The sequence below is a fragment of the Mya arenaria genome, chromosome 8 (genome assembly GCF_026914265.1).
Source record: "Mya arenaria isolate MELC-2E11 chromosome 8, ASM2691426v1".
In the NCBI taxonomy this organism is placed as follows: domain Eukaryota; kingdom Metazoa; phylum Mollusca; class Bivalvia; order Myida; family Myidae; genus Mya; species Mya arenaria.
The window spans coordinates 23,210,330-23,345,747 of NC_069129.1; the positions used below are offsets into that span (position 1 = coordinate 23,210,330).

The 135,418-nt window shown below is 35.3% G+C and overlaps 8 protein-coding genes across 15 annotated transcripts in view; 6 read left to right on the forward strand and 2 right to left on the reverse strand.

Annotated features, from left to right (window-relative positions):
* LOC128242510 (uncharacterized) overlaps positions 1–1,703 on the forward strand; it is an 11,587-nt gene extending 9,884 nt beyond the window's left edge. The window contains exon 4 of the mRNA XM_052959681.1: positions 1,571–1,703. Within this exon, the coding sequence (XP_052815641.1) occupies positions 1,571–1,655 (85 nt within the window). The 3' untranslated portion in view covers positions 1,656–1,703. The remainder of the gene's footprint in view (positions 1–1,570) is intronic.
* Positions 1,704–27,541: 25,838 nt separating this feature from the next.
* LOC128243393 (transmembrane protein 241-like) lies at positions 27,542–41,407 on the reverse strand. 3 transcript variants are annotated; one of them, XM_052961149.1, is made up of 14 exons: positions 41,264–41,407; positions 39,455–39,599; positions 38,520–38,566; positions 36,582–36,665; positions 36,123–36,204; positions 34,428–34,505; positions 33,847–33,973; positions 31,128–31,176; positions 30,961–30,996; positions 30,744–30,778; positions 29,837–29,906; positions 29,463–29,559; positions 28,168–28,232; positions 27,542–27,919 (listed from the first exon to the last, which is right to left on the reverse strand). In XM_052961149.1, exons 2-14 carry the CDS (start codon positions 39,521–39,523, stop codon positions 27,781–27,783), a joined length of 978 nt encoding a protein of 325 aa, XP_052817109.1. In that variant the 5' UTR covers positions 39,524–39,599; positions 41,264–41,407; the 3' UTR covers positions 27,542–27,780. The 3 variants fall into 3 exon arrangements, with proteins under 3 accessions (XP_052817109.1, XP_052817111.1, XP_052817110.1); XM_052961151.1 differs by lacking the exon at positions 41,264–41,407 and adding an exon at positions 41,163–41,250; XM_052961150.1 differs by lacking the exon at positions 41,264–41,407 and adding an exon at positions 40,877–41,134.
* Positions 41,408–44,759: 3,352 nt separating this feature from the next.
* On the forward strand, positions 44,760–46,580 carry LOC128244070 (glucose dehydrogenase [FAD, quinone]-like). Its single transcript, XM_052962086.1, has one exon. It carries the CDS (start codon positions 44,760–44,762, stop codon positions 46,578–46,580), a length of 1,821 nt encoding a protein of 606 aa, XP_052818046.1.
* Positions 46,581–57,225: 10,645 nt separating this feature from the next.
* LOC128243497 (cytochrome b-c1 complex subunit Rieske, mitochondrial-like) lies at positions 57,226–60,518 on the forward strand. Its single transcript, XM_052961294.1, has 4 exons — positions 57,226–57,457; positions 58,469–58,609; positions 59,288–59,590; positions 60,043–60,518. Exons 1-4 carry the CDS (start codon positions 57,280–57,282, stop codon positions 60,207–60,209), a joined length of 789 nt encoding a protein of 262 aa, XP_052817254.1. The 5' UTR covers positions 57,226–57,279; the 3' UTR covers positions 60,210–60,518.
* A 1,379-nt stretch (positions 60,519–61,897) lies between these two features.
* Positions 61,898–74,421, reverse strand: LOC128243496 (beta-catenin-like protein 1). Its single transcript, XM_052961293.1, has 16 exons — positions 74,338–74,421; positions 71,424–71,600; positions 71,012–71,118; positions 70,302–70,441; positions 69,434–69,531; positions 68,779–68,872; positions 68,423–68,514; positions 68,190–68,262; positions 67,672–67,730; positions 66,934–67,082; positions 65,904–66,082; positions 64,783–64,880; positions 64,233–64,313; positions 63,724–63,861; positions 63,497–63,569; positions 61,898–62,782 (listed from the first exon to the last, which is right to left on the reverse strand). Exons 1-16 carry the CDS (start codon positions 74,365–74,367, stop codon positions 62,694–62,696), a joined length of 1,677 nt encoding a protein of 558 aa, XP_052817253.1. The 5' UTR covers positions 74,368–74,421; the 3' UTR covers positions 61,898–62,693.
* A 27-nt stretch (positions 74,422–74,448) lies between these two features.
* LOC128243228 (zinc finger CCCH domain-containing protein 18-like) lies at positions 74,449–103,503 on the forward strand. Of its 3 annotated transcripts, none has more exons than XM_052960842.1 (25): positions 74,449–74,498; positions 74,878–74,997; positions 75,673–76,480; positions 78,640–79,103; positions 79,425–79,512; positions 79,715–80,164; positions 80,730–80,901; positions 81,219–81,304; positions 81,870–81,953; positions 82,720–82,874; positions 83,553–83,775; positions 84,195–84,268; positions 84,513–84,683; positions 85,597–85,683; positions 86,491–86,580; positions 87,305–87,427; positions 88,238–88,312; positions 89,100–89,324; positions 89,780–89,812; positions 93,255–93,293; positions 96,721–96,831; positions 99,371–99,489; positions 99,848–100,017; positions 100,226–100,334; positions 100,779–103,503. In XM_052960842.1, exons 2-25 carry the CDS (start codon positions 74,891–74,893, stop codon positions 101,006–101,008), a joined length of 4,293 nt encoding a protein of 1,430 aa, XP_052816802.1. In that variant the 5' UTR covers positions 74,449–74,498; positions 74,878–74,890; the 3' UTR covers positions 101,009–103,503. The 3 variants fall into 3 exon arrangements, with proteins under 3 accessions (XP_052816802.1, XP_052816805.1, XP_052816804.1); XM_052960844.1 differs by having other exon boundaries at positions 74,461–74,599; XM_052960845.1 differs by lacking the exon at positions 93,255–93,293.
* Positions 103,504–105,874: 2,371 nt separating this feature from the next.
* On the forward strand, positions 105,875–112,575 carry LOC128244959 (uncharacterized). Its single transcript, XM_052963127.1, has 2 exons — positions 105,875–106,252; positions 108,228–112,575. The coding sequence occupies exon 2, from the start codon at positions 108,313–108,315 to the stop codon at positions 111,403–111,405; it is 3,093 nt and encodes a 1,030-aa protein (XP_052819087.1). The 5' UTR covers positions 105,875–106,252; positions 108,228–108,312; the 3' UTR covers positions 111,406–112,575.
* Positions 112,576–113,869: 1,294 nt separating this feature from the next.
* Positions 113,870–134,773, forward strand: LOC128244754 (uncharacterized). 4 transcript variants are annotated; one of them, XM_052962811.1, is made up of 3 exons: positions 113,870–113,985; positions 120,971–121,098; positions 126,280–130,144. In XM_052962811.1, the coding sequence occupies exon 3, from the start codon at positions 126,365–126,367 to the stop codon at positions 129,446–129,448; it is 3,084 nt and encodes a 1,027-aa protein (XP_052818771.1). In that variant the 5' UTR covers positions 113,870–113,985; positions 120,971–121,098; positions 126,280–126,364; the 3' UTR covers positions 129,449–130,144. The 4 variants fall into 4 exon arrangements, with proteins under 4 accessions (XP_052818771.1, XP_052818772.1, XP_052818773.1 ...); XM_052962812.1 differs by lacking the exon at positions 113,870–113,985 and having other exon boundaries at positions 120,700–121,098; XM_052962813.1 differs by lacking the exons at positions 113,870–113,985; positions 120,971–121,098; positions 126,280–130,144 and adding exons at positions 121,148–121,439; positions 134,011–134,773.
* Positions 134,774–135,418: the final 645 nt, after the last annotated feature.

Sequence of the window (135,418 nt, forward strand, 5' to 3'; positions counted from 1 at the left end):
CTACAGAATCACTCTAAAACATCAAAAGTGATAGTGTTATTCGGGATGTAACACTGCTCCTCAAGGGATGTGGTCTCAATGCAACTCAATTTTTCCTTTATATTTACCTAACGCTCATACAGACAGGAAATGGCTTGTGTAGAAATTAAGTGTTAGCAATACTTATTATAAGAAGGCTAATTTTCCAATTCAAAACTAATTTCTTACAAACTAATCAATAATTAATGAAATAAGCAATAACGCAAGTACCACTAACATTAATGTTTAATTATGTCAATGTATTACAAACGAGTATTACAAATGAATGACTTATCCAGAAGACTTAAGCTCCCGTGAACCATTGATTCACTAACCTTTCCGAGGTGGTAATCCCATTATTTAACTTTAAAGCAATTTTGAGGATGATACGGTTTGTTTGTTGTGTTGTTTTGGTGTATGCGGTGTTATTTTTGTTTTATGTGTTTGTTGTTTTGCATGTAACTTTGTGCCGATAGATAATTGTCGTATATTTACACCTCAACTTCCATTCCTTAAAAGAACTGCCTTTTGGCAATTGCGTTTATACATCGATGAACGCAACATCTTCGGATCGCAATTCATCGCATAACAATATACATGAAAATTATTGATCTTGTTATTATTTGTATTGTGTCAGCAGGTCCCGAAAAATATAATTTTAATATAACATTTTAGAAAGTGTTAATTTACTATATTTTAAATGTATTGTTGCCATTAGTGTTTCAATTTAACGTTTAAATGTGATTTCAAATGGTTATTCTTTTCCCGCGTTATTGTGACGTCATTTGAAAAATGTTTTCGGTTGCAGTCCGGTCCTTCTATTTACAAAATGGGTAAGAAAGGATTAGTGAAAAGTTTTCTTAAATGAAATGAAGTATATTTTAACAGATCTGGAATGAAATAATGAACTATTGGTGTAAATATAAGGAATGAATGGCGATGTTGATATCATTATCGAGGATATGAACGCAATTGGGCCGGTCAAAGTACGCGTGGAGATCTTGGACTCTACACACATTGTCAAGCCCAACTGCGTTCATACCCCGATAATGACATCAACCCCGCAATTCATTCCTTAATTGTGCCCTTTCCTTAGGCCAGGATTTATTTACTGAATATTTGACTACAGGGCTTGTCATTGTATTATTATCAACTTTGATTTGCCTTATTATGACTATGTGAATCTAATTACTTTTAAAAGAATAGAGTAGGAATACATGTATTTATGTCCTTTCACAGATGTTGATTTATTACTCAAGATTTCTTCGCAAAATTTGAGTAGAATCCGGTGTACATAAGTCAAAGAAAAATATTATCTGGACTTCTCAGGCAACATTGGTTGGGTGTAAGCGTGATCCTAAAACACACTTCATTCCAAATGGTCTCATTTTAGCTGAAAAAGAGCACACAATTAAAACGTCAGCCTGTGTAATGAAAAACAAATGAGCGTAAGGAGAATAAACTTTTTTCGGCCAAACATATGCTGTAATGTCTTTAACAGAATGTAATTATATTGTTATAACAATAATGTTTTTTTTGTTTGTTTTTTCAGATGTGAATTTCAAAAAGCTCGATGCATTGATAGTACAATCGGTCTAAATCACCTTGGACAATGCGGAGATGCATTGTTTGGTTGATGTCATTATGTTGTAAGCGGAAAGTCTAAAAATAAACGAAGACATATCTTATTATGTTCAAGCCATGCTCAATATGTCTAAAGACGTTCATGTAACATACAGTTTGTATGAACATCATGAATTATTTTATGTTAGGCAGCATTACGATATCATCTATAACAACCTTCTCGGAAACGTTAACGTCGATGGATTGTTTCGTTTCACAGATAAATTTCCTTCCGAAGTTAAAAGCTTGCGGTATGCAAAAGTGAGAACACACATCAATTTTCCTTCTACTACTTCCGGAAATTCAAATAAGGTTATTAAGCAGGAAGGCCGTCCATGGAATGATTTCCATCATCTTACAGACTCATTTACAACTTACCATGAGTAGCATGGAAAATATGACAGGAAATATTACATGCAATTCATTTAGTAGCATCCGGTCAAAACCGGGGTCAAAAACAGGTTAAATCAAAGTCATTACAATATTGCAAACAGAATGAGATTAAAAAATTAAAATATATATTTAAAACATAAACATAATTGTTCATAAAGGCTCTTTCTCAATGAAGTCAACTGTATGAATATGTACATATGATACAGATCATGACAATGATGGCAATATACTGGTGGTGCCTTGGAGAAAGTCTTCGAAAATATGTTCATGGTAAGTGCGTACATACCTTGTACACATACATTGTGATAAACAATGTTTCTGATGAAGGATATCGAGTTCAATTTGAAAGCAAGGTTCAGAAAACATAGTATTTCTACCTTAAGAGACTGCTGTAGAACCTAGTAAATCTTTAAGTACTCACCAATTATTTAACATGTATGCATTTTTAGCTGCTTAATACACAGTTACAATCTTGTTATTAGTAATCAATAGTTTCCATTAATGCATTATTTAGTAAGTAGTTAAAGGTGTTTCACTCCAAATTTTTGTTTGTTATACATGTGTATGTATTTTAAACACAGGCGAATTGTATAACATTTTCATTTTTTCAAAAAAGAAAATAAATCACAATAATATTGTCAAAATATTTATTATGTTTATTATCCTGATGTCTAATTCAGAGCATAGATATTGGAATGCATACAACACTGGTCAATCTTCACTTTCGTCGACCTCCCTTTGTAGTATATTACTACTTTACCACAATATATCGCGCAGTCATTTTAGAATGCTAAAATCATTATCTTTATGTAAGCATTTGCAGGTTTTAAATTACGTTTCCAAATGTTCCAAACTTCAATCTTATCTTTTGGAGCTTGCTATGCGATTACTATGACGCTAGTACCATAAGGTCGGTGAAATACACATTGCCACAAAATATCAACAAACCTCAATATTTACAACGAGTCAGTGCAGAACTTCCAAATCTGGCGATGTTAAACAGGTCAAACTCTTATGTGTATTCGGATTCAGACAAATTGACTTCACGCCAATAGCCATTAGGTTACGTCTACTTTGTCACGTGACCCCTTTTAAAGGGCTGTTTGAAATGTGGGCACGATAAGACTATACAGAAGTTGAACTTGGCAATCAGATTAAATTAGAATGATAATTGGTAGCCCGTAACAATAACAGCAAGTATTAACCATTAAATTACATCATTATTAATTAAATGTCTTATTTGATTTAGGCAGACATGATTTAATTTGTAAACGTTTACAAAATGTATTACGTAATAATTTTTAAATTTGTAATAAAGGAAAGAAAGTCTCTATTTTAAAAGCTGGAAAAAGGGTGTTATTGATATCGGCCCCACATGTAAGGTAAACAAAATCTGTATTACTTTTTCTTTCGACACTTAAGTAAATAACCACCCCATTCCAACATTAGTTTAGAATTTTTTTTTATCCGTGATGAATATCTCGTTTTATACAATTTAAATAATGTAATATCAGCAATACAATAACAATATTGTTTCCTTGCGATGATATTGTTTTCAAAATTAGAGTGAAAAGCAAAAATTGTTCTCGCAAGCAACATGTAAGTTAAAAACTTAATGATCATAGTCATAATCAATATACGTTTTATAATTTGATTTTAGTCTACACATAAATACTTTTTGTGACCTTAAATTAAAAGGCATTAGATTAATAATCTAAATGTAAAATAACATTTTGTGAGTGATTACGAAGATTTTGTATATTTAATAAAACAACACAAGCAATGCAAGTCTGAAAAAAGCAACCTTTACATAGAATACATACACTATTACCCTAACATACCATTTTCCGGTTTGAGGAACATTTAATTAATTAGAAATTTGATTGTATTTGGTTGTTTTAAAAGTACATTTTATCGTACGTCAGGAAAATACTACAATACCATATCTATACCTTTACATGAATCATACTTAATTGATTTGTTTTTGCAAAATGTTTGAATTTATTGTTAGAGTAATGTTAAGCAATGTTGACTAATACTTGAGAATGAATTCAATGGTATAGTTCATGTAAGATTGACTTTGTATGTTATTATCTATTATACATTGGTTCAGTTTAGGTCAGGTATAGTAGGTTTTCAAAGTAACTGGACGACTTGTACAGCTCTCAAAAAGTTAACGTCCGACCCTGAGAAGTTATATACATCGTATAAGATATCAAATTTCATTGATTCACAAATTATCAAATAATCAGGCAATGGTTCAAATCTTAAGATATTGATGAAGTTAGATTGAAAGATTATTGTTACTGTTTTGATGTGTTGTATGGGGAATCAAATATCATAAGTCATTCATGCCCGACATCACACATAATCCATAGTTAAAAGTTATCATTAATATAACACATACTCCAAAATAGATAAAAAACCAGCGGCTTGGATGGAGTGGGAAGGAAGAATGCATGTTCATTCATTTCGTATGCAAGAACCGTTTGTTACTCAAAAGTAAATGAAGTTATCCCCCTTACCCAAGAACTGCAATATGCCTTGACCAGCTGAGGCACCATAAAGTCTTGTATTCAAAGTTGCTGCAATTTTTATTAAAATTAGTATTGAAACTCTGTTCAAGTTATATACAAGGAATAACTGTTGCAAAGCTCTACCTCCAAAATAGACCCATTCCGGGTAGCCGCTCAATGTATAGTATCGACATGCTTGATACTATTTTCCAGGGTTATAAACAAATATTGAACACTCCAAATTTCACGGGTATCATTTCATTTTGAGTGCCAGGAATTTAAGCTACTGGTATCAATTGTCAACGTTTTATGTTGGTTTGACAAGTTAGGGAATCATAACCTTCCCCTTACGCAACCGAAGAGATACTGAGCTATCGGGGCAGTCCCAAAATTCAATGCCAGCACGGCTAAGCTTGTGGATGTATTGAACAATCCGGTGAAAACAAAGCAAGACGAAACCAAAATAGTTCTCTACCACAGCTGCATGCATTTTGAATGACGTAGTGTTCCTTAACCAAACTTGTTCCAACCAGTATGGCTCTGTGTTATAAAAAAGGACTCTGCCCCAGGATCGTCAGGTTTTCTTATTATTATATAATGAAATCTTTGATAATCTTCTTCTCTAAAACCGCAACCCTCAGAACTTTTATATTCGGTGTATAATCTCAATAAGTGGTCCTTTACAAAGATTAAATTATGAAAATTGAGTTGTATCTTGCCCCGCTTCCGGGTTTTCTGTTTACTAAAATAGTTAAAGCTTTGAAAATATTCTTTTCCGAAACAGCAAGGCCAGCAATTTTGATAATTGGTATGTACAAATAGCCTCATGTAGTGACTTAGCAAGATTGTTCTAGCAATCTATAACTTTCTTAGTTATAAATGACAGTTAAAGCAACTACATTTATTCAAATCTTCATTGTGAATGTCAACCTTCCGAGGATATGAGTTTGAACACATTATTTATTCCCTTTACTGAAAAATATATGGACATTCAGTAAAGTTCAAGGCATTGTAGCATTCAGCACGCGCAGTGCATTGATTTATGAATGAGTTTTGAGATCTGTAAAACTAATGCACTAGCAGAAAACATTATTAATAATCCCCGTTTTTGAAACATTTACTTCATGTACTTTGGAGATCAGACGTCAGACAAGTACAATTTTCTAGCATATGACGTTTTTTTCAATGCTTATATAACAGTTGTTAACTTGCAACTATATGTAGTCCTAGTCCATTACTGCTTTCAGCACTTTGATTATATACAGCTTGACCTTTCACCCCATTGATAGCCATTGAGGATTATCGGTGACTTCAATATAGTCGCACATGTTTGAACATGTTAGCATGTTTTGAATTAAGCTGAAGTCAAACATGTGGCAATTTGCTACAGACATTCAGTATTGCAAATACCGAACACACATCTGAAACATCTGAGGCACTTCTGAGAAAATTTTAATATGTACTTGTGGCATGAGCATGATTACAAAATACGAATGAAAACACATGTTATTGGTTAAACAATTAAAAGTACGAGCATGTAAGCGAAGGTGTGTTTATTTTGATATTTACGTAATAAGTTTGATTTTTTTTTTAAATACTGTATATGTTGAAATGTTCCGCTTCTCGCAAACGTCAAACACATGACGTTGTTCCGTTGATAAATCTTGACACATGTACAATGTAATTATTGTGTCACATTATCGTTAGTTTCTTTTGATTTTGTATATGTATATTTTGGGTGAATAGTTATGTCCCCAGCATTCGTACCAAGACATTCCTTCACCATACAGATCAGTGACACCACCTAGATACAATCCGTTTGGATTGGCGCTATGACATATGTAATACCAATACCCTCCGTGGTACACAACGGCACAGTTGCCAGCTTCCAAGTCATTGTCGTTATCGAAAGTACTGAATTGCATCCCGTTGTGATAGGTCATGCTGTCACCACAGTCTCCAGTGAAGCCATCAATCTCAAGCCGATAGTTGGTAGAGGCATCATTGACGACAAACTTGCTGTAGATCGCATTCATGGAAGTCGGGGAGACATCGCCAAATGTTTCAGCGTAGACTTTTACCGATGTATTGAAAAGTGTAAGCAGGTGTATGCTTTCGAGACCAAGCCAGTACTCGCCTGTATTTGAAGTGATAAGAATGATTAAATTACATCTCTAAACTTTTTGGAGGCTACAGTACTCGTCTTTTGAAGGAAATTCTTAATAATCGTATGAAAATATATATTAAACCCATGATACACGTGTTTAAGAGGAAATACTGTGAAAAATTGAAAACATATGCACAGAACTTTTTATAAAGGAACCTGTACTGTCATTGCCGTGCATAAAGTTAAAATCACTTTCTACCAATTAAACTGTACTTGAAAATTTAATTAATAATATTTTTTGATTGATTTAACAAGTTCCACCAGAGTGACAACAATTATAGGCCATGCTCATTTGAATGCCGTCATATCACTAAGAAATACAACTGTTTACACATTACGGACATCAATAGCAGATCCAGAACTAGGAAATACCATGATGTAATATCTCTGTTTCACAAAGTTACCATGGTGGTATCTCTCTGTTTCACACAGTTACCATGGTGTTTATCTCTCTGTTTCACAAAGTTACCATGATGTTATCTCTCTGTTTCACACAGTTACCATGATGTAATCTCTCTGTTTCACACAGTTACCATGATGTAATATCTCTGTTTCACACAGTTACCATGATGTTATCTCTCTGTTTCACACAGTTACCATGATGTTATCTCTCTGTTTCACACAGTTATATATCCTATTTGTTTCTCTGATTGCTACGATTTATAAACACTTTTTAAGAAAAAAGGCTGTGTAAGAACTGACTGAAGCTAATATTAAAACACAGTACAAACAAAGAATGTACAAGATTGAAAGATGACCTGTTCGGTTTCCAAATCCTGCTACATATTTGTCCCAACCACGGTTAAAGTTTTCAGACCCGTCCTGCCGCCTTGAGATGACCGTCCATCCGCCTTGTTCCATATCGCACCAAACGTCCGTCGTATCCCCTCCAGATGGCCGTATCGTGTAAACACCGTCTGTCAAAAAACCTTCCTCGAACAATTCTTGGCAGTCCTGTCTCTCAGGCGTCATGTGACGTCGCAGATATTCGCCGTCTTCAGAGGTCTAAAGTAAAATCACCATATAAGGAGTAATTACGTACTCTGAACAATAAGTGGAATTTAATGTAAATCAATTATTCCATGTCATTGCTAATATGCATATGCCTCTTTATTGTTCATATGTTTTTCCTGCCCTTAATATCGGGCTGTGATAGAGTTGTCATCCTTTTATGCTCATATGATGCTCTTAACCTTGATATCAAGATAGTGATAGAGTTATCACCCCTTTGTTTTCCCTATGTTGCTCCTACCCTTGATGTTAAAAAATGATGTTTAGAGCTGTCGCCCCGTTTTTGCTTATATGATTGATGCTTATGAAATGATAGAGCTGACACCCATTTATTGCTCCTATGTTGCTTATATGATTGATGAAAAGGAAGTGAAAGAGTTATCGCCCCATTTATTGTACCTATGTTTCATCTATTATTGATGAGTAGGAAGAGATAGAGCTGTTTACCCATTATTGCTCATATGTTGCTCCTACCGTTGATGTAAAGGTGGTGGTGGAGCTGTCATTTTTTGCTCCTGTCCTTGATGTCAAGAAGGTGGTAGAATTATCACCCCTTTATCACTCCAATGTTGCTCCTGCTCTTTAAATAAGCTAATGAAGTGATAGAGTTTTCATCCTTTTATTGCTCCTATGTTGCTCCTACCTTTGATGTTATAGAAGCGATAGAGCTGACCCCCCCCCCCTTTATTGCTCCAATGTTGCCCCTACCATTGATGTTAAGGAAGCGATAGAGCTGCTCCTCTTTATTGCTCCTATGTTGCCCTACCATTGATTAAGGAAGCGATAGAGCTGCCTCTCTTTATTACTCCTATGTTGCTCCTACCATTGACATTAAGGAAGCGATAGAGCTGCCTCCCTTTACTGCTCCTATGTTGCCCCTACCATTGACATTAAGGAAGCGATAGAGCTGCCTCTCTTTATTACTCCTATGTTGCCCCCACATTAAGGAAGCGATAGAGCTGCCTCTCTTTATTGCTCCTATGTTGCCCCTACCATTGATGTTAAGGAAGCGATAGAGCTGCCTCTCTTTATTGCTCCTATGTTGCCCCTACCATTGATGTTAAGGAAGCGATAGAGCTGCCTCTCTTTATTGCTCCTATGTTGCCCCTACCATTAATGTTATGGAAGCGATAGAGCTGCCTCCCTTTATGCTCCTATGTTGCCCTACCATTGACATTAAGGAAGCGATAGAGCTGCCTCTCTTTATTACTCCTATGTTGCTCCTACCATTAATGTTATGGAAGCGATAGAGCTGCCTCTCTTTATTGTTCCTATGTTGCCCCTACCATTGATGTTAAGGAAGCGATAGAGCTGCCTCCCTTTATTGCTCCTATGTTGCTCCTACCATTGACATTAAGGAAGCGATAGAGCTGCCTCCCTTTATTGCTCCTATGTTGCCCCTACCATTGATGTTAAGGAAGCGATAGAGCTGCCTCTCTTTATTGCTCCTATGTTGCCCCTACCATTGATGTTAAGGAATCGATAGAGATGCCTCCCTTTATTGCTCCTATGTTGCCCCTACCATTGATGTTAAGGAAGCGATAGAGCTGCCTCTCTTTATTGCTCCTATGTTGCTCCTACCATTGACATTAAGGAAGCGATAGAGCTGCCTCCCTTTATTGCTCATATGTTGCCCCTACCATTGACATTAAGGAAGCGATAGAGCTGCCTCTCTTTATTCTCTATGTTGCCCTACCATTACATGGAAGCGATAGAGCTGCCTCCCTTTATTGCTCCTCTGTTGCCCCCACATATAATGTTAAGGAATCGATAGAGATGCCTCTCTTTATTGCTCCTATGTTGCCCCTACCATTGATGTTAAGGAATCGATAGAGATGCCTCCCTTTATTGCTCCAATGTTGCCCCTACCATTAATGTTTAGGGATAGATAGAAATGCCTCCCTTTATTGCTCCTATATTGCTCCAACCGTTGATGTTAAGGGAGAGATAGAGATGCCTCCCTTTATTGCTTCAATGTTGCCCCTACCATTGATGTTAAGGAAGCGATAGAGATGACTCCCTTTATTGCTCCTATGTTGCTCCTACCATTGACATTAAGGAAGCGATAGAGCTGCCTCCCTTTATTGCTCCTATGTTGCCCATACCATTGATGTCAAGGATGTGATAGAGCTGTCACCCTTTATGGATCCTATGCTGCTCCATGATGACAATGAAGTGATAGCTGTCATATTCAAACCGATAAGCTTTAATCGAACTTTGTATGACTGCTACATGTGTATATTTCATAATGATCTTATCGTAAAAAAGTTATGCTAGTATAATGTGCCATTTATTTAGCCAATTCAACATAAACGAATTTCTTTAATACTATAAGGCATAACATACTGTATATGTTATGAGTAAAGCACAACCAAAATAGTGTATATTCCCCAAAGACTAGTTTTGCAAAAATTGGTTAAAATATATAAAATGTTACTGTTTACATCGTTGTTAAAATTACGATAATCAAGGCAAATTGAATGTCACAGTATTCCTATATGGTAGACTAGCTTGAGACGATGTTATTTTCTTTCAACAGACAAGAGTACCCCCGACTCAAAGAAATAAACCACAAACCATTATTAACCGGTTTAATTAAAACTGTACAACACGATTCACATAAAAAACGGTTGAACGTTTAACCGCCCTTGAACAGAAACCATAAACTTCTGTGTTCAATTTGATAAAATTGCTAATAGTGCCCGTTAATTTAGAACATCAAAATAATTCCTTTCTATACATTTATTTACATGTAACCACATGAAAATGTCACATGAAAGAATAACTATCTTCATAGTAAGCAATACATTTTACTTGCTGCAGGTCGACCATATTTAAGGAATGAATTGCGGGGTGGATGTCATTATCGTGTCATGAACGCAATTGGGCTGGTCAAAGTGTCTGCAAATGGAACGACGGACTGTCACCGGAAACATTTATTTCAAATGACGTCATAATAACGCGGGAAAAGATCAACCACTTGAAATCACTTTTAAACGTAAAATTGAAACACTAATGGCGGCAATACATTTAAAATGAAATAAATTAACACTTTAAAATGCTGATTTATATTTCACGGGACCTACTGACACAATACAAACAATAACAAGATCAATATTTTTCAAGTATATTGTTATGCGATGAATCGCGATCCGAACATATCCGAAGATGTAGCGTTCATCGATTGATAAAGGTATTGCCGAAAGGCAGTTCATTTAAGGAATGGAAGTTGAGGTGTAAATATTGTCTGTAGAACAACAGTATCAAAATGTATACAAAGCCAAACAAGTTTCATTTTTTTTAAATGTTATCAGTGAACTTGACTTTTATCTTTTCGAGATCATAAATACCATGTGCTCTTATTTTACATTTTTCGAGCATCAATGACAATTCCATCTGGAACAAACGGATCGTTATTACCTGAATGCCGTATTTCTTAAAACCGTAGTAAATTCCTGATCCCTTGGACGGGTCCTCTGTAAATATTGTAGCTGTTACATTATAACATTCACAGGTACTTGTAGAAACTGTGTAGGTGAACGAGCTGGCTATGAGGCCACAACACCAACTAGAACAACTCAGCAAAGAAGGTGCAGTTGTTGTGTGTTGAGTGGTTACGTCAACCGGGCGTGTTACCACAATTATGGTTTCCAAATCGCAGGAATTTTCTTTCATAATCCAATTGTTACCAGATATTGTCTGAATAATAACGATGATAATTGAGATTGACGGGAGAAAATGCATTCTTCAAGATTTAATAAAGCTGACGAAGGGTTATTGGAAACCGTTTTTTCTAGAACTTATTCTAACTGATTTTAAGGAAACATAATAAAACGCACGAATAGCAGCTACACAGAGCACGATCTGCTATCACTTGCACAAACTAATGACTGTTGACACCCGATAATGAGGTAATTGCTGCCTTTTCAAATGTTCAATAGTTCAAAAGGTAAAGTAAGTCTCAACATAGTGTGATGCTTTTGTTTAAATAGGAATAGAACTCCCTGGACATATGGACATCATTCATCAAACAATGATCGGAAAATTAGTTATAGCGACGTTTTGCTTGAAGGAGGAATTAACAGCACACTGGTTGCCATTTAACCATTAAATAGCTACTAATGGGCATGTAGTTTGTCAATAAATGATAGTTTATGGTTGTTAAATCCAATGGAGTATTTTGACTACCTCTGACAAACAACATCGGAAAAGCGAGACTCCTATTCGCGTCACGGTATTTAAATCGAAATTTTGAAAACATCGTTTCGAATACAGTTTACAAATTGTTATTACTGAATCTACCTGAAGCTGACATCAGAGCATTTACCAAGGACATAATTGTAATAGTAGATTTTGTGTTGTCTTGTTGTGTTGTGTTTATTTGGTCTTGATTAATGTCTTTTTGGAACAATATCATGGTGGAATAGTAGGCTTCTGGAATGAATTGTGCCAATACTGTCCATTGGTTAACCTTACTTCCATCGGCATTTAAAATCGAATAATGTCTTCAAACGCGTAGCTACAAGGTTTTATTGTGCGAGCATGACTATCGCCGCGTCACACGCGTATGTACATCATGTGTCATACGTTAACTACTATGTGTGCGATACACGCGTTTGTGCAGCGTGTGAGATGCTATGATTGCACGACTAAGTTAGCGGCACCAGCGAGCGTATATAACATAATATATGCATCTGATATTAGTATTAAGCAAATACTTTTACCATGCATTCTTCTTCTTGTTACTATGCATTTTGGGCCAAATACCCAAAAATAAAAACCATGCATCTGTAATATATTTTATATTATCGCTTCAGATAATTAATGTGCACATGCTGCGTGGTGATGCTTGGTTAGTCTTTTCAGTTCCTTTACACACTATACTTCCATACATTCCTAATTTAGCGCACATGCCATGCTATCTGTTAACCGACTCATAAAAAAATAAACATTTATTTTATCCGAATTTTTTTAACAAACCGGCAATAGAAAATTGATAGCTATAATTTTGCGTAAGGTGCGTCCCACGGGATGCGGCGTAAATAACACTCTTTTAAAAGAGGGGTAACTAAGAAATTAATTAAAATTCCATAAAACTCAGAAAATAAGCATAAAAAAAACGAAAATTCTTTATTTCAGTGTAAGATCGTTTTTTATTTCACTCATGATCACAGAAAAACTATATTTTCATGAGTCGTGAAAATATGTTTTTTTTATATGACACTCGTGAATAAAAATACGATCTTACACTGAAATAAACAAATATCGTCTATTCCCTCGAGTATATCAGTTTATTGTTTCAAAAAACATTTTTCACATACATTTTCCAATATTGAAAGCATCGTTTCATTATCAATAGATTACTGTTAACACTCGATTCCTGCTAATGTGATCGCTGGAAGGCGATTCGTCTCAATAATACGAGGGTCAGTCGTCATGTTCAATAACATTCGCAATTTTTATTCAATCATTTAAATTCTCAGTGATATTAAAATACGACACGTTATAGTCAGGTAAACAAAAACATATTTTGATGGATACAAATATATTTTATATAAAGATTTATTAATGTTGTTTAAGTGTTACGGAGCTGTTAGAAATCTTACATTCTTGTATAAATAAATGTATTATCTCTCTAATCTTCAAAATTTGGGGCGTAAACGTCATCAGTTTAGACATGACGTCAGGAACGAATTTGGTTAGTTTTGTCGTCAAATCCGCCATACATTTGAGTAATCGCAAGTTGAGTGTTACTACCCCGCAACAGATGGAAAAAAAAACACCTACGTTATTTCGTACGGAGCAACGTGCAGTGATTAAGTTTTGCGCAAGTGCAGGAATGACTCCTACGGAAATGTTTTAAATTTATGGAAAATTAAAAGGATCCTAATAAGGTCAGCCGATCACTGGTCTTTGAATGGCATCGGCGCTTCACGGTCGGCAGAGATGAATTAAATGACAACCCAGAAGCTGATCGTCCAACATTCCGCGCCAAAGATGTTTGTGCTGTAACACGTACAATTTCAGACGACAGACGAACGTCGGTTGACGAAATAGCATTCACCACGGATTTGAGCCATGGAACAGTTCATAAAATTCTTAAAAATAACCTCAACATTCTTGGTTCTTTAACGTGATCGGTGTAAAGCACCGATACACGGGATAAAACTTTCCTAAGTTGAACCAGTACTGAGTATACCACTTTTCCAAGCACTACCCTTTAAATACCGAGCGCCAGGAAAGGGAGCTACTTGTACCAACTTTTACCGTCTTTCGGTATGAAGTCTTTCGAAGTTACTCTTTATTTCCCTTCTATATTTATGCGAAAAACTACAGAAACAAGCTTAGTAGCAAAGTAGCAAAAAGTTTAAACATAAACCCGGCTTAATGGCACTGGGTAAACGCCAAAGACATAGAACATAAAAACAAAAAATCACAAACAAGAAACATGGAAGAACAGCACAAAACTCCACAAACAGCACAGTGCATACATATATAAAACTAGGTATATTTATAAAGGATTGTTAGGTACCGCCTTGTAACGGTCAGTAAAATATAAATTTACTGGTGTTTAAACCATTTTGTGTGCACAACCTCACACTTATCCCAACAATCCTGAATAAAGTAATAACGTAAATGGTGTAACATCAATTTCCTGGTGTTTCTTTAACATTTGCTTTCCTAGTTTTTGCCATAATCTCGTTTAAAATAAGACTTTTTTAACTTTATATTCATATATACAAATCTAGGTGTGTTTATCAAGGATTGTTAGGTACCGCCTTGGAACGGTCAGTAAAATGTAACTTTGCTCGGGGTTTAAACCAGTTTAAGTGCACAAACCTCACTCTTATCCCAACAAGTCACACTGCGTAACCTTGTTTGTGCAGGTATAAAATCAAACTCAATATGTCAATTATAAAGGAGTTTATATTTATCATTTTGTAAACCATTATTTTTTGGCATGGGGGTTCGTGATCACGCTACCTCAGTTTATTGAAATCACACATTGTACAGTGCAACAAAACCTAAATCATAATTTTAAAATCGTTTCGGATACGCAGCATCTTAACCATTTCAGAGAAGATTTTCTTTAAATTTAATTCAAAAGCACAAACCACCCCTTCACCCACCAATTCTGTGCCAACATCTTACTTGCTTACAAGTCATGGTCTCACGCCGTCCAACTTTTTATCTAGATTTGAAATATGTAAATAAATCCGTCTAGTAAGACCAATAACTGCCAGACATTTTTAACAAATTCGGAGTCACTCTTTATTTCCCTTTAAGTCACAAATTAATTGCGGAACCTTGGCTGTGCTTTTTTAGCTCACCAGAGCACGAAGTGCTCAAGGTGAACTATTGTGATCGGTCTTTGTCCGGCGTCCGTCCGTCAGTCCGTCCGTCCGTCCGTCCGTCCGTCAGTCAGTCCGTCCGTCAACAATTGCTTAAAAAACATCTTCTCTAAAACTACCACTCCAAATTCAATAAAACTTTACAGGAAGCTTCCTTCGGTGACCCTCTACAAAAATACAACAAGGGGTCACGATTGATCAACAACAATAACAACAGCAACAACAACAAAATCGCTGACTTCCTGTTTTGCTTCAAAAAACATCTCCTCTGAAACTACCACTCCAAATTCAATTAAACTTTACAGAAAGCTTCCTTGGGAGACCCTTTACAAAATACAACAGAGGTCACGATTGATCAACAACAACAACAACAACAACAACAACAAAATGGCCGACTTCCTGTTTTGATTTAAAAATATCTCCTCTGTAACTACCAGTCTAAATTCAATTTAACTTTACATGAAGCTTCCTTGGGTGACCCTTTACAAAAATGCAACAAGAGATCACGATTGATCTAATACAACAATAACAGCAACAACAACAAAATGGCTGACTTCCTGTTTTGCTTAAAAAAAACACTTCCACTTCAAATTCAATGACACTTTAGATGAAACTTCCTTGGGAGACCATGTACAAAAATACGACAAGGGGTCACGATTGATCAACAACAACAACAACAGCAACAACAACGAAATGGCCAACTTCCTGTTTTGTTTTAAAAAAAATCTCCTCTAAAACTACCAGTCAAAATTCAATGAAACTTTACAGGAAGCTTCCGTGGGTGACCCTCTACAAAAATACAACCAAAAGTCACGATTGATCAACAACAACAACAACAACAACAGCAAAAACAACAAAATTGCTGACTTCCTAGTTTGCTTTAAAAAAACATCTTCCCTGAAACTACCAGTCCAAATTCAATTTAACTTTACAGGAAGCTTCCTTCGGTGACCCTCTACAAAATTACAACAAGGGGTCACGATTGATTAACAACAACAACAACAACAACAACAGCAAAAACAGCAAAATGGCTGACTTCCTAGTTTGCTTTAAAAAAACATCTCTGAAACTACCACTCCAAATTCAATGAAACTTTACAGGAAGCTTCCTTGGGTGACCCTCTAAAAAATACAACAAGGGGTCACGATTGATCATCAACAACAACAACAACAACAACAACAAAATGGCCAACTTCCTGTTTTGCTTTAAAAAAACATCTCTAAAACTTCCAGTCCAAATTCAATAAAACTTTACAGGAAGCTTCCTTGGGTGACCCTCTACAAAAATACAACAAGGGGTCACGATTGATGAACAACAACAACAAAATGGCCAACTTCCTGCTTTGCTTAAAAAACATCTTCTTTGAAACTACCAGTCCAAATTAAATGAAACTTTACAGTAAGCATCTTTTTGTGACCCTCTATAAAAATACAACAGGGGGTCACATGATTGAACAACAACAACAACAGCAGCAGCAACAACAACAAAATGGCTGACTTCCTGTTTTGCTTTAAAAAACCATCTCTTCTGAAACTACTAATCTAAATTCAATGAAATTTTACAGCATGCTTCCTTGGGTGACCCTCTACCAAAATACAACAAGGGGTCACGAATGATCAACCAAAACAACAACAGCAACAACAACGAAATGGCCAACTTCGTGTTTTGCTTTAAAAAACATCTCCTCTAAAACTACCACTCAAAATTCAATGAAACTTTACATGAAGCCTCCTTGGGTGACCCTCTACAAAAATACAACACGGGGTCAAGAATGATCAACAACAACAACAACAAAATGACCGACTTCCTGTTTTGCTTTAAAAAAAACATCTTACCTGAAACTACCAGGCCAAATTCATTTTTACTTTACAGGAAGCTTCCTTCGGTGACCCTCTACAAAAATACAACAAGGGGTCACGATTGATCAACAACAACAACAACAACAAAATGGCCAACTGCCTGGTTTGCTTTAAAAAACATCTCTAAAACTACCAGTCCAAATACAATGAAACTTTACAGGAAGCTTCCTTAGGTAACCTTCTACAAAAATACAACAATGGGTCACATTTATCAACAACAACAGCAACAACAACGAAATGACCAACTTCCTGTTTTGCTTTAAAAAAAATCTCTTCTAAAACTACCAGTCAAAATTTTATGAAACTTTACATGAAGCTTCCTTGGGTGACCCTCAACAAACATACAACAAGGGGTCACGATTGATGAACAACAACAACAACAAAATGGCCGACTTCCTGTTTTGCTATAAAAAACATCTTCTCTGAAACAACCAGTCCAAATTCAATGAAACTTTACAGGAAGCTTCCTTTGGTGACCCTCTACAAAATACATCAAGGGGTCACGATAAATTAACCACAGCAACAGCAGCAACAACAGCAAAATGGCTGACTTCCTGTTTTGCTTTAAAAAACATCTCTGAAACTACCAGTCCAAATTCAATGAAACTTTACAGGAAGCTTCCTTGTGTGACCCTCTACAAAAATTCAACAAGGGTCACGACTGATCAACAACAACGACAACAACAAAATGGCCAACTGCCTGGTTTGCTTAAAAAAAACATGTCTAAAACTACCAGTCCAAATTCAATGAAACTTTACAGGAAGTTTCCATAGGTAACCATTCCTTAGCACACAATTTTAAACCGTTTGAAGATATGACTCAAAAAAGTTACTCATGTTTGAAATTTCGTTATACAGAGTAGATAAAATACACTATATTGTTTTACTTAAACCTCACCTGAAGTTACAATTTGTCAAATTGGACAAATCAAAGACTGCATTTAAATATAATTGCAATTGAATTACATTTTAATTATTTCTACATTATTTTGTGCATTTACAACCAATAATTTAACTCATATTTTCAGTTGGTGTAGTCTTTTCAACAATGGCATTCAGTCACATTTCTTCCAAAACTTGGCAAAGGGAGGCAGAAGGCAAATAGCTTATACTATGTTTGTGGGGATAATCTTGTATCACATTGAACAAAATTAGGCTGTAATGGAAAAGGTAACAATGCAAAAAGGAATAGATATCAAATTGTTCCCAAAGTATACCAAGGAAAGTACTATCGGACAACAGATATTATGAGCATCAATATACACAATCTCTGAACACAAAACTGTTAACAGAATTCCTATAGAATCCTGAAATAAAAGGACATTGACCAATTGGCAAATAAAATTGAAAACCCTGGTACCTACAATAAACACATATATAATATGCAAACAGTTGCAAGCATTTTAACCAATATAAAACAGGGATTAAGAAGTACATCATCATCATCATCATCGTCATCATCATCATCACCATCATCTTCATCATCATTATCATCATCATCATCATCATCATCATCATCATCATCATCATCATCATCACCACCACCATCATCAACATCATCAACAACAACAACAACAACAACGTAACCTGGTAAGTATTTGAAAGTTAAAAGTAAAAGAAACATTTGAAAAACTGAAATGAAGCTTTATCGTGTTGCGTGTTTTGACATTTCGTACAATTGCAATATCATTGCTTTAGTTTACAAACTGACTGCACAGAGTAAATTAACTAGTCACATGTTGTAAAAATACATTTCAATAAATCGAAACCGAAGTGAACATTACAGTTTTCATAATTATTTTCATTTGTTTTGGCCCTGTGTTTATAAGCTGTCAGCCCGTTTCCTTTAAGAATAATCTACTGATCCTGAAATATGTGTTTTAATACGGTTTGTTTAAGATAGTAAACAAAAGTATAATATAATTTGATTTTGATTAAATGATAAGCACAACACTTATTGTGGTTCAGACATCAAATACATGATTTTCAACTCCACTTAATTCCTGGTTTCTTGCTAAGAGAGGGAACATGTATACATTATTATGTGTGATAGAGGCCTTACTCATCTCTAACAACATATAAGTCATCGTTCTCAGAACACTCGTTAACTCGTTTTAAGCATTCGAAAAGTTGGATCTGGTCGATGATTTTGTTTCAGTTTAAATTGTGAATGCAAATTTTTACTAGACGGTTAAATAAAAAAATACTGTATCAGTAAATAAATAAAACCGATTTATATTTTCATGCATATTTGATAATATAAATTATCAAAAATTAGTATCCTTGCGAAACGTATTAAATACAAAGTCAAACTACACCTGTCGACATAAAAAGGTATACTGTTCTTATGACCAAAACGAGTATCACTACAAACCCGTGTCATTGCTATAAAATGTGGATCTTTGTATTTGCATACATCTGTTTACGGACTTAATAATCGGAACCTTTGGTAGATATTATTTTATTGTAGAAGCGCTTACATGCAAATTACATTAAAATATATTGTTTTATAGTTCTTGTGTAGTCAATAAATTTGGAAGGATAGAGTGATTTATTTCCACTGCATATATTTTCAAATTATCGTTCAAACCTCCAACGTCGGTGGGCTAAAAAGACTGTAGGCACGAGCAAGAGCAGAAACCGGCAAAGATGCCTGTTTGGTGACAGCAAAGCAAAACCGACAAAAACACGGTCTTGTATATGATTCAATTCTCAATTAAGCAAACAAATGACATGAATAATACCAATCCGAGGTTTGCAGAAATAGAACGGTCGATGATTACAAAAAGAATTTTACCAGCTGTTCAAGACCAACCAGAGGTTTGTGAAAAGAAAATTGTCGATGTTTTCAGACCAACAAACTAGTAAAGAAACCGTCCATGGAGTATAATCAAATCGAAATACTTCTGAAATTATGGGCATTGTATGCAGTTAAATGAGTTATAAAAGATTTATTACAGCGCAAATACAGCTCATTATCAACAAATGACATTATTTGAAGACATCTATTCGTAGTGTAAAGAGTATTTGTTAGCAAATAAGTCAATATAATTCAATTTAAACATTGTATTCTCTTGAATTTAAAAAGAAAGAGAGATAATTGTTTAGGCTGCATGTGAGGACGTCATTCAAATATAGCTTTCACTTATTCGTGCAACCCATTTTTATATTTATCGATGAATAATTACCAGCACGTGTCAAAGTATTGAAACAAAATGCTGAATAGCAAACATAATTGTTTTATCATAATCTAGATTAGACCATACCAAATTTTTATAAGTACAACGTCGGGTTCCAATTTCAACACCAATCTTCCCGGTAGGAATACAAAAACAAGAAAGTGCCATATTCTCTTTACAATGAAAACAAAATTGATAGCAGATATCGTCAAAGAAAACGTCGTTTATATCAATTGGCAAGTCCATACAACTTATTTTTTAACTTTTTTCTCAAAAATTGGGATATATGTCTTATTATTTGATTATGATCAGCAGAAAAAGGTCCACGCTGGACTGTTTCAGATTGTGTTTCAACCACAATTGGACATGCGATAATTAACAAAGCGAACAAAAATTGTCAGCCGATATCTCTCAGCGGAGACTATAAGAAAAAAGGCTACCTATTGACGGTGTCTGGAAAATAAACAAACTATGTTTGGACAAATTAAAAACCCACTTATATTTAAGTAAAGAATTAGAAGTAAAACTGCAATGCCTGGAAAGGGATGCTTTCTGAAAATTAGATTTAAGATATAAAATTGTTTTTCAAGTGACAATTTCGTGTATGTTTTTAAATTAAACGATAGTCTACGGAAAAATAAGAATTTTTTTTTTATATGCATGCACAATGGTTGATGTAAATCATAGTTCAATGGGTTTTGGTTTCCATAAATTGGTATCCTTGCGACACATTTAATTTACAAATGAGGTCTAAACCTGTCGGCATCACACGATATAATTTGACCAAATATGTATATTCTGTTCATTGCTATCCAATTGTGGAGTTGTGTCATTGCAACTTTCGGTAAACGGACTTTATAATCGGCAATTATATGGTAGATATTAATAAAATTAAGTCAAGTATCAACGTTATCAAATAAAGAACATATGCGACGACACGAAACTTTGATGCTACCGACAAGGGCTTGTAATGATAAGGAGGTGTTTAATTTTTATCTTTACCTGCCAGGTCAGCCAGATGGGTGAACATAGACCTACAATGTCATAGACGAGGTTGTTATTACAACAATTACTACTCTTCTCACTACCAAAATTTTGGGTTGCGATAACTTGAGGCCACTGGATTGTATATGTCATTTTGCAAATGTGGCTGATTGACAAACAGCAATGCATCACTGATTTATCAGTATACAATGTACGAAGTAATGCAAGAATCTTAAAGTAACAGTGGGGTTTTAAAAACATTATATTTTTAGTATAAAATTAACGAACATATTTGTAACAATCTTATAGAAGCTTTAATGCAATATTCCACCTTAGTTCTAAATGTGAATATTGGATTGAATATATTCAAATATATTACGGTGTCCCTCTGGCGTGCAGACTCGCGGCATCGACAAACCTGCCCCCTGTAATCAAACGTTAAACAAACTTGTTAACTGTTCCCTTATAGTATATTATTGCTTTTTGGTTACTGATAATTCATGTGACGGGCATAAAACTCTTATTTTTATGACGTGGTGTTTTAATTTAATGAAAAACAATCCTTTGAAATTACTCAGATGTGGAGTGGAGTTTATTCTTTAATTTCTTATGCCATATATTGTCCGATCCTAACGTTCGTAAAATAGACCGACGGTTCCACAATTCTTACCGAGCATTTTAGTAATGCTTTTCTCGGCAGCTAGTGACTCATTTTTTAGTAGAGATAAATATTTACCGGGTCCCTGCTATCGTCATCGTTGTGAGTGTCGTGCAAAAACTCATATATTTGGCATGTCTGACACATGTGTTGGTGTGTACTCAAAGCTTTTGTCACTAGCTTGCCTTGAGTACCTTAAAATAAGTTTTTTATTTATTTAATACCACACGTCTATTAGCTATATTAATTATAAATGACTCCAACGAATATCATCATTATAACAAACGTTTATCAAGCAAATATTTAACTTGCCAGGTTTTTCTTTGCTTTAAGAGAGCGTCATGCTATTATCCAATACCTTGCTAACATAAGATGACAACCTTTTTTTGTATATGCAACTAGTTAGTTCGCGAAATTAGGACGATAAGGAGCAAACCCTTCAACCAAGCATGGTGTTGAACAATATTGTTATCGTTTGGGCTTGCTTACTTTGTTTTGCAAGCTGCGAGTTCTTTCAAACTTATTTCATAAAATCTAACGAAGCAATCACAGGATCTTTGTTAGAAGATAAACAGAGAAGGTCAATTATGGACTGTTTGCGAATTTGTTCAAGCCATTCTGGATCTTGTGATGCTGTGCGATTCAACAAAGGAAACCAAAGTTGCCAGCTGATGAATTTTGAAGGAAGCCAGATACAATGGCCACCAAGTGACGCCATCTGGGATGTGTACATGGTATACTTAACATGTTAACGTCAGAATAAATACTTTGATCACATTAGAAATATGCTAAGACCTAAGTGTTTAATTGTAATGCTGGTAATGTACAGAGTTGCATAGTTGTAAAGGTGCCCGCCTCTCACTCAAGAAGCCGTTGGTTCGATTCCCACTGGGGGGATCTTTCTCATCAACATTCAAAATAGACATCAATAATTGTTTCTTTCAAGGAAATGGTCTCCAGGGTGATTTTATTAGGTTTCTTTACAATCGAGATAAAAGAAATATGTATGGAAAATACATTTACTTTGCTTTTTAAATCTGCTTTAAGCGGTTTTATTGATTTGCATTTGTGTGGTAGTATGATAAAATATCCCTGGTCTGCTTGTGTTAAATAAAGCAATTATTGTAGCGATAATTGGACTTCCTAATTACAACTAAATACCATTAAAGTTGTATTGTGAACAAACGCAAATGTATGGGTGCAAATTGTTTTTTTACAGAAAAGTCGAATAGTCCAAAAAAGTTTCCATACTTCCAAAATATGCATTATAACCATAAGACTTTCAAACAAATAATCGATTGCATTGTGTGTTTTTTTTAAATTGTTAATACATATCTTAAAAGCACTTGCCAAAGATTGGCATCAAGAGGTCTTTTACCTTTTCCGTCAATATGGCGTTTGGACAGTGAAGCTATCAATTTGATATTTTCACTACTGACTAAGACGTGAAAATCAAATGTAGTTCCCTTTGATAAAAACATTCGGAACTCCTCGGCCATTTTATCGAAAACAACCTCGGATGTATTTGGACGGTTTACATACTCAAAAAGTGGTACGTTTAAGTCCGCTGCAAATAGATCGTGTAGTAATCTTATTTAGCAGTTAAACTTTATCACTTAACTCTTGGGAATCTTAATTATGTGTGCAATAAAACACTTCATTGGCAATCAATTTACACTGAGATCAATAAATACAACTCTTAAACACTACATTTAATTAATGATATTATTCAAAAAATTACGAACTACTTCAACCGATGAACCGGCATACATCCGAGGTTGATTTTGAAAAAAAAATGGCCGAGGAGCTCCGAATGTGATAAAAACTGAGTACTTTTTTATGAAACAGGAAATTACGTCAAAATTAATAACTTGATATTAAGAAAGGATCTTATTTGTTGACATGAAAACAATGGGAATAAACATAACCGTGTATTAGTGAAATAGTATTTCTATGTACTAAACATTTTCTTGAAGCTGAATGCTCGAAAAGTGCTTTGGTACAAATTAAGTACAAACTGAAACAAATGCTCGGACATTCATTCGATTTCATTGTCTACTTAACTGAGTGTTGAAACTGTTCTATATATGTCTTGTATGAATGGGCGGATCGAAATATGCGACAGAAAAAAACGGGCAAAAATGTTTACTTACGTAATAAGGCGCGTTTATTTCAAGTTCATTTGGTCACCGTTATTTGTATGTATCGATGTCTTTAATTTAAAGAACAATTAAATATTATTAAAGTACCCAACGATGCGTTGTGAATTGTCCTACCCTGGGTTGCGACATCCCGGTTAAAATACAAATGTCTGTTATGCTGTTATGTGTTAAATATCCCTAGTATCAAATCACTAATATAAGTTAAGTGTATGTAAGTGTTCTGTTTTGTTCTATTCCGTTTTGATCTAATTTGTATGTAAGATTTGTTCATACAAACCATACTTAATATTCAAAACTGTGAAAATATCAGTGTTATCTCCTTGCAGGAACCATTTCCACCAGCCATTGCCAACATTACATGTAACACCGCAGCCGGCTGGGTGTCTACAGGATCAGCCTGTTTCCTTCTAGTAGTAACGCCAATGTCAATGGCTAACGCACGTATCAATTGCGAAAGCATGGGTGCCAAACTTGCATCCATCTCTGACGAAAACGAGAACCAATTCGTTATCGATCTCTTGACGAATGAGGGTGTCAATCAATACGTCTGGATTGGTGGGAGTGACGCCCAGTACGAAGGTGTGTGGGAGTGGGATGACGGGGAATCGTTTGATTTCTATTACTTCTTGCCCGGACAACCGGATGGCTTGGGGCAGAATTATATGGTGATCGACGGAAGGTCTACCTTCGGCTGGAGAGACCTTGGAGGCACTGGGGCGTACAAGTCACTTTGCAAAATTAGCTGATTGACAAACACCACAGCATCACTGTATTGTCAAGATACAATCTATCAAACGATGAAAAGATCTTGATGTAACAATCTTATCGTTTTAAGAAAACGAAATTGTATTTAATTATATGTGTAATCCAATGTGTGCATTTTTGTATTAACAGTCTTTGTAGCCCTGTTGCACGTACACTTGTTTTATATTTTAATATTGTATTTGGTCGACATCTTGTTTGGCTTTGTTATATTTATCTGTTTATATTGTTGGGATTTCATTGTATGCAGGCGTGCGACATCTTCTGTTCTGTCATGTTCTTACTTACACAATATGAATCCTTAAAGCGATGCATTAATTAACCATGTATATCACCGTTGCATGTCATTTTTAAAGGTTATAGTTTGCCCTGTAAATAAGGTACAATAGGAATTGTGTCCATTGGACACGGATGTCCCCACTTGTCTCACGTGACACAGAAAATGTTTACAATTCGAAAATGACAAGTTTTTGTAATTGATGGGCCATAACTCTCTTCTAACTATGTACAACTGCAATCAAATCAGAGGTTCACAACAAAATATTAAGGTTTCGTGACTCTAGGTCATGCAGTTATGGAATTTTGAATTACACAAGTTCGATAATGCCAATGTTTGGAAATTGATGGGCCATGACTCTCCCCAGATGAACAACTTCATCTTCTCAACAACATTTTTCCAAGGCTTTATGTTAAATAGTTTTGGAGTTTGGAATGACACACAATCGCATAAAAATTACGTACGCAATCACGGAAGGGCGCACGGAAGGAAAAGGGCAACTAAAAGCGGGGGCATAAAGTGTCGGCAGCTTCATTCGAACTCCATACCTTCGAGCTTGTAGTCTGTGATCTTACTGTTGGCGCTATATGAGGGTGTACGCTTATTTTACGACGCCAACAGGAAATTGATCTTTTTGCGTCGGACTCAGTGATAGAATTAGCCTTGTTAGGTTGTTAACCATAAAGCACAGACGAGTTGTAACCCTGGTAAGAGGTAATCCGATTCTTTGTACAGCTCTGTCACTCGAGACCACACTTTAACCACTTTGTGAGTGCGGATGTAGGGGATCGAGTTTGCGACCCCTGAATTGACAGTCGTGTCACTTAATGATTTTGCAGGAATTCCAATTTTGATAGCCCGTTGTTGCATGCTACGTGAATGCTATATGTAGTTGGCTCGATAGTATAGGGTTTAATTTCTGAAACTGATATATTTATAATTCCTGCTGTTTTACGCTACTTTGCTTAGATATTTCTGTGAAAAACCACAGATAATTTCAGTATTTCAAAAATCACTGCACCTTGTTTTGTTTTTATTATAAATGAAATAACTGACTGAAAACAATTAACTGACTTGAAACAATTTATGTGTTACAGAAAAAGGTCACACTATACACTACATTTTATCAAATCATTGTTTATTTTCATTAGTTGTTTTACAAATTATTATTTTGTTGTTGTTGTTGTTGTTGTTTGCTGTAGGCGTTGTTGGTTGCTGATGTTGATGTTGTTTCACCATTCAATTATATTTTAACATGAATTCATTGTGTGTGTTTCAATTTTTAACTAAACGTTAACTTAGATGCTACTAAAATTAACTCAGATGTATCCTGTACCATTAAGTATGTTATTCTTTATTGTTTTAAATAAATTTCCAATATATTGTTGTCAAATATCATTTGAAAGAAATAACCACCATATTAAACCACAAATATAAACGAGGAGAGGAGGAGGAGGTTTATGAAGATAAAACAAACAAAATCAACATGAAAAGGGAAAAACTGAAAACGAACATTATCATTTACATGCAAAGCAAAAGCCTAGGCAAAGGAAAGTCTATTGTCAGTGTTTAAGATTTACAAATCAATGTAGGAGGAATCGGACAGCATTTAAGACAAAATTCGAAAGGTAGAAGGATTCATATGGAGGGACCAAAGACGATCGTCGTAGTTGTCTATGCTCGAGTTTGATGGACAATTACTGAACATGTCGTTCAGGGGCTTGATGCACCGACTCAAAAAGGTCTTTGGTGTAAAATATTAATCGGAGACTTTCTATATTTCAAGCAGCAACACAAAAGCCCAATGCAAAAATGGACTACTAAGCTGACAGTTTTACCCGGCCACAAGAACATTTAATAATTTGCCCCAAAAATAGTTCAGTCAGAATGTCGTGGCACGGTTTTGCCAAGGCTTATATGACAAAGAAGCGGGCCATGACGATCGCGTGCACACATTCAGGTCTGTAGAAGATGTCCATAATATGGTATTTAGTTGTAAAAAAAGCAGAGAAAAGTAGGGGTCTTCAAGGAACGCACAGTTATATGCGAAACGCACAAAGCAAGGTGTCGAGAAAGTAAATAAGAGGCAAAGTATGATCGTGCTAAACTGTTTTACAGCTTATAGGGATTGTCAGCGGTTTATATTCTGACAAAACAGTCTTCTGCATGACAATACTGCTGATAAGGCTAAAAGGAAATGCTGGCAATGAAATAAATTTACACAAATTGTGTCCTGTAGAAAATATTTAAATCGGACACTATGTGTTTTCAAATTACATTGTGTCGTTATAAAGGAAGTGCTAAAGGCAATCCAGACATTTTTCAAACAATGAAATTACGCTTAAATGTACATCTTGTGCGGCAACTTTTTCATAAAAAAAATCATACTAGAAATTTCTCCAAACAAGGCAATCGTGAAAGCCTAAAATATTGATTCAATTCCGATTCGTTTATTATGGACGATATAAACCGAATAAATACTACATGTTCGAATGCGCGTATAACGATATATTTAGGTATATATTTGTGTCAAATCGCCCGGTGTCAACACATGTCTGGGCAAACTAATAACAACTGAAATTCAGTTTTAATTTTAATTTCTTTAATAACACGGACAATGAGAAATACTTGATTCATTATGACACCGGTAACATAATTGTGTAGATGAGCTTAAATATTTATATGTACAGCTAATATCTTTAAAAACATCATCTAAAAATTAAATGTACTAAAAACTGTTCAGTTTTTTAAAATTTCTTTGTTTCAAACGAAACCTATCATTCTTAACACAAAACACAACTAAATGTATCAATAAATGATCAAGTAACATTAATCCTGATATATTCCCGCGTATTAGAGTTCTGTTGAACGAGTTGTCCGTCAGTAGGCACCGTAGGAGATTCTTCAACGTTGGAGGAGTCTTCACACACAATGGCCGCCAGGTGGTTGATGCTCAGCCTTCAAAAACCAACGGTATCTCATCAGGTATATAGCGTAGCAAGTGTTGTGTGAAAGGAAACACAACAGCTTTCACCAATAACAAGTGTAGTTTGAGCTTTTTCAAGACAACATAATTAACTTTCTTTCATACGCGAAATTGTGCTTTTAAATCGTTTATCACTTCTTCTTTTATAAAAAACAACAACACATCTTTCCCTACTAAAGTTAATCATATTATTGGACGCTAAATAGTCGCCCTCTCTTACCATAATACGTTGTTGGCGGTGAGTGTCATGTCAAAAAATAAAAGAGAACAGACTGATGTCAGCAACTGAAAAACATCAACAATACATATAGTATTAATTTTAACTCACATATACCCATTTTTATATGTTTGTTTGACAAGAGGACCACGGAACGAACGTCATCGCTCGTCTATTGTTTTCAGTCGAACAAGGGGAACAACTGGACAATTAGCAAAGCAAGAGTAAGGGGTCTTGATATACATATGCAAACATGTGTGCCACGTTTTATTTGAAGATCTCGAGTTGTGGCCAAAATCACCAAGTTTGCAAAATTACGCCGACAACAAAGACACCAAAGCTTGGCCAATATCTTGACAAATTCATAACAAGCTCTCATGTTGAAATAGAAATAGAAAATCTTATTATACGGGTACCGATACACATTTGGAGAATACCGTCTAATGCTTTCAAATTAGATATCAACAAGAACAATAGTGTGACATGGAAAATTGCCCTGGAATTGGATGGAATAGACAAGAGTCCTCTTGATTTAAATTTTAACGAGGCAAATATTACACTGAAATGTTATTTTTAACAGTTGATACTGGTGATCTTCATTTTAACTCTGCATGACCAATAATCGTATTTGACATAGACTTCAAAGAAACACATTTTCTTACAACATGTCATAACATAATGTTAAGAAATAGGCCACTCGAGTGTGATCAGAGTAAAAATAATTTTTTTTAGTAACATTTCAAACGGATATAGTCTTTATCGATCTGGAACTTTATCACAAAGAGAAAAACATTCTGGCCAAATTTTATGGCGATTGGGTAGAAAGGCGATATCAAGAGTGTTAACAAGGATTTAAAAGCATTTGACCTCGTGATCTCATATTTACCCAATATACCAAAACATAACTATAGGTAAATAGTTCATACAGACCTACATCCCAACAAGGTGTTAGATAATTGAGGAAAATAGTTTGCTTTCGGAGTGATAACAAAATATTATTTTATCAACTGCCCAATATTTTTATCGTATATTACTATAAAATCAATGTTACCTTAAAATTAGGAGAAACATATCGATACATGTGACTTGTCATGAATATTGGGTAGAAAACATAGCTTTTTTGAGCAGTTGACCACATGTATGCATAACCTTAAGTTGACCCGTTCTGAACCCATATTTTCTATAGTAGTCCTACTATTTCGACAGAACGCTCGTCTTTATGAAATCTTGTTCTATCATATGTCATTTATGTCAGAAGCGTTAAAATAGGAAAGGACAGTAACGATATAGGACCTTACCTTCGCTATACCCGCTATTTTTGATAGATCTGCCTTATCAAGTTTAAACTCCATCAGTTTGATATTGTTAAGGCTTAAAAATACACCAAAAATGCCACTGAAACAAATAATTATAATACAATAAATATTTTGTTTTATTTTATTATTTCTTGATAAAAGCTATTAAAAATGCTAATTTATGCTTTCATTTGTATAATAATTCAAATTCATAATTTTGCTTGTGCAGCAAAAATAATGAATATTATTCAGATCATGTTTTAAAGAAGATTTTACACATTTTATGACGGCTTAAACACAAGCTAGATGTTGATGCTTATTAACTTATAATCTAATATTTTACCATTAACAATAAAAAAGGCTAAACATAAACAAACCTCATAATACATCCCATGTAAAATTTGGAATAAAATAGATATGGATAAGCCCCTGCCTTAATAGCATCACCTGAAAAAAAATTCATCTTAAATAAAAAAAAAATCCAATACAGATTAACAATAATTACTGCAGAAATTACTCAAAATATACACAACGAGCGTGAAGCGCAAGTTGTGTTTAATTTCAATCACGAGGGTTGGATCTAGAATATTGCCCAGGTTTCTATGCAATACGCGGAATGCGATTAATGAAATATCATTGTGATTAATCCCATCTTGTTTATATCGCGGCAAGAGCTGTGTCTACTGGTTATACTTTATAGAAAAACAAAGAAATCACTCTCCAATATGTAACCATACAATCATGTGCTATAAATCTTACAGCATTTATTTATTTTTTTTGTTATATAAAATGTTGGATATTGCGGTTGCTGATTACGCAAAAAAAATGTAATAGCTAAGTTATCAATTGTCAAGGCTTTTTCAGCAAAAGTTGAGAAAAACCTTGGTCTTTTTATTTTGGGATTTCTTTTAACGCGTAAACACTTAAAATTTCGAAAATTTACTGAAATGCTCAAAGTTACTTGAAATTATTGAAAAAAATACATACAGTTAGAAAAAAAACACAACTGTATTGACATCAGCACAAACAAACATACCATGATTAAAAAATGTTGATAATTTAGGGGAAACATGTGTATATAAATTGTGAAATATGTACTTTTTTCAGTAGCCAAATTTGGCCTTTGCTGAAGATGGTGAAAAGGCCCTGAATGTATACATTGGCCAAGTTCTAACAAAAGCTCACCACCATTTTCAGTTCAAAAACAATTAAAATCGACTCGTATGCGTTTTTCGAAATTAAAATTTAAATATCAAAATGAATACAAATGCACTTGAAGCTTACCTAAAAAGTAACTTGATGGGGCTAAAACAATCACACTGAAAAAAACACACTTGATATTTACCATACAACAACATATGTCATAATAATTGTACAAATTCATAAGTTGGAAGTAATCAAATCAATCAAGATAATAAAATATATTAACATCAATTCCTTATCTTTAAACATTGCAAGCATGCTCCGTACGTAGCACCAAAAAACAGCGTAAATTGCATACCTGTACAAATAGTTGCAATATAGCTTTTCGTGTGCACTGAAAAAATACATGTTAAAAACGTTAATGCAGAAATAGTTGTAGCTGTTAATAAAAAAACTTCAATTCAGAACAAAAATATATTTCATTAAACAAAAAATAAAAATGCACATAATTCTTTAAGTGAATACCTCAATTTCAACCTGCTTCTTGCTAGCTTTGAAAAAATGGAAAGGCCTCCTGCAATAAAATTAAAAACAAAGACTATATGCCTAACCAGGTAGGTGTTGTTATATCAGATTAAACAAGCAAATTCGTTGAATTGATATCCCCCGCCTGATTAGGCAAAGTTCATGGAATGGAAATGAAAAGTAGGTGGAATATTCCTATATTAACATGTAATATGGCTGCAGAGAAATGGACCGTTATGAACGTTGGATATAAGTTTGAGTTTGTTTAGAATTATTTGAAATAAAAGTATATTGTATTGTATAAAGAATTGAAAATGTAATAGTTTCTATGAATTTGAATGATTTCAAAGAGAAAGTTCAGATGTGTCTGAAGTGATAACAGTAAATAGTGGACGGACGGACGGGATGACGGACGGACGGACAACGCCCAAACAATATCCCACTCCCGAAAGCTTCGATTTGGCGGGGGATAAAAAAATCATGAACATGAGCTTCATTTTGGTGATTATTGATTATAACCAAAATCGATTATAATGGAAGTTGATGGAAGTAATTCATCATAAAATACATATATTTATTATCATGTGTTCAGTCATACATGTATGAACATAAATCCGACCAATTACTACCATGAAATGGTTTCGGGCAAGATTTTTGTAAGATTTGTTCTAGTGACCTTATTTTTTATCACATGTGACCCAGTTTTAAACATATCAAAGAGTTCATCAATGAAAACATGTTTAATGAATATTAGACCATACATAATGCCTCTGATGTGTTCCAACGATTTTTCTAAGATTTGAGCTAGTAACCAAGTTGTTGACCCCATGTGACCCACATTTACAAGCGGTCCATATTTCATAAAGGGGTACATCCTGACCAAGTTTAAACATAATCTGACCAATCATTACCATGATATGGTTCCATTCAAGATTTTTTTTAAGATTTGACCTAGTGACCTAATTTTCGATCATATGTGACCTAGTTTAATATACGTCCAAGAGTTCATCAAGGAAAATATGTTTCTTAAGTTTCATGAATATTTGTATAATGCCTCTAGTTTGTTCCAAAGATTTTTCTAAGATTTGACCTAGTGACCTAGTTTTTGACCTCATGTGACCCATTTTTACAAGTGCTTACGATTTTATCAAGGGGAACATTCTGACCAAGTCTGAACATTTTCTGATCAATGTCTACCAATATATGGTTCCGGACGGGCAGACGGACGGAATGGCGGACGGCCAAAACAATATCCCCCTCCCGAAACCTTCGATTTGGCGGGGGATAATAACTACATAAAATCATAAAGCGGTCAGTCAATGAATAAATTAAATAGCGTACATAATTTCGCAAGGGTTTGATATTCGTGCTTTATCGCAAATCGATCAGTGCAAGCAAAACAATTATAAATTTTTGATTAAATGGCTAAGCAAATTTTAAACCACGCAAACTGGCTAACACAAAAATAAGAGAGCAAATATTGCCCTGTATCGCTCACATCAGTACCAGGAGAAACTACTAAAGCAAGCTATTGTCAAGGAAATCATTGGTTGCAAAGAAAATGTGGTTGCTAAGAAATTAGTGGTTGCCAAGGATGTTCACAGTTGTAAGGGAAACTAAGGAAGCAAGTTATTGCCATGGCAGACAGAAAGAAGATGGTGGTTGCTAATGAGATACATGGCTGTTAAGGGGATCAAGTAATTGCCAAGGAAGTCATTGGATCTAATTTAAAAGGTATTTGCTTTGTTAGTTAGTGGTAGCGAAGGATGTACATGATTGCTTAGAAAATGCCGTTAACTAGGCAAGCAGGCCATTGCCGAGGTTGTCGTTCGTTAATAATAATTAATGTGGTTAAAAAGAAAGTTAATGGTTGCTAAGAAGGTCCATGTTTGTTAAAGGAAGATTTGGTGGCTACGGAAGCAAGTTGCTGCTAAGGAAGTTGTTTCGAACAAAGACTGATGCAAACGAGAATTTGTGGTTGCTAACGAAGTCGGTGTTTGAAAAGAAACGTAAGTGTTGCAAGGGAAGTAAGGCCTTTAGAAGAAAGTTTGTAGAGGACCACTAGACAAAGCTACAAACTGAATATCTCAGCTCAGGGCACCGGGACGGGGCCAATCATGACATCAGGGACAATTTGAACACACATTGTAAGGACTATAGAACAATGCTACATGCCAAATAATTTGGCTCTTGGCATTGCTGTTTTGGGGGATGTATTCCTTATTACTATAAGACAATGAAAAATAATTAACCAGGAGCAGGCTATCTTTGACCCTAGGGCATGATTTGACCAATCTTGGTGAAGGACGTCTAGACAATGCTATTTTAACTCGATGTCTCGTCGTTTTGGACAATAAGTCTTCCTGAATTGAACGATCTTGGTAGCGGACCACTAGACAATGCAACATGTCAAACAACTAAGCTCTGGTTTCTGGAGAATATTTTAAGATGTTCTTTTAACTGGCCATGGCGACAAGAACTCTCAATGGAAACTATTGAAAGAGTATCAACCAAGGATAATTCGTGTGACATTTGGTGAAGTTTGACCAGGCGGAATTGTAAGAAGGAAAATTCGTTTAAAACAACTGCTTGCGACGGGAAACGTACTCCGGACAAGACACCTACCATAATAGCTTACCCATAAGAAACTTCGTACTGAGATGAGTTAGAAACGCGTAAACAGGAACCTCGTGCAAAATACATATATACAGTAGCGTACCTGTTGTAAGGACATGTACACACATCCAGTAATATCCGTCAGTATTGAAATCCGGGTCAGAAACACCAATGAGAATGGACGTAATCACAAGAATCATCATCATCGCGTAGCTGTATAAACTTGTCAGCTAGGGATAGGAAAAAACACCGTGTGAAATTAGTTCGAAGCTGCAGCCCATTGTACTGAACTGGTGAAGTCTTTGGTTAAGTTGAAGTTGACCAAAATATTTATTAATTGGTCAATAAGCATCCGAAAATTATTTAACCAATAAAATCATTTAAATTACCAGCCAATGATAACATGTGGACAACTTATATATACATCCAAGTTTTGTACACTAGGCTGCAGGTAGTCAAAACAGAGACAAGTTTCTTACTTTAGCATTGTCACCTGCACCTGTTCAAACCTCCCCCGCATCCATGATGAAGAACATCGTATTTAATTCAATGTAACAGTGACCTCATACAATTCCAAACATAACTGTTCTGTTCAGTAAATTAACACCTTCTATGGCACCTTTGACACATAAAACAAACATGAAACACAAACAAACTTTAAATCCATATTAATCAAACACATACCTGCCTGTAAAGCGCGAGCTGTCCAGTGCAAAGTATCACAGTTATCAAGTTGTGGAGGGAAAGAAAAACGGGCATTGGCTGAAAAGTAGTATGGTTAAAAGATTCAACACATCACGCAATGGAATAGATAGTGCTGGTAAAGCAAATATACTCCTATCTGTTTACGTATTGGCATTTAAAATTAGTGTTACATTAACCATCACATGATTTATAGCAGGTATACCTGCCATTGGTTATCTCATTTCCTTTTCATTACATATTCGCAAATACATTTACATTTCATAATCCCAATGCCAACCATATGCAAGGTTATTGACAAATACTTTTCTAAATAAAAAAAATCCTTAATTGTTTGCTAAGCATCAACTTTAAAGTGAAGTAAATTTTACTCATAGGAGATTGTTCTAACTATTTTAAGACATGTATTCAACTAGTATATCCTATTATTGTATTGATGTACATGATAGCAAGGGATGTGTTATAAACTGGATCCAGCTGACTATTTAGTGTTCATTCTACTCTGAATCTAGATGTGAATTTGTTCTATTCAGTATCTGGCCATTCACTGAATGTTTTTTCCTACTCTGTATCACGCCATGTATTAAGGTATTGGTTTACTCTGCATCTGGCCATCTATTAAGAATTTGTCCTACACAGTATCTGGCCATCTATTAAGAATTTGTCCTACACAGTATCTGGCCATCTATTAAGAATTTGTCCTACACAGTATCTGACCATCTATTAAGAATTTGTCCTACACAGTATCTGACCATCTATAAAGAAGTTGTCCTACACAGTATCTGGCCATCTATTAAGAATTTGTCCCAAACAGTATCTGGCCATCTATTAAGTGTTTTTCCTACTCTGTATCTGGCCATCTGCTAAATGCTTGTTCTACTCTGTATCTGGCCATCTGATAAGGGTTTGTTCTACTCTGTACCTGGCCATCTGATAAGGGTTTGTTCTACTCTGTATCTGGCCATCTGATAAGGGTTTGTTCTACTCTGTATCTGGCCATCTGATAAGGGTTTGTTCTACTCTGTATCTGGCCATCTGATAAGGGTTTGTTCTACTCTATATCTGGCCATCTGATAAGGGTTTGTTCTACTCTGTATCTGGCCATCTGATAAGGGTTTGTTCTACTCTGTATCTGGCCACCTGATAAGGGTTTGTTCTACTCTGTATCTGGCCATCTGATAAGTGCTTGTTCTACTCTGTATCTGGCCATCTGATAAGGGTTTGTTCTACTCTGTATCTGGCCATCTGCTAAGTGCTTGTTCTACTCAGTATCTGGCCATCTGATAAGGGTTTGTTCTACTCTGTATCTGGCCATCTGCTTAGTGCTTGTTCTACTCTGTATCTGGCCATCTGCTAAGTGATTGTTCTACTTTGTATCTGGCCATCTGATAAGCTTAAGGGTCTGTTCTACTCTGTATCTGGCCATCTGCTAGCTGCTTGTTCTACTCTGTATCTGGCCATCTGATAAGGGTTTGTCCTACTCTGTATGTGGCCATCTAATAAGGGTTTGTTCTACTCTGTATCTGGCCATCTTATTAGGGTTTGTTCTACTCTGTATCTGGCCAAATTTATAAGTATTCATCACAAACGGATTTTACTATAAATGCCAGCTGGATACAAATATAAAATTGTTTATGCCCAACAGTTTTTAACTTTATAAGTTCAAGCTCACAGTACCAGTTTTGCAAGTGCCTTGGACCCTGAGTATATTGATCCAACAAATAGAAGCATCCCAGGCAACCAGTTGGCTACATCATATCTGAAATCATTCATTTTTAAACAATACATTTTCATGATGTAATATCAGTTTATCTGAACCTGTTTAAAACATCAGTTTCAAGAAAATAAACCAATTAAGTTTTTAAAGAGTTTTTATAATACAAACATTTATTGTAAAAAATAAATATTCACAAATTCGTATCAACTCGGTATAATTTTCCACAATAGGAAAATGTACATTTATTGTAAAAAATAAATATTCCAAAATTTGTATCAACTCGGTATAATTTTCCACAATAGGAAAATGTATGTGTATTTTGACATTGGCTTATCAGCTGCAAACAATAAGGTTGGGGCAAAGTGATGTTATGTGTGTCTTCCTCTTGTTTTTAATTCTCTTAAAAGTGTCTAATATACCTTGTGATGTTCTCCATAAGTGGTGGCACATGCCTCGCTGTCACAAGCAAACTAAGCATTAAAAAACCAACAAGAGTCTGCCATCTGGAACAACAAACAGCAATGTAGTAGGTTAGATGTAGAAAAGTAAATGTGACTAAAATTGGATTTAACAGTATAAGTTGTTCTATCTGTTTAGGTCAGAACATTTGTTAATATCATCTATGCATACATAGCTAAATAACAAATTGGATAAGGCCTCTTGAAATATATCATTACCCTACTCCCTCATAGAAAAGATGTCAACTAAAATGATAGCTTCATAAAGTGTTTTCAGACAAACCTAAGGCCTAAATAATATTTTTGGTTCAGGTTACCCGACCCTACTTCTGAAAAAAGTGCTGACCCTACTGCTTCATAGTCCTTTATTTTTTTGTTTTTTTAAAGTGTGCCTTTTAATACAGTCAAAACACGTTGGCTCTATATCACATGGCTTGATTTCCTCGTTGGCTTGAATTTGATGTAAAGGACTGATTTATTTAATCTATGTAAACATTACAACTTGGCTCGATATTTGCAAGGCTCAAAGTATTTTGGCTGGTCTCACGGAAATCGAGCAAACGGGTTTCGACTGTATGTAGTTTAAAACCTTTTTAGAGTTACACAGAAGATTTCTTCAACGTCATTCCTCAAAGATGACAATAACGTTTTGACATAAAGCCTCATAAAAAAATTATTAAAAAAGCCTACTTACCCTACCTATTTTTAAAAAGGATGTAACCCTAACCAAACCAAATTTTGCCTAAACAATATCAATCAACAGTTAAAATATATGTTGACAAATTATGCTACAATTTATTATTTATATAAAACTCGCTATTTCTATCTGTCCACAGTGATTTAATGGATAATGGACATGTTTCCCGACTGCAGACCTAGAGTTTAAAGTGACTGGCTCATGTGTTTGGACCAAAAATTAGTTTTCCCGGTAATGCATCTGAAAACACTTTAACATTATTTTACTCTATGATATTGAAATTGCACAAAAAAAATACAGTTATAGCACTAAAAATATTTTGGTTTTAGAGGTGTTCAAACCCGGCAGAGTCAAGAAAAAAATAGAAAACAGCCAGCTAGTCCACACGGCCACCGGGACTTTAACAATGTGGTGGATATGTTGACCTGTTAGGGATACATTGATTACATCACATGATAATGTCAATCAACCAATCACGCAACACCACAGTTGAATTAATTTTCAAACGCATTATTAATGCTAATGAAAATTGTGGTCTTCAAAGACGTCATATTTGAGCAAATATCAACATTTGCTGAAGGCTTCCAACTTTGGTATTTTTGTTTATGGTTATGATTTGCCATACTTTATTTTGTAATTTTATTTTTAAAAAAGTACATTTTACAAACCATGAGCGAGTTACTTTAAGGGTATGAATCATGCATTTTTGGTGATTTTTTTTGTTTGCATTTTTTTCCTTATTTTTCTTTTTTATCATCACATAATATTATGTCAATTTGATTTGATGTCTAATAACATTTGATTATGATTTGTTTTTAAAAAATATGCAGAAAAGTTGTATTTAATTACATCAAAATTGCTGCTTAGCCTAAATGTGCCTTTAATTTTTTTTAATTTGATTACATCAAAATAGCTGCTTATGTACCTTTAAAAAGTTCATGATGCATACAGATTATGCAATTTATTGCAACACATTTTGTCATTAAAAATCTGCAGTATTCAAAATCTGCTGCTTTGAGGAAACTTTTGCTCTTTTAATATGAGGCTAAACTTGCTTGCTGGAATGGTATTATACCATTGAAAGCATTGCAGACAGATTAACCATCACCTTTTTTTTACTTTTTCATTTTCATAGCCCATTTCAGTTTGAATATTTTCTGTAAAGGTGAACAAGTCTGGTTAGATTAAGCCTTAATTCTTACCCTTGAAATATTGTTGGAAACTGGAACCCAAGTACAGTCAACACATACTGAAAAAAGGAATATTGTTCCAATTTTCAATTATTTATATTGAAACAACATGTACATAACAAAACTTGATTGAACATATTCATTTTAAATGTATCCGTACATAAAAATGATGTTATGTCAACTTATAATACATGATTTTTAAATAACAAGCTGAATTCAGAAAATAAAATCTCATTGTATACAGTATGGTGCACCAGAAAGATAAACATTATTTGAGCTACAATTGCAAACACTGGGACCTTTCTTATCATGCACATAATTATTGTATGTTTACTAAATCTACCTTTTTTGAAATTGTTACCTTTATTGTTTGTTTATATCCACTGATGAAGGCGTTACGCCGAAACGATTAAGATAATAAACTTTACGTGTTTGTGTGGTTTATTTTATTAATATTCATACCATTATTACTAGTGTGAAATTTTCCAGTTAAACTGTTTATGACATCCATATTTTACTGAAAATGTTGATCTTAAATCTGCAATCTCACAGATTTAACATTTTGACAACTTTTTTATTGTTTGTCTTGGAAGAAGCCAATTTTGGAAAAAATCCATGGAAACCAGCTATATAATACTGCTGACAAAAAAGATCGCAGATTTTTATATTTAAGTTCAAAAAAGATGTTTTATGCATTTCTCTTAAATCGTTAGTAAAGGTTTAAGCTATAAAACATTAGTTTTCAAACAGAAATATGAACATCTATGATCTGATTTTTTGACAGCAATCTTATATCATTGGTTTGCAGAAATTTATGCAAAAAATTGCTCTTAATCTTCAAGACAAAAAAAATAATTGTAAGAATGGTATATTTGTGAGCTTTAATGATATGTGTTGTACACTAGTTGAAAGGATGGCCTCAATGTCCTTTAAAGACCGGATCTTACCTTGTTAACAAACTGTGTTGCGATAAACAGCAAGCAATACACTGCTGCAAGCTGGTACTGTTGCTTCATTTTGTGCCTAGAGCCTGAGCAAGACACTTGGTAAGTTTAGTACACCATTCATTTGCCCATTGCTTAGTAATGTCTTCTGAAAGGATAATTGAATAAATGAATATACTTAAGAATTAACACAAGCTCTTTGACTTTGTTTTATTTTCAGTGACTTTTCCAACAATTTGGGAATGGTGAGGGAGCCTTTCAAATTTGGAAAAGTGTTGTTTTTTTCACTAGAATATGTCATAATGAGATCCAATTTTGCCTACAAATGAACAGGACAGTGTGCTCGACTATACACTGCTTTGTTTTAGAAATGAATACATAATGATGTGATGCTTGTCAAAAGCAATAAATAATTCAAATTAAAATGTAAACAATAAATGCCGCGCTGTGACGAAACCAGGTTTTCAATGATTGACAGAGAACTTCAGCCGTCGTTGCGGGATTTTGAGTTTAAACTGGGGTTTTTCTATTTTAAGTAACAGTGACCTTGACCCAAGGGGCCCCAAACGCAACCTCATATAAGGTCTATATAAACTATTCCTATGTATACACCAAGTTTGGTCGCAATATGTCAAACCTAACTAAAATGATTCAATAGCATAAGTGAAATTGACACTGCCCTCTCACCGGTCTGCCTGAACAATGACACACATCACTCTAATTCAAAAAGTAAATAGATTTTTGTTGATAAATTATTTTGAGAGCCATAGATGAACATTGAATTATACTTTGATTATATCTCCCAGCAAACATTCCATGTCGCCTCAACTTCAGACTACAATATGAGTACAAAATTCTAAGTGGTTTAACTCGAAATCAGACTTCGTAATTACAACCAATTTTTACTACATCAATTTCCATAAATGTTATATTCAGCCCAAAGTTTGAATATGTGCCAAAATAAAATGCAGGTGTCACCATACAAACAATTTCCTATAGGTTTATATGGAAAACCAAATGTATTTGGCATTTTTAACCTAGATATTACAGGTATGTAAGACGTGTGATTCAATCTTGTGGAAACCATACATATGTCTGATGAAAATTGATTTAGGCAGGCGCCCAATGAGTGTCCCACGTCCAGACGACATCGTAAATCCACGTCGCACAGACATTGTAAATCCACGTCGCACAGACATCAGGGTTAACACCTTGCCTTGACGTGGGGAATTTGGCTGGCAATGCCAAGACTAGAATCCCATGTCCCGTCAGATGAACATCGTTAAAATAAAAGCCTGGACGGCATTTTAAAATGACTATGCAACTTAGCTTCTGGTACACATTTTTACATAATTAATGTTTGGCCTGTGGTTGAAATGCTGAACAATGACTTCAATCCAGTCAAAGTTTATGAGTCTCCCTTACCCTTATAATCAGATAATGCCCACCCTACCTGGGCTTTATGATCTGAAATTGTATTGCAAATAAAATCAACAAATATTCAAACCGAAATTAAAATTCTTTATTTTTTATTTTAATTTCTGAAATAGATATTTTTTTCAGAAATGTTAGGCAAGATGGTCAATGTAAAATACAGAATCAAAATCTACTAAAAATAAAATCTACAACATCCGAAATTGTATCCGAATTTTAACTTTGTTTATAGATTTATAACCTCGGACACTTCTTTGACATACTTATTTGCTCTTACTATATAAATAAACCATATGTCAACGTTCACTTCGAAACTGTGATTCTATTTGAGGCAGTCGTATTCCTTAACAAATTATAATTATTTTAATAACAACCAACCTTATGACGTCAACATTGGTACGAACTGTTTTGAGTACGAACTACCTGGTATCGAATAATACACCCAGTATTAAGCAGCAACAAATACGTTAAAATATACATAATGTTTGTAGAAAATAGTAATTTTATACGAAGCAATCATAATTTTGTTTTATAAATCAATGGCAATGAAAAATAATGTTTATAAATTTTACGACATTAGCTTTCCATTAAAGTTTATCAGCCGGAGAACGGGAAATTATTTCACAAGGATTTGGTGTTTATGGGTGGGAATGGGGAGCGTTTATTTTACAACGCCATCGGACTTTCACATTTGGTGTCGGTCCCAGTACGGACATCATTCTTGTTCTTTATGTGCACCAGTGCTGGATTACGCTTTTACCTCGTTTAATATCCCTTTTTGGGTGAGAGTTGTATACAGTGGTATATATATATATAATATATCACTTGACTTTAAAGGGGTTCTGACATGGGTCACCAAAGGTCACAACCGATGTAGACAAACAAGTAAGAGACGTTTATTTTTAAATAACTTTCTTTGAAAGATTAAGATATGAAACTATTTCCTCGCCTATAAAATAATATGCTATTTTCTGCTTCTACACGTGTAAAATAGTTTAGATTTGCTTGTATTTTAATGATGCAATCCTTGGCCAAAATTTCAACTTGACGGAATTTTGTTAAACGATGCAACGCTGAAATTGTATAAGTTTAATTTCATTTGAAGTGTTTAGGAGCGATTATCATACATTGTTGATTAGAAAGTGTCAACCATTTCGTGAGGTACATGTATACAAACGTATTTTCTGTCAATCAGTAAATTACAACAGTCAAGTTGTGTGCGTGTTTTTAAAATTTATTTCTATTTTAACATACTGCAAAGATATAACTTTATCCACGACATTTATATTTTTTAAGATAAAATCATGTTGGAGTAGTCCTAAAATACGAGCGCAGCTTAATTAAATCCAAAAAAAAAATGTATTAAATTTTCTCGCGGGCCAAAAGGTTATTAACTCTAAACTACCAACTCTTCTAAATATATTAACCAAAGGGCGCATTTAAAAATACATGTTTTATATCAAATTCCTCTTGTCGCTCTTTTATCATAAACAAAATTTAATACATTTTCATGTAAACTCAACCGGTATTAAACGTTTCGGGACAAAAAAAAAAAAAAAAAAAAAAATAATTCTAATTATGAATTACTTCTGTCAATATCAACGCGGGTGTTTTAATAATACACCAGTCCTTTACTCAGCCCTTAAACGCCTAGTTCAAGCCTTCTATAAGTAATCCCCCATCCGTGTATAGTACACAACTTCTGTGTATTGATCTTAATCTTTATTGCTTTATACTGTCTATCAAATCTAAGATCTGAGCAAGACATATTATCTTATATTTTTATTTTGTTTGATTTTTCAAATAATATTAAAATTATTATTACAATGCTGTTGAATAAGAAGAAGAGTAATAATAAATGTTATTTATAAAAGATTTTTAGAAACGTAACGTCAATAATGAATATTATTTATACTCTACAACATATAATGAAACATTTTTTAGTCTTATTTATTTGTTATTGATTTCCCATCGGTCAAATTAATAAAAACATTGGCTTAATAATGCATATTGTTTTATACAAGAATTGGTTAAGTATTAGTGAGACAACGAGATTATATACTATAAAAGTGTCAACTCTAAATGGCCCTGCGCCAATAAACAAATATATAGGAAAATGACGCCTGTTCTGACACTGTACAATAAACAAGGGATGCAGGACAGGAAATTAACAAACGTTCCTTAAACTTGGCCTTTAAGGCGTAAATTATCAGCATCTTTAACGAGCGTCTAAATACGTTATTCTTTAACAGCCCAAAGCGGGCTTGGGGCTTAGGCTGTGCCCATCGTGGCAACCCTGAGATTGGCTTTGTGACTTATGCTGTGTCCATAAGATGGGCTTTTGGGCTTTAAGGCTGTGGCCTTAATTAACACTCCTAAGATAAGTTTGGTGCTTAGGCTTCACCCTCTATTGACCGCTCTGACATAGAACGGTTTTATCCCTTGCTTATCGGACAATGTTAGTGAATTTGTGTGACTTGTTTGTTTGAAGGTTATAACCAAGATGTCGTGAATGTCATCGGCGCTATCACAACATCAATTTATGATGACAAATAGTATGCCTTTATAGTCAGTCGTTTAAATGCTGTTGCAAAACCAGTGTTCCGATTATTCGTGACAAGAAATGATAGATAAATCTAGAATGTATCGCAGTTTGATATTTAATGCACACACAACTCTGTTTTTATATTTTGTTAATAACGACCTAAAACCTTGAAGCTAAGTTGAATATCTGTGTCATCATGCATTGAAGTTGTTCACCTGGGATGAACCACGAGTTATCTAGGTCATTGGGCTGATGTGAACCGCTACACCGTACCATGAAGGCTGCCATTTGATCATTTCGCAAGTGCATAAAGTGTTTAAAGGCATAGTTTAAGGAGTGTTTAGCATGACAATCGACTGCTGTGCATCTCCTGTTAATTGCACTGATGTCATAGTACAGGCCAATTTCCAGTTTATTTGTTTATTGGCTCAGGGCCATTTAGGGTCCATTTAAATAATAAAACCTCCAAAACTGCACAGCAGGATATTCAGATCAGAGATCTGATAAGACAATTATGCATTTAAATTAAGATCAATACACAGTGTTTGTGTATAATACACGGATGGGGGTCACTTATAGAAGGATTAAACTAGGCCTTTAAAAACTTTGTTATCCTTTGCTGATCGGTCAATATTGCTGATACTGCGTGACTTGTGTGTTTGTAGGTTATCACGAAGATGTCCGAGTTGAACAATGCCAATGCATGTCATTAAATATGTCATTAAACCTTATTATCTGACCGGAGTGTCGGACCAAACTCACGAACACTATTAGCTATATGTTTCATGTTCCAATATATGCGGAAGGCACCGAACGTTTCACGAACGTCATTTAATAAATTATAGATAAATTGAATAATCTTACACTTTTTTCGAAATTATATTACGTTGGAAGAAACTGTAACATTGGTAAGGCGTTTATGGCTACCGCGGAGCCCGAACCCTGCATGGAACCCTGTATTAATTATAGGAAGTTTAAAAAAATATATAATCATTTGCACATTTCAATTTTATTGCACATAATATATACATTTTTTTATAATATGTCTTTGCTTATGGAAGCGAAGGTTCAAAATAATATAAATTTGTAATTAGTTCAAGTTTAATTTATAAATTTGTCATGTTTATGAATTTTATTGGATGGTATCGTAAAAAAAGTTCATTCAAATATTTTCACTTTAAACTGTTTGAATAACTTAACTTGTTTTTCTTATCTTAAATAAAGATCAGTCGTTGACCTTGTTATAAAATGTAGGTTGCGCTTGCAACCTTTAATTAGAGTGTTTTCTTCATGTTATCTCATTTGTGTTAAACCTATAGTATTAATAAGATGGAATTGAAGATCGCAATTTGTGGGATCGTAGCTGCGTTTGCATATTTTTATTTCTTGTCTGTCAACCCTTTTAAGAGTCACCGAGAGATACTTACCGATACAGTTGCAGAGGAGTATGATTACATTGTCGTTGGTGGTGGGTCCGCGGGCAGCGTGCTGGCTGCGCGACTGTCGGAGGACAAGGGAAACAGGGTGCTGCTGCTGGAAGCAGGAGGCTTTTACGATGAAAATCCATGGTTCCACATTCCTATACGTTGGCTAGATATCGAACAAACGGAACATGACTGGGCTTATTACACAGAGCCACAGAAGGACTCATGTCTCGGCTTGAAAGAGAACAAGGCGTTTTGGCCCCGAGGTCGTGTACTAGGAGGTTCGAGTGTGTTCAACGCCATGCAATATACGAGAGGAAGCCGTTACGAGTATGACCAGTGGGCTAAGAATGGAATTGAAGGCTGGAGCTACAAAGATGTGCTCCCATACTTCTTGAAATCTGAAAACATCCAGATTGACGAGCTTCTTACCTCACCATACCACCACAGCGGAGGGCCATTAACTGTATCATCAGGTCGTGTTACAGAATTGTCCGATTTGTACATGAAGGCTGGTCAAGAACTTGGCTATAACATTACTGATTACAACGGGGTTGACCAAGAGGGCTTTAATAGAATACAATTAACAGTTAAAAGGGGTGTTCGGGACAACACTGGGTTAGCTTTCCTTGGACGATCAGGCAAAAGACTAAATCTCGATATTGCATTACATTCGTTTGTTACGAAAATCGACATTCAAAATAAACGAGGAGTTGGTGTTTATTTCATTCGAAATGGTCGAAAGCAATATGTTCGAGCGAGAAAAGAAATCATTTTGTCAGGCGGTGCGATCAATTCACCACAGATTTTAATGCTGTCGGGAGTAGGTCCGAAGGAGCACTTGGAATATTTGAAGATACCTGTTGTCGCTGATCTTCCAGTGGGAAACAACTTGGACGATCATCTAATGATATTTTTGTTTAGTAAAATAAACCAACCATATAGCATAACGAAGAAGCTTAAAGAAAGCTGGTCGACATTAATAAAATATTACCTATTTGGAACTGGACCCTTAACGATCGCTGGCTCAGATGGATCAGGATTCTTCTATATTGATGAAAAGAAACGTGGAAAGACAAATGCCGATATTCAAGCAATTCTTTTCAGTGACTTTTTGGATAAGGGTAACGCCCGCTATTTCAATTTTAGAGATGAGATTGCTGACGAGTACTTGGCTGAAAACCCTGATGTTGAAGGTTTTAACGCTATTTTTAGTGTAACCCATCCGAAAAGCAAAGGAACAATTCGGTTAAGAAGTACTGATCCATTTGATTATCCTATCTTGGATCCGCGTTATCTCGAAGACAAACAAGACATTGAGGCGTTTATCGGCGGCATAAGGATATGGGAAAAGTTCATCCAGACGCCAACAATGAAAAAACTAGGAGCTGATATCGAGCAAATGAAGCTTTCATTTTGCTCTCACCATGACTTCCGTTCTGATGCCTACTGGGAGTGCTTCGTGCGACATGTGGCAGTAACCGTGTATCACCATTCTTGTACGTGTAAAATGGGGGCTATAGACGATAAGACATCGGTGCTTGACCCTCAGCTTAAAGTCAAAGGGATTCAAGGGCTTAGGGTAGTGGATGCGTCCTCACTTCCCCAAGTGACATCTGGCAATACAAACGCCCCAGTTATAATGATGGCTGAAAAAACAGCTGATCTTATTAGAGGTATTGACTCAGTGACGGATATCAGAAAGAAACTGCCTAAAGATATTTAAAATTTTCAAATCATTATTATAAATTATATTGCTCAAAAGTCATAATACCTTAACTTACAATAGTCTAGATATGGTATGTGTGTTTGTCTTTTTACAACTATTATAGCTTATATGTTGAAATACCGGAGCTATCAATTACTTTTTAAAGCATTATCTTAAGATGGTATTATCATACACTATTATATCAATTATTGGCGTCTCGTGGTCAGTTTGGAATAGATTTCAATGGACCACACTTATTATTGTAGAATGAATTATATAATATCTTTGTGAAGAACCTCTATAAACAAAATGTATAAACTTATTAACGCAATAAAACGTATGTCTCGTACCGTTATTACAAACTTGTTGGCACATTTATTGGGTATTTAATAAATTGTCCCCAAAGTAGTAGGCTACAGTGTTTAGCTCACATAAGCACAAATTGCTAAGCTTGAGCTATTGTGATAAGGTAGTTGTCCGTCGTCCGTCCGTCGTCAACATTTTCCTTCAAAAATCTTTTCCTCCAATAGCACTAGCACAATTTCCATTAAACTTCGCAGATATATCACCTGGTTGGCCCTCTTCCAGATTCCTTCAAGAAAAGTGGTTCCATGCAATACTCCGGTTGCTATGGCAAACAAAAGGAACAACTTTGAAAATCTTCTTATCAGATATTGCTACCTATAATTTAATATACTTTCGCAGAAATGCTCCTTAGGTGACCCAGACGAATTCCGTCAACCTATGTTGATTCGTAAAAAAACGTCATCCGGGAGGGACGTTAAATGGGGTTGACAGTGCTATAAACCGGTGCACGTTTGAACCAGGGAAGCTCTAACCAGGATTACAGTATCTTTGTACATCATGCACCAAAAAGCCTTATATGACGTACAAATCTTGTCGGAGCACTCGCTCAAAAGGACTTTGCTTGAGTGATAAATAAACGTACAAACCCTTTGCATTGTTATGGAAGAGTTCATTAACAATCAAATCGTGATCAAAACTGTCCCTTTTCCATGGTCCAGTTCCACGGACCTCAGAAACTGTTGACGAGATGCCTTTTATACCATGTGGGGATGTTGCACACATATATAACGGGAATGCAACACTTCAAAGATTACCAAGAGTACCTGATATATTCGAAGAGCTGTCTGATTACCCTGATTCAATGAAGTCATTTGAATGCAAGAAAGGTCAACGCCAACATTCTTAAAATCTGGTTCAAAATCACTAACTCTTACTGACTGGAAGGCTTTTATGGGCAACGATGACAAAATCTAATTGTTATGTATAATTTTCGACGAGTGGTAAACTGGCAAATATCAGAAATGCTTTGAGACCGCTGTTTCTACTATGTTCTAAGAGACTGAATGTGTTACAGTCGCCCAGCTCTTGACAGTACCTGACTATTGAAATATATCCAGAGGAGGCATTATTTGCATTCTAACAGGAGACAGACATAAACAAGGACATTGTAAGGTCTCCAGACACATATGATATCCTAGAGCTGCGAGCGAAGTATTCCAGTTTTATTTCATACTGGTGTAAGTAACAAGCGGCGATTTTTCAATGTTAATGAGATTTCTAATGAAAGCGCCGAGGAACGGTGGCCCCGAGAGAGTAAGCATTTTTTTCAAATGACGACAGGAATTTCAAAAACGAATTGATAGGAACACACAGGGAAGTTGAGAGGTGGGGTTCATATGTTTCACAACAACGTACGAGTTGACAGGCTTCAATTTTATTATATATAGTATAAGATAAAAATAATGTATGTAGAATATGTTTGAAAATTTTAGGGTTGGGACGTTTGTTATTTCGAAGTAGTTGAAAGGGAAATACAGATACACAAGTTGATATGAAATGTATGTCATTGTATATTTTTATGCAGTAAGTATGCATAATATGGTCATTTTTTAAAACTCATCCAGGCATGTATGCTAAAAGATGTTAATATTGTTCCCAAGGGATAAGTTTCACAATCGAAATGAACATCACGTTAATTTTGAACAAGAGTTGTCACAGAGACAGCAGGCTCGACTATTCCGCCGCTGTTCAGTGTAAGGATTGAAAAGTTTTGGCGAAACATGCATGGATATCTGTTAGATAAGATTTCAATGCAATTCATGTGGTGAGATATTAACATAAATGTGGTTACATGGAAATTTTCAACCAGAATGTTTAAGTCTAATAATAAAGGGCAATTATTTGCAAAATACAGTTATATATCTTGGTTATTCAATGACATTGAGTGGTTGAATACCATTCTATAAAGTCCCAATGCAATACATCGAGTAGTTGCTGAGAAATTTACCTATGTGTGCTTACACGCAAAACCTTAACTAGAATTTCTATGTTGAATAATAAAGGGCAACTATTTGGATTAAATGCAATTGTATGAGTCTCAATGCAATACATCAAGTAGTTGCTTTGATATTTATATAATGTGTGCTTGCACACAAAACCTTAATCAGAATATCTAAGTCGAATAATAAAGGCCTATCATTTGCATTAAATGCAAAGTGAAGTTATCTTACTAGGTTAATTAATTAGGTTGGATGGTTGAGTACCTTGTAACATGTCTCAATGCAATACCCCAAGTAGCTGCTGAGATATTAACCTATGTGTGCTTACACGCAAAACCTTAACCAGAATCTCTAAGTCGAATAATAAAGTCCTATTATTTGGATTAAATGCAAACTACAGTTATCTAACTTTGTTAATTAAGTAGGTTGGATGGTTGAGTACCATTGTATCAAGTCTCAATGCAATACCTCAAGTGCTTAATGAGATATTTACCTATGTGTGCTTGCCTGCAAAACCTTAACCAGAATTTTTAAGTAAAAAAATAAAAGCCTATAATGTGCATTAAATGCAAAGTAGAGTTTTCTAGCTTGGTTAATTAAGTAGGTTGGATGGTTGAGTACCATTGTATCAAGTCTCAGTGCGATACCTGAAGGAGTAACTGAGATATTAACCTATGTGTGCTTGCACACAAAACCTTAACCAAGGTGTGACGCCAACACCGACACTTGGATGTGTAGTATAGCTCTCCATATTCTACGAATAGTCGAGCTAAAATTGATATGAAAATATCATCTGTATGCAGACAGAACATGGAAACAAACAACATAGCAAATGAAAAGTGTTTTGTACAAACGAGAAGTACATTGTTTTATTTACATATCAAAATCAACGTAAAGTAGTAGTACATTCAGTAAATGTCTGTGTTGGAAATATGTGTGTGAGCAAACTATGCATAATTTGATGAGGTTGGCAATAAACACATGTATAAATGCACATGAAATATGTCTTAACATTATCAACATATACACTGAAAGAACATGTACAAATGTATGAATGAAACATTTATGTGTTGCCAGTGTTTATGTTTATTTTCAATAAATGTTTCAGTATAAAGCAACAACTGGTACATAAAAATGTGGTCATTGCAGAATTACTATATTATGATATATGAGATGGCACAGTGTAATTGCAAGCACAAGTACATGTACCACATACATAGTCATTAATATTCATTGCATGATAGAGGGGGAACAGGCTTCAGAACTCATATAGTTCATCTGCAGGCTATATGCAACACATACTGAAAGTTTGGAAATGATATATTAAACAATAAATGATTGAGACAAATATTAGCACCTGTGGTATTTTCATAAAATAGCCATTTCCCTCAAATGGTAAGCTGCAAACCTTTGAAGAGCCATTATTTCTTTATGCATTGGAATAATTTGACCAAGTAAAGTTTTCCTTGTAGCTTTCAATGGTGTCTACAGAACAGCACCACAAAAATGACCAGCCTACTCTTATAAGTTTTTTTCTAAGCAAAATAAGGTTTTTGCACATCTTTTGCGCTTAGAGTTTTATATAAACAAGAGGCCCAAAAGGGCGTATGGTCTACTGGCTGAGTGGATCTGGCTGGTTTTCAAAAGGAACCGAGCTCTTATAGATATGTAGATACTGTACAAGTTCCATCGAGATACAATCAAAACTGAAGGCTGTATCGTGTTAACGAGCAATTGTTTACAGGATTTTTATACTATCAAGGCCCATAATCTAGGCAAGCATGGTCGTCTCTGGCTGGTTTTCAAAAGAAACCGAGCTCTAATGGATATGTAAATACTGTACATGTTTCATCAAGATACAATCATAACTGAAGGCTGTATCGTGTAAACATGAATTGTTTACAGACGCACGGACGCACATACTACGTACAAATTACCATCGCATAACAAAAATGACATAGAGCCAAACTGAAATGCTTCAACTTATCAAAATTTTGCTTTTCTTATCCACTTATATACAAAGGTAACAGAACTGTTCAGTTTAACAAAAGAAATTTAGTGATAATGTGTTTATAGACAGTCTAAACACCGCTATATGCCAAATTGTTTGCTTCAGGGACAAATGGCACAACAAAAGAAATGGTAAAAAAACACACCCAAAACTGACAGATTCATGACAACTGCTAGTGTTTTCATGTCTGAGGTGGCTACATGATGTAGAAAATGCAGAGATAACATTAATATGCCCATTTTTAATATTTTTTTTACTTTAAGTATCTGTTTTGAAGGCTAGATTTGGCATTAAAATCAGAGTACAGCACTTCACCAATGTCTATAAGTTGCTTATTTACACCTGATTTGCTATAAATCTCACTCCTTTGATCATTTACACACAAACAAGTACTACAGAGTTGACTTACATATTCATTCTTCTGAAATATTGGATTCAGGGCTGCATCTCCTGGATTCAGATTGCAGGACTACCGGTGGGAGGAAAAAGGGAGCAAGCAAGACACAAAAGCAATGTTTTACACTTATAAAACTATCTGCCAATACTGTTCAAGTTTGAAAAAAGCATGTTAACACTCATTTGAGGAATACACAACCTTTTATGTGGTCATAAATGTGATAAATATGCAGAAAAGCTCATGAATTGAAAGATTTTCAAGACAAATTTTATGAAATATGTAGTTTTTTGGACATTTTGCTATCAGTTTTTAACAATTCAAAAGTTAATCTCATCTTATTGAGTACCCAGATGCATTTTGAAAGCATTAAAACCAGACATGCATAGAATTTCTTCTTACTTGGAGACAGCATTTCTTTCTCTGAAATCCTTGCTGAATGCCGGTATGGAAAACCACACGAGACCACATTTTTACCAGCACTGGTTCTTTTCCATGAAAATTCCCCCGTGGCTACAGCAACCAGGCTGGCTATTGAAATAAACAATACATTTGGGTTTAAAAACATTTATAATGTATTAAGGTTGTTTGTTTAATGCAAGAAGGGAAAAGGCTCTAATCTTTATGAAAGTGGCTCAGTTTTTATTTCTTTTGCCTTGAGAAATGTACATTCCCCTGTGGCTACAGCAACCAGGCTGGCTATTGAACTAAACAATACATTAGGGTTTTAAGACATCTATAATGTATAAAGGTTGTTTTTTAAATGCATGAAGGGAAAAGGCTCTAATCTTTATGAAAGTGTTTCACTTTTTATTTCTTTTGCCTTAAGAAATGTCAAGTTTTTCAATGTATAAACTGCATAAATAAATGAATATATATGAATGATTGATGGAATGAATTAATGATTTATTTGAAAGGTGGCATTATTTCTTTAAAATAGGGATCTCATTGTGTTGCTGTGATTCTTGAAGTAGATGCTTTCTTGTCCATAAGCTGAAAATCATATGCACACTAAATAAAACATCATTCTGCATCAAATGTGCAGTAAGTTTTGTTTAATTGCTTATAGAATTTTAAATTAATGTAATGTTTGCTTAAAGAGCAAACAAAATGTGCAAATAGATGCACAATACAGACCAAAGACTAATTCGAGTCAGCAGTTTCATTAGAAAATAATATCATTATCAAAGCCGCACCCGAAATGATCGACAAACAAGATGAAAGGAATTCATTTAGGAATGGAACAAACAGTATCAATGGGCTTATATGACCCAAACTTACTCACTTTATACTTCAGTTTGGATACAATTTTCCATTATATGATCTTGAAGTACTAACAAATTACAGCATGGCGGCATGTTGGCATACACAAAGTACAGCTCGGCCGGGTGGGCAGCTCGGCGGGCCGGCTGTCTGGCTGGCTCTTTACAGTTCCTCCCGGGTCTGTTTAAAATAATAAGAAAGGAAAATAAATAAATCAACAACACCCAAACATACAATCATTGACGCCCGTATAGCCTAAGCAACATACTCAATTAACACATCTCTGGCATACCAGTTTAAATTGATGGGTTCAACTTTTAAGTGTTCCATCACGACCAAAAGCTGCTCATGACAGGTGCGATGAAGCCAACACTTGAAGATGAACGGCACGAATGCATAAATTAACGAAAAGCATAATATACGTCATTAAAATTAGCTAGATGAACTACACAAATTCACATCGTAATCTAAACAGTTTAAATAATAGAATTAACACGCAGGTTCATTATTTAGGCCTCTCAATTAATGTAAGTCACGCACATAAACAACGCAGGTAAAACACAGATATTTGCACAAAGAACAATATGTATACAGTGCAAATAATGAAGCAATTTCAATAACTGTCATGTCACGCACACGTAGAGCCGTTCATGTGTAACAATCTGATTATAAAATACTTACAAAACGCATTTAATCCAGCTGAAGTCCATGAGACACTTTTTGGCAGGGCGCTTACAAAATGGCGACGATCGAAAAGTGAAATGATCATGCTAAATATAGTATCTGTATAATATACTTTATCGATATACGGTTTCCAAAAAGCATTCACTTCGTTTGTTCGTTTATTGATCAGTGAAATAATGTTTACATATCATTTCATTTTTAAGGAAATTTTAGAATTGTTTGGATTCGATTAATCAAGTATGGTAACTACTTCTTATACCGACTCACACCTGTAAAAATACATTTAGTTTTTCGCCGTTTTTGAGCGGTTGCGTATAAATATGTTGTCTTCATTTTGTGATTTTTTCAGCTGCATTTTCAGGGATATGCAAAATGTACGAGTTTAAGCGTACATTACTATAGATCAATTCAGATTTGTTAGTTTAAAGATGTCATGTGTATTCAAGCATTCAATGAGCGCATTATTTCGACCGAATCACCGTGTAATCATTTGTAGTAACGATCGGATGTGCCTACTATGAACGTGGCCCTGAAGGGCCCCCGTTCAAAAACAGAGGAGAAGATATTTGTTCAGTTGTACTAGCCATTCATAGCTTCACGAGGTGTGATACAACAAGCTGGTTTGTTAGGAAAGAGAAAATGGTACCCCTTTAAATCCTAGAAAAGAACCAATACCTATATCATATAGCTTCACTGTCTAAACTTGGTCACCTTGAAGGAATTGAACGTCTTGTCTGCTGGATGGTGAACCAAAATAACAAATTGAGATATGACATATTCATAACAGCATCAGCACGAGTTTACTGCCGCCATGTAGGGCATACCTTGAAATGCATGTTCACCTGGTCAACAATCAGGTGTGCGTCTGGCTTCACTCCAATGAAAATTCCCTACTAAGACTTCAAGATGTAGGATGTAATGGTTAGGAAACAGACCAAGTGGTATCGAATACGAGTGGACAAGTGATAGCATTTTTTTTTTCGAAATACCTTAACTTCGCAAGGACATTTCATTTTGACAACCTAAAAATGTCAACATGCTACTATATATTTTAACTCCTTAATAATAAATAAATGTACATGAGAAGCAAATTAATTCTAATTGTTATTTGATGAATAATATGAAACCAATGTGATTTAAGTAAAAACGCACCCTGGACATGTAATTCAGTGTAATCTCGTATTTATTTTGACTGTCACAAGTGCATAATTGCAGTTATGTTTTGCTCACTTTTACATAAATGTACAGATGACTGACCGATTATGAATATAGATAGTAAACTGACCGTGTTAGTGTAAAAATATCTAACTAAAACAAGTTTACTGGTACATGGTATTCGTATACCTTAACTGTTTATCAGGTTGTCCCTTTAATTAGGGACGGTTAAGTCATAACTGATGACTTGGGAAATACAAACAAATACCAGAACAAATAAATCCATTTTAAAAAAACATTTGACTGGACAAACGATGAAGTCATTAAATGCAATTTAAGGCATGTCTTTTGTAAATAATTTGTATGGAAAAACATAATTTAAATTCGAAAGTCCTATATCTGCTAGAAATTTTCAACCTTTTCAGAGTTACTCTTCTTTTCCCCTCTTATCACAAATTAACTGCGGAAACTTGGCTGTGCAAATATAAATAAAGTCTTAGATAACAATTCAAGTAAACGTCTATAATTGGATATGTAGGCAAACGAAGTATGCATAGAGAAAACTCAAAGTGATATATTAAATTTTCAACTTATTCGTTAATGTTCATGTCTTACTTTTGTCTCAAGTAGCTTACTTGTACATGGGACATTTCATCCCTTCAATTGTAGTGGTACAGGACATGGGGGCTATTTCTTTTTTTCCTGTTGTACATTATAAGTGCAACCTGCACTTCTCACCTTGTTTATGCAAGGCGACCCGGGTTCGATTCCCGGCCAGGGCGCATGTCAGTTTGGTTAGTGATCACTAAGCCCGACAAGTTGGTTTTCTCTGGGTTCTCAGGTTTCCCCCACAACACAATACCACACTCTCACGCAACATCGTGCCAACGAGAGTGACTTAATAGTATAAGTTTTCATACTTTTCCATACAATCGTTGTAAAATATATAATGTTTGAACTAACCTGCATTTCAAAAATATAAAACTGTTTTTGAACACGTAATTTATCTAGTATATAATAACCTGACATAGATGTAAATCAAAATAAATTAAAATTGTAAATTAAACTATGTTTACCAAATTACTTATTTGTTATAACAAACTACTTTATGATGACATCATGTGGGTTTTTTGATACTGTATAAAATTCAGCTAGTACTAGACCCCCAGCTAGCTGGTACTGTACAATACGATTGTACCTTGGAGGGTTTTAACTGTTTGAAGTATTTTTTGAGGATTTTGTGTTAAAATTTTTAATAAATACATATGTTCCCCTGCCGTACACGAATTGGGTACAATGGATTAAACTTCAATAAGTTACGTAACATTTGCATTCCGTTCCTTCTATATATAGCTGTTGATACCTATTTGTATCTGTTTGTGTGAACTATTGTATGTAGCGAAAGCATGTGTTATGTGTATGATATGAGAAACACTTAAACAGGTCCCTGGTACATATACATGTACTATGTCAGCTGTACAGCTACTGAGTAGTGAGATGGTGTCCCTTATTAGAGCTATGATCAAATCCTCTAATTAAAAATCAAATGATCTTCAGAAAATATCGAAACTCTCCGGAACGATAACTACATCTATGCATGCCTAGCTTTGAATACAGAAGAATAAGAACAGACATATACAAACGTTAAAACCCATGCATGGAATTGATCATTTACACAAACAATCCAAACAATCATAATTGCCATCTCCAACAGAACGATCACAAAATACGTAGAGGAATTATATTCAAACTCAATTTATGTAGGTGCAGAACTGATTAAAAAAATAACACATTATCCATGACAAATTAAAGACACCCAAAATAAAATATTTTTAAAAAGTAAGCTGAACAAATAATGGATTAATTTGGCCTTAAAAAATTCTAGCCAAAATACCCAACATAAAATAATTAAATAACAAAACATAAAAGTGTGATAGACTGCAAAGCAATGGGACGATATATATGGTCCCGGGAGGGGAGGAAATAACGATAAATTGTTTAAGCAGAATTCACGACATAACTTGAGAATATACAAACATTATACATGAGGAAAAAGGTACAATAAAGTGATATAATTATAAACAAATTAGACGTACAAAAATTCTTAATAGTACACACAATTGAGGTATATATTAAATATATGTTGTACTGAGGTACTGGACTGTAATTGCAAATACATTAATAAAGTGAATAGGACGAAACACACAAACATATCACACATTCTCGTTATTTTTTCATGAAGGTCATTCACCAGCGGGATCATATCTTTTATAAATTATATGACATGTACACTTGTTTTGCTCATAGTTCTAAAATAAATATGCGACTCTAGGAACGCATTCATGCACATTTCAATAAAGGTCAGATTTTATTAGGTCACTAAATTCAGTTCTTACATGTTTCATTTGATGTGGTATTTCACGGACCTGTAAATTGGTTTATAGTTCCGTGGATAACTGACGGTACTCAAGGAATGACTTAATTTGTTTTTAGAAAATGGTTTATGCAAAAAATACTCATGTAAGATCGCTAATTTTCAGTTCCAAAATCTAAGGAAATAAGATTAAATATAGCTTAATTCTGTTGTTAGTTTTTTTTCCCATTTTAGGCCAACAGACTATTTATTTACTAATTTTCAGATTAAACATATTAGTCACTGAAATTAACCTCTTATTTCAATTTTTACTCATTACTACTACACGGTTCAGTATTACTATAGTTTGTATATATGGTACGAGATAACCAGCTGCATGAATGGTAAGAGATGTGTTGGTACGATATTGCAATGGTATGAAGTCCAGGATACCGGAAACCGAAGTTTAGCCACTATCAATTCTTTACGACATTTGCCGTAAACAGTTGACCTTCTTCCTCCATTCTCGTTAAGAAGGGGAAAATAAAATAATGATCGCGGCGCAGAAAATAGCTGGTTTGACAGCAACAACTCAAGTTGTTCCAAACTTCATAGCCCCTGTGGTACCTCTTCTAACAAAACATCTAGAGAAAATATATGTACCTAAAGCGAAACCGGGCATCCAGCCTTTGCCAAAAGCTGCCTTCTTAGCCTCGGCACAAATAACTGGCAAGTGTTTTTGTTATGTAACTGTAAAATATTTAATATATCATTTATTACAAATAAAATCCTCTTGGTTTGATTACGAATAAAGTCATCTAAGGTAGAGGTAATGAAATCACAGTGATTGTTTAATTATTTTTTTGTTCTGTTTGTAACATTAGTCTCAAGATGTAGATGCATTAATGTGACACTTTAGTGTAAAATGGTAGACGTTCAATGCAGGATTCTTCTTATACCTTCACTTAAAAGACATTTACTATGAGATCCTTTTAATCCCTAATGTCCAAACTAGTTTGAATGTGTGTATGGTGTGGGGGGATTTGATTTTGAAGTTGTGTTTTATGTAAGAGAAATATTTTATGTTTGAAATAGATAATAAAGGGTTATATCCTTATTTTCCCATGTAATTGAAATTTTTTTTTGCACAAAACAAGCATTTAATGCATGAAAAACCCAGGCTATACCTTAAGTATGTAGATAAGCTTCTTTTGACATGGACAACTATATTGCATACATCATACTTACAAAAAATATGGCCTCAACTGTACTCATTCTGTGTTCTTAAAAAAGTTTCGATATTTTTATAGCAAAATGAACAATATGAAGTAATACTTAGGTTTAGATTATTTAAACTTGTATAAAAACGTTTTTAACTTATGTACAAACAAAACAAAACAAACATCAATAAAGAAATTTGTACACGGAGCTAATATGTTATAACATATTTAATGGTAATATTTCTTGTTTTTATGATATTTTATAGACTTTATATGCTTTAACCAGGAATAACAATCAGAATGACTACCGAAAATGGTGACCGAACAATTCGTACATGTAGGATTTGTTATATTAATTTCAAAAAGACGTAAAACAGATCCATCCACATACAATTTTTTTGACAAAAAAATCACAATCTTAAGTTAAGTTTCAACTTAAGCAGGGTTAGAATACTATGACAAATAAGCCTACAAAATCACATTGTTTTGCAAAGGTGACCGTCTTTTCTATTATTTCTAGGACCAGCCCAAGTGAGGTATTCACACACAGATATTCGAGTACCAAAGCTAGACGATTATCGCCGGCCAAGCAATGTCTCAAATACAGACAAAAACGAGGGTGGTCCCCAGGCCAAGACTTTCACATATATTTTTGCAGGAGGTTTGTCTTCAACTTGTCAATGTAATATTTATTGATTCTGAATTACAAAGAAATATTGTTAACAAGGTTTTAAAATATTGTTAACAAGGTTTTATTCTTGTCCCGAAGTTCGGCCCCATTCCCCACCTGAAAAAGTATATTTTTCACCTGCCCATGTGAGAAAAATGGAGGAGCATTGTCCTCTTAACATTCAGCAATTGAATCAATAAAATAGTGCCATTCATGAAATGTCCATAAATTGTGTTTAATACAAAGTTTGAAAACAAGTTTAAAAAAAACATGTATATGAATCATGTTAGAATCATTCCCCTTTTTGCCAAAATGAAGCTTTTTCCCCCAATTAATGGGCCCTCACTCACTCAAACACCATTCCCTTAAAAGTGAAAAAAACACTGGTTAAATGTATTTGAAGTTGTTGCCACACAATTGTACCTTTATTCCAATTCAAATGGATTTTTCAATGTCAGACCTTTTTAAATGAGAACGAGTCTGTAGAAAGAAAATAGTTTTTTTTTTTCATTTTTTACAGTTTCTTGGTGAGAGGCAGAAATTTGTGATTTATGAAAATTATTCATAAATTCTGCTTTAGGCGATTTAACAAGGAACTGTTGAAATAGAATTTAAGAAATATCTCCGGTGTGTCACTAGTGTGTTAAAATGAGATTATTTCATTTCCAGGATTTGGGGCAGCTGGCGCACTGTTGGGAAAGGATGTTGTTAATGGTGTAATTTCGTATATCAGTGCTGCGAAGGACATTGTTGCTCTGGCGAAGATCGAAATCGGTCTCAGTGACATCCCTGAGGGAAAAACGATGACCTTCAAATGGCAGGGAAAGCCGCTGTTTGTACGTCACAGGACAGCTGATGAGATTGAAGAGGTTCGGTCTGTGGATATGGCTGCATTGCGTGACCCACAACCGGATGAGGAAAGAACCCAGAATCCCAAGTGGCTCATCTGCATAGGAATATGCACACATCTTGGTATACAACGTGCTATTTAATGTCTGAAAATAGGGCCGAACTTTTTGTTCACTCTTAACTAGTGAATAACCTTAGCACAGATATATCGAAATGCAGTCTTATTCTCTTAATAACATGACACCCAGGATTTTAAAGGGGTGGCTTTGCTTTGAAAACTGTTGAAAGAGGGCTTTTTAGTAGAAGTCTTAAAAACAGCCTGATAAAAGTAATTGGATATGTACAAAAAAGCAACTGTATCTAAAATGTAAAAATATAGAAATGGTGAATTCAGAAAGCAGTTTTCACATTTTTATTTTTTAATTTTGGCGGCAATTCATGTCGTTGGTTTTTGTTTTATGTCATGCAAAATAGCATAAATTAGTGCACAACTTTTTACAAAGCAGAAATGAAAAGAATTAGTTTTTAGACCTCAAAAACATTTATCACCATTTGTTATCCTTTGATTTCCTTAGGATGCGTGCCAGTAGCAGAAGCCGGTGACTTCAACGGCTATTATTGCCCTTGCCACGGATCCCACTACGATGCTTCTGGACGTATCAGGAAGGGCCCCGCTCCTCTCAACCTTGATATACCGTATTACGAGTTTATGGATGATGAAACAGTCGTTGTTGGGCAGTAGTGTTACGATGGGACTATTTGTTTTGTTGGACAAGACTATGTAATTGTTGAGTTATTTATAAAAGATCTTGTGTGTTGACAACTTCGGATATTTCCCTTAAATAATGTAAAAGAAAAAAAAACAGTAATATTTATAAAAAAAAATGTTGAAGTAGATTTTCAAGTTCTCGTATGTGACATAATATAAAAGATATATCAATTAATAGATGTTAATAACAACTGTTAGTAAAAACTGTTAGTAAATTTTTATTTCTCCATTTAAGAATTGTGATAGTTTTAACATTTTGCTGTAATAAATTTTTGAACAGTGTATTTCTTATTAAAGTGCTTCCTAGGTAAATTTTATTTTCAACTATTTAACGGTCAAGAAACATCCATGTGACCTTCATACATGTATGTAGTCTTGCCATTGTCTTATGCGTTATCAGAGATGTGATTTGTCCGCAGATTCACGGATTTTTTACTCAGACAGATCAAGGGACCACAAGAAATAAACATTTTTTTTTTTAACTTAATTTTAAAGTAAAAACTGGTTGCTTTTGGTTGGTACTTCATTTATTGTTAGTATTGAAACTCCAGCTTACACCAATTTTGAAATTTAGAAGAGCTCACTAAAGGGCTCCTAAAAAGCCAGTTTTGCTTCTGCATCAGTGTTCTTCACCAACTTTGATTGCCCATGAGACCTAAAGCGCCCTCAGAACCCATCACCAAATGGTTTCAGACCTTAAGCTGCTAGGTCATTCACATCCTTGTGTTAAACAAGATTGTGGGATAAAAACACCAGTAACCAGTTAGGCCCCTTTTTGGTTAAACAAGAGAAGATTTATTTCTTGTGCAGACAAGAATTTGGTATAAATTATCCTCTTTGCTACAAATAATGGTGGCCATCTTAATACTTGATAAACCAGCTTTTAGGATATTTCTTCATTACCGTAATTGCTTACTTCACTGTTGAACAGTCCAAATGTGTTTGCCGATGTATATGATTTCACTATTTACAAAGACGAGGAGTATCTTCCAACAAAAGAAATGTCTATGATGAATTGTGCTTATTGCTATTTTTAGAGTACCACATAAGAGCCCTCTTTACCAATCAAAATAGCACTTTCAAATTCTCTTTCCCTCGCTTTTTATACTATGACCTAATTAAAAATGTAATTTTAAATAGGATTTGGTTGTATAGCTCTTGGGGATTTTAAGAATGGGACCTAGAGGTATTTTTTGTCCAGTAAAAGAAAACAAACATTGAATTTAACCTCGGACATTCCAAAAATTATTTTGTCAAAATACTTAAAACGTTGACTTGAGCGTTTTCATGATTGTTTCAACACCCATTACAGTTGTAAAAACAGACATCATCAGGAATTCCCCAACAACACTTCATAAAATTACACAGGCAAGTGTCAACTTGACAGGTAGATGGACTTTCACCTGCACTCAATAAACATCCCTGCATGGTGTAGACTGTTTTCATAACTGCTTTAAACACTCGTCAAAGTCCATAAAACGGCCAGTGTCTGGGACGCCCCATACCAATACATTGTAGTATATTACACAAGCATGTGTCCAATCGACACGTAGATGGAGTTTTACTTACACTCAATAAATATCTCCACATCGTGTCGACTTCTTATTCTACACTACTGATCCAGTTCTGTACAACAACTAAACACAACTCACTTTGAAAGGTTTTCGGCAATTACATGTTTTTTTATTCAATATAAGGTGGATGCCTTTTTCAAGCCCTATGGCATAACAGTGAACTGACTTAATACATGTATACATGTAAGTAAATCATAAGCAACATGGTAGTTTACAATAATAGCACATTTATTATTTAAAAAATACTGTACAATAACATTTACAATCTGAAATGAAACTGAGCACATAAGAAAAAGAAAGTATGTCATAATAATGTACTGTGTAATGTTTAATATTTGTCAACATGTACATTTCTTATTATACATGTAAACGTTTATTCTCACAAACACCTGCTTAAAAACCATAGCGTCATTGTTTTTTCATTCACCGGAAACAAAATACCGCCCGGTATATATAAAAGTTTTTTTTTAAAGACTGTTTCTATTTTGTTTAAATTCTTACTTTAGATCACATAACGTGTTTTACTGTGTCAACAGGTATGATGAGAAAAACAAGAGCGCCACGGAGGGAACGCCAACGCAAGCTGTTTTAAATCAGAGGTGTATTAAAGCTTTGGATAATAACATTTATGATACACCTCAGCCCTTCTGATAATAACAAATTCAGATAACACCTAAGAAATTCCATTAACTTTTAATTATAGAACACCTCAGCCCTTATGATATTGATACATTTCTGAGCTTTGATAGGTGTGAACAGATAAGACCTTAAAAAATGCAAAAACTATGAGTTTAGCAGCACTTTTGATAACGATGGAATTGATGCACCTCAGAATGATATCGGTACATCTTTGAACTTCTGATAATAACAATATCCATACACCTCAAAACTTCTCAATCAGCTGCATGATATGATTTTGTTCCTCTTCTCGCAATTCTGGGTCCTTAGCATCGCCGATATTTCCAGCATATTCTGAAACACACAAAATATTGAAGGTGAGACTTGCACATGATTCTAGCACAACCGGGGACATATTCTCTGGGGCTCCATTACAATAAAGATTGTTAGACTAAAGATCGTAACTTTCAAGGCGTTACTGGCATACTGTAGGCTGCGTTTTGATAAAAAAATATCGTAAGGACACTGACATCATCGGTTGAATAAAAGCAAAGGTTAAAGGGGGTTAAGACACCTTTTGAAATTACTTCAAAAGTCATTCATGTTTATTTCAAGCGACTTCCTACTGCTTAGATGAAAATGTCCGAGCAAAACCCAATCTTTAGAACTGTACATACCGGGGTAAGTCTGAAGTTTAAAGCTCTTAATCTTGATTTCATAATAAATCCCAAGTTTAAATGCCCACAATATTGGTTGATCATGATGCAAAAAAACCCAATATATTTTTAATGCATTATTATGTTTATTTCATTTGACATTAATGATTAAATTATGTGGTATTTAAATTAAAAATGATATTTTGGCTGTTTTTTAACTTGGAAATTTGTGGCCAAGTAGCTTTTAATTGAAAAATAACATATTTAAAAGCTTATAATTTTTAATCTATACACAAATAATATGTGTTTTTGTTTTGATCATTATTAAACACTCAATTGAGTAAAACAATAATGCATTAAAATGGAAAAAAAATGCATCAAACTCTATTGTGTGCCTTGCCAAGAATCTTACCTCTCATGATGCTACGAATTGACTTTACAGAGCCGCCTCTCATATTCAAAATTTGCTGCACTCGAGATTTAATCTAAAAAGATTGTAAAACATACTAAAATAAAATAAATGATGGAAAGTCATTCAATGGAACATGATTTTTTTTTATATTGATTTATTTGAAATTATTAAATTTTCAGTTATGATTTTGTTATTCATCTTCTTTTCTCCAAAAAATGGAAACCTACACTGGAAGGGCCTGTGACAGATGTCTCGAGGAGAATGTAGTCGATCAGCTGTAGTGTGAACAGCCCCGCATCGAGACGACGCAGGTAAAACTCATCCTCCATATCATCATCAACCTCCTTACTGGTGTACTTTAATCTCTAAAGGGATGGAAAAAAGAATAAATGAAAAAAAACATATATCAGGTGTGAGTAGCAAAACTTGAAAAGCACATGGTCATTTCAGAGTACCGGTACCACGTAAGACCTGATTTTCAAAAATGTTTATTTGGTGTAAAAAGTATATTAAAATAAACCCAAAGAAAAAGTAGCAAAAGGTTTAGCCCAGTCTCAAAGAAGTTCACATGTTTTGTACAGTTCATTTTAAATGCATATTTGCAATGCAATGACCACAGCCAGAATAGCATTATCAGCCAGGCAGTAACATTCTAGCCATGGAGGAACTTCAAAGGGCTCTCAGCTAGTGTACCATTGCATAAATATTTGTTTCAGAGCCCTTAAAAAATTCTTACAGATTTTTCCCTCTCAATTTGGTCATCCACAAATCGTACTTTGTCCAGGTATTTGAAATGTAACTCCAGCAACCGTTCAACCTGCATTGATGAAACAGAAAGAAAGATATGTATTTATTTTTGATACCAAATTTTACAGTAGATATTATGCTTATGCTAGAATATATAATATGCATGGGAAAAGGGAGAATAGAAATAAAGGAAAAAAAATCGAAATAATATGTAAAGTTTACAGGGAAAAGATGAAACTGAAGGTTAATTTATAGGATCTTTAAGTACTTTAACTTTAACCTGGCAGAAAACTGCATACCATCTAACAGAAAATTTGGTAATGATTTTCCCACATGATTAAAATTTTGATTTATTTGTTAAAAAAACCCCTGAAATAACCACTATCCAAGCGAAACAAGTGGTGTATGACCACAACAAAATCCATCTCTTTGTGAATGGGCCGAATTCAACCCCTTTTTCATTAGAATTCCCCCCAGAGCAAACAGTACACCTTCTTTCACATAACTCATAGAATAGTATTATTCAGAATTTTTCACACCTTTTCATGGTCATTCTCAATAAACTTGCTTAACAACCGTTGTCTTTGGGTGGACTGGCAATTTCTCAACATCGAGCTGATAATGGAACAGATGTGCTCTGAAAAAGATTCATATTGACATGAAATTTAGAATAACAATTTACAATGTAATTAAACACTTTCCGGCATAAAATTAATTAAAGAATTTAATATGAGCACAGCAATCAGTGTGCGTGTGTGGTGGTGGTGGTGGTGGTGGTGGTGGTGGTGGTGGTGGGGGGGGGGTATCTCAGTAAAAAAGGGGTATTACTCAACAATCACTAAACCAAGAGTTGATGGATTTGCAACACATGGTCTCTTGCCACATGTGTACCAAATTATGTGTAGAAAATATGCTCATGTACTATGACACTTTGGCTTTAATAGTTGCTGAGTCATGCCTCTTTTTGACTGAAAAACAACAGACAAACATTGGAGTTAGCTTCACAGTGCTCTTGAAAATACATCAAATAGCAACCTATAAGGGTTTGTGACACAAATATGCATGTTTTGTTGTTTAAAAGATTATGAAATGTCTCTAGGTTTACCGCCCATGGTCAAAAAGTACAAATTGTCCAGTGGACAAAATGAGCACAAGCCCACAAACCCTGCCAGGGATGTGATTGACAGCTGGCAGCTGGAGGGCTGAAACTTTTTCGGCCTTGGGTTTATGGGGCACTCTTTGGGTCAAAAGCGTACTGCTGTAGAAGAAAAAATGGCTTTTTAGAAGCTCTTTGAGGGCTCTCCTGACTTTAAATTTGAAGCAAACTGGAAAATTAACTTAAACAACTGAAAGCAACCAAATAGTTTTTTTCAGGTAAAAAAACAAAAAAACAATTATTTTTTTTTTTTGGGGGGGGGGGGGTGTCTCTGGGGCCATTAGATCCGCGAATCCGCGGACAAATCACATTTCTGCCGATTTGGTAGAATGCTTTCTGGATGTGCTCAAATTCGGGATTGTATATTAAAGGGTTTGTTAACAAATTTGATGCCAAGCACTAGTATAAGAATTAGTGCTTATTCATCCAAAAGTTTAATTTCATGATTGACTGTCCATTTCATAAATAATTTTGTAACATTAAGATACAAGTAATATGCAATACCTTCCATCTCCTCAGGTGGAGGCCCTGCCCTCCCTTGTTTTGGCGTCTTCATGAACAGTGGGAATATCGTCCGCAGACCGAGAATATCGACAAACTTTTGACAATTGTCTCGACCCTCTGGCCCAGTCATGGCATGGTTTAACACCTTGATTCCACAGTTGCGTGAAAGTTTCTTCTCTCTGTAACAGGACAGATGATAAGAAATGGATTAAAAAAAAACTTTCTAGCCCAAACTATTCAGTTACATTTGCATAATAAACATAATCCTAAAGATAAGTAGAGAATTTGTGTAATTCCACAGTTCAAATCACATCCCAATTAAAAATTACTTTTTAGAGTTCGAAAATGCATACAATATTATGGATTACGCAATTGTTGAAAGAATGTAGCATATTCAATATGTTTTAATGTGTTTCATGAGTTGTAATTACCTGAACATATTTTCATGAGCTATAATTACCAAAGCATGAGATTCATGAGCTATAATTACCTTAGCATGAGATTCATGAGCTGTGATTACCTTAGCATGAGATTTATGAGGTGTGATTACATTAGCATGAGATTCATGAGCTATAATTACCTTAGCATGAGATTCATGAGCTGTGATTACCTTAGCATGAGATTTATGAGGTGTGATTACATTAGCATGAGATTCATGAGCTATAATTACCTTAGCATGAGATTCATGAGCTGTGATTACCTTAGCATGAGATTTATGAGCTGTGATTACCTTAGCATGAGATTCATGAGCTATAATTACCTTAGCATAAGATTCATGAGCTGTGATTACCTTAGCATGAGATTCATGAGCTGTGATTACCTTAGCATGAGATTTATGAGCTGTGATTACCTTAGCATGAGATTCATGAGCTGTGATTACCTTAGCATGAGATTTATGAGCTGTGATTACCTTAGCATGAGATTTATGAGCTGTGATTACCTTAGCATGAGATTTATGAGCTGTGATTACCTTAGCATGAGATTCATGAGCTGTGATTACCTTAGCATGAGATTTATGAGCTGTGATTACCTTAGCATGAGGTTCATGAGCTGGAGCCCCTCCCCCTTGAGGAACCTGTTTCTGTTGATGGGGGACATGAGGCAGGAGCACAGGCAGTTGAAGATGTTCTCCATCATCTCAACCTCCTCTTTGGAACTGGGATCATGCCGCTTGTACCACTGTGAATACATGTGAATGGGAGCTAACATATTGGAATTATAATGCTAACATTGAGGTCATGTATATAGCACCATTGTGAATGCACATGAATAGAATGACAACGTTTATTTCTTTTAAGGCAGATTTATTTAAAGTGACACTCTTATTCAAAATCAAGATATACTCATGTGTAATAAACTTAAATTTTGAGTGATAAACCTTTAACTACTTTCTAAATAATGCATTTATGGAAAATATAAATTATTGATAACAACATTGTACCTGTATATTTAATAGCTGAAAACGCAAAAAATATTAAATGATTGGTGAATGCTCAAAAATTTACTGTGATCTACTTTATTCCCATAACGTAGAAACACTGAGTTGTATGCACATTTCTTTCAAATTCAACTTGGTATCCTTCATAACAACCATCCTTCATACTTATTTGAATATTAAAAGAAATGTTTAAATTGTGATAAATCTTACATGTGAATAAGAGTGCATCTTTAAGATTATCCTCCTGCCTGCTCCAGCGACATAAAGGCCATAACAATACCTTGGAGTTTATTCTTCGACTACTAGACAAACAAAATTGCTGATACTTACAGCCAACTGTTGTAATATAACATCAATGCCATCAACATCACCAAGGATTTGTCTGTTGTCTGAAACAGAGCATAAAAGATCACAAACATGAATAATAATAATGAGATATTAGCCATGTTTTCTTTTAAATGTCATCATAAACAATTGCTTAACGACTTAATGCACAGAATACCTTAGTTTTCGCTTTGTTTTGCCACTATTGTGACAACCCCATGTATGATTGGAATGTCTTGTTCTGACAAGGTCACCAAGTAAGATACATGTATGTACATATCAGTAAGGTCAAGTACCGCATAGACTTATATTACCATAATACGAGTACATGTACATACCAAATACATTTTTCACTGTCATAAAAATTCTTACAGTAGTGCTTGGCATCAAAAATTGTCTACAAGCCCTGCTATATACAATCCAGAATTTGAGCAAGGCCGAAAAGCATTTTACCAGCCTGTGCTTATCTCAGCCACTGATTCTATGAATAAATTTCACAAGCTTATGCAAAATTTAAGACTTACCATCACTATTTTGTAATAAAATGGCCACGATTTCTGTTGCGTATAACTTGTTTGCATCAAAAGGCATTTTTGCCTGAAAATAAAAGCAACATCATATATATATATATCATTTATATTTATTCTTCCATATATGTTTACCTAACAAAGTGGACATCAAGCCATATAAATTTCTACTCATTAAATATGAATATACGAGTTACTACAAGGATTATAGGTCCCTATGCATTACTAACCCTGATCCGTTTCAACAGCCACTGCAGAAGACCCTGCTGTGCTGCATCTCCACACATCTCTGGCCGGAATTCTGCCATGTTCTCTATCACAGCTGTATTGGAGATGGAAAAAATTGCATTGACATGTGATGATAATTGCTGTTGTCTGTTTTCCATTATAACTCCTAACTTAGCAAGAATGAAGACATTCAGGTACCCTTTTTTTGACTCTTTAATAAAAAGACAGGCTAAAAATGTTTTTTTAAATACTTCTATAAAATTTTAAAAAAGTTGGCTTAACGCAGACAATCATAAACACCACATGAAAATAAAAGGAGTTACGACAGCTTTGCTTTCTATTCTGGAGTTATTCATACCTAGCGTATTGTGAACTCCATCAGCTTCCTCCTTCACATTCTCATCAAGGCGCTCCAAGTTCTGTACCAGCAATGCCACCACCTGACCATCCAGCTGTCAGGAAAGATACCAAATAAAAACTAGACGATTGTTATTGTAACCAAAACTGATGTCTCCCCCTCTGCACATTGTCTCAATATAGTGTACATTTGTTGCAAGTTATTACGATTCTTCAGAAGGTTGAAGACAAATGGAGAGGACACAATAATCTAGTCATATGACCTTTGATCTCTTAGTGTGACCTTGACCTAGAACCAAGTTGTTTATGACATTTGCTATGCACATCATCTTATTATAGTAAACATTTCTGGCAAGTTATTTCAAAATATTTCAAGCATTATGGAGTGGACACAATTTGTGACGGACAGACGGGCGGACGGACGGACAACTTGACAAAACTATATATATATGGCTCTCCATTTAGGGCTTTTGGAGGGTGGGCACAGTGATGAAGCAAGAGAGAAAGTTGGTAAAAGGAGCCTCCCTAGACTAGACTGAATCCTTATTTTGAGCTGAGAGGGCTTTGTTAAACCTTATGCTTCCAAATATTAGGAAAATGGTCAACTGATCTCCTGATAAAGCACTATGATTACCTTAACATATAACAAAACTTACAAGTGCTCCTACAAGAGCTGCTGCACCTTCATCACTTTCATTGAGTGTATCCACATCTGTGAGTTCTTGCATTAAATCAACGGCTGCTATCGAGATGTCTGGAAAGAAAAAAAACAACAATGAAGTAATACATTTAACTATTTTGCAAAATATGTACATCTTAACAATATCATGTGTTTCTTGTTTCTTGAAATTCGACCCCATTCCCCTCCTGAAAAGGTAATTATTTGTCCCCTTTACAGGAGCGTTGACCTCTAAACATTTAGCAAATGTAGAAATACAATCAATAGGTTTGTTGAATAAATGGTTTGGAAAGAAGTTGAAAATTATTTCGTATTTTCCCTCTTTGCCAAAACAAAGTTATTTCTAGAGTTCATAGGGCCCAGCCAGCATTTCCTTGAAAGTGAAAAAAACACTGACAGCAATACAATTTTTTTTCATTATTTGGTATGCTTTCAAAATACCAAGATAAACCATGTTCCTATTGGTTTTAAATATCATGTTGTCTTTAATTCTAATTGAGTTAAATAACGGTTGTATTTATGCCATGATAAAAAAAAAAAAAAAAAAATTAACGACAGCAGAACATCTCCCCACTCATGATATTGACTTATGTGCGCTTACATTAAGTATCAATGCGATACATCAAGTAGTTGCTGAGATATTAACATATGTTTGCTATATGAAAAATGAAGTTATCTAACTTGATTCATTAAGTAGGTTGGATAGTTGGGAATACATGTTTAAAGTTTCCATGAAATACATGTTATATTTGCTGAGGAATTGACTTACATGTGCCTTAATGCATGACCTTAACTAATGTGTGTCATTTGGAAGAGTCAAGCTCAAAACTTTTTAAATATTATACCTGTATTTTCATGTGTTAGAAGCTGAAGAAGTGACTGTACTGTATTCAACTCTACGAGAATGTGGTACAACTCCGGGACAGTTGCTATGACATGCATCTCCAGTATAACATCGTTTAGTTCTACCTCAGACTCCATAAACCTGTAAATAATATTAAATGTTCAGGTAACTAAAGTTCTAAATAAACGCAAACTCGAAAACAGAGGGTTGGTCGAGGCAATGGATGCCAAGTCTTGCACTCTTTTCATTCTATTTATACATGAATCATTATAACAAAAATTGAAAGCTTCATTTACCCAAAAAGGCAAGCAGCATTGCTGGCCCAAAATACATAAAACATACTCAAATCATATACAACAGATAAAAATACAATAATACACAACTCTCTGTACAAGGTGTCTCCCTTAGAATATTTTTTTGATAGGGCTGTAGCATTATAAGGGCCATAATCCAGTGGGCGGGTAATGCATGGGCATATCTGGCTTGTTTAAAAAAAAAAGAAGACTCAAGCTCTACTGGCATCTTTACTACTGGAAAAGTTTGATTGAGATACAATAAAAAATGAAGACTGTATCACGTTCAGAAGCAATTGTTTATGGACGCACGGACGACGGACACCACGCCATGGCATAAGTGCTTTTGGCCATTAGCCATTGGAGCCAAAAATGTCATTATGATGGCTGAAAAGGTTATTATAACTTATGGACTTACTTTTCTGGCATATCTGGAAACTTGATTCTCATTTCCTGATTTTTGTAGACAGCTTTCTCAAACTTCAAGACCAGCTTCTTGAGATTTGTATCATCTAATGTCTCGCCCTTGAAAAGCATATATGCAAAGTGTATTTCAATGTGTATTTTTTTTTTGAAGAAGAAAATGATCATTAATTTATAAATACTTGTTAAATATTAATGAAAAACAATTCTAAAAACAATTTAAAGTGTTTCTTATTAAACATTTCAATCAACTTTGAACAACCAAAATTCCTACATTTGTATGATACTATTAAACTTGTAAATAGCCAGAATTACTTACAATCAAAATTTTAGCAAGCCTGCCAAGCAGTGCAAGGCAAATAACCTATTAAACCTATTAAACTAAATCTAATAGAAATAATTCCTACATCGGCTTCATTCTCGACCATAGCCAGAATCTTTTCCCGTTCTTCTTCACTGATTCCTGACCTGGGTGCTGGTCGATCTCTGCGCCTTTTCTCGACAATTTCCACCTCTTCCTCATCACTGTCATCACTGTAATCATCTGCGGGACGTTTTCTGCTTATTGTGCTTGGTTTCTCTGGCTGGAATGATCATTATAAAACATCCCGGTTAGCTTGTTAGAAGAGGGTCTAATGCTAGTGTTGGTAGTCATGAGTTGAGTTAGGTGCAATGGGCACACTGACGTCACACTTTAACCCTGATATTTAACTTTAAATCTCGGTTTTTTTAATCTCTTTTATGCTTAAGGCTAACCAACAATCATTACAGACATTGCACACTGAAATAATGCACCAGTCAATTGTAACCACGGCCCCACCAGGTCCGGGGAATAGCAGGGACTTTGACTTTTGGTCCAGCCAAGCCCGGGCAAAATCTTCGGCTGCGGGGACGAACTGCTGGTAAAACCCCTGCCAAATGCCCCCGCACCCCAGATAAGGCCAATTTCCCGCTAAATTTGGCGTGAAGACAAAACCACCACATTCACCCGGCACTGCAGGGCCACCTGCAAGGTAAAAACACGGCCCATTTCCCCTGCTATCCCCGGTATACCCCCGGACTTGGGGGGGGGGGGGGCGTGGTTAAAATTTACTGGTGCATAAGTGTTTTGCCTAGGGACTGAAAACCATAATCGAAACAGAATGGTGTAGAATGTATGGAATAAGGCATTCTTTCATTATCATTCATGTTAATTTAATGACTGTTGTAAATGCATTAATTGACGGAAAAAGGATAAATGTCAAACATAATCTTGGTTAATGCACAATATTTAGGCAAGACTCGGGCAAGAGCCATTGATTCTTCATTAAAAATCAACATCTTTGGATATGTTCGGATCACATTCATCACATAGTCCAAATAATTGTACGTTGACTGATTTTTCTTTACGATTTTTGATGTGGCAAATCCTTCACAGTATACTAATTGTTTTGTACCAAAAGTGGGTAGTTATTCCAATCGGGATTCCAGGTTAATGCATATTGCCTCCATAAAATATCATAAAATCAAGAAGTATTACTAGATAATGTTATTTTATATTAGTTGCGTACACTAAAAATAAATATCCAACAAATGAGTTTGATGCAGTTTTTTTCATTTCATTCTGTCAAAACATAACAATATATACATGAAAGTCACCTGCAAGGCTGCAGTTCACAGTTTTACAACAAACGGAACACTTCGGCCATGGCCGAGTTGTTACAATTGTATTTACGAGGTCTATCTCGAAGCTTGTCGGAGGTGGCCGAGTTATAACGATTGGTTCGAGTTGTTCCGCTTGGAATAATTGTTGTCTGTGTCAGTCAAGTATCGTTTTATTGGAAAGGTAAATCATGTGTTTTAATGCATTTAATGCTTGTTTTGTGCAAAATAACTTTGCACTTACATGGTAAAATATTAATATTTATTATCCATTTCAAACATAAAATACTTCACTTAATACACGTCTTTTATTTTAGACTAATTCATCGCATAACAATATACATGACAATTTTTTGATCTTGTTATTGTTTGTTTGTTTCGGATATGTTCGGATCACATTCATCACATAGTCCAAATAATTGTGCGTTGACTGATTTTTCTTTACGATTTTTGATGTGGCAAATCCTTCACAGTATACTAATTGTTTTGTACCAAAAGTGGGTAGTTATTCCAATCGGGATTCCAGGTTAATGCATATTGCCTCCATAAAATATCATAAAAACAAGAAGTATTACTAGATAATGTTATTTTATATTAGTTGCGTACACAAAAAATAAATATCCAACAAATGAGTTTGATGCAGTTTTTTTCATTTCATTCTGTCAAAACATAACAATATATACATGAAGGTCACCTGCAAGGCTGCAGTTCACAGTTTTACAACAAACGGAACACTTCGGCCATGGCCGAGTTGTTACAATTGTATTTACGAGGTCTATCTCGAAGCTTGTCGGAGGTGGCCGAGTTATAACGATTGGTTCGAGTTGTTCCGCTTGGAATAATTGTTGTCTGTCAGTCAAGTATCGTTTTATTGGAAAGGTAAATCATGTGTTTTAATGCATTTAATGGTTGTTTTGTGCAAAATAACTTTGCACTTACATGGTAAAATATTAATATTTATTATCCATTTCAAACATAAAATACTTCACTTAATACACGTCTATTATTTTAGACTAATTCATCGTATAACAATATACATGACAATTTTTGATCTTGTTATTGTTTGTACTGTGTTAGCAGGTGCCGTAAAATATAAGTAAACTTTTTGGAAAGTGTTAAATAATGATATGTTAAGTCGTTGCCGTAAGTGTTTTAATTTTACGTTTAAAAGTGATTTCAAGCGGTTGATCTTTTCCCGCGTTATCGTGACGTCATTTGATAAAACGTTTCCGGCTACAATCGGGTCATTCTATTTACAGAATGGGTAAGAAAGGATTACCGAAACGTTTTCTTAAATGAAATGAAGTATTTTTTTAACAATTCTTGGATTAAATAATGCACTATTGGTGTAAATATAAGTAATGAATTGCGGGGTTCTTCGGACTCCACACACTCTGACCAGCCCAATTGCGTTCATACCCCGATAATGACATCAACCCCGCAATTCATTCCTTAATAAAACGAATACTATGGTATATGTGACTATCAGACTATGCATACATGTATATTATTAGTACAAAATTATATCGAGTTGTGTCCCTTTAACAATATTTTCATCTGAATTATTGAATATTTTCACAATTTGACTATCAGTATACACAAAGGCAATAAACGAAGTGCATATTCACGACAAGTAATATATAAAAATCAAATGATCGGAGTTTGAGAGCGAGAAGGAACCTGAAATGATAAAAGTTCTCCAACGTCCATGTTGAGTTGATGGGTATTTCTGCTGAGTCAAAACATAACGCCACACCGTTTTGGCCATGTGATGAAATTTAACCAATCACCTTATAGCAATGGCGACGACTATGTAAAGTGTTACCGATTGTTTTTATGCAGTAAATTTTACATTTTCTCTATATTTATTCGTCCTTTTCACTCTTAACGCATTCTTGTATCGGAATTTATCCTTTATAAATCGTTTCATTACGTAGAAAGCGTAAGTTTAATTGAGCATATGCATTTTTCATCCTTCCATTGGAAGAAAAATGAGGTGGCTGTTAAAAACATGTTCATGATGATCAAAATGTGTTGATATTTATTGATTTCATTCATTTTAGTTTTTATAACTCTTTGTCTGTATTTACAGTTTTAAGTACTAAGCCATGCTTGGAAACAACAGTTCTGTAAAAATTTAAATATCAAAGTTTGCTAACGCCTCTCTGCTTGCTTCGTTAAAGAGTGAAACAGTTTAACATTTCAAATGTGATATTTCAGCTGATAACTTGGCATGTCATCAGTCGAGGGAGAAGGGCCAGACTCCCCTGAGGGAGTGGATGCCGAGGGGACACACAGCCCTATGCAACAGTCTCCCGACCAATTAGACTTTGTTGAAAGGTAAGATTGACAGAGTGAATGGGCAATATCTGTCCCTTAGATATAGCTTGTAGGGAATGAGGTTATAATCCTTGGCATTTTTAAAGTAATGGGACATAAATCAATGCAATAATTGCCCATTGTTGCAATAATATATTTTCACGGCCTTTAAAACCTCATATTGTTCTAAAATAATTCAAAATGGTGCTTTGAACATTAATTTAAAGGCCTAGTGTAAGTGGCATGACGATCCCCTGCTGTGCATCTTCTGCTATTTGCACTGGTGTTACAGTAGGGGCCAGTTGCCTGTATATTGGTTTATTGGCTTAGGACCATTTAGGGTTCAATATTATAATGAAACCTCCAGAACTGAACAGCAGGATACTCAGATTGGAGATATGATAAGAGGGATCAAGGCAAGTAGAATAGGATCAATACAAGAGGTTGTGTACTATACCCCAATTTGGGGGAGGGGGTCACTTATAGAAGGCTTAAACTAGGCCTTTAAAAGATTTTGTTGAAAAGAAAAGTTAAATGAAGAACTTTTTCATTATTACACTAAGACACAAGCTTTAGATAATGACACTTCAATGAAAAATAAAACAAAATTTTAAAGAAAGCTGTCAACTTTTGAGTGAGCTTTGTTTTAAGGTCAAAAGGAGCAGGAGATATTTTTTAATTATTTCTGTCTTTTAGGTCACCTTCTAAATTAGAGAAAGAAGATCATGAGATGCTTATGGAAACAGAGAGTGCTGATATACATGGAAATGGCATGAGTGGGAATCAAAATGATGCAGAATTATCAGAGGGAGAAAATGAAGCCATGAATGAAGAGATAGATGATAACATAGACAAAGCTAATGTGATGGACAATGATTGTGAAGGCAATGATGTTGGAAGCACTTCAAATGTGGAAAGTATTAATGATATGCGTATGCCGGAACATACAGATATGCATGACAGTGAAAATGACAATGAAGAAAGCTCCTGTGTAAACAAAAATATAGGTGAAAGTATAGGTGAAAATCTGTCTGAAAATGTTGATTCAAAAGATGACAGTCTGTCTGAAAATGCTGGTTCAATAGGTGAAAATGTTGATTCAACATCTGGAGATTTAGGTAAAAGTGTAACTGACAACTCTGAAGAGCCAATAGACAATAATGTCGATTCTAGTGTAAATAATGATTCCCAAGAGTGCCAAAAAGATGAAGACAATGATATCCATTCCGATAATGTTCAAGACAATAATCAGGACAATGAGTGTAGAAATTCTTCTTCAGAGACAGATACTGTTGTTAAAGGAGAATTACAGTCAGAAAGTTCTGAAAAAGAGCTTGATCAGTCAAAAGCTGAATCTGACAGTGATGAAGATGAACTGGATCTTACCAAAACTGATGACAGTGAATCACATGTAGATCTGAAAACAGACTCTGCAAACACAAGTGCTCAAGATGAATCCATATCAGAAGAAAAAGATGAATCTTTACCAGAGGCATTGGCAAAGGTGCTTGATTGTTTTCCTTTGTTTGCTTGGTGGGAAATCAGAAAATCAAGAAATTTGTATGAATGTCTTATTAGCCCCACAGAAACAGGTTAAGGTGGGGGGATTGTTTTGGTGTTGTCCTTAGACTGTCAGATTTTTTCTGTCCAAAACCATATCATGCTATGGATTGGTCAGATGATGTTCAAACTTTGTCAGAATTTCCCCTTTCATAAAATCTCAATCGGTAAAATCTTCAACAAAAAAACGTTCAATTTGGATAAATACGCGTCTTACTCAACGAGTTTTTAACGGTAGGAATGATATTTTAAGCTTCTCTTTGTAATGCATATACGAAAAGTTTGCATGTCAGTCTGTTTTTAACGTGTTTTAGGGGGGAAAAGGTCTGTTTTTAACGTGTTTTAGGGGGGAAAAATCAGTTGTTTTTCAACTTCCCGGTTCTTTCGTAATGGCAAATTTCAGCTTCTGGTCGGTGCATCTTGTTTGAATATGCATAAAGGTCAATCTTACTAGCATAAAAGTTATATTTTTCTTGTAGATGGGAATCTTACCTTATCAGAACAGTAAAAATTATTAGATTATCTCAATTATTTTAGGAACTATGCTCTATTGATAAGGTCCGTTTGGAATTGATGAATTTTTGCACATGTTTACCTTATATTTATTTATATATTATACTAATTTTCTTTCATGAAAAATTGTGGAATAATTTTTTAAATGACATGTATTCACTATCTTGACCAAAATAAATAAATAAAAAAAATATTAAAAATAAAAAAAAAATATTTAAAAAAAGAATGTATTGCTGTATCCAGGCTATGTGACGAACACCTGTGGTTTAAACTGTGGCGAGAATGTCCCCGATTTTTACAATCCAGATAGACTTTAAAAGTTGGTCACGTGGGGGTCATAAGGTCAACTTTAAAGAAAACTTGTGCACAAACAGAGGCAATATATCCACTGTTTGAAACTTTGTCACATTAGGTATAAAAGTAGGTCACTAGGTCAAATCTTGGAAACCTGCTAGACTACATGACATATCCAATGTTTATAAGAGTCCATCACTAGATACAGCTGTATTGCATTTTTTATTGGAATATTTCAACAACACATGGTTTCCATGCCATCTCCTTTGCCTTATCTGGCAGGGGATATCAATGCAACGAATTGGCTTGTTTTTATTGATCATTTAAGTTTTAGTTTGTTATGTTTAACATAGCAAAATATTAATATTTAAAATTTATGAATCAATGTATCTTCATCTGTTCAAACTGGTAAAAATCTGTTATCGTGCTAATTGTTGTGTTTCCCTGGATGGCAGTGTTTTTACTTGCAACTTTTTGTGAGAATAGTGACTCAAAATAGTGAAAAAGCCTGCCCCAACTATACATAACATCATTTCTCAATCAGATTCAATATCTTATTTGTTTTTGCTCCTTACAGTCATTTAAATTAGACTTTTGGATAAACAAGCATGAATCCGTATACTGGTGCTTGGGCCTAAAAAAAAAATACATTTGGTTCGGGTTACCCGACCCTACCTACGGAATAGGCGCCGACCCTAACGTTTTTATAGTCAGTTTGAAAAAAAATGAAAAACTAAAAATAAAAATAAAATAAAAATTCTTTTTTTTTTTGCTTTTCAATATGTAGTTTAAAACCTTAATTGCTTATATATAAGATAACTTAAACACCATTCTCCAATGATGAAAATTACATTCTTATATAAAGCCTAATAAAAAAAATAAATAAAAAAAAATAAAAAGCCTACCTACCCTACCTATTTTTGAAAAGGATGTAACCCTAACCAAACAATTTATTTTTTTAGGCCTTGCTATAAAAATAATTATATATAAAGTACAGATTTTAAGCAAGTGCGGAAAGCATTTTACCAGTGCATAGCTTACGAGATTTTGCAAATATCGACTACTGTCATTAAAAAAGTGCATTCTCTCATATATTATATTGATACAAAAAATTAATAATATATAAATAATAAAACTTAGTTACATTCTAAGAAAAAAACGCTTCCCACCTACCTACCTTGTATTTTTGCAGTAAAATCAGAAACAAAACTGGTCTTATGGATACATATTTGTTCATGTATTAAAAATGAATGACATATAATACCTTTTTCAACCTGTTTTTCATCTTTTACTAAGGTGGACGAAGAAGTAGAAAAAGAGGCAAAAGATGAAAACTCAGATGTGGACTCAGGTAGTGATAAATCTAGCGGTTCCTCTTCAAGTAGCGGTGAAGACTCAGAAGCTGAGGAGGACAAAGATGTGGAAGATAAAGATGAGGATGGTGTCGCAAAAGCCGGAAGTGGAATGGAAGATGTGTCGGATGAGGAGAGTGACATTGAAGCTGATAGAGATAAATCTGAAATTGAAGATGAACGAAAAGAGAAAGAAGTTAAGGCAAACAGTGACCTGGAAGAAGTATCTGATGAAGAGGATGAAGTTGAAGAAGAAAAAGATGCAGATAGGAAGATTGAAAATGTTGAGAAAGACAAAATGGGCGAAGATGCTGGAAAAGAGAAAGATCAGAAGCCTGGAAGAGAAGATGGAGAAGCATCAGAGGATGGTATTGAAGAAGTGTCGGATGAGGAGGATGGTGACTTCAGGTAAACCACAAAATCCTTAGCTTTTGTCATGTATAATTTATAACCTTCCAAATTCTAATGTAAAAAGAAGTTTCTCAGTGTTAAAATATAAAATCATCGCCATGTTATATTTAGAAATTAAATGCAAACTGACATAGTTATGCCATGTACTCTGTAACATATTTGAAAATTAGTGAAAATATCATGACATATATTGAATCTCAGTATTGAGTAGCGTGATTCATAGTTAACATTAATGTATCAAACTGAAAGATAATAATAAATACATGTATTTAGAAATAGCAAAACAAAGGGACAGTGAGCATATTTCTTTGCTTTCAGTGACAAGGAGAAGGGGAGAGGTGTTGAGGACACAGACGGTGAGGTAGATGACAAGGCATCTGGCATGGAAGAGGTCTCAAGTAGCGAGGTAGACACTCAAATACTCAGCCCTCTTGTAGTTTTGCTAGAGCTTCCAGGAAATTTTTCATTATTTAACATAAATGGTTGTCCATTTTGGTTTATTTATCAATTATGAAATTTGTCCGATTATCCAAATCTAGTGATTAACAAGTGTATAACATACGACCAATTTATTTGTTCAATGCTAAATAAATTTGTCTCTTAATCAGGAAAGTGATGGAGAGGGAATGGACCGTGTGAGCTCCGACGAAGATGACAATGACAAACAGCCAGGAGACCCATCCGCACGTTCAGTAGAGGTCAAGCAAAATGGTGAAACTGTCACCATAGATGACGCAGAAAAGAAAAATGGTACTGTTGTTAAGGAAAAATTTCAAAACATGACAATAAAGGTAGATAACTTTCATACAGACAATGATACAGCTGAACCTGATAAGGAAAAATCTAGTGATAGAGTTAAAAAGTCAAAAGACAAGAAAGACAGGCGTGAGAGTGCTGCAAAATCTCGGACTAAGCAAGGTGGTGGAAAGGAGCTTAAGGATATTGGCGAGAGGCTGAAGAGCCAGGCGAGTTATGGGGATGACGTGGAGTTGGATTATGATGATATCAATGAAGAAGGTCGAGAGAAGGCTGGCAGTGAGTCGGATGGGGAAATCTTGGTATGTAAATATGCTTGAAATTGCAACTTATTAAAATATTGAATATACTAAAATTAGCCACAATAATGCGCATAGAGGGAACTTTTTTAACAATTGGATATTTATTTTGTGTAGAGTCGCCAAATCAAAAATCGTCAAAGACTCTGAAGCGGCTGTTTATATAGACTATACTTAAAAAAATGTTTTTTTCTAATTGTCTGTTAGAAAAAAAGTTAAGTATTCTGAGAGTCTAGTATGAGTTCTACCTACTTGATCCTATTTTAAGCTTGTTTCCATCGCTTTTATTCTCAATGCTTGTATTAAGACAAATCTTCGTATATTTGATAAATATCTATACAAAAAGAAAGTAACTTGGTCAAATTAAAATTTCTGGATTACTTATTCGTCTAGAACAATTTTCAAATTGTAAATTTGAGGGCTCAGTGCAAGACTAGTAATGTAACTTTGGATAAAAAAGTTACTTTGTCTCCAGCTTAGCTCTCTAATTAGGTTTATATCAATATTTGATCTGTTAGATGGAAAGTAACCTGCAATTTATCATTAACCTTGCATATAAATTTTATAGTCAGGCTCGTCGAGTGATGGTGAGTTACCTGAAGAGGAGGAATGTGAAGAAGGGGAAATTCGCGAGCCCGGCGCGAAGATATACCAGAAACCAACGTGTCGGTTCTTCCTGCGTGGGCACTGCACATGGGGCATGAACTGCCGCTTTCTACATCCAGGGGTCAATGATAAAGGTTTGCCACATAAACCTACACAAATAATAATATTTTGGCCCATAATATACTTGGGCCTTCTTCAAGAAAGGAAATTTATTTACAATCTTAACTTTAAAGGTCATCAATTATCTTAATCAATTTTTTACTAGATTGGGTTAATTTAAATCAAACCTTTTGTAAAATAAGAAAAGAATACTATTTGCACTCAAAAGATGTCTTAATTTGAATTCTAAAATTCTGTTTTGGAGCAGGCCCCAGCCTTTTTTAAATTTGTATACCATACTGAATGCGTAACTGCACAAAATACATAGTGTAAATGCTGTACAATATTACAGGTAACTACCAGCTGATCGAGCGCCCAGGGTTCAACAATCGGCCCCCACCCCCACCACAGGAGGAGACCAAATTTGAAGAGGAAGAGGTACCTTAGATAAATTAAGAACTCTGTAACAAAAATGATAATAGTTTAGGATAATCATGAAACCAAGATTTAGAGCTTACAATTTTAGACTGTTTTTATTGTTGTGAAGTTTGTTTTTGCTTGACATTTGCATATCACCTACCCTGAAGATATAAATAGCTTAGGAATAATATAAAACAGGGTTATATAGGCTCCTTAAGCTAATATTGAGCCTGTATCCCTTTTCAGTCTGTTTTTATCCCTGCTATAATTTGTACCGGTACATTCAATTGTATTTGTGACTATTTGGTGACTGAATTTTCATATTTGTGTTTTGGGTTGTACATGTTTATTGGAATTAAAAAAAAATGTATGCTCAACAAAATCTATATATATTCAAGTGACCTGTTACATAAAATTGTGTTTTCAAAAAAGGCACCATCAGTAGTCGCTGCTTTTAACCTTTTATATCAATACTCGATTGTAATCAATCATCAAAACACCAGAATGAATAATTCTTAACACCATGATATTTAGAGTTTTCGTTCCTTTAAAATACTCATTTAAAAATTCCCTTTTATTTCAGCGTTCCCCCACCCCTGAGCCACCCCCACCACCAGAGCCCAAGGAGGAAACTGCCTGGGAGCGGGGACTCAGACAGGCTAAAGAGGTATATCAGTGTTGTATAGCCATTTTATAGTCAGTGACATATGTTTGTATCTCTATGGTGCACCTTTCAAGACAGTGTATATAGGCAGTTGCCAAAATTAGCATGGGCCGTATTCTCCTTGTTCATGAGGCCCCCAAATTAGAATAAAAGAATGTGCTCAGTTGTAGAGCCTCTGATTTCCTTTGATCCTTATTTTCCTTACATTTAATCAGACATTGCAAAAGACTTCATGCGTTTAAAAAACTTTAATACTGAATAAGTATTTAGTCTTAACTAAATATGGTATATATCCCACTCGACTTTTTATCAATATTGGCTCTAAGAAAACCAGCATCTATGGGCTATAATGGATTTTGAATTTTATCCTATGGTAGATTTTACAAGCTGCAATTAGGATACATGTCAGTATTGTTTTCCACTAGTTTGGGAAGACATATATCAGATGGAGAATGTTTTGACAAAATTTTGGAATTTCCATTTGTCTTTTAAAGAAAGGAAATAAAAATTAAGGTAAACATAAAAATGAACATCAGTTTTTCAAGACAAAGACTTTTTTCCCATTACTCTTATTTGAAATTTAAAGACAATTTAGGTTTTTTCTTGAATTTACTTTCTTGATAAATGTATATGTTTTGGCATATGGAATCCGGCCGAATATCGCCCCAAATGTAACCCAATTCCCCAAGCTGGTCAGATAAAAACACCGTTTGTGTAATATATAGACTATAGGTTATTCATGCCATAATGATGATTATCATCCAATCAGATGCGGAAGAAGGCGATGGAACGCAGGGAGATGGAGACAAACTTCGAACACAAGAAGTTGAATATGAGTATCGAAGAAAACCCAGAATACGACAAAGAAAATAAGGACATTAAGGAATCTCCTGTTAAGAAGCAGCCATTTTATGACAAATATGAGTAAGTACTCAGGGGTTATTAATGTTATCAAATCACAGGACTCAATGATTAATATCATTTAAATTTTTGGCGAAAATTAGCTATTTATATATGTTTGTCTGTTTTTCAAAGAAAAGTAGTCAGAGTATTGTCATAGCTTTGTTGTTTTTGTCTGCTGCAGTGTGCAAGAACTAGAACCATGGGGATGAATCGATACTGTACAAGGTATTCAAATGAAAATTGGTACATACGTTTCAAGAGACATTACAAACATGTACATGTAGCTAGGTCCATAACCTAGCTAACGGCAAGATTTAAAGAGATATTTAAACTTCGAATATGATTGATTGCATTGAAAAAAATGATTTTACTTGTTGTGCACATCTTTGTTTTTGAAGAAAAAAAGACAAGGTATTGTGGTAGCCTTAGTGTGGTTGTCGATGTGCAAGAACGTAACTAAGGACAAAGCTCAAAAACTGTTCAAGATGTTTAAATGAAACTTGGTATACATGTTGTCAGAGACAAATTTAGAACACTATGGCTGTAGTAATCATCTAGTTATGCTTCATGTTCTTGAAAAAAACAAAAACAGACAAGCCTTTTGCCTTCACACAGCATTTTTGTTTGTTGATGTTTTTATTGAAACATTTCTGCAACTTGTTTGTCTGGAAACAACAACAACATGAACCAATATTTCAGACCACTTAGTGATGATGAATACTACGACCAGACGCCCATGCGACTACAGCAGCGACAGATTATGGAACAGACCTGGGGCCCGGGGGATCAGTACGAGAACTTTGAGGTTCGTTGGGCCAATCGGGACTTCTCGCCCCCACCCCCAGGAAGACACAACCCCCACTACCCCCAGGGTGGTCCAGGGCCTGATAGGTACCATCCATATCAGGATCATCCACCTATGGTAAGTTTTGTCATCTGTTGAAGATTTCAGTTTTATATACTGAATTCAGTATTATGAAAGAAAAAAAGGCTTAATAATATAGTAATTTAATGTGTTACAAAATTTTGTTAATTAAATTTTCATTCTATTTTCAGTACCGTTGATAAGTTAATATTCATTCATATTTCATTCAAGCCAAATTTTTCTTTTGTAGTTCTAAAATTTGTTCCTGAAATTTGGATATATTTAAACTCCATCAGTTGTTTTCTATTTGCATTTTGGCGATATGGACTGAATAATGGTGGTCAATTATGAGTTATAAAAAGAATGCAATTTTATATAAAAAAAATTATTATGACTTCTTTTAGAAACTGAACTGAGAAGCTCTGAGTAGGAAAATGATGTACAAAGTTAGTTTCTAAACTCTCTATTTTATATAGGCCAGAGGCAAAATGCAGCGTCGCCCTCCGTCCCCAAGACGATACAGTCCGTCCCCACCGCCTATGCCTGCCAGGTAAGACAACAATTATTTAAAGTTTAATTGTAGAGGTAATAAAACTGTCTCTGCATTTTTTTTTTATTGAGAATGCATAATTTATTATGTTTGTTTATAACATATTTCATGTTTGTTTGAGTGTTTTCATGGATTAATACAAACCAAATTTTGTAATATTGTTAAGATGTATTTTGTCTTAGTGGAAGACTCTTAAATACATGGCACCTCAGTAAAGTAGTAATTGACGAAAAATTAATTGTAGGTACTTGAAGATAGCAGCAGCTGAACATGATGCCCGCATGTTACGGGACAGTCGTATGCGGGAGAGGATGGCGGCATTATCACCACCTCCACCCAAGATGCGGTCACAAGGAGACCGGCCTGTCCGTGCTGATGAGTGGATGGATCCATGGAGGCGGTCAACTGCTAACAAGTATGTTGCTGAAATAAGGTGCTTCTACTTGCAGAAATGCAGTATAGTACAAAACAAATATGGCGACTGCCGATTTGACAAATATGGTGGCTCCCGATTGCAGCTTATATATATGTCATATACTATTGATGGTATTAAGTTTGTTTTTTCTTTATTTTTCTTGTATTTTTTTGTCTGCGTCTTATATATGATAGCGTCCTATACGATTTCCTAAAAGAATCTGGATAATCATTCCGACAAATATAATCCATATTTCATATAATAATTGAATAAATGTAAAAATGTATAATATGGTTAACATCAAATTCATCTTGTTCAAACATGAGTTGACTGAATTAATTTCCAGTCTTAAGCTTATCAAAGCAATAACAATTGAGTTATTGATAATATTAAAACCACCACAGTCTAAGCAATGCAATTTTAGTTTCTACGTAATAGTGAGTGTTTATTTTTGGTCCTGTTATGGTTAAGCTGGCAGACTAGGCACAGCCAGGCACTGACTTGTCGATAAGAAGACCAAAAATAAATGCTTGGTTTTTAAGTGTTCAGTGGGGAAAGCCCCACAGATGCACTTATCTTAACCAGTGGGCATGTGCAAGCTTATAAATAACTCCCTTGTCTTAATATAAACCAATTTAACGAGGAGGGCCATTTCCCAATGTTGTTATAACTGGTGGCCCAACCTAATTTTATAATAATATTTTTTGTCAAATTGATTTATATGACGTGCGTATATTAAATACAATAAAATACGATTCCGATTAAACTCTAATATAAACCAGTTAATGACTTTTAAAATGGTAAATTTGGCGGTAGTTTTAATACTAAATTGAAATTTGGTTGTCAGAGCTCTTCTAAATGATGAATGTTAATCTGTCCAGCATGAAGTATAACAAGAATGCTGTGTTTTCAGGGGGAAGGAACCTGAAAAACGTAGTCAATCACGGGGTAGGCGAAGGTCAAGACGATCGTACAGTTTCTCATCTTCGTACTCATCAAGGTAGGTAATTTTGTAAACACCTAAGGTATCCGACACACTGGTGATGTTCTGATTATCAATTATAATTGATTGGTTGGGCCTGAAATTGGTGACAAACGATTGCAGTTAGTCATGATTGATAATTGATTCGGTTATTTTTTGTCAATTTTCTTCTTTGAGTTTATTTTTGCATTCAGAAGTGTTCAGTTGTTATCATTAACAAAATGGCTGAAAGCAAAAGCAACACTAAATAACTTCAAACATACACATGACATAAAATTATGCATAATTAAGGATTAGGAGTTATTGTACAAGAATAAACTACATTGAGGAATTGTCAAAAACCGATCGTACTATTGATAATCGGTTTCTTGAGTGGAATAGATTATCAGTACTCAAACTGGAACCGATTCTCAACACTACCACACACAAAAAAGCTAGTTCACTCATAGTAGCCAAAAAACTTTTATGTTGAAAATCGAGCAATTAGTTATTAGTTAATTAATTATATTGACCTTTATAGTAAATAAGGTAAGAAATTGAGGGTTTTAGTTTTAAAACATAAAACATTGAATTAACATGTTCCACTTTGAAAGGAATTTGTAAGCAATTACAAGCTATGTGTTAAAATGCAGCAGAAAATTATCAAAACTATCAAATCACTGACAATATTCATGGCCTAAAAAGAATGACTTTAAATTATACCCAAAACAGCAATTTTCTTGTTACTTTTACTATAAAAAGAAAACTGCGTGATTTAACCATGATTTGAAAACTGCTATAAGTCCTTCTGCAGATGTGCTGTTAAATTCTTGTGTTATTTTTCAGCTCATACTCCACATCTAGATCTCGGTCACGTTCGTCCTCGTTTTCCTCCGTTTCTCGAAGTTCTTCAAGAAGTTCATCATCAAAGAGCAGGTTAGCTTATACTTATTTAATGAATCTTAACTGTTAAGACAGCAACATATATATGCTGGTATAAATCACTCTCAGGTTTGTTTCTTGATTTAAAACCATCTTTGTTTACTATGTACTCTTGACAAAAATATGTTTAATTTGCAATCTATGGCACTTAATTTTTTTTTCAATTCCAGGTGCAATTTTTTTTAACAATCTGAAGTCCCTTTTAACAGGATCAAGGACTCTGTTTCTTTTAGAAGCAGGGCCCAGGGGCTGTATTTAATAACCAATTTAGATAGAACTTAAATTTAAGATAATAATCTAAGTGTTTTGATTGGCCTGTATATTTAGCTGACCAATAGGCTGAGTGGAAACACTGAGGCATGTGTAAGGATAGGGATAAGAGAAATGTTGAATACTGGCCCAGGACCCTGCCTAGTGTTCAGGTTTTATGTTTCCATTCATTTTCATCCCTGCCATTTGTGATGTTCTCTTTGTAAGTGTAAGCCTCATGTTAATAATCTTAAAATGTGTGTCGTAAACTTGATGCCCATTTTGATGGCAATTTCATTAGGTGTTTACATAGCAGATCCATTTACTATGGCTGAAATACTGGTGAGAAAATCACCTTTAACTAAATAAAGCAAGAAACAATCATATGCTTTGGGGGCTCATGTTAAACTTTGCCTTTTTTAATTGTGATAATGTTAAATAATTAATCGATGTCAATCTTTTGGTTCAGGTCACGCTCTCCTCTGAAGCGCCCCCGCGGTGGGCCAGCCGGGCGTGGAGGTATGCGGCAGGGTCAGCCCCCAGGACAGCCAATGGGACAACCACCCAGACGACCCCCTGATCAACAGAGAGGGTAAGTGGGCGTTAGGACTCTTTGTCCAAGTCTCAATCTCCAGTGAAGCATGTCCACAGTGCTCAAGCTGGGGGGGGGGGGGAGCCATGCGGCAAGGTCAGCCCCTGGGACAGCCACCCAGACAATGCTCTTTTCTCTCAATCTCAAGTAAAGTGTTCCCACTCTGGGCAAGCTGGTCAAGAAACCATACCGCCAGATGTGGCTATTGGATAACCGTAAAGATGACCAACTACAGCCTATTGGACAACCTCTCAGATAATCATCTGATAAATGGAAAAGTGAAGGGTTAAGACACTTTATAGGGGCCCAAATATCTGGTCATAGGTGCTCGAGGGGTGCCCCAGTAGAGTTGTCATGAGGTTGGGTTACCGGTAGTCTCGAGGACATTTCCAAAACAACTGTCTGTTTAACAGAGGGTTAGTGGGGGTTTAAGCACTTTATCCAGGAATGATCTCTGCTCAAGGTTATCCAAGGGAATCTACGTACTCTGAAGAGTAGGTATATGAGGCCTAGTTAGACCTCGGGACAACTTTCAGACAACCCTCTGGTCAATAGAGATAGTAAGTGGGGAATAATGACATGATTTCTTTTTTACTTGCCACAGATCATTATATCTCAAGTAAGCAGGCCTATGTGTTACAATCACATATACCGGTATTACAAAACAGATCAATAATTCTGTGGATGTCTTGTGTTGTAGTTTTAATATATATATATATACGATAAAGTCAGATCTTGGTCAGGCTGCAGGTAAACCCCCTAGCTGTAGTTTTAAAATACATATTTTCTAACACATGCCATTTAATTCAGACCTGCGATGGTAAAGTCAAATTCTGGTCAGGCTATGGGCCAACCACCTAGACGGCCCTCAAATCAGCAGAGAGGGTAAGTAAGCATGAAAGACACATTACGTATGATTGTATGAACAACTATTTACTATTTTTATTTATAAACAAAAGTGAATTGGGGATTGCTTTTGTAAGTTTGATAGCAAAATGTTTTTGTTTTTTTTGTATGCCATTTTGTTAAGCATTTTTGAGCTATTTATAAGATCCTTGAGCCAAAAAAAATGACATTTTCAGTAAAATTAAAAATATTCTGTTTTATCATTTGATTTTCAATGCGTTGTGAAAGACGAAAACGATACATTCAGAAACTTTAAAACAAAGTTAACTTCTTTTTCTTCACCATTTTAAATGAAACAAAGGGCAGTCTATGCAGCTTAAAGAGCCCGCCTTCATTTTAGTATTGGAGAAAAAATAGTAAAGTCATCTTTGTTTAAAGTCCTCATTGGAAGCAAAATGTTGCCTTCGAAGGAAGCAATTATGATGCAATTTCAATTGGTATACACACACTACTAATGAAATGATCATTTTGCCATTTGACACCATTATTACATTTCTTTTTAGGTTTCATTTTAATAAAACTGATAAAAGCATTACATTCAACACAGGTAACATGTTTTTGTGAGGAGCAATTCTCATTGCAAGTAAAAACTTTCACTACTTATGTTTGATAGGGTGATATAAATGTTTGGTTTTTCTTTAGCCTGATGGTTGGTGATACTAACTAAATGTTTCTTTACAGAACTTGGTTACCAGATTTAAAACCATTTTCCTGGTTTTTACATATTGCCATATTGTTGTCAGTCATGATTATTGTTATTTTACAGACCAGGTGCAGGTCGTGGCCAGCCCGGTCCCCAACATAGGAGCCCAGAAAAGCGCCCTGGGCCTGGCCCTATGTCCCCGAGCAAGGTCCCCAGGGGGCCAGGTGTGCCTGGTGGTCCAGGACGGGTCCAAGGCCCTCGTCGTCCTGGCCCTGTAGCTCAACAGATTGCTGATGTGGGACGCGGACGAAAGCCAGGGCCACAGAGGCCTGGCCAGCCTCCACAAAAGTAAGTCACAGATCAATTAGGAAGCTCGATATTACACTCCTAAATAGACATATCTGGGGTATATGTTGGAGTTGCGTTTGTCCTGATAAGTATGTTGGTCAGCATGTGCTGTTGTACACCTGCCATTTTTTCGCATTTCTCTCCGTCGTAGAAGAGTTATGGCCACTGACTAAGTAAAAAATGATCTGACCAGACAGCAGCTGGGGTTAGTCATAACTTTTGTAACATATTTTTTCGAGGTATTGCTATAGACTGAATTGATCTTACAATTAATTAATTTAAAAAAAAACAAACAACATGATTCCTTTAATTTACCTGCAGCTTTATTGGCCTAAAGAAATTGGTCCTGTGTAGGGGATACTGATTAGTAGACTTTTAGATTTGGAAAATTGAGTTTGCATCATTAAAGCCATTTGAATTAAAAAAATGATGTTTTATTTTCTTTTTGCTTTCAGAAAATTCCAAATGGAAGTGAAAACTAGAGACAAGTAAGTTGCAATGCAAAATTATTGTAAAACTGGACTTTCCGCATGTCAATTTTTTAGGTGAAGTTATTTGTGTGTACATGTATGTGCATTTTAAACATGCTACCATTGGGGGACCTTTGTCACTTGCTGTAATGTCTCCTTTTATCATCGTGTTCTAAAACACCTTCAGTATCAACATCATCATCAAAACATCATCAGATCATTCCTCATTAATATCATCATCATTGTCATCAATGTATTCATGGCCAACATCATCATCATCATTATCGTCATCATCATCACCACCTCCAACGTCATCATCATCATCATCATCATCATCATCATCATCATCATCATCATCACTGCTAGAACTCTTTATCAGCTGATGAAGTGTTGTTGATTTCATCTAGTATGTTTGAGTGCATGTCTTTTAGTTTAAGCTTGTCTGTTTTAGGAACAACAAAGTTGAAGTAAAGAAATTGTCCATGATGTTCACATAACACTGAGGACATACTCAGTGTGTATATACAATGTGATAAATTATGGCATAAATGCTACATCGGAAGGCAACATTTTGCTTCGAATTATGACTTAAAACAAAGATACTATTTTTAAATGAAACATAGGGAAATCTTTGCCACTTTAAGAGCCCAGCCTTTTTTTTATTACTTGAGTTTGATTAGGTTTTCTCAAACTGTTTGACAAACCTGTTTCCAAAATAATGTTTTGACAGTACTCCATCAGGCGGCAGTTTTGTGAAAAGGTTTTTAGAAACCAACCTCACAATCAAACTCTAGTAAAAGACAGAATGCAGGGCTATGACTGTATGTAAGCAGGGCAGATGTGCCATGATTGATTTACTATGATGAATAAATAGTAAAGTGATCTTTGTTATGAGCCTTCATTTGAAGCAAAGTATTTCCTTCAGATGTATTTATTATGTAATTATGCCCCCCTTCGAAGAAGAGGGGTATATTGCTTTGCACAGGCATGTTGGTCGGTCGGTCGGCGTGGTCCGTCCGTCCGTCGGTAGACCAAAGCTTGTCCGAGTGATAACTCAACTATTCCTGGACGTATGGTCATCAAACTTCACATGAAGGTTGGGCCTGACCAGTAGATGACCCCTATTGATTTTGGGGGTCATCGGGTCAAGGTCATAGTGACCTTTAATGGTAAAATAATTTTAAAGCTTGTCCGAGTGATAACTCAACAATGCCTGCACCCATGGCCCTCAAACTTGACATGGAGGTTGGGCCTGACCAGTAGATGACCCCTATTGTTTTTGGGGGTCATCATGCCAAAGGTCAAGGTCACAGTGACCTTGAATGGTAAAAGGTTGTCCGAGTGATAACGTGACAATGCCTGCACCCATGGCCCTCAAACTTGACTTGGAGGTTGGGCCTGACCAGTAGCTGACCCCTATTGTTTTTTGGGCTCAATGGGTCAAAGGTCAAGGTCACAGTGACCTTGAATGGTAAAAGGTTGTTCGAGTGATAACTCAACAATGCCTGCATCCATGGCCCTCAAACTTGACTTGGAGGATGGGTCTGACCAGTAGATGACCCCTATTGTTTTTTGGGGTCATTGGGCCAAAGGTCAAGGTCACAGTGACCTTGAATGGTAAAAGGTTGTTCGATTGATAACTCAACAATGCCTGCACCCATGGCCCTCAAACTTGACTTGGAGAATTGGCCTGACCAGGAGATGACCCCTATGGTTTTTGGGGGTCATCTGGCCAAAGGTCAAGGTCACAGTGACCTGGAATGGTAAAAGGTTGTCCGAGTGATAACTCGACAATGCCTGCACCCATGGCCCTCAAACTTGACTTGGAGGTTGGGCCTGGCCAGAAGATGGTCCCTATTGATTTAAGGGGTCATTGGGCCAAAGGTCAAGGTCACAGTGACCTGGAATGGTAAAAGGTTATCCGAGTGATAACTTGACAATGGCTGCACCCATGGCCCTCAAACTTGATTTGGAGGTTGAGTCTGGCCAGAAGATTGTCCCTATTTATTTTAGGGGTCATTGGGCCAAAGGTCAAGGTCACAGTGACCTTGAATGATAAAAGGTTGTCCAAGTGATAACTTTACAATGCCTGTACCCATGGCCCTCAAACTTGACATGGAGGTTGGGCCTGACCAGTAGATGACCCCTATTGATTTTAGGGGTCAAAGGTCAAGGTCTCAGTGACCTTGAAAGCAAACTTGACAATTCTTGGACCTATGGTCATCAAACTTGACATGAAGGTTGAGCCTGCCCTGTAGATGACCCCTATCAATTTTGGGGGTCATCAGGCCAAGGTCAATGTCACAGTAACCTTTAACACTAAAAAGTTAACAAATCTTCCCCCACTGATATCTCAACAATGCCTGAACCTATGATCATTAAACTTGACATGGATGTTAAGCCTGACCAGTAGATCACCCTTATTGATTTTAGGATTCATAGAGCCAAAGGTCAAAGTCACAGTGATCTTGAATGGTAAAAGGTTGTCCGAGTGATAACTCAACAATGCCTGAACCCATGGCCTTCAAACTTGACTTGGAGTTGCATCTGACTTGTAGATGACCCCTTATGATTTAAGGGGTCATCGGGTCAAAGGTCAAGGTCACAGTGACCTTGAACGAAAAAAACTTGTCTTGTGATAACTTGACAATGCCTGCACCCATGGCCCTCAAACTTGACATTTAGGTTTCTGGTGACCAGCTGATGACTCTGGATTATGAGTTCATAGAGTCAAAGGTCATGACGGTCATAACACACTTTATCCTCACACTTTAATGGTCATAATCTTAAAACAGCAGCAAATCAGCCGTCATTTCGGTCCATGCATATTTCATTCAATTGTCCATATAATCCTGACAACATGGTGCTCAGGGGGGGCATAATGTTTGACAAACATCTCTTGTTTATCACGTGGTTTACACACACTGTACTTGACCAATGCCAAAAGCTTTTAAAAGTGTCAAATATGGGCTTGAGCTAAGCTGTTATGGAAGGGTGCTGCACCCTGTCAATTTTTTGTTACACTCTTCTGCCATCATTGAACCAGCATGTGCACCCTTCTGCCTTCGTAGAATTAAATGCTAAAGAAAATCAAATAATTATTTATTTTGATTAGAACTTACATATCGGTAAAAGTTATACATACTTTCAAGCTTTACATATTTCTCAGTATAAACCTAATATTACTTTAATTAAACACAATTCCTCACATTTTCTATCAAATTCATAATCAAATTCATATTGTTACAATTTGACCTTGTAAATCCAAGCACCATGTCCCTTTTGTGCAGCACCCTGTCCTTTTTTAATACCTCTGAATTTTATGCAAAGTAAAAAATATGCCATTCCAGTGTTGGTGAACACCTATGGTGCTTTAGTGTATGTTGTCTTGATTGAATTTTCCTTCCCATCATCACCATTGCCTGCTTTTGTTCATGTCTCGATTGCTTCTGTGTTGTAGACTCCTGCCCCCGTCAGCCCTTGACAGACAGAAGCCAAAGTGAGTGACCTAGTCATTACCCTGAGTAATTTTCTCATAGCCTGAGTCAAAATGCCATATCCTTAGACATAATCTCATAGCCTTAGCTAGCCATTATCTCATAGCCTTAGCCATATTCTCATAACCCTAGTCATAATCTCATAGCCTTAGTCATTACCTCATAGCCTTAGCCATAATTGCATAACCTTAGCCATAATCCTATAGGCTATATAATAGCCTTAGCCATAATCTCATAGCTATAATCATTATATCATAACCTTAGTCATTATCTCATAGCCTTTGTCATTATCTCATAGCCTTTGTCATTATCTCACAGTCTGAGTCATAATATCTTAGCCTTAGCCATAATATCACTGCCTTAGTCATAATCTCATAGCCTTAGCCATAATCTCATAGCCTTGACCATAATCTCATAGCCATAGCCATAATATCATTGCCATAGTCATAATCTCATAGCCTTAGCCATAATCTCATAGCCTTAGCCATAATCTCATAGCCCTAGCCATAATCTCAAAGCCCTAGTCATTATCTCATAGCCTTAGTCATTATCTCATAGCCTAAGTCATTATCTCTTAACCTTAGTCATTATCTCATAGCCTAAGTCATTATCTCATAGCCTTAGCCATAATCTCATAGCCTTAGTCATTATCTCATAGCCCTAGCCATAATCTCAAAGCCCTAGCCATAATCTCGTAGCCTTAGTCATTATCTCATAGCCTAAGTCATTATCTCATAGCCTTAGCCATAATCTCATAGCCTTAGTCATTATCTCATAGCCTTACCGTAAATGACTGGGTATTAGACACACTTTTTTCCCTCAGATTTTGATGCAAAAAAATGCCTGTGTATAATACCCAGTCATTTCTTATAGCCTAAGTCATTATCTCTTTACATGAGTCATTATCTCAAAGCCCTAGCCATAATCTCGTAGCCTTAGTCATTATCTCTTAACCGTAGTCATAATCTCATAGCCTTAGTCATAATATCATAGCCTAAGTCATTATCTCTTAACCTTAGTCATTATCTCAAAGCCCTAGCCATAATCTCGTAGCCTTAGTCATTATCTCAGAGCCTAAGTCATTATCTCTTAAGGCCAAAAAAAAAAATAGGTCTGTTTCCGGTCGCCCGACCGACCCTCTTATTTCCGCCGACCCTATACTTTTTATTGGTGTAAAAGTTAACTGCGCGCATATTTAGTACTTTTCGGTACTTTCTTTCCGTTAATTCTTTGGTCTCATTTCGAATTCGGTAATTTGATAAGCAGTCTATTAAAATGTCGGCACCCATGTCGAGTTTGTCAGTCAATAATCGTACAGTTATATATTAATCCTGCATAGCAATGTCCATGCTCTCCACGAGATCCTCGTGGGTATAACTGTAAGTTATGTGACGTCACACAGTGTGACTCTTTGATCTGAAGCCGATAGAATGTGTTTATTCAGTTCAATGCATGTATAAAATGGTGTTTTAATTAACTTGATGAAGGATTTTCACTACAGGCTTAATAAATAAGTTTATGACCATTGATTACTACGGATAAATTAATAAGTGGTAAAATGCAAACATGAAGAAAAAAAGGCAGGTTAAACAAACATGTAAATAAAATGTAAAAATGGTAATTTTCTATGTTTTCGGACAGCGAAAAAAATAATTAATTTAAGGTGTCCGAACTCTTAGGTGAATTACGGTATCACTTTCAGATAGTTAGTGTCTTAAATTTAGTACTAAACATATTTTTGAGATTTAAATAAGAAATTAAGTTTCATACTCTTAATTCAGTTGAGAATGGAAACGCTTTGTGAACACGGGTCAGGTGTACTTCGGAGATCATTGAAGTGACAAAAACAGCTTCTGACAATGTTTGGAATTTTAATATTCTATCAAATTTAAGAATAGCATTATAGCACAAATGTGAAATTGGTAAATATGAAAAATTGACAAATCTGAGGCACTCTTTTTCGACATCTGTCATACAGACAAACATGTTCAACAATACATGCATTTATATTCTAGAAAATGTATATCTATACATTATAATTAATACACATTATACAGTTCTTAATAAATGAATGGACTTGTATTTACATTTTATGCTTTAGTACCTTTAAAATTGTCTCATACGCAGTTAATATGGTTGTTTTTGAATAAAAGTCAGCCGCCTTCTATTCTAGATCACTTCCCCCCCCCCCCCCCCCCCCCCCAAAAAAAAAAAAATAAATAAAAAAAAAAATTCCTACCTACCCTCTTTTTTTTGGGAAGGAGACCGGAAACGAACCTATTTTTTTTTTTGGCCTAACCGTAGCCATAATCTCAAAGCCCTAGCCATAATCTCTTAGCCTTAGTCATTATCTCATAGCCTAAGTCATTATTTCTTAACCGTAGTCATAATCTCAGAGCCTTAGTCATAATCTCATAGCCTTAGCCATAATCTTATAGCCTTAGTCATTATCTCAGAGCCTAAGTCATTATCTCTTAACCGTAGTCATAATCTCATAGCCTTAGTCATAATCTCATAGCCTTAGTCATAATCTTATAGCCTAAGTCATTATCTCTTAACCTTAGCCATAATCTCAAAGCCCTAGCCATAATCTCGTAGCCTTAGTCATTATCTCATAGCCTAAGTCATTATCTCTTAACCTTAGTCATTATCTCATAGCCTAAGTCATTATCTCTTAACCGTAGTCATAATCTCATAGCCTAAGTCATTATCTCTTAACCTTAGTCATTATCTCATAGCCTAAGTCATTATCTCATAGCCTTAGCCATAATTTCAAAGCCCTAGCCATAATCTCATAGCCTTAGTCATTATCTCAGAGCCTAAGTCATTATCTCTTAACCGTAGTCATTATCTCATAATCTTAGTCATTATCTCATAACCTTAGTCATTATCTCATAGCCTAAGTCATTATCTCATAGCCTTAGCCATAATCTCAAAGCCCTAGCCATAATCTCGTAGCCTTAGTCATTATCTCATAGCGTAAGTCATTATCTCTTAACCGTAGTCATTATCTCATAGCCTAAGTCATTATCTCTTAACCTTAGTCATTATCTCATAGGGCTAGTCATTTAGGGCTTGGCTTTTCTCATATTCATGGCCTCATAGTCATTTATCATGGTCATCCTGCGTGTTGAAAATCATGTATTTTGGGGGACACATTCTAACAAGATTCATATAAAAGGAAAACTAGCATTACTTTAAGATAATCATAGTTAAACAATTGATTGTAAAGTAACATTTGCACCACGCAAGGTACATGAATAAGTACTTTTTTCATTTCACCCACATTCAGCATTCGGCAGAATAAATACTAGTTAAATCTTATATCTTTATCAATGTTTTGCATGAGATGACAAGTCCATGTTCTGTGTACTGTGGTTATGAATATATTTTACTGTGAAAGGATTTAATTGTATGTAATGCTTCCAGGCCACGTGCCCGAGGAGGCAGCAGTTCCAGTAGTCGAAGTCGGTCTCGAAGTCGCTCATCATCATCCTCATCAGCGTCTAGTTTTAGCAGTAAATCATCACGGTCATACAGGTAAGTGACAACTACTTAATGTTTTTATGTTTGGAAAAAAATGAATATCCTCCCAATTTTATCCAGGGTGGGGGGATGGGGGGTATGGATTTGTCTTGGCTTCTTTCTGTTCGTCTGACCAAACATTCTGTGTTACTTGTACAATCGATACCCATTGGCTCCTATATGCAAGGTTTGAATTTAGACTGGCATACTCGCGAAATGCGAGCGACATTGCAAATTGCGATTGACTTTTATTTAAGCTCGCAAAATTCTGCGAGTGGCTTTTTCTAGACCACAAAATGTTAAATGGAAAGTAGAATAAACATGAACTTAACTTCGCTACGTAGTCGAGTTTAAACAGTAGTGATGTTCCGATGATCGATTATAATCGAAAATCAATTGGTTGGGCCTGAAATCGGCGACAATCGATAGTATTTAGTTATAATCGACTATCGAAAAAAAAAAAAATAGTAAGTGTTCAGATGTTATCTTTAACAAAATGGCTAATGAAAGCCACAATGAGCAAGTAAATGAACTATTTGTTATACAACAACACTTAATAACTTCCATCATAGACATAAGGTATATGCATATAATGATTGAGAGTTTAATACTGTACATGAATAAAACTACAACTCAGGTACTATCTAGTATTTTAAAAACCGATTGTACTATCGATAATCGGTTACTTAAGTGGAACCGATCATCGATAGTAAAATTGCAACCGATTCCCAACACTAGTAAACAGCCTGTAAGTGGCATGTTTACAATACCTGTATAAAGAAGAAAGTACGGAGTCACGCTCTAGTAAGTTTTCAAAAATAGAACAAATATGGAAAAGACCTAGTTTTATCCCGAATCTTTCCCGAATGCTCCGAGGCGTGCATAATACAAAGTGAATATAAATGACATAATCATCTAGCTCGATCATTGGCTAAATTTAGCGCTTTCGCGCACTATATGTAAACCCCATCAACCTTTGAATATATTTCCCCCCAACTCTATGTGAATAGACTTTGTCGATCGATATACATGTGTATTTCATGGTCCAAAGCATCCACGCTGCATTTACTGTTGCTTTTATTTATTTTAAATTTATAATGTTATTATTTTTAATACTTATATCTACTTAATGAAATCTGTAGCGTGCTTGCCGAATGGGTATTACCCGATGGCAAGGGTAAATATACAAAGTGAACAATGTCAAATTATTGGACAGCTTTGTTATCAAAAAGCGGCCAGCATCCTGATGAGGCTTTCCGTACCCTGCCAAAAATAATAAGCCATTAACAAGTTCTAGTAGTCGAGTCACTCAAGATTGATAGTTTTTAATATTAATAATATGTCTTAGGTGTAAATTTCTACTTTAATTAGACAATATAAGGAAATAAAGCAAATAATAAAATTGCAAGTTGATTTTTCATTTTGCGAGTTGCCTCAAAAGGCACTCGCAAAATTTTGCGAGGGCTCCTCAAAGTTAAATTCGAACCCTGTATATGTAAAGGATAAAAAAAAAATTACTCTATCAAAGCATTTCTGCTTGGCCCCTGAAATATTGAGCCAAAGGGTTTTGCCTGCACCTCACAAAGTATCAAACTAAACTCATGACATTTCCTAGGAATACTGGTCAGTGCCGGAAGTTGTGCAGTTTTGTTTGACTAAGTAAATTAGATTTCCATGAATCTGATGTGTGCATAGGAATTGAACAATGATTGTTTAAAATTTGCAATAAAAAAATATCATTTTATCCCTATGTCGAATGTCCCTTGGTGATCAATATATCTATAGACTTTCATAAGAAAGGAGATGGAATACATTTTTAGATCCATCTGACACACAAGTTTCATAGACCATTTCTTACTTAGTAAAGGTCCATAACTTTTGTCTAACTCTAAGTGACATATAAAACGAGCCCACAGGTGCTGACCAATCACCATATAAAGTTTATTGTGTCTATGAATTAAACTTTTGGAACTACATGCGACACAATCATTAAAGACGATATTTACAGTCAAGGGCCATAACTCTTCTTAAACTAGTTGAGTACTTGGGGTTTTGGTTTGCCTTTTAATAAATAAAAAAAATACGTATATTACCTAAACCTTTTTACAATTTTTGCATTTATTTGCGATATCTATCATTTTATGGCGGTCCTTTTTAAATTATAAGAAAACAATGAGTTTGTTTCAATGGCATAGAGGTGACATACATGTTATTTTTATATCCCGTTAAAAACACTTAGATATTTCAGTTGAACGACTTAGTAACTTATTGAAGAGATATAATTGGGCAATCAGAATCATCCTATAATATATACATGTTGACCCATACCTTGGGCAATCAGAATCATCCTATAATATATACATGTTGACCCATACCTTGGGCAATCAGAATCATCCTATAATATATACATGTTGACCCATACCTTGGGCAATCAGAATCATCCTATAATATATACATGTTGACCCATACCTTGGGCAATCAGAATCATCCTATAATATATACATGTTGACCCATACCTTCTTTTAAATAATTATTTGGCATCATTTTGTTACAGTCGCTCTCGTAGTCGGTCCCGATCATCTTCATCCAGCTCCAGCGCAAGCAGTATATCGGGTCGTGGGCATAGAGGCATGGGGAAACCTCCACCACCTGGGCCACGGGGAAAAATGCCAGGTAGGTTAAAAAAGGGGGATAGGATTGGGCTGGCTGATACATACTTATAAAATGATTTAGGGCAGGGCATGGGAGGGCAACTAAAATGTTTTAAGGTTGTTAATTCATGAAGAAAACCTTTGTGTAAATGTCAGCATCCTTATTATTGTGCATTTTTTTTTACATTATTCGTTACTTGGAAATTATTTAGTTAACAAGTCACATCACTCCAACTTAAATAGTTAACAATTTATTTTCTTGGAACAAAGGTTAAATACAAGCATGAAAAATGCGTACTTATTTTGGCCTCCATTACAAGTGCCCTGTTTTTGTTTAGATATCAGAACTTGCCAATTTATTCATATTGATTAATTTTTAGAGAAGGGTCGTGCCCCTCCTGCAGTGGCAGGGAGTCGAGGTGCCGCGGGGAGAATGAACATGAAGATCGGAGAAACCGGTCGACCCTCCTCCATCACTCAGCCTAAACCAGTCAAAGACCCACTCAAGGCTATGGGACAGAAGTCGAATATCAAACTGACACTTATCAAGGTAAGGAATGTAGTGTGTTTTCAGGCTAAGGTCTTGAAATAATGGGTCAGGCAATATGAACTTTTTCTCTGTGGTTTTACATAATGCTACTAAACTGAAAAGTGTACTATGAAATATCTTTGAACCCATAAAAAAAAATCATAATGATAGGTTTAACATGCTGAACACCTGTGATGGTAGTGAATGAGAAAATCTTGTCCCCTTTCAGGGAGATAGAGGGGCAGGTGGGGACATGATGACGAGGAAGAGACCCCCGGAGCCCCAAATGGATGCCCCACCAACTAAACGGGCTACAATGGCCCCACCCTCGAGGCCAGGTAAGAATTGTTATGTTGTCAAGAATTCATTTTTCAATCTTAAGTTGTGTCATTTCAAAGACTGCCACAGCCCTCCTGACTGAACTTTGTTTGTAAAACAGTTAGATAATGTCATAGTCTTGGTGTTGTCTGCAAGCATATATTTAACTATGCCAATATTTGATGTTTTTAGTTGAAGCAGTATTTTGTATCATACAAAGAAAAATCTGTTCGGCTGGTCAATGATTATTATTCAAATCATATTTTCAAGACGATGGTGACGTTCTTTTTATTTCCATTCAAAATATTTTTAATCTTGTGCTAAATTTTGTCTTAAATTATCATCTGGGTTGTTTAAATGGCTTCTTTTACCTTCAAAGAAAATCATATTTCAACTAGTATGTAAAAATGTACATTGTAGTTTCATTTTAATTATGAAACAATGTAAATATTGCTCAATTTAAGGTGAGAGACCAGTCAAAAAGGTGGAAAGACCATCGCCACTTTCTCCTACCAAACCAGCAGCCAGACCAGCTAGTCAGGTTAAGCTCCCGCCTGCAAAAACTGCAGCTCCCGCACCAGCAGCCCCGGCAGCTGTGAAAAAGAAGAGTACAGTATCAAGGCGAGAAGAATTGCTCAAGCAGCTTAAAGCAGTAGAGGATGCTATTGCGAAAAAGAAGAAGAAAATGACTTGAGGATTTCTATGTTTTTATATTTGCTATTGCAAAGAAGAAAATGACTTGAGGATTGTAATTTTTTTTCTATTGCAAAAGAAGATCACTTGAGGATTGGTGATTTTAGGTGCTTGAAGTGGTTGATTGCATTTATGAAAAATGATAAAGAAATGGCAAGCTTGATGTAATTTTTTGCTTGTGAGAAGAGTATGACTTCAGAATTGTTATGTTTTTAAATGATGGCAAAAAATGGTGGATTGAAATGAAGGGAAAGTAGGTGTAAACAATAGCTGAATTATTGGGAATAGTGAGTATTAAAACTAAAATGACAAGACTCAATGGTTGTTGTGTGTTTTGTTTTATGAAGGCAATATGAAAAGAGAGAAAAGACTGTGGATTGCAAAGTTAATATGGATATTAAAGGTATTTGTAAAACCTGAGAAAGCAGACTGACAGACGGTTTTGTAGGGTTTACTTAGGGTAAACTTAAGCAGAAAAAAAATGAGAAGAGTTGAGTTACAGGTAGTACCTAGAAGTATTGTCTGAAAGAAAGAATATTGAAATGAGGTGAGTTTATAGATAATGAAACAAATTATGTACAGTGAAAAGAACAGACATAAGGCTATGGAAGTTTCAACAAAAAAGTCGCTCAACTGTTTAGGTAGGAAAATCTATCACATATGGAATAGACAGGTGCCTTTGACATCGTGAAAGAACCCCGAGGCATTTTGAAAGAGATTCTATTGCAAAATAGACAATGGTCTTATTTATAGATTATTATGTCTTCTGTAGTGTTTGATACGACAAGAAAGTATGAATACTTTTTTATGATTTGGTTTATGATTTGAGGTATTTGTCATTTTTGTATACAAGTGCATCACAAGTGACATGCATATAATTATAAACCTCTATGGTGATGTATTATCATTCGTTAGTCGTTTTCTCAAAACATTAGTCAGTGTCAATGCATGCAAGTTCCTGCTAACAGTTGTCGGAATTAGCACAGGCCTGAAATCCTGGTAAAATGCTTGCCCTTTACGTAGCAGGGCTTATTTCAATTTTAAAGGCAAGTAGTAAAACAATGATTGAGGCATGTTAATTCAAAAGCCTAATTTCGATGACTGCATCAAAGTATGAAAGGCTGAACTCGTATTTAACATATTATGTGGAGTTGATACCAGAATATACTGAAAACCGGCATTTTGTCACTTCGTACATTTTTGGATTAATCCAATGAAATTGTGTTCAAAATCTTGCAAGAGATTTGCAACATGCAACATGTTCTTTATTTTACATAGAATGTAAATGCATTTTTAGGTCATTTGTTTTTCCAAGAAAAAATCAAGGAATTGTCAAGTTGGTGTTGGTATCAGCGAAAGAAGTTTGCAACAAATTTAATCTTGGCCATAACTCAAAAACATTCAAGATATTCAATTATGAAACTTGGTACACATGTTGCCAAAGACAATATGAAGTTGTTTTGTAAATCATTATGATCAAGATATGCCTTTTTTCGACTGGAAAAAAACAACAGACAAGTGTTTACTCTGCGATGCTGTTGTTTTCAACTTATATATAAGAAGTTGGAGGAAAACTAATACAATGAAAACTACAGGGACAAACTCAGTGATAAATAATGGCTTATACATTGAAACAAAATTCTTTGGTAAATGTTTATTTTTTTCTTCCATTCGATGCAATGGTTATCATTTATATTTGTGTTTACATCTTAAATTAAAAATAACACCTGCTTTGGGTACAGGAATGATTTCAAATGGTTAATGGTTGAAAAGTTTATTGTAGTTGATGCTCAGAAATTTAATTATATTTGTGCTATGATTTTGTACATATAATTTCGGTATGATTTTGTCAAATGTACATGTATATCTTTAAGGAATTTAGGTAGGATTCAAATCTAGTGCTCAGCTTTGTATATATTATAATTATGTGCAAAACTATGTTCATCACACTGTCAGATATACTTTCAAACGCCTTTATTAAATTACAGTATGCAAATTGAAGACAGCCAGAAAGACTGACAAACTCTAAGTATGTCTGAAGACATTTTGTTTTATTCTTAAAAATAGTGTCTGTAAATAATAAAAAATGCTTTTCCGGGATTTAACGTATTTACCAAACAAGCAAATTGCATTGAAGCTGTACATATTTTCATATTATCTGGGTTTAACATGTGTATTTGTCCTGTTTTGAAGGACTCTACAGTAAGTTTATATGCATATTTCAGAGACTGGCTCTTTGTGAAATCAAAATAGAATTGAGAATGAAAGGTGATTGGGCGCTGTATGTGAAAAAAAGAATTTAGAAGTATTGAAAGCAGTACATGGGTGTAAATCATCATTACAATTGTATTGTATCATGCTGTTGTGAAAATAGTTTTTTAATAAAAACTGTGTTCAGGTCATTATATTTAAGTTTAATTGGTGTATTTAAAAACTGTGCGGTACATGTGTGTACAGTTTTCATTGAGGTTTTATAACATTAAAGCATTGATCACCTCTTCTGTTTGTTGCTTTTTATAACTCACCCAAGCACAAAGTTCCGGCAGCCACATTTCACATTTTCTACCCAAACTTGGTTGGAAGGTTGGTCTCTTGTAAGCATGTAATATATCCAAGTTCGATTATGGCGCATTTTAGGTAAAATAGTAGATCTCGAGGTCAAAGGAGAACACGTTGGAAACGCTGAGCCTCCTTTTTCAACCGAATGAAACTCGGTTAAATTCGTTAACTATTTAGTGAAACATATTCGTCATGCCGTTATTCCGATTAGCTACATCTTTCGGAGTTTCATGAAACCTGCTGATAAATCAACAAACTCGAAAGCACGTGGCATTAACTAAGCAACCACCTCGGCCGAAGTGACTATCAAATTCGTGAGGTGTTTATGTGGTATTCATCATGAGTTTTATGACGTAAAATGAGTTGTTTAGCTTTGATTATAACATTATAAATTATTAAGACTGAGAAAGAATGAATAAAAAAGTGAAATTGCCACATGACGAATTAAGTAGACAATTATGTCAAATAACAGAAGGTGGGTGACATATAATAGGAAATTTACTTATTATGACAGACAGACAGACAGACAGTTTATTGACTTGCACATAGTACATCGTCACAACAAATACATATTATAATACAATTTGTCAACGTGTATGGGCAATGATAATAAACAATAATAAATACACATGAGGAAATGAAAACAATTTGATACGAGTATCCGGATAGTATTCGAATACTTGACACGAATATCCGGATACCGATTTGGTATCCGGTTTCCATCCCTAATTTAAATCCGTTCAGTCAGCCAAACACTTCAATAACCATTTAACGCCTAAAACCACCCATGCATAACTAACAACACTCCACCTACTGGACATTACATCAAATCAGGGAAAATACCAGTCATAGGACAAGACTTAAAGCTGCAATATCACAGATTGAACGTTTTGAAAACTTTTTAATTTTTTTGTCTTGGAACGAGCAAATTTTGCGAAAATCCATGGAAACCAGTTATATAAGACTGCTGACAAGAAATTATATCGCAGATTTTAAATTTCAGTTCAAAAAATGATGTTTTATGCATTTTTCTTAAACCGTTAGTAATTGTTTAAGCCATAAAACATTATTTCGAACGGAAATATAAAAATCTACGATGTGATTTTTGTCAGCAATCATTGGTTTGCAGAAATTTATGCCAAAAAATGCTTTTTCCAAGACCAAAAAAAGACAAAAAGTTGCCAAGATGGTATATTTGTGAGAGTGCAGCTTTAATACAAAGTCATGCTTTTGGCCGCCAATGGGACTATTTATGGTATGATAAATAATACGCAGAACAGATAGATTATGCGTGCGTGTGTGCTTTTGTCTTAACAGAACGCCCTGGCCTATTTATTTTTAGCTCTACTGGTCGAAGGCCAGAAGAGCTTATGCGATGGTAATGTGTACGTAGTATGTGCGTCCGTGCGTCTGTAAACTATTGCTTCTGAACATGATACAGTCAGTTTTGATTGTATCTCGATGAAACTTGTACAGTATTTAGATATCCATTAGAGCTCAGTTCCTTTTAAAAAACCAGCCAGATCCGCCCATGCAGATAATGAGCCTTGAAAGTATATAAAAATGCTATTTTTAGCTAAGTCTACTTTTAGCCAAGTCTACATGAGCGAAGTCTATTTTTAGCCAAGTTTAAATGTAAAGTCACAGTTGCTTGTGAATGTTTGTTCAAATTATGCCCCTGGGGTCATTACTATCCATGTCCCCGGGTTCACAGGTTTGGTATACTTAAATTGGGAATTGTTTGAAAATCTTTTGTCTGAAATAGCTATGCAGACCCTTGCTATTTTGAATAAGGCTCAATTTAGTGGTCCGCTACCATGGTTGTTCAGATTATGCCCCTGGGGTCAAAACTGGCACTGCCCCGGGGGTCACAAGTTTCCTTGAGACTTATTTAAGAAATATTTTCAAAATCTTCTTGTTTCAAACCACAAGGCCCATACCTTTGATATTTGTTGTGGAGCATCATATGATGACCGTCTAGCAAAACAGTTGAAATAATGCCCCTTGGGCTAGAGCTGGCCCCGACCCTTTCGACCCTTTTTATTTATAAAGCTACAGCAATGAAATTTGGACCATGTGTACAGTTTTGCAAACGAGCATCAATGTTGTCCTCGGATGTCCTTGACTTTGACCTTTTGACCAACTTTTTTATTTTTAAAGCTACAGAAATGAAATTTTGACCATGAGTACAGTTTTGAAAAAAAAATCAAAAAAATCTCAGATGACCTTTACTTGGCACATAATACAATAGTTCATGCAATCTGGCTTTTATCTGTTTACAACACTTTCTGTCCTCAGATGTTGAACGTGCAACGTTTTCAGCTAACCCAAACACAAAACGTGAACTATACTATATGTGTGTTGCCTATTACCCATACATACATGCTGTGGATTGAAAATGACCACAAGAGCCATGCCAGTAGAGCATAGGCCCTCATGGGCCTCTTGTTAAAAATAAACGTAAACTAGTTGGTTTAAAAATCCCGCCGTCAGATATCGACATCCACATTCATCACAGAGCAAAACGAAAGTACACTACATGTATTTTCTGAAAACGAAGAATATAGAACATTTAAGACAACATGTGAGTAACGTTATTGTATCTGCTTTTCAAGTTTTGTGTATTCATATTCATTCGGTTTAATTGACAAAGGAATAACGTACCGGACTCTTGATGGTAGTATGGGTAAGTTTAATTCGTTTAAACTATAATATTATGAAATAAAATGTATCACCTGACTCAACGGCGGAAAGTTTAATTTGCATGGATTACTGTAATATATTTAGAACTACCGTAACATAATTACAACTGATTAGATTCTGTTTAGGTATCGGCTTACTTGTTATATATTTATGTATATTATTTATATGAGTCGGCCAGATATTAACACTTCAACCGGATTCACTGTGTTCACTTACCACATTTATATAATTTGCTTTAAATTTACAAAATGGCGTTTATCTCATAAACTGTACTCATATGAATGGATGCATATCATGTGACCTCATTACATGGGTATGACTCATTGTTGGGGCTGAATTTTTCAGACTAAACAATGAGTCATACTGACCTATGGAACACATGTATATTACAGCAGTTTAATATTATTTGACTAAATTTATTTAATTATAGTCAGCTATAAAACGTTCGCTTTCCAAGACATCTCCAATTTGTATCGAACTAGTGCTTCTTCAGCTAAAACCAATTAATATTTACCTGATATAATGCACCAATTGACACTTTTTTTTCGTTTCGGCTCTCTTTTGTTCATTCAAGGTTAATTAACTTCTCAGTAAAATTGTAGCGTGTACCAGGTTTATGCAATGAACCGAACTCTATTTAAGTGCAATTATGCATATTGGCAAACTGCTCTATAGGGTTTTATAAAGGTTGTTTTAAAAAGGTGCTGCGACCTCCCCTTTATGGTAGCACTCTTCCGTTTTCGTAAAGCACCATTCAATTGTAACACGCCCCCCCCCCTCCGGTCCGGGGGTATACCGCGGATAGCCGGGGAAATGAGCCGTGTTTTTACCTTCCTGGTGGCCCCGTAGTGCTGGGTGAATGCGGTGGTTTTGTCTTTACGCCAAAAATAGCGCGGTATGGAACTTACCTAGGGTCCCATTTGGCGGGGACTTTACCAGCAGTTTGTCTCCACAGGGCGGGGATCTTACCCGGGCTTGGCTGGACCGAAAGTCAATGTCCCCGCTATTCCCGGGGGGGGGGGGGTCGTGGTTACAATTGACTGGTGCATAAACCCTTTTGCTTTCACGTAATTGAGTGCTTATGGTCAAGCATATATCGTTTGTTTTGTTTAAGAACTTGTAATTTGAATACAAATGAAATACTTATATACATTTTATTAGCCTGGTTTCAAAGTCCCCATTGGTGAACAAAAATGTCCGTAATGTAATATTAAAGAGAATTTTACAAAAACATAAACGAGTCCCTTTAAGAGCATTACAACATTCATGTATTTAATGACAGTTTTCATGTTTGGTGTTTATGGAAGATACAATGCAACTAAAATTTGTAATCCATTTATTAATCTACATATGTACACCAAGAACGCAACAAGACAACTGTGTGCCTGGCAGTTTAACAGAATAATTAATCTCTATAGAAGCGGTAGTATTATATTACTTAAGCAAAACATTGAATATCAGAATAATGACTACTGGGTGTTTCTTGCGAATTGGCTTAATCCAAGTTTGTGATATAAGAAATTATAAAATTATAAGCTCAAATGATATTTTGAAAGTAATTATTGAACCACAAAACATAAATATATATAGTTTATATATATTTGCATTAACACTGTTTAGATTCAAGTCAATAGACATTTTATATTTTCAAGGTCAGGGTCGTTTAAAGGTCAAAAGGCTCGCTTTTGAGAAAGTTACTCTACTCATTTTATTTATTAACAAAACATAGACAAAACAAGAACACCGAATTCGAAAACCATCACTCGTCTGATATCCCTAGACGATCAAATTAATATTGTACTCAAAACATTTCAGTGCATTTTCTCCATTTGCACTCGATACGTCATCCTTGCATTTTTTATAGTTTAACTAAACGTCTAGCCTCGATTTATGGCTCTGCGTTACAAATAGATTTTTGAAACATATATTTAATCAGCGTATTTTTCGTTTCATTTCAGTGTTTATTGGATTCCGACATAGTACCTTAAGATAACTGGTACAAGGGAAGTGATTTTGATAATTGGACAAGAAACGGTTCAAGCAATGGAAGGACTGAAGAAATTGAAGGAAGACCTTGCTCGTTTTCCTTCTTTGTTTGACTGCGAAGGTGATATAGAAAAGGCTGTTCATAACAAAAAATCCAACATTTTAAATGTAACTGAAAGACTCGAGCTCGAGTTAGCGGATGAAAATGACATGTATAGTAAAACTATATTTTGTCGCACTCATAATTTGCTGACATTTCTCTATGTTCTACTTGAGAACTATGAAAAGGCGATTGAACATCTCCGTGAGAGTGAAAAAGTGGAATTAAGCCTTATTACAATCACGAATCGAGCTTACATGAATTTGAAACGTCAGGAAAACCTACAGTGCATTAAAGATGACATACGAAAACTAGAAAACTATAACGAAATGAAAGAAATGGTTCTGGTTGCAAATGCGGAAATTGGGCATGCATTAACAAGATTTGGAGTGCAACTCTACGAAAAAGCAGTAGCGATTTTTTCTAGAGTGTTAAAGGAAGCACAGACCTTGCAAACTGAACCCTGCTGTCTTAGATGGAAGGAAAACGTATGTGTCTGGACATTCAGCTTAGCGATGACAAAGAAAAGAATGGCACATCTGACAAATAACGTGGAAGCATGCAAGCTCTCTGTAGAGAACTATAAAGAAATTTTCAATCTTTACCAGAACATCGTAAATACAGATGGAGCCACAGAGAGTGCTTACCTTAAAACAATTAAAGGTCGTGCTTTAGCAGAAATTGGACTTCTAGCGCATAGTGTCGAAAGAAATAAATCAGTTTTCAAAAGAGGACTAAAAGACTTTTTTCCAACAAAAAAGCTGTCGTCTGTTAATTTTATAAACAGGGCTGTTGATCTAAGCAAATTCGATGCGTTTGTCTTACAGAGATGCGGAAAATATTATCGATATATCAGTTCTCAACAAGTCGGATATTTGCATAAATCCATAGACCTCTTGCAACAAGCAGTTGACATTAAGCCGACAAGCTTTGCTTACCATCACCTAGCACTGTCATTAAAACGTCAGCTTGAGATGGAGAGTTATAGGCCTGGTTCAGCCATACGCACGAAAAATGATCATGTGAGGCAACTAGATTTTGAAACAACACATGGTCAAAGTCTAGAAACTGCACCTTCTTACCCACAAGGAACGTTCGGAAAGACTTATGATTCTGGTTTTGAGTCCAATTCTAGAGATAACCCGTTTTGCCATTTTAAAGAAAAAAATAGTGCACAACAAAGCGGTACGGAAACCACAAACTCAAATAAACAAGGTGCTTCGGCAATGAGTTATGAGTCTGGTTACTTTTCTCTGCCGTCCGAATTTAGAAATATGTCTTTAGAGTCACCTGGGTCCAATTCCAGAGTCAGTCCGCGTTGTTCGTTTGAAGAAAAAACGAATACGCCACAAAGCAGCATAGGTCATCAAACACTAAGAAATGAAACATTTGATAGACATGATTCACAGAGTAGAATGGTTTTTGATGGTCTTCACGGTGAACACTTTAGCAGGTCGTCTACGCGGAAAAATTCAGCCCAGCACGGAATGCGAAAACAACAGTTTGGTAGATATCCTGATCATAATTATGAATATCAAAATTTGCCATCTGAAAAATATGGCAGTTATGCTAAACGAAACAACTTCCGTTGTAATAGAGGGCAAATAAACCATAGTTACAACAGGAGTTTTTCTGAAGGCCAGCAATACGGTCGTGGAAGAGGTTTTCCCTGCAATTCGAGACAAGGATATTTTCGGGGTAGATCAATGGTTGAGAACTCTTCGTTCAACAAAACCTATTTTGGACCACCAAGAGAGACAGTGCATATTATGCAAATGATAAAAAGTCCAAAAAAGCCAAAACATATAAACCCGGAGGTATTACCTGACCAGGCAGCCGAGATTCATATCCTATTGGACAAAGCTATTGAAATGGACAATATGGCAGCGCTCTACGACAAAGGATTATACCATAGACAACTGGGTGACGCCAGCAAAGCTCTGGACGTATTTAAGAAATTGTTTTGCGACCAACGATGTTCTTTGGTTCAGCTTTCAAATTCATACGAGCAAGCAGCACTTTGTATCGCCGAAATGTTAGAATCAGCAGATACGACAGACACAGAAATGCTTAAGACAGATATGGTGCACTATTTGAAATACTGCGTAGAAATTTCGTGCACGATTGTTGCCAAAATCCCCTGGCTTAAAGACTGTTGGGTAGCGGCACCGACACTCGAACAATTCCTTGGAAGAAGGGGCAAAACAAAACAAACCCTAAAGGATTTATGTTTTCTTTACGAAAAAATGGAAAACTACGATGGCGCTATTAAAATTTTGAATGAGTTGCGAACAAGTGTCCGAGATGAAGGCGAGGAAATTGAAGTAATCGATAAGTTGATTAAAAACTATTTCAAGAAAAAGGACTACAATAGTGCCGCGCTTGCGTTTGACATGATCATGTGTTTACCAGATGGACACAGCAAAGTGAATGGGAACTTGTACTTAAAGGTTCATATCGAGGGTGCGTTTGATGCTTTGACAAAGGGTGAAACTGAAATGGCTCGGCTAAGATTGCGCAACGCTTTGGATTTCAACCTGCAATCAAAATCCGTTCATGGGGAACAAAATGTGGAAGATGAATGCACAAGTGATGGGTATAACATTTTCGTACTCTGCGAAACGGAGAAAATAGAATTGGGACTATCTTTTATAGGGATTTTAGACAGCATGGGTTTGTCTGTGACTTTGAATGCAATTGACGCTCTTCCGGGTAGGACAGAGTTGGAAGGTTTAGGTATTGTTATGAACTCTTCGAAGCATTACATAGCCTTGTTAAGTTCTGACCAACCTACTCCCGAATTAAAACATCGCTATAGCATGATGCGGGGAGTTCTCGAAGAAAAGGAATCTGGAAGCTTGATTGTAATTAAAACCAATCCTGATATTCGAGTTCCGACGATGTTCAAAGCATCGCCTCAACTTACGTTGAACTTTGAAGAACTTATGGAAGAACCTCAGAGTGTTAATATACAGGAAATACTGTCTAATGATCCCATGAGAGATACATTGAAAGACATTCTCATGACATTGTCGGGAAAACCATTATGAGTGTCAATTGCTTGAAGTATGGTTTCGTTATGATAAATTGCGAAGTTAAATGCTATATTTTGAATAGGAATATCGGACCAATATTAATTGTACGTCAAAAAATTCGGTTGGTTACCATATATAAGGTCATATCATCACCAACCATTTATTTTATTGAATGTTATATTTTATGTTATGTCTTTAGCCATTGTCACCTTTCTTGTTGAGAAATTGCTTACCACAGTTAACTAAATTTGATTAACCATTTGCATACACATTTTTATGCACCGAAGGTGGACATTTTATAATCGCTTTGTCCGTCCGGTTTTTCGTGTCCGGTCTGTTTTTGTTTTTTTAGGAGAGGGAGTAAAAATAACTTGGCATTTGAGTTCGATACGTAAAGACGACGTGTTGCGTGAAATACACACGGAACTACTTCGAAGGTCACGCTCACACGTTCAGGTTTATCATTATTTAATGGTATCCGTGTCCGATCTGTAACTTTGTCATGCATGGATGGATTATAAAATTACCTGGGGCTGTGTTTGGTACATCAAGACGATGCGTCGCGTTGAAGACCGAGGTTCTTTCCTCAAAGTTCAAGGTCACACTTGAGTTTAAATGTTTGGGCCGCTGCATATATGCACAAAGTGTATAGTTTGTCGTGTCCGGACTGTAACCTGATCAGGCATGGAAGGATTTTAAAATAACTGGTAAAGTTGGTTTGCCTGGGCTGTTACTTTGTCATTGTTATATCTCAGGGTGTGAGATGTCTAGTGGTTCAGGTGTCCGCCTCCTACCCAAGAGGTTGTTGGTTTGTGCCTCTCCGGGGGTTATTTTTTCATGGTATCTCTAAATTGACACCAGTACGGCTTTATATCCAGGGAAACAGACTCGAGCATGATTTTATAAGATATGAGCTTTCGTCACAACCGAGCTCAAATAATTTAGTATAAACTAACTGTTATTCATTGATATGCTCCTTACTTTACAAGAAACTGCAGTTTTCTTTAAGTTGAAGTTTAATTAATGAAATATTTCAATAAAAGCCCATAAGACACAGTCGTGTTTTGGAGCAGTGTTAGAAACTTACTCTACTTACGCAAAACTGCATCTTCTGTATTAAATTTCATTGCTATATCATGAGAGTTTAATCGTCGATAAATAATAAATGGTATAAAACAAATTAATTGATGGAAAACACAATCTGACGAACTTGTATTAAAACATTGCTTGATAACACAATAATTCTATTAAATTGATATAATTCAAGACTGTTCGAAGCCAGGATCAAAGGGGGACAAGATCTTGGTTTTGGCGTAAGTAATTTAAGCCGTTGTGGGGGCTTATCTCTTGCGGGGTTTGTGCTTGTGTGAAGACGAAGAATGTAAATAGTTTAAAACTTTTAGAAACAAATCTCACACAAATGGAATTATCTGTACCTTCTGTGTAACCTAAAGCAACGCTTACACAGAGTTTTGACCTTACGCAATAATGACATAATACATAATGTAAATTGAATTATTCACTGCCATCAACAGTCTTACACATGTTGGGTATAAGCCACATGCTGAGTATAAACCACATCCTGAGTAAATGTGTTTTCTACTCAGCGTGTGATTTCTAATCAGTAGATATCACATATTGACTAGACATCACATGTTGATTAGAAATCACGCGCTAAATAGGAATAACACGCTGAGTAGGAATCATACGCTGGGTAGAAATCATGCGCTGAATAAAAACACGTTCTGTGTAGAAATTACGCGCTAAATAGAAATCACGCGCTGAGTAGAAATCACATTCGTAGAAATGACAGAATAAGTGAAATAAATCATATCCTGAGTAAAAACAAAAAGCTGAGTAGATATCCTATAGTATGTAAAAAACACATCGTGTTTAAAAATCAAATGTTGATTAGAAATCTCATAATGAGGAGAAAGATTCATTTGATTGGGTACTGTGGTATACTTTCAGTATAGTAAAATATTCCATTGCGGATAGATAAGTGTATAAAGTCGGTGTAATGACAGTGAAGTAAGCGTTATGGGAATATAACCCTGAAATGTAGGGGTTGACGGTCGGGTGAATATTGTATTGGTCGGGGTGAATTTCGATTCCCGCTCTGACCTTCGTCGATGATTATATATCACCCAGGAATGGTCAATGGCTCTTGGTTAGGGTTGATATTGTACTAGTTGCTGACTTTGCTCTCTATCACAGAATAAAACTACATACATGTTGGTCGAAAGGGCTAATGCGTTCGCTAAAAACTACACCAAAGACACATATTTTAATGTTTGCTCAATAAACAAATTCTACAAAACTATGTTTGGATCCACAACCGCATCTAATATACAATTTAGCCAAACAGAACGCGCCTATTTGCGTTCATAGTTTGTTCAAAAGACCCGCCAATTAACGTTACTTCGTTGTTGTCAAGTGATACAATACCGGAAATCATGTGCAACGAGCGAATAGTCTAGAACAATTCAACGTTAACATACAAGTACGGTTAAAGTGTTTTCTCTGTGCATTATAATTATTAATATGTTTTAATTGACACGTGAATAAGTACTACGAGACTGGACGATATTGTGGGTATGTTCATAATATATAATTTGTAACCTTAAAAGTCAGCAATTACCATGTTGAGAATATGAATTTTATGAACACTCAAGAGCATTTCATAAAAATTCATGAAAAGCTCATTAAAATCCACCAAATGTTCAAGACTGCAATTCATGAAGTGTCCATGAACAACCTATTGGTAAAACTTCATGAATCATGTAACATTTTTCTCCAAAGTTCATGAATATTTCAAGAGTTTTTAACTTGCGCTTACGGACTTCATGATATTCTCAACAGGGAAGTAGTCAATTGAAAGATACGTCAAACGATTGTATATTATATTTGCAACATAATTGGGTATGATTTCTCTATATGCGTGTATGCATTAATTTTTAATTAGAGCGCTTTTTATGACCCCTTACGTAACAAAACTGCCACTGCTATCGCGTTAGTGGGTGTCATTCAGCTACCAAATATATGTCATTTAATATAATGCACAATCTTACTCTGATAGCATTTTTTGGTTAAATGATTGATGTCGATGAACAAAAAAACCCATTAGATTCCACATCTTAATACTTGGGGTATGGTTAGTGAAAAATGTGCATACACCTCCTTTTGCCGTCACGTAACAAGCTTATTCGTTTTCATAAGAGGAATTCTGTATTCAGTGCACCCGATTATATTTTTGCGCCGTATCAAATAACAGCAATGCTCCATTTAATGTTCATTGTAACAATGAGTTGTTAACAAGGTATCGAATGAGTGTATTTTTCGTTTCATTTCTGTGTATATTGGATTTCGAACTGTTGTCATAAGATATTTGGCATAAGTATACAACTTGTTTCGATACTTATTGAAGAGGACCTAATTCGTTAGCTCGACTATTTGAAGAATAAGGAGTGCTATACTACTCGCCCCGTAGTCGGCGTCTGTGTCGGCGTGTGGTTAAAGTTTTAGGGCAAGTTGGGATTTTCACTTATAACTTTAATACCCTTTATTCTATTCAATTCATACTTCAAACAATTGTTCAAGACCATCACATAATCAGGTTGCATAGCTCCATATCATCCTAGATACAAAGTATAGCCTCTGATTGACTAAGGAACCTAGGTTGAAGTTTAAAGTTTTAGGCGGCAAGTTGGGATTTTCAATAAGAACTTCCATAGCCTTTTTTCATTTCACTTCGTACTTTAATCAATTGTACAGGACCATCACACAATAAGGTTGCATTACTCAATATCATCCTAAAAACACAGTATGGCCATTGAACGACGAAAATTTGGTTCAAGTTTTAGGGCTGCTTGGAGTTTTCACTCAAATTTCCAATAACGTGCATTCAATCGACTTTTTACTTCACACAGTTGTTCGCGGTCAACACACATTACGGTTTCACAACTCCATATTATCCTTAATACAAATTATGGCTCTTGTTCGTTTTTTTATTTTTATTTTGTTTAATTCCTTCTTTTTAATTTGTTTTTAGCTTGACTATTCAAAGAAAAAAATGCTTTCATTTTGTTACCAATCTTGCATACTATTTAGTTTTGCATCACATACAAGGCAGCGTAAAAGTCACAATCACTGTCTGACAAATATATTGATGCTGTTCATTCAAGTGGCATAATACCTTACACTGATAAATGTACTTGACATATACGTATTACATCAATGATGCATTCATTTCTAAGACAAAGTGGCGTATAGTCAAGCGTGCTGTCCTACGGCAGCTCTTGTTTTCCTTCCTTGTTTGACCCAAGAGTAGATGTAGAAAAGATGTTTATAACAAAAAATAGAACTAATTTAAATTTAAAAAAATATACCTCGAGCTCGACTCCGAGGATGAAAATGAGATGCACAGTCATACCATATTTTTCCGCACTCATTATTTGCTGTGTTTTTTATATTTTGTACTTGAGAATAATGAAAAAGCGGAGAGTGAACACGTGGAAACGGGCTTAATTACAGTCACTAATTGAGCTTATACGAATTTAAAACGTCAGGAAGATATCAAGAGCATTGTAAATGATATAAAAATATTAAAATATCTTAACAAAAATTAAAGAATGGTTCTTGTTGCAAAAGCAAAAGCCGAAATCGAACATTTACATGATTTGGAATGCACTTGTATGCAAGGGTGATAAATATTTAAATAGCGATAAACAAACAACGTTATACGTTTAAAAAGATTTGACGTATTTAAAAAATTGTTTTGAGACAAACATGTTCAATGATTCAGGTATCAAATGCTTATGAGCAGACAGCAGTTTATATTGACGAAATATGACAATCAACCGAGACAGTGACTCATGAAAATATAATGCAAGATTGTTGCCAATAACCTTTTGCTTAAAGACTGATGGAAAGCAGCGCCGATACTAGAACAATTTATCGAAAGAGAGGGCAAAATAGAACCAAATATGAAGAATTTATGTTTATTCTACGAAAAAATGAACAACTACGATGGCGCTATTGAAATGTTAAAAGACTTGCAAACGAATTGAAAACTAATTAATGAAAGAAGACTACAGAAGTGCATTGCTTGCATTTGACATGATCATGTGTTTACCATGGACACAACAAAGTTGATGAGAACTTGTACTTTATGGTTCACATGGAGGGTGCTTTTGATGCATTGACGAAAACAGGGTGAACATGAAATGGCTCGGCTTAGATTGCGCAACGCTTGGGATTTCAACCAGCAATCAAAATCAGTCTCTGGGGCACAAACTTTCAAAAATGTATGCACAAGTGATCGATATAACGTTTTCGTACTCTGCGAAACGGAGAAAACATAATCGTAGGAATTAAACAGCATGGGGTTGTCTGTGTCCCTAAATGAATATGATGCTATTCCGGGCGGCATAGAGCTGGACAGTATAGTAATGGCAACTCTTTGAAGCTTTATGTTAAGTTCTAATCAACCTACTCCCGAATTTAAACATCAATATAGCTTCATGCAGGGAATTCTTGAAGTAAAAGATTCTGGCAACATGATTGTGATTACAGCTGACTCTAAAATTTGTGTTCCGACGATGTTTTAGTCTAGGAAGTACCTCAACCTACGATGAACTTTGTAGAATTTCTGGGAAAACGTCAGAAAGGTTATATATACAGAACGATTTGTCTAATGTGCCAATGAGAAAGAAATTTAAAGACATTCCCCAAAAGTTGTCGGGAAAAACATCATGAATAGGTGGTTGTGTTCTTTGAAGTACGGTTTCCTTAGGTCATGCTAAATGCTCTGACATTAATAGGAAATAATTATTTTTGCATGACAAAAGAGTCGGAAGATTACAGTACATAAGGGCTTATGATTATGTCTTCTATTGTATATTTTAGTTAACGCTTCTCCCGTTGTCATATTTCCTATAGCGAAATTGCTTACTAAAGTTAATTTAACATAATTAATTAATAATTTATGTACATGATTTATATTGATATAAAAGCGCATGCAAGTGTATTACATGTATTTACTTGTATGATGCATATTCTGGTTTCTTTCAACAGTTATTCAGGATTATAGTGATCAAGTGGTTCAAGTCGCCAAGAGGTTGTGTTCGGACCAATCCAGTAGTCCTTCTCATGGTCTCTCTAAATGGACAACAATATTGTTTTCTAAGTAAGAAACGCACTCAAGATAGATTCTATACGAAATCATGTTTTGTCAAAATCGATCTTAAACAATTAGTATAAACTTATTGTTATTAATTGATATGCCCTTCTAAATTTATCCTTTTTTCATCATTTTCCCGTAAGGTACAACCGATTCCATAAAATTAAAGAATTATAAATCAAACACTTGTTAACTGAAGCCCATGTTAAAGATAGACATTATGGATACAAAATTTATTATCCTAAATTTAATCTTAATTGCTAATTTATTAGGAGAGCAATCAGTGTAAAGATAGCTGTACACTTTATAAATATATGTTACATATAACATTTAATTTGAAGGATATAACTCATCTTATTAACCATTTATTGACAAAAAATGTTTGGTAACACAATATATTAAGTTGATTAATATTGCCACTCAACTACTGATTTATTTGTATTTGGACTTTGTTTGAAGCCATGATCGATCAAATGAGGGCTATGATCTTGGTTCTGACGTCTGTAAGCTGTTCGTTATATTATCATTTTCTAAAAAAGGATCTATAAAACATATATTAATATCAAACACCAATATCATAAAAAGAAACACTATTACGAAATTTGAGAGTCTTTTTTTCAACAAGAAGCTCCTCCCTGTAAATTATGTTCAAACGTTGACCGAGTGTCGGCGCTTCCAAGCCAGGAGGCCATGGTATAAGTAGCATTCCGTATGGCACTCTCACATTGGGTGTCAATCGTTCTCAAGTTTAAGGTTTCTCTTGAAATGCATAAATTGATTAAACAGCTCTATCCTCTTTGCTTAAATAGCGTTAAACAAAAAACGTAAACAACACAAAAAACACTATTTAAACAACCTTCATTGCATTTCTAATACTTTTTTCCTAAAATGGCGTTTATATTCTAATATATACTGCAATAAATCAAGAACACCAGATCTTGATGCAAACGCTCGTCCTTTTTTCGCATTTTAGTCAAGGAGCATACACAGGAAGCATTTTAATTAAGCCAGAATTAAAGGCCTCGCTAAATATTTATGAAATCGTACGACTGACAAACTTCTACCTGCGACAAGTCGCACGATTATTTGAATATTAGTTTATTTTAGCTCTCTTTTGTCAATACCTGACAACTACCTAATATAATTTGACGCTCGAGTAAGTTTCCTGGAAAGAAACTAGTACTGATTTCATTTTAAGAGACCATGGGAAATCTACAGTTTCTTGGGCGAGAGGCGGACGCCTATATAACTAGACCATTCTTAATCGCACGATTACTGAGGAACATGTCGGACTAAAACCGACCTTTTAACGAACATGCCCTGTGAATATAGAATAACTGTTTCTTTGTAGTAGCCGAAATGTCAAAGCCGATTAACGACGATTATGAACCAATCATTCATGTTTGGCAATCTTATTACTTCCAAGTAGGACAACTGCTGAAGGTGCATCAGTTGTATCATTAACATTGTGTTTTACAAAACAAATAGCACAAAACTATTGACAAAATCGCGGAAAAATCTCAGTGTTCTCCATCAAGTCCGAAATGTAATCATCAAGTATGAACACAACATGTTCGTACATTCATGGCAAACAATGCCACTCTCGAGACAGGAGTTTCATTAGTCGAAGTCGGTCTCGCAGTCGAACATCATCGTCCGCGTCAGCATCTAGTCTAAGCAGTACATCATACGGTACAGATAACATACAGCGACATAACGTTTGTCTATCCGTCAGTCAGTCCTTCTTTCCGAAAAATATTGTCGCATCTAGCTCCAAAAGTACTAAAAGTCATTTAACGACAGAATAATATTTATTAATATCGGCTATGGTGCCCCTGCAGTTTTGTTTGACATTTCATTTGGTTTGACAATAGAGTCCTTGAATAAATAAACACGAATTCCACAAATTGGGCGTGCGCATAGTTATTAAAACCCTTATCAAAACTCATTCATAATTTAATCCCTTAGCCGGACGTTCCTTTGTGATCAATATGTTTTTAAGCTTTCATGAGAGTAGCTGTTACACTTTTTGAGATCCCTGTCTGTCTGACCAATAACCATATGAAACTAATTGTGTCTAGGCGCAATACAGTCTGTATTGTATAGTGTATTGTATATCACTTCATGAGAAGTTTATTTTGCAGGACAGTAACTATTATACAAATTTTAGATACAAAACACTGATGATTAGATGAAATTTAATTTGCATTCGAAATTAGCTTTAAATCTTGTCCTAAATTTTGACTAATTTATTTTATCTTTTTAATTTTTTTTTTATTAATTTTTTTGGGGGGATGGGGGTGGGGGTTGGGGTGCTATTTTTGCCTCTTCTGAAAATTGGCATATTTTAACAAATATGTTGAAATATGAAATGTTGTATCAGTTTACTAAATACATGCTTTTGGCGGATAATGGGAATATATGGTACGCTATATACTCCCCTGGACAGACTGATATGTTTGTCCATCAGACAAATTGTACAATACTATGTCGGAATTAGGAAAAATCTTACAAAGTGGCACGAATGTGCTTCCATATCTATAGTCAATTGACGTGACTGTTTTGTCAATACCGGGTATCGAGAACCAATACTCTAGAACATATAAGAGAGCATATGCAGGTACGAACTTGTATCTTTATGTGTGTATCAAGATAAATTAAGATTAAATATTCTAATTGACACGTGAACAATTAACGAGACTCTTGATGATATTCAAGGTAAGTTGAATCCATTTCAACTATAATCAATGGAGAGAAACACCTGATTGAACGACTGGAAGTTTTATGTACAGGGATGACTTGATTAAGACCTACCATACCATAATCAAAACTGATTTTGAGGATAGGTATCAGCTATGTTGTTAATTTTATAATATCTATATGTATGTGACGGGCAGATTTTTACAACACAAACAGATTCACTATTATCAATAACCTTATATATATATTACAAACGATATTGCAAAATGGCGTATTGCAATACCAATAACCATATAAAACTAATGTGTCTAAGCGTAATACAGACACTGTATTGTATATCACTCCATGAGAAATTTACTATGCAGGTCAGTAACTATTATACAATTCATATTTTCAAAACACTGATGATGTGGTTTTATTTGCATTCCAAATAATGTTTAAATCTTGTACTAAATAATGTCTTAAAATGGGTTGCTTTGTTTGTTGTTGGTTTTTGTTATTGTTATTGTTGTTGTTGTGTGTGTGTGTTGTTTTTGTTGTTTTTTTATTTATTTATTTTGTTGTTGTTGTTTTTGTTTTTATGGGGGGCGGGGGTATTTTTACCTCTGATGAAAATTGGCATATTTTAACAAATATGTTAGAATGTGAAGTGTTGTATCATTTTAGTTAAGGAACAATGTAAATATTTGTCCATTTTAGGTGAAAGACCAGTTAAAAAGGTGGAAAGACTATAGCCTATTTCTCCAACCAAACCTGTAGCCCGAACAGCGTACCGGTTTACAGGAAAAGACTTAATACATGCTTTTGGCAGCTAATTGGATTTTATGGTAAGCTAAATACTCTGGAATATGCTGGAAAGACGGATATGTTTGTTTATCAGACAAATTGTACAAAACTATGTCGCTATTGGTTAAGGAAAAACCTTACAAAGTGGCATGAATATGCTTTCGTATCTATTTTCAATTGACGTAACTTTTTTGTCAATACCGGGAATAGAGAGCAAAACGAAAGTTCACTATTTTTTGAAAAAGAACGAATAATCTAGAACATGTAAAGGAACATGCAAACTTGTACGTTATTGTATCTGCGTTTGTGTATTAAGATAGATTAAGATTAACTATTTTAATTGGCACGTGAACAATTAACGAGACTCTTGATGATATTCGAGGTAAGTTTTATCCATTTTAACTATTATTTATGGAGATAAACACCTGATTCAACGACTGGAAGTTTAATTTACATGAATTACGATATTTCAACCTACCGTAACATAATAAAAACTGATTTTAAGGTAGGTATCAGCTATGTTGTTAAATTTATAATATATCTATATGTGACGGCCAGATTTTTACAACACAAACAGATCCACTATTATCAGTTACCTTGTCTATATTATAAACGATTTACAAAATGGCGTACTTCAATGATTAATCTAAACAGTACTCCCTACAATTGATTAATGTAATACGAGTATCTCTCGTGACCACATTACCGTGGTATGACACATTGTTTGGTCTAAAATGTGAATACCAAGCAATGAGTCATACTGCTGTGGGTCTTCATTAATTTTAGAATGTATCAGGTGCATGCAATATACCGAATTCAACTTATGCACAAGTATGCATATTTGCATATCTCGGGAACCCTTTTGCTTTCAAAAAATTGTTTGCTTATGGTCATCGAATATATATTTTCTTTGGTTTAAAAGGTTTTGATTTCATTAAACGTACATATAAATTTTATAAGGTTCCAAGTCCCCATTGGTGAGAACAAAAGTGTCAATAATTTAATATACATTGTTTTAATATGTTGCGTGGTGTGACTTTGGCCACTTGGTGGATCTTGAGAATTTGTTAAATCCAAGTTGGTGGCATGAGAAATTACAAATATATGGGGTGTTATGCTATTTTAATAGAACAAGAGTTATATACTAAACTATTCGGCAGATTCTGTAGTATATGAAACTGGTGACATAAATTGCCAACGGATGGTGTGTACCGAGGAGTTCAAAATGGCCGCCATAAATTGAGTATTCACAAGAATATTACTTCTCTCATTACATTTTTCATTAACTACGTCAAGGTCAAGTTCGTTTGAAGGTCAATGTAAGAAATCCCAAACCTAGCATTTTTTAATGTCGGAATACAAAAATATGCAAAAATGGAGATATTTGGTCTTATAAAAGTTCATTATCAAAGTTTACTATGTAACCTTAATTATCCCCCGCCGAAACGAAGTTTCGGGAGGGTATATTGTTTGACGTTGTCCGTTCATCCGCTTTTTTCTTTCCTGTCCAGAACCATATCTTGGTAGGGATCAAGGGATTGGTCAGCTAATATATTCAAAATTGGTCAGATTGTTTCTCTTGATAGAATCTCGACCGCTTGTAAAACTTGCTCAAATTGGATCAAAAACTAAGTCACCAAGTCAAATCTTAGAAACAAAATGGAACACACTAGAAAAATTCTTTTTTCTGAAACCATATATTGGTAGGGATAGGTTAGATTATGTTCAAACTTTTTACTATACTATACTAACATACTATTAAGCATTTAGTTTAGTCCATTGTTCATCAAACGTAATCGGAAAATTTCCCCTTATGAACTCTTGGAAGATTTTTAAACTAGGTCATTTCGTAGATTTTTTGTCTGAAACTCGGTAGTAATTGGTCAGACTATGTTGAAACTTAGACAGAATGCTAACCTTAAAAAATCAGCAAACTCATAATGTTTTTTTTCTTTATGAACTCGTTGATTAGTTTGAAACTGGTTCATAGCGGTCAGAAACTAGGTGACTATGTCAAATCTTTTATAAATCATTCCCGAAACCAAATACTTGTATGGTATTGATTGGACTTTGTTCACAATGGGATCAAAATGTTCCCCTAGATGTAACCTTGGAATATTATAAATCTGCGTCACATGGTGTCAAAAGCAAGGTCATACGAGCAAACCGTAAAACAACCAGGAGCAATCAGAAACAACATATGCGCTCAAATCTTCATGAAAATTTATCAGAATATTTGCCTCGATGAAATCTTGTTTTAGTTTGAAACATGTCACATTGGGTCATAAACTATGTCACTAAGTCAAGCATTGTGTACCATCTTTAGGCTAAATTTTTGCAATATATCTGGTCAATATAATACTTCTTATTCATAATGTTTGCCTTAATTAATTCTTATATTACTTTGAAACTGGGTTACGTGTCGTCAAGAACAAGGTTACAAGGTCAAATCTAAATGTTACACTATATGCAATATTCTTTTTATTTTAAACAATTGCAAACTAACTCATACCCCACACTGTATTAAATAGAACTATGGTTAAAAGTGATTATATTAATGTTTTATTTTTTTTCAAATGAAATCATGTCAAAACTTATGTAGTAATATATATATACCAAAGTCGATATTGAATATACTTTCATTTCGACATTCCGATGATTTTGACGTTCACTTTGAGTTGCTTTTTTATTTCAATATGAAGTCCATTACAGAATAGTTATAATCTATTAGCAATGATATGTCTTTCAAAGTGAAACATTTACATTGTACTTATATCAAAGGTATCTTTCACACAAAACCGCCTTTGTAAATAAGTATTGGAATGACACTTGTTTTTACATTTTTTTAAAACATCATTCAAAAGTTACTGAACACAGAGAAATATTAGTCGGGTGATATTGTGAAAAAAATGTGCGCATTGGGTAAATTTTATAAAACTTGTTACACTGGCAAAAAAAAATGAAGATGATTGAAACAAGCTCTGGACTCACTATGGATTCATCCAATATGGCCGCCAAAATAAAAGATGGCCGCTTTTCCCGTAATTTTGTTAATATATCGTTATGGTATTCACTGTGACCTTAAAAATATCTTGTCTATTGATGTATAATGATATTAAGATGTTAGAGTGACCTATTTCAAATGCAAATATTACTCAAAAACAAAATGTATGTTGCTCTGGCAACCATAATTTCACTTTAAAGAGCCAATTACCCTATATTTTAATAAGTTGATGCTTATTACCAAGCATTGAATGTGTTGCAGTATTGCAGAAGTGTTGAACTTAATTTCGTGTAACCTATGCATATTAAGAACCAAGAAATCCAACATGGCATTCAAGATGGCCGCCATTAATATCTAATCAAACACTTGCTATCTCTAAATATTACACACATTTAAATAAATAGAGCTATGTATTTCAATGTATATTGCTCATGTTCCCAGTGTTCCTTAACTTAACATGCTTCATTGACTACCTAAAGGTCACTGAGAATGCTTAGTGACAGCTCCAAAATGTGGCCAATTTAGCACTGAGTAGGCTAAATTAGAAATACATATGCGTTTGTTTGGCTCCGAATGTGCTTTATTGTAGTCATAAGGCCACAACAAATTGATCATTTGTTCTACGGATTTTGCCCAAAAAAGTAGGAGCGAGCGAGCGAAAAAAAACACACACTTTTTTTTAAATTTAAGGCAATTCAGAGGCGAGCGCAAGGCGAAAAATTAAATAAAAATTAAAAAGTTTATTTTTTACTAAATTTATCATGCAATATGTCAAGAAATGCTTTTTAATTGCAAACATAGGTTCTTAGTTTAAATATAAATGAAAAGGTTTTGATTGTATCACATGAAAATCTGTCTCAATATATAACAAATGGCAATAAGATCCAGTGCTTTACTATTACTTAAGACACTGCCGATTAAATTGCGGGACAACACAATTGAAGCAGTATTAAACAAATCTGCAAATGTGGCACCGGTCATTATATTAGAGCAGGTGGTGGAATAAAGATGTTTCCCTTTCAAGACCTCGCCTTTACCACGAACCAATGGTTTATAGGTCCGTGCCTTGAAAAAAAAATCATGACACCCTCCATAGCTTCAATGCCCGTAAGAAACAGGCCACTTTAATAACAGGCCACTTTACTACAAATCGATCAAAGAAAACAAGTGGATAAGAACAAAGAATTGAGAAAATTAAAACAGTCATTTTACTTATAAAAGGTTTTATTTTCTGATTTTACTGATGTTATTTTTATACTGTACTTGTATGTGTAATGCACTAGTCAATTGTAACCACGACCCCCAAGGTCCGGGGAATAGCGGGGACTTTGACTTTCGGTCCAGCCAACCCCGGGGGGGGGGGGGGGCATGGTTACAATTGAATGGTGCATAAATACAGACTGTTTCTGAAACATTTACAAGTCCTTCTATTTTTATCAATTACGAGTATAAAACTGAGAAATGCATTTTAGAATTGAAAAAATAACTCACGAAAACATGTTCATTTGTTGTAAGTCGAGTGTCCGTGTATTTTAATATAAGTTTTGCACTCAAAATCTGATTTAGTTATTATTTAACACTAAATTTTGAGTACAAAACAATGAATTACTTAAAACACACATAAATAATTATTGCCTTCGACGCTGTGAAACTGTTGTTGTTTACTGAAGACTATAATCCATTGACTATGGCACTGATTTTCAATTAAAAATGTGTATTTTACATTAACGAAAACTGAAAGTATCCTGCAAATTAATACCGGAAAAAGATAACAACGGTGCGTCCTGCAAAATATTCCCGACAAAAAAGACTGTCAACAAATATCGGCTGTTTTGCGGTTACCCGGACCTGATTTTGTCCTGACACGAGGAAAGTTTGCTCGCAGAGAATGTAAAGCATGGAAATACCTTCAAAAAAAGGCGAAGTCGACGTTGCAGGTTCAAATTTTAAGTAAAAAAACTTCAGAAAATAGAGGAAATTCAGAAGTAAAAAAAAAATAATAATATGCGCGGCCAAATAGTAAGTGCGGGCGCAAAAAAAAGTTTTGTTTTTTTTTGTTTTTTTTTTCGAATTTTAGGTGCGGCAAATCCGACGAACAAATGATCAATTTGTTTTCGACAACACCCTTGCCTTTTTTATAGTTTAGCTGAACGTCTAGCCTCGATTTATGGCTCAGTTTTACACATGTTTTATCAGCGTATTTTTCGTTTCATTTAAGTGTTTATTGGATTCCGACACAATGCCATAAGATAACTGGTAGGAGGGGAGTGATTTTGATAATTGGACAAGGAACGGTTTAAGAAATGGAAGTACTGAATAAATTGAAGGAGGACCTTGCTCGTTTTCCTTCATTGTTTGACTGCGAAGGTGATATAGAAAAGGCTGTTCGTAACAAAAAATCCAACATTTTGAGTGTAACTGCAAGACTCGAGCTCGAGTTAACGGATGAAAATGACATGTATAGTAAAACATTATTTTGTCGCACTCATAATTTGCTGACTTTTCTCTATGTTCTACTTGAGGACTATGAAAAAGCGACTGAACATCTTCGTGAGAGTGAAAAAGTAGAATTAAGCCTAATTGCAATCTCAAATCGAGCTTACATGAATTTAAAACGTCAGGAAAACATACTGAACATTAAAGCTGACATACAATTACTAGAAGAAAAATACAAGATAAAAGAAATGGTTCTTGTTGCAAAGGCGGAAAAAGGACATGCATTCACAAGATTTGGAATGCAACTCTATGAAAAAGCAGTAGCATTTTTTTCCGAAGTGTTAAAGGAATCACAGCCTTTGCAAACTGAATCCAGCTGTCTTAGATGGAAGGAAAACATATGTGTTTGGTCATTCAGCTTAGCGATGACAAAGAAAAGAATGTCACATATGACAAATAACTTGGACGCATGCAAGCTTCCTGTAGAGAACTATAAAGAAATTTTCAAACTTTACCAGAACATCGTGAATACAGACGGAGCCGCAGAGAGTCCTAACCTAAAAACAGCTAAAGGGCGTGCTTTGGCAGAAATTGGACTTTTGGCGCAATGTGTCGAAAGAAATAAATCAGATTTCAAAAGAGGACTAAAGGATTTTTTTCCAGCAAAAAAGACATCTTCTGTTGATTTTATTGATAGAGCTGTTGCTCTGAGCAAATCCGATGCTTTTGTTCTACAGAGATGCGGAAAATATTATCGATATATTAGTAATCAACAAGTCAGCTATTTGCGCATATCCATAGACCTTTTACAACGAGCAGTTGCAATAAAGCCAACAAGCTATGCTTGCCATCACTTAGCCTTGTCATTAATGCGTGACCTTGAGATGGAGAGTAACAGGCCTGGATCAGCAATATCCACGAAAAATGATCATGTGAGACGACTTGATTTTCATCCTACACATGGTCAAAGTTTAGGCACTCTGGTAACTGCACACTCTTACCCACAAGGAACGCCGGGAAAGACTTACGATTCTGGTCTGGGGATCTATTCTGGAGATAACCCGCGTTGCCCTTTTAAAGAGAAAATAATTGCACAACAAAGCAGTGCGGAAACTACAAACTCTAATCAACAAGGAGCTTCGGGAATGAATAATGAGCCTGGATACTCTCTGCCGTCCGAATTTAGAAATATGTCTTTAGAATCACCTGGGTCAAATTCCAGAGTTAGTCTGCGCTGTTCGTTTCAAGAGAGAACAAACAGGCCACAAAGCGGTATGGATCATCAAACACTGGAAAGTGAAACTTTTGATAGACATGATTCTCAGAACAAAATGAAATATCGAGGAGTTCATGGTGAACACCTTAGCAGCTCATCTTTGCAGAAAAATTCAACCCAACACACGATTCGAAAAAAACAGTTTGGCAGATATCCTGATCATAATTATGAATATCAAAATTTGCAATCTGAACAATATGGCAGATATGATACACGAAATAACTACCGTGGTTACAGAGGGCAAATATCCCAAAGATACAACAGGAGTTTTTCTGAGGGTCAGCAATACGATCGTGGAAGAGGTTTTCACTGCAATTCGAGACAAAGATATTTTCGGAGTAGATCAATGGTAGAGAAAACCTATTTGGAGCCACCAAGAGAGAAAGTGCGTATTATGCAAATGATAAAAAGCCCCCAAAAGCCTCCACATATAAACCCGGAGGTATCACCTGTCCAGGCAGCCGATATTCATATCCTATTGGACAAAGCTATTAAAATGGATAATGTGGCAGCGCTCTACGACAAAGGATTATACCATAGACAACTGGGTGACGCCAGCAAAGCTCTGGATGCATTTAAGACCATGTTTAACAACAAACGATGTTCTTTGGTTCTGCTTTCAAATGCATACGAGCAAGCAGCACTTTGTATTGCCGAAAAATTAGAATCATCAGATACGACGGACACAGAATTGCGAAAAACTGATATGGTACAATATTTGAAAAGTTGCGTAGAAATATCGTGCTATATTGTTGCCGAAAACTCTTTGCTGAAAGACTGCTGGAAAGCGGCGCCTACACTTGAACAATTTCTTAAAAGAGAGGGCAAAACAGAACCAAATCTTAAGGAATTATGTTTCCTCTACGAAAAAATGAAAAACTACGATGGCGCTATTGAAATTTTAAAAGACTTGGAAACAATTGTCAGTGGTGAAGGTGAGAAAATTGACATTATCAACAAATTGATTAAAAACTACTTCATGAAAAAAGACTACAATAGTGCCGTGCTTGAATCTGTCATGATCATGCGTTTTCCAGATGGACACAATAAAGTGGATGAAAACTTGTACTTACAAGTTCACATTGAGGGTGCGTTTCATGCTTTGACAAAGGGTGAAACTGAAATGGCTCGGCTGAGATTGCGAAACGCTTTGGATTTCAACTTGCAATCATTATCAAACACTGGGGCACAAAATCTCGAAGACGAATGCACAAGTGATGAATATGACATTTTCGTACTTTGCGAAACGGAGGAAACAGAATCAAGACGATTTTTCATTGGCATTTTAAAAAGCATGGGGTTGTCTGTGACATTAAATGTAGATGACCTTCTTCCGGGCAGGAATGTTCACGCCGGTTTAACTCGTTTTATGAAATCTTCGAAGCATTACATAACCTTGTTGAGTTCTGACCAACCTACTCCCGAATTAAAACATCGCTATAGCATGTTGCGGGGAGTTCTCGAAGAAAAGGAAACTGGAAGCTTGATTGTGATAACAACAAACTCTGATGTTCATGTTCCGACATCGTTCAAGACAGTGCCTCAACTTACGTTGAGCTTTGAAGAACTGTTTGAAGAAGGTGAGAGTATTAGTATACAAGACATATTGTCAAGTGTTCCAATTAGACAATGTTTTAAAGACATTTTCATGAAGTTGTCGGAAAAACCATCATGAGTGGTCGTGTCAATTGTTTGAAGTACGGTTTCCTATAAATAATATTTATGCTAACTGCTCTGACTGCAATAGGAAACAATCGTGTTTGGATGTCAGAAGATTTTTAATGTTACCAGTCATATCATGAGCATGCATGTCTTTCATTGTATGTTTCAGTTTAGACTATCTATACAACCATCGTCACATGACTAAGAAAGTTAATAATTCAATTTGATGACTTATTTTGTAAATCTTTGTTTCTGTAAATAGTGTACTACATTATATAACATATTATAAAGGAATTTTTTGACTTCTTGCAAGTTTTCTCCAGGGTGAAAGTGTACCAGTGGTTAAGTGTCCGCCTCTCAACGAAGAGTTTGTAAGATCGTACCCCCCGGCGGGACTTTCTTATGGCCTCTCAAAATTGACACCAGTACTGGTTTATATTATTGAATGAGATGAGATAGCAGCCTTTGTAAAAATCGAGCGAAACGAAATTGGTATAAAATTTTCAATGATATCTTTTTGCTGTATATTGCAGTTGATTATGTATTTATATTGCAATGATGTTTATTTTTGCTCAATAAAATATGTTAAACTAATAGATGTTTAATGAATTAGACTTTTCAACAAGGATCAATAAGTCACAATCTTTTACTAGAGTGTGTTAAAAGATTTACCTCAAAGAATTAATGCATCTCCTAAATCAATTTAAATTGTTATATCATAAGTGCATCAATCATCGACTGATTGTTAATGGTTTAAAACAAATTAACTGACCGCATCGCTAGGAAAGATAACGCATTTTGGTGAACAAATATGGACAAACATTGCTTGGTAACACAATATATCAAATTGATAAATATGAAATTTAAACAATTTATATAATTCAAGACTTTGTTTGAAGTGAGGATCCAATGAAAAGCGAGATCTTAGTTTCTGGCGTCTGTAAGTTGCTGTGGTTCCTGACCTCTTGCGGATACATGTTTGCGCAGCTGGAAGTACCTGACGACGAATTCAATAAGTTTAAAAGTATCTGGAACAGCCACACAGTTAAGAAATATCAAATGTAGCTCCTTCCTTCGATGAAAATAGCAGTCGCCTCGCTAGAAATATTTGGGTTTCGGCACATTGCACGCCAAGGCTCAATGAAGCCATTAGGAAATATCACCTTGGTAATGACTATATCTCGTCCACCTTGGACCTTAGTGCCACTTAGGGCGGTTTTGTTGGTTATAAACTGGTTTCGGTTTTATATCGGTTTCATGAACTGTGCATTTGTTGTAACAGTTTCAAATAAAACCAAAACCAGTTTTATCGTTTTTTTAACGAAAACCGAAACCGGTTTTTGAAACTATCGAAACCCCTACCGGAGGCGGTTTCATCGGTTCGTTCCATCCGAAAACTAGTCTACTTTGAAACCAACATGGCGGAAAGTGATCAATCACCTTTGCTAAAACTCACTCCTTTTGATAACAATGCCTTTTAATGGGCAAATGAGCTAAATGATAAAGGTTACATTTATAATTAGAAATAATGGCTACATGCAGTAGCTCCACCATGTTGTTTAAACTGTACACAAAACCATTTGTTACTTCAAGCCAAACTATCAAAACCGAGATCGAAACTGCTGAAACTATTGACACCAAAACTGAAACTGGTTTGGTATCAACAAAAACGCCCTTAGTATCCGGTACATTGTCGTACGCCGTTAACTCATCACGAGATTTATTGTAAATGTATTGGTTTTGCACTAGAGAATGTAACTGTAATTGCAAAAGTAAAATTGAAAAGTGAAGAATTTCATCAACTTTTTTAAATTTGGATATTGATTTTAAACATGGTCAAAACACCTGGAATTGATTGGCTCTTTGAATATGTTCGACTTTGAGTAACAAAACGTTAAAGTGAAGTTTTTTCTTTAAGCATAATAAAGTTATTACTTAAACGGGAAACTGAATGGATGTTTGAAGAAATCCGATGAATGGTTCCATCCAAACTTTATATTTTAAACGACAGCGTGTTAATACAACTTCAAAGCATTCAAGTGAAGAAAACCGTTACTGAAAAAAATGCAACTTTAAGAACTCGACGACTTAAGGTCCTCGTACGTTACAAATGTGTTACACATAACAGGAGCGATAAAATGATAAAAACGAACAACTTAATATTCAACTGTGATAATACAAAACGTTTAAAAGGCAACATTATATATGGAGCAAAAAACTGAAATGTTAATCATGGACGGATGATAGTGTTACATTATCTATGGAGCAATAACCGGAATGTTAATCATGGACAGATGATAGTGTAACTTTATGTATTGAGCAAATAACCGTCACCATTAATCATGGACTGATAAGTAGTGCAGCATTATCTATCGAGTACATAACCGGAATGTCAATCATTGACGGATGCTAGTGCAACATTATCTATTGAGCAAATAACCGGAATGCTAATCATGGACGGATGATAGTGTAACATTACCAATTGAGCAAATAACCGGAATGTTAATCATGGATGGAATGATACTGTAACATTATTTATTGACATATTTAGGATGGCTATAGCAATGTTTTTTATGAATCATCTGTCATTATAGACGTCATGTGTAGATACAATACTTATGAATAATCCTGTCGTTATGCGTCGCGCGTTTACGCGACAAAAGGAATGTCTAGATACAAGACTTATGAATAATCCTGTCGTTATGGGTCACGCGTTTACGCGACACCAGGTATGTCTAGATACAATACTAATGAATAATCCTGTCGTTATGCGTCGCGCGTTTACGCGACAAAAGGAATGTCTAGATACAAGACTTATGAATAATTCTGTCGTTATGGGTCACGCGTTTACGCGACACCAAGTATATCTAGATACAATACTTATAAATAATCCTGTCGTTATGAGTCGCGCGTTTACGCGACACCAGGTATGTCTAAATACAACAGTTATGAAGAATCCTGTCGTTATGCGTCGCGCGTTTACGCGACACCAGGTATGGTACAAGACTTATGAATAAGCCTGTCGTTATGGGTCACGCGTTTACGCGACACCAGGTATATCTAGATACAATACTTATGAAAAATCCTGTCGTTATGGGTCGCGCGTTTTTGCGACACCAAGTATATCTAGATACAAGACTTATGAAAAATCCTGTCGTTATGGGTCGCGCGTTTACGCGACACCAGGTATGTCTATATACAATACTTATAAATAATCCTGTCGTTATGGGTCGCGCGTTTACGCGACAGCAGGTATATCTAGATACAATACTTATGAATAATCCTGTCGTTATGGGTCGCGCGTTTACGCGACACCAGGTATATCTAGATACAAGACTTATAAAAAATCCTGTCGTTATGGGTCGCGCGTTTACGCGACACCAGGTATGTCTATATACAATACTTATGAATAATCCTGTCGTTATGGGTCGCGCGTTTACGCGACACCAGGTATATCTAGATACAATACTTATGAATAATCCTGTCGTTATGGGTCGCGCGTTTACGCGACACCAGGTATATCTAGATACAAGACTTATGAAAAATCCTGTCGCCATCAAAAAGCCATCATCCCTGCGCTAATTTGAATTGTCTTTGCTCCTTCGTCACAGTGTGTGCATACTAGAGTTTGATTGAGAGTTTAGCTTCTCAAAACACGTCGACAAAGCTTTTCACAAAACCGCCACCTGATGTAGCACTGTCAAAATATTATTTTGAAAAGAGGTTTGCCGAAGTGTAAGTGTTTGAGGAAACTTATCACCTTATCAAACTCAGAACAAAAACGAAGGCGGGACTCTTTCAGCGACATAGACATCCCGTTCATTTTAAAAGGTAAAAAAAAAATATCTTTGTTTTATAAAAGCCACCATTCGAAGCAAAATGTTGCCTTCCGACGTAGCATTTGTGACGTAATATATCAGGTCGTATACACACACTGCTCATTTCTTAATTTCAATTTTGCACTTTCATCAAACTCCTTTTGTCAACCTTCCAAAATGTCTTTAACGTTATCCAAATTGAATAAGCGCCTTTGCCAAATATTTTGTGACGGTTCAATTAACACAATCAATGCAACCATTGTTCTGTAAAGCAGCTCGCCCATTGACGTCACGGGAACTTTCAAATGCATACGAGCAAGCAGCACACTGTATCGCCGAAATAATAGAATCAACAGATACGGCAGACACAGAAATGTTAAAAACAGATATGGTGCACTATTTGAAATGTTGCGTAGAAATTTCGTGCACGATTGTTGCCAAAATCCCCTGGCTTAAAGACTGTTGGGTAGCGGCGCCGACACTCGCACAATTCCTTGAAAGAAGGGGCAAAACAAAACAAACCCTAAAGGATTTATGTTTTCTTTACGAAAGAATGAAAAACTACGATGGCGCTATTAAAATTTTGAATGAGTTGCGAACAAGCGTCCGAGATGAAGGCGAGGAAATTGAAGTAATCGATAAATTGATTAAAAATCATTTCAAGAAAAAGGACTACAATAATGCTGCCCTTGCGTTTGACACAGTCATGTGTTTACCAGATGGACACAGCAAATTGAATGAGAACTTGTTCTTACAGGTTCACATCGAGGGTGCTTTTGATGCTTTGACAAAGAGTGAAAATGAAATAGCCCGGCTTAGATTGCGCAACGCTTTGGATTTCAACCTGCACTCAACAACAGTCACTGGGGCACAAAATGTCGAAGATGAATGCACAAGCGATGAGTATGACATTTCCGTACTCTGCGAAACGGAGAATATAGAATCGGGGGAATTCTTCATTGGCATTTTAGACAGCATGAGTTTGTCTGTGACATTGAATGCAAATGACGTTATTCCTGGCATGACAGAACTGGAAGGTTTAGGTTTTGTTATGAACTCTTCGAAGCATTATATAGCATTGTTAAGTTCTGACCAACCTACTCCCGAATTAAAACATCGATATAGCATGATGCAGAAAGCTCTTCATGAGAAAAAATCTGGCGGACTGATTGTGATTACAACTGACCCTGATATTCGTGTTCCGACGATGTTCACATCAGTTCCTCAAGTTACACTGAACTTTGATGAACTGTTGGGGGAACGTCAGTGCGAAAATATACAAGGCATTTTGTCAAATAAGACAATAAGAAAAACAACTAAAGACATTCTCATGAAATTGTCGGAAAAAATACCATAAATTGATGGTGTTGTCAAGTATTTGAAATACGGTCTGTATGTGATGCTAAGAGCTCTGACAGAGAAAAAATCGTGTTTGCATGTTAGAATATCATGAGGATTACCATGGATAATGTTATAGGAGTATGTCTTTCGTTGTATGGTTCAGTTGCTATTTCCATAGCTCTTGCCGCATAAGATGAATTGCTTACTATGCTTAATTAAACATAATAAACTAGTAGAATATGTACATGATTTTCTGTTCATATATATTTACGTGCGGGAAAGTGTATAGCATGTATATACTCTTATAATGAATAGTTTGACTTTATTCAATTGTTATTCGGGATGGGAGTGTTAGAGTTGTTTAGGTTACCGCCTCTCATTGGGAGGTTGTGTGTGAGCCTAGATGCAGTAGAACATTTTTACGGCCACTCTTAATAGACATCAACTAGGAAACGATTTCACTCGCTTCTCACCAAATCGGACAAGTGGGTTTCCTCCGGGTACTCTGGTTTCCCCAACAATACAATACCACACTCTCGCGCAACATTGTGCCAACGAGGTTGATTGAAGTTATGTTCTGATAACTTGTTTCACAATCGTTGTAAAATAAATAAGTTTATACCTACTCGCAAATGATTCTATTTGATATCAGATTTCGACATATTCGACCTAAAATTTCTTTATTAAATTAACTGTAATTAATTGATATACTCATCTACATAAGTCATTTCTGGTATTATTTTTTCACCTTTTTGCTGTTAGACTGATTGCAATTTTCTTTAAATTGAAGATAAATAAATCAACCTATCAGTAATTGGAGACCG

Excerpts from the sequence above, each read along its gene's own strand:
- LOC128243393 (XM_052961149.1), bottom strand. The coding sequence starts at position 39,523 with ATGAAGCAACAGTACCAGCTTGCAGCAGTGTATTGCTTGCTGTTTATC. Across the intron at positions 28,233-29,462 it reads AAATAGCGGGTATAGCGAAG|TTGCTGACATCAGTCTGTTC; the intron begins GTAAGGTCCTAT and ends GATGTTTTTCAG. Across the intron at positions 27,920-28,167 it reads ACCGCCAACAACGTATTATG|GCTGAGCATCAACCACCTGG; the intron begins GTAAGAGAGGGC and ends TGGTTTTTGAAG.
- LOC128244070 (XM_052962086.1), top strand. The coding sequence starts at position 44,760 with ATGGAATTGAAGATCGCAATTTGTGGGATCGTAGCTGCGTTTGCATAT.
- LOC128243497 (XM_052961294.1), top strand. The coding sequence starts at position 57,280 with ATGATCGCGGCGCAGAAAATAGCTGGTTTGACAGCAACAACTCAAGTT. Across the intron at positions 57,458-58,468 it reads AGCCTCGGCACAAATAACTG|GACCAGCCCAAGTGAGGTAT; the intron begins GCAAGTGTTTTT and ends TATTATTTCTAG. Across the intron at positions 58,610-59,287 it reads CACATATATTTTTGCAGGAG|GATTTGGGGCAGCTGGCGCA; the intron begins GTTTGTCTTCAA and ends TTTCATTTCCAG.
- LOC128243496 (XM_052961293.1), bottom strand. The coding sequence starts at position 74,367 with ATGGACGTTGGAGAACTTTTATCATTTCAG. Across the intron at positions 68,873-69,433 it reads CAGCTCTTGTAGGAGCACTT|CTGGATGGTCAGGTGGTGGC; the intron begins GTAAGTTTTGTT and ends CTTTCCTGACAG. Across the intron at positions 64,314-64,782 it reads TTGAGAATGACCATGAAAAG|GTTGAACGGTTGCTGGAGTT; the intron begins GTGTGAAAAATT and ends TCATCAATGCAG.
- LOC128243228 (XM_052960842.1), top strand. The coding sequence starts at position 74,891 with ATGTCATCAGTCGAGGGAGAAGGGCCAGACTCCCCTGAGGGAGTGGAT. Across the intron at positions 79,513-79,714 it reads AAGAGGTCTCAAGTAGCGAG|GAAAGTGATGGAGAGGGAAT; the intron begins GTAGACACTCAA and ends TCTCTTAATCAG. Across the intron at positions 89,325-89,779 it reads CCTGGCCAGCCTCCACAAAA|AAAATTCCAAATGGAAGTGA; the intron begins GTAAGTCACAGA and ends TTTTGCTTTCAG.
- LOC128244959 (XM_052963127.1), top strand. The coding sequence starts at position 108,313 with ATGGAAGGACTGAAGAAATTGAAGGAAGACCTTGCTCGTTTTCCTTCT.
- LOC128244754 (XM_052962811.1), top strand. The coding sequence starts at position 126,365 with ATGGAAGTACTGAATAAATTGAAGGAGGACCTTGCTCGTTTTCCTTCA.